Source organism: Triturus cristatus, chromosome 3_1, assembly GCF_964204655.1.
Source record: "Triturus cristatus chromosome 3_1, aTriCri1.1, whole genome shotgun sequence".
NCBI lineage: Eukaryota > Metazoa > Chordata > Amphibia > Caudata > Salamandridae > Triturus > Triturus cristatus.
Window position 1 is genome coordinate 1,066,252,322 of NC_140583.1, and position 112,461 is coordinate 1,066,364,782.

The 112,461-nt window shown below is 48.4% G+C and overlaps 1 protein-coding gene across 1 annotated transcript; it reads right to left on the reverse strand.

Annotated features, from left to right (window-relative positions):
* Positions 1-13,421: 13,421 nt before the first annotated feature.
* On the reverse strand, positions 13,422-87,825 carry DRC12 (dynein regulatory complex subunit 12 homolog). Its single transcript, XM_085646452.1, has 7 exons — positions 87,762-87,825; positions 69,135-69,212; positions 39,105-39,167; positions 38,487-38,606; positions 20,661-20,753; positions 17,045-17,175; positions 13,422-14,531 (listed from the first exon to the last, which is right to left on the reverse strand). Exons 2-7 carry the CDS (start codon positions 69,199-69,201, stop codon positions 14,403-14,405), a joined length of 603 nt encoding a protein of 200 aa, XP_085502578.1. The 5' UTR covers positions 69,202-69,212; positions 87,762-87,825; the 3' UTR covers positions 13,422-14,402.
* Between the last annotated feature and the right edge of the window lie 24,636 nt (positions 87,826-112,461).

Consider the following 112,461-nt stretch of genomic DNA (forward strand, 5'->3'; position numbering starts at 1 on the left):
CTGAAACAGTAAGAACCCGAAGTCTTAGGGTGTGTTCCCCTGCACCGCTGGGTTTTAAAAACCCAGTACTTCAGTTGGCGCCCAACGTGGGACGATTTCAGCGGTACCGGTCCAAGCCAGAGGTTCGTGAAGAGCTTCGTGTGGAAATTCCGGAGGAAGGCCGCCACTTCATCGACCCCTGCATGTCGACGTGGTCCGAAAGTCTTTTCTGCGAGGTTCTCCGCGTCCCGACGGCTACGAAGGACTGCTGCCCTGATTAATCGCCCTGTTTTGGACCCTTGATGATTTGGTAGAGCGAAACAATCGAGAGAGTCTTCTGGTGACGCCATCGATCATCGATATTCAGTTAAGTATAAGTGGAGCGTCTCCCAGTTTGTTTGGTATCCTTCGGGAATTTGGTATCCTTCGGGATCGTTTTGATTTGGAACTTGCAATTGCCAAAGCCAGAGGACTCGTGTATTCACGAGATTATCGTATTCGATACTCCTTTGAAGTTTGAAACTAGACTAGTGAGCGAAGATGCCTGGTTCTAGTGTATTTGGAAGATTGTTTTGTTTGGGTTGTAGAAGGGATTCCCAATTAGAGGATTCGTGTCCGGTTCCTCCAATTGGAACTCCAACTTATGAGCTTTATGTAAAACATGGCGTGGGCCCCATTGCATATAATGAAGTATGGATCCGATACACCAGAAAGGACGGTGTTTTAAAATGGCCCCAAAATGGTAGTTTCGATACAGATATCTTAGATAATTTGGAAGTTAAGTTGTTTAAAAAGAAAGCCCAGCCGGCGATGTTTGATTCTTTCCGCCTATGGCGAAAGGAAGCCAAACAGAAGGAAATTAAGCTAGCAAAAAGGAATAAGAGAGAAAAAGGTATGTCAATGATGCAAGCAGCTGTGCAATTTAAAGATAATGAGGAGGAACAAATGAATGAGCAGTTACATAGACAGCGCAAACTAGGGATCGATAAATGTTACCCAGTTTTGTCACCCCTTGTACAAGATGAGACAAAAGAGAAAGAAAAGGATTCCCTAATGTCCCATCTACTAAGTTCGCCACCCCCGTATGCGCAAAATGCCACAGCGCCTCCACAGCTCGTAAATGTGCAGCCTCCAGTTAATGTGCCGCAAGCCTTCCCACAGCCGCCAGCTCCTCCTCAGCTGGCTCCTATCCCTACAGTGCAGCCCTCTCAAGGGCCGCCAGTTTTGTTACCTGTTGCCCCTGCGCTTCCTGCGACTTTGCCTAGGACATCAGCTGCCTCCCCTGGCGCTCTTCCTTACACTACCCAGGTACCTGTATCTGCACCCGCTTTTCTTCCCTCTGTCTTTCCCCCCGTTTTCGCCTAAACTTCTCCTTCAGCACGACAACGACTAGCTAATGTAGTTACTAGTTTAATGTCGCCTCTCTTTGGGTCATCTAGTATGACCCCTGGTTTACAACGTAAGCAGTTGCGTAGTCAGCTGCCTAATCCTGAAGAGAAAGAGGTATTAGATCATATGGCGCGTAGGTGGATTGTTTTCCCTCCACTCTATGATGTGGAATCAGTTGTTAACGTTTTTCACCAATGGGACGCCCCAAAACAGAGGTATGTGTTTGACAAAATGTGTGAATTCCTCTGTGAGGAATTGGAGGCTCATGGTTCAAGCTCAAACCCGCAGGAGTTGTGTCGAGTGCGATTTGATTTTGGAACAGGTACAATTGTGGGTCCCGATGTAGATAAAGCAGTTGCGATTTTATTGTCCTTTAGGAATGATGATTGTCAACAATCATTGTTCGAACAGGAATTCCCTGTGGGGAAAAAGGTAAAAGCACGCCAATATCCAATGCGTGAGGTTCCTCCAGTCTGGAGGCCTGGTGATGCAAATGCTGTTCCACCTGTCGTAGCACATTTTCAGCGTGTTTGGGTACATGTCACATGGAAGCGTTCTGAAGTGTTAGCGCTTAAACAGACATTGCCTGACCCCCGTAAAAATCCTGCAGGATATTATAAGGAGTTATCACAAACTGCAGAATCGTGTGTCATGAATCTGGCCGACATAGATATGTTGTTCGGGAATGTGGTTCCACAGCCTTTATGGGGATCCATTCGTAATGTAGATCACGCTGCAGAATTGGGTAACACATGGGCTAATATCGTTGCCGCAGACACTAGACAAGTTGGTGGTGCAAAACCTGAGCCCCTAGTAGCAGAACTCCCTGGTAGAATTATTACCTACATGAAAACTATAATGCCCGCGATGTGCGTGAATTGGGATAAACTATCCGCATGCAAGCAGAAGAAAGATGAGACAGTGTCCGATTTCTTTACAAGGTTTGAAGAAACGTTTATTGACCACAGTGGTCAAGACATGAGTACTGAAGGTGGCCAACGGTTATTTGTTGATAAATTTGTGCAGATTCTACTTCCCGAGTTGTGTAGGAAATTAAAAGATTCAGAGAGTTCTTGGGCTGTTTCCTCTTCAGCGCAAATACTGGCTACTGCACAGTATTACGAAAATAGGGATAAAGACGAGAAGGATAGAACAGACAAGAAAACGAAAGAATTGAAAACGAAGGTCCTTTTACAGCAGGCTTATCCGCCACGTGGAGGACAGAATAATTATAGGCAAACCCAAGGTATCTATCAGCAACCCCAACAGTTTCAGAATAACCAGCAAATGAATGGGTATTATCAACCACGTATCCCTATAGGTCCCAATCAATGTTCATATTGCAGAGAGGAAGGTCATTTTAAGTATAGTTGTCCTAAATTGTTGCAGCGTACTAATAATGCGTATGGCACAAGAGGTAGAGGTGGTCAGCAAGCTCCTAGAGGTAGAGGGCGTGGAAATGTTCCCCAGAACGCGCGTCCTCTTCCGCCTCAAAATACGATAAATAGCTTTGATCAGCAAGCCAATGCAACTGGTAATACAGCTCAGTACTATAATAATGATTATTATGCAGAAGACGGCAATGTGGAAGGTAATGATTACTAGGACAGCCATAGACAGAGAGAGGGAGTTTTTTCAGTACCAGTGGATCAGAGTGGACCGTATGTTAAGGTGACCACAGCGGGTGTAACGGAGCCCTTTCTGCTGGACACTGGTGCTGCAAAGAGTTCAATTATGCATTCAAAACTCCCTGGCGCGCCTTTGTCTGGCGAAATGAATGTTTCAGTAGGTTTTTCTGGCGCCCCAGTTAGGAACCCGATTTCTAGTCCTATGCCACTTTCTGTTGGACCTTGTGAGTTAAAAGCACCCCTCATCCTAACGACAGGTTGTGGTGAAAATCTGTTAGGGTTGGATTTGTTAAAAAGATTGCATGCAACACTATATTGTTCTCCCTCAGGAGTACAACTTACATTAGGTAAGGAAGTGATTTCACCAATGTATTTGTCAAAGAATACATTGCCACCTGAATTGTCATCCCTTCCGGATGTCCTTTGGGTTACTGGTCCCAATGATGTGGGTCTCTTGGAAATACCGCCATACGTGGTCACTTTAAAGGCCAATGTCAGATTGCCACGCATTCCCCAGTATAAGATCTCCAATGAAGGTCAGAAAGCGTTGTTAGCAATTGTCAGTGATTTGATTAAAAAGGGTGTAATTGAAGAAACAAGAGGCAACGTTTGCAATAGTCCTGTTTTACCTGTTTTAAAACGTACGGACTCTTCACAGCCACCTGTTTACAGATTTGTGATTGATCTTAGAAAGGTAAATAAGATTGTTGTGCCACAGTTTCCAGTTGTCCCTGATATAACTGCCTTGTTAACTATGATTCCAGCCTCCGCTGCATGGTTCTCAGTGATCGATTTAAAGAATGCTTTCTTTAGCATACCAATTGCAGAGGAGAGTAGGGACATTTTTGGCTTCAGTTTAGGAGGTCGAAGTTTCCGCTTTAAACGCGCTCCACAGGGCTACTGTGAAAGTCCATCAATATACAGTCAGGCTTTAAAAGCGCAGCTTGATGCACTTGTTTTACCTAGTGGCGCTATCCTTATTCAGTACGTTGACGATTTACTAATCGCCGCGGATACTGAAAAGATTTGTAAAGAAGCTACATTGTCATTGTTGCGCCATTTGTCTGCCTCCCATCATAAAGTGTCTCTCTCCAAACTGCAATATTGTCTACAAGAAGTGACCTACTTAGGTCATCTCTTATCGAAGGAGGGAAGGAAACTGACCCCAGAAAGAATTCAAGCTATTGCACAATTGAGTGTGCCAAGAACACAGAGAGAAGTGCGTGCTTTCTTGGGTATTACTTCATACTGTAGGCACTGGATACCAAATTTTTCTTTGCTGGCAAAACCTTTGTTAGCATTAACATGTAAAAACATATCGAATCCTGTACCATGGTCTGAAGAGTGTCAGAGAAGTTTTTTGGAATTACGTGATGCATTATGTTCAGCTCCTGTGTTGGGTACCCCCGACTACAGTAAGCCTTTTACATTGTATGTTCATGAAAAGGACGGTTGCGCATTATCAGTGTTAACACAGCCTTTTGGCGACAGACCGCGTCCATGCGCATATTTTTCGTCAACCTTGGACCCGGTAGCGAGGGCATTGCCAAGTTGTTTAAGAGCTACAGCCACAGCAGCTATGTCTATTCGACAGTCTGCTGGATTGGTAATGGATAACACATTGATTGTTATGGTTCCACATGCTGTGGACACATTGTTAAACAGGACCAAGACACAGCATCTAACTAGTGCTCGGTTGTCAGGGTATGAATTGACACTATTAGCAAACCATATACACATAAAGAGATGCAATACGTTGAACCCAGCTACATTATTGCCGATTCCAGCAGACATAGATGAGATTGAGCAGCATGATTGTCTGTTCAGAACAGAAGAAGAGACGAAAGGGAGAATAGATCTTAAAGATACTCCCCTAACTGAGTGTGATGGTACCTTATGGGTGGATGGTTCGTGCTTCAAGCTTCCAAATGGTGATACGACTGCTGCATAAGCTATCACAACTTTGCACACGATTGTTGAAACTGCACGTGTGCCACATAATTCGGCTCAAGCAGCAGAATTAATTGCCCTTACAAGAGCATGCGTGTTGTCTGAAGGAATTAAAGTGAACATATATACTGACAGTCAGTACGCCTTTGGCGTGGCCCATAGTTTTGGGCGGTTATGGAAAGAACGTGGGTTCCTGACTTCGCATGGAGCTAAAATTCAGAATGGCAAGTTGGTGAATGATCTCCTTGAGTCACTGACCCTACCGTTACAAGTTGCGATTATGAAATGCAGTGCGCACAAGAAGATCACTGATGATGTTGGTCGTGGTAATGCATTTGCTGACGAAATCACGAAAGAAACAGCAAAAGATGTGAAGACTCGAATGTATGTTGCAGGCCCTGCAAGGTGGGTTGGTGATGTTGGAATGTGTGAAGACACGATAGAGAGTGTGAAGTCCCTTCAAGCTGAAGCCACAGAGAAAGAGTTGAGCAAGTGGAGAGAAAGCAAGGGTAAATTGGATGAGAATGGTTGTTGGGTTGATTTGTCAGAACATCGGCGATGGTTGCTACCTGATGCATATGTGCTTCCAGTGGTTACTATGGCACATGGAATGGCACATATCAGTGTGAAAGGAATCTGTAAGTTGTTGGCTCCAGTATGGCAGAACGCTGGAATTCCCAAGTGTGCAGAGAATGTGGTCAAGAATTATATGGTATGTTTGAAATACAACCCTGGTAGAGGAACCCCGACTCCAGCTGGTCATTTTGCGCCTCCATCATATCCATTTGAGGTTTTGCAGCTAGATTTTATCCACATGGAAAGGTGCAACTACTTGAAATATGTACTGGTTGTTGTTTGCGCCTTTTCAAAATGGATAGAAGCATATCCCCTAAAAGACAACACTGCTTTATCCACAGCCAAAGCCCTTGTGAAAGAATTTTTTCCTAGGTTTGGAATGCCAAGAATGGTGTGGAGTGATAATGGGAGTGAATTTGTGGGTCTAGTGATGAAAAATGTGTGTGAGGGATTAGGTATAAAGCAGAAATTCCACGCTGCAAATCACCCCCAATCAGCTGGATTAGTAGAGTGCTACAATGGCACTCTGAAGCTCAAACTGGCCAAAATCCAGGCGATCTCCGGTCTTAAATGGCCTGACGCTCTGCCTTTAGCACTCCTATCAACAAGAATGACTGTGCATTCACGAGTGGGACTTAGTCCATATGAGGTAGTTTTTGGCCGCCCGGCCAATGTATGGGGTGTGCCAAGACCGACAAAATTCAGCGAAATCGAACATCCAGTACTGCTTAACTATCTGTATGAATTGACGGCTAAATTGCGTGTTTTACACCAACAGGTGCACGATACACTCCTCCAGGCCTCTGAAGCTCCCGGACACCAAATCGACCATGGCTCGTGGGTACTCGTGAAAAACTTTCAGCGAAAGAACAACGATGAGCCCCGTTGGATCGGCCCTCACCTCGTACTTCTATCGACAAGATCAGCGGTTCGAGTGAAAGGGAAAAAGAGTTGGATACACGGCGCCCACTGTAAACGGATCCCTTTGCCTCTACCATATGACCAGTGGGTCCAGGAGGGTATCGCTGATTCTGAAACAGACACTGTACCTCGTTTTGTACCATTTAGTGATGCACGCATAAGAGGCACAACTTCAGAACAAGAAAGTGACGATATTTTGCAAGAAGCTGTGCCACCGTCAATTCGTTTGGACACCACGGAGCCTGAACTCTTGTTTCAAGACCAGACAGTACCTGGCAGAAACCGATATAACTTGAGACCAAGGCCTATGGACAAATAAAAATTCCTTTCCCTTACTATTTTTTGATATTATAGCTCTCCCATCTGAAGGACTTTTTGATTTTTTGTTTTTCGAACCACCATCCGGGTTCAGCCGCAGGGTCGCGGTGCCAAGACTTTGGGGTACAGGCCGAAGACGTTAGGTCAACGGTTCTGGTTGGTCTGGGGCGTTCCCTGGACTGACAGGCGTACTCCTTAGCAGAAGATACTCACCCGCCGCGAGCGGCACGATTAGAGGATGGAGTTTTTCAAGATGGAGAGACCCGCTGAGGAAATGAACTTTAAGACGAAAATATGTAGAATAATGAAGAGCAAACGTTTTGTATTATTATGTCTGTTTGTATTATTTAGTATGATGGTATTTACTGTAGGTTATGTATTCTTCTCCTCTCAAGTGCCATTTGCACCCACTGTACAGCCTATACCTCCTCCTACTGCCTCCTTACACTCTTTCCACCCTCTGCCTGAACACGAACAAGCTAGACGGTCTGAGTTCGTAAACAACTCGTTTATCCAACTCCTGCACCAGCACCAGCTAGTTATGAATACAACCAATTGCTGGGTGTGTGGTTTAATGCCACATACCATTAATAAGGGTATCCCATATCTAGTGCTGCCGTTCAGCTATAATGGATCGTCCTGGGCATTCCAGACCATGTTTCTTTTTGCATTAGATGCCTACTCCCCGCGACAACCGCGTTCCATCAGACCTAGCACAAATAATAAAGCCTTAATGAAAGGAGTTGCCGATATGAGCAGAGATATCGACGCATACTCATCTATTCCCAAGGATGAATTGCGAGCTTATGTAGGTTGGAACGTGACGGGGTATAGCATTAGTCTGGGTGAAAGGCAGCGAAAAATCTCATCCCCAATTTGGGTCGTACCCCACATAGGTCGGTTCTGTTTACAAGGTAATGGTCAGAATCCAAGAGCTCAACTGGGGAAAAGTGACTGTACTGAAACGTACACTTTTCCATCACAGTTTTCCCCTGCGTTTTTGGCTGCCAAGGGTACATATTTTGTTTGCAATGACCGAGCATGTACATGGTTGCCCCCTGATTTCTCGGGCACATGTTATATTGCAAATTTGCTACCGCCAACATTTACTGCTGCCTCTGATTATCACAAGACCAGAGTTGTGAGAGGCGTTGTTAGTCAGGAGGATACTGCCGGTCAGGAAGCGGGAGACTTCTTTTTGGGTTTCCTGCCATTTTGGGGACCTATGGTCAATAGTAGGAACCTGAGACAACTGACTCGTGTGGTTGAATCCACTGTTAATGTAACGGCTGGTGCCCTTGGTAATTTGACAGCTGAGCTCCAAGCGGATCGCCTCATGACTTTGCAGAACCGTATGGTTCTAGACGTCATACTTGCAGACCGTGGTGGGGTATGTAAGGTCATCCAATCTAGCTGTTGCATTTTCATACCAGATAACGCTCCAACAGTTTATCAAGCCATCTCCAAACTGCATAAAATATCTGAATCTATTCACGTGGATAAAGGAGATTGGTCACTGGTGGGGTGGTTCTGGGAACTGATATCTGCCTGGGGTTGGAAGATTCTGATGGTCATTGGAATGATCTTGGCCATCCTTTTCCTGTTCTGTCTGTGTATACAGTGTGCTCCTGCGATATGTGGCCTCTGTGCTACATTATGTGTAAGGAAACCTGTATGGAGGGACGAGCTAAGTAATAGGATGATGCTACAGCAACATCTCCATGACTTCATGAATATAGACCTGGACTCGGATTGATATGAGTATAGTTATTGCCTATGTAAGGGCAAAAGGAGGGTCTGTGGTACTTTAAAATTTGGGACCGCGTAGGAGGCAGGGTCCTACCCTGCCTATTCCGGTATCAGCGAACCGCGAATGGCCAATGCAGTATGTACAAATGCTTTGCATAACGTTTTATCGATAAATGCACTGTGTAGCGATATTACACATTGACTTCGTGGGTTCCATCTTGGAGCGGTGGCCATCTTATGGTTGCCCTCACATAGGCTACACATTAAGGACAAGTACAGGCCTTCAGAACACATGCGCCTTCCATTTGACTTCTCTGTGACCTATGCGATTTGGCTCCTCCGCCCCAGGTCAGTCCGGTCCCACGTGCTCCCCGTCCCACGGCCACCTGTGATTAGCATCAGGGTTTGACACACCGTAAAGCCTTTTCATCCCACACAAGCCTCCGGCTAATCTCTTTCACACCTGACTCTTCCTGCTTTATGGCTTGTTTTACAAACAGGAGGTGCCCGTGTTTATTGGGGTCTGCTGATATCTGATGTGGGATCTGAGCCTCGCTGGGTAAATAATTGTGGGCTGGCTAAACTGGAATGTGGGATGGTCATCATGACTCTGCCTTTTCGTTTGTAATGAATACATATGAATGACCATATCGTAAAACTAGGAATGTGTGCCTGAAGCATGATATTTTGTATATCAGGAGAAGGCCGTTTCTGTAAGTTTAAGCAGTCTCCTGAGAACATACATTGTGTTGTACTTCTCGGATACCTGTAATTGGTCTGCAGCCAATAAACAAGATCTTTGACTTCACCCAGATGACTCTGTGTTTCTGTAGGTCTGAAACAGGAAGAACCCGAAGTCTTAGGGTGTGTTCCCCTGCACCGCTGGGTTTTAAAAACCCAGTACTTCACCTGCACAAAGCAAGCTGGAAGTTAAGTAAGTTGCTGACTGCTGTGTTAATTAAATGAAACAATCAGCACTTTAGAAAAATGAAGCGTGATCAGTAAAAGCAGCTTTTTTGGAAAGTTGGAATTTTCTGCCAGGGTAATCCTCGGAAAGAGCTGCACTAGTATGTGAGGCTTCTAGGCGGTGTGTGTGTGTGGGGGGGTGGGGGCTTTTAAAAGTTTTATTGTATTTTTCAGCCTGCTCGATGCTGTCCTTTACACGTTCTCACCAGGTCTCTTTATTTTTCCCTAACCGGTCTCAGATTCGTGTCCCACAGAGGCTTTGTCCACAGTGTAGGGATTTGTAGGCCACACATTGTCCCCTGCACAGTGACAAGAACCCCCACCACCCCACCCTCGTACTATGGAGTGGCAGTCAGTTGGTGGCAGTAGTATTTGTGAAGGTGGGGGACATAATCTTTTTTAAGAAGTCTACTAAACCACCTGTGTACAGTCTGCACAGCATTAGTTATCGTCACATCCACACACACACAATTCAATCTGTGTGCATGTGTCAGAGCATTTGTGTGTCCTTGTGTCAGGGCTCGTGTGTGTGTGTGTGTCCTTGTGTCAAAGCACATATGGGTGTATCCTTGTGTTAGAGTGCGTATTTGCCTTCTGTCAGAGCGTGGGCGTGTGTGTGTTTGTGTCAGAGCATGTGTGTCATAGCGTGTGTGTCACAGCGCATGTGTGTTTAATTCTCTCTGCAGCTGCCTGGTACCAGCCAGTGCTTGCACACTGTTGTTGCTTCACTCGTTTATTAGGTGATAGGAGTGAACAATGCTTTCACGCCCCACTACTTCTAAACTTCACCAGCCACCACTGCCCCCCTGTGACGTACGAATGCCTCTCAGGTGCATGACTGTGTCTAGTGCAAGGTTGCCTGTCTCGTTTCAGACCGCTTTTCTGATGTACGATTGCCATTTGGTGTAACACTGCCCTTGTGATGTAAGAAACTGTCTCACGTGCATGACTGTCTCTGCTTCATGATTGCCTGTCTGGTGTCAGACTGCTCCTCTTCCTGCCTTTCAGTGTAGCATTGCCCCTGTGGAGTAAGAATCTCCCTCAGGAGCATGAATGCCTATCTGGCTTCAGACTGCTCCTCTGCTGTGCGACTCCCTTTCAATGGGACCATGCCCCTATGCTCCGAGAATGTCTCTCAGGTGAATGACTGTCTCTATGGTGCAGATGACTTCTTGGTGTATTACTGCACTTCAGGTTTCAGACTGCTCCTGTTTTCAGTCCATTGCCAAGGCCACTGGACTTATGCAATTGTGCGGCCGCAGCAATTTTTGCCCAATTATAGATTTGCCACATTTGCCACATAATCCATCATCTGCTGCATAATCTGCAGATTTAAACAAAAAAATAGTTGGTTTCTAGTTTAAGCGGTTAAAAAGTTACTGATATGCACGTGTTGCCGCGAAATGAAAGGCCCTTCGCAAACCTGAACTGGTCACCTTTCTTTTGCATATTGTTATGTTTGGATGTAAAACTGGTACACATAGGTGCAGCTAATACCCACAGAGTATTACCAAGTTTAAAAATTATTAAATAATAAAGTAATACTATTACAAAAATTTGCCAAATTATGCCGCATAATCGGCCTTTTCTTGCCACATAATTGACTCAACCCTGCCGCATAATTTGGCCCTTTCCTGCTGCATGATTCCAGTGACCCTGACCGTTGCTCCCAGCAAGGGAAGAAATAACTGGTGCCTAATAACCTCTCTGGTTCAATATTGCAATCTCGTCTAAAGCAGCTGTCCCAGTATGACTGTCTCTCAAGTGAATGACTGTCTCTCTTATCCATTACTGCTCTTCTGAGTAACCCTGCCCCTCTGGTGCACGAATGCCTAACGATAGCGATAAACAGGCCTGTCACATATAGCGCTGTGAAGTGACTGCAAGGAAAGGCAACGTAGTCTGCAACATGTTCTCATAAATATATATTCCTACCCACTTCAGGGTGAGTAGCTCATTTGAGTTCCTATGTGAACTGTTTTGAATCTTGGTAATCACAGGCTCTGACAAGCCCCTTTTGGAACTCTGTAAAGATGCTGGGTGGCAGGCAGAAGCCAAGTCTCAGGACCAGATGAGGTGACACTGATGGGGAAAAGTAAGTGCTGCATAAGGTAAGGGTAAACAGTGAGATGGAATCAACTGAAGCACACATTGTTTATAAACCACCCATGTCCATTTCTCGCTGTAAGACAGTCTGTAGAACTGTCTTCCTGCTTCCCTAGTGCTCCTGTGAGTGCGCTTGCTTGTCTTCTGGGGGGACGTGGCAAGGCAGTCCGGGGTGGACTGTTTTCTGTAGGGCCACAATCACGGCGGGTTTGCATATGACGGGCATCTGTCCAGAGTGGCACAGCGAGTGAAAAATGATGGACTTGAAATTGGCCCTGTGCAATTGCCAGTAGCTGAGTTTCGTTCCAGTAGTTCATTCAGGGTGTATTAACTGCCTCTCTGACGTATGAGTTTCTCGCCTATGGTGTGGGATTGCCCCTCTGGCGTATGACTTTCCTCAAGATGTATAATTGCCTCTCTAATGTCAGATTTTCACCCCTAAGGTGCACGATTGCCTCTCTGATGTATGAATTTCTCCCCTAATGTGTATAATTGCCTCTCACATAGATGACTATTCTCGTCAAGGGGTATAAGTACCTCCCTAATGTATACATTTCCCCTCTAAGAAGGATGGATTTTCCCCGTTAAGATGTATGATTGTGCTTCTGTTCATGAATGTCTCCTCTAAGGTGTATGATTGCCTCTGGTGTAGAATTTCCTCTATAAGGCACATGATTTCCTATGATGTATGACTTTACCCCTTGAGGTATATGTTTGGCACTCCGATGTATGACTTTCTCCCTTAAGATATACCTTTTGCCTCTATGTTGTAAGAGTTTCAGTTTTAAGGTGGGCAATTTCCTTTCTGACATATGACTTTTCCCATTACACAGCACGATTGTCTCAGTAGTGTTCAAATGTCACACAGTTAAGTCATATGACATCCTATTAGCATTCTGCGATTGCTCCCATGAATCTTGTCCCCTCCCCCATTCAGTGTATGACTGTCTCTTACAGCATACCATGACTAACGAGCCACAGTCCTCTATGAATGCGTCCTTTCGCAAGGTTTCCCATCCCGTATGACTTTTCCTCTTAGAGTGTATGCTTTGCACTCTGGTGTATCATAAATCCTGTTCTACTTCTTTTGCTCCTGTGATGTACTCTCCATCAAGAGTATGACTGCCTCTCTGATTTAATACTTTTCCTTAAATCCAGTATTTGTAAAGCGCACAGCTACCCATAGGCATCCAGGCGCTGGGGGCCGTCTGGAAGATTAAGCGAGCTATTGCCCAGAGTCACATGGTGCTGGGCTGACCTTCCGCCGGTGACGGGGATCGAATCGCGATCCCCAGCGTCAGTCGTCCTGGCCGCTGCGCCACACCTCTTCCCTTCCTTCTTACAGCGTTTGAGTGCCATTCTGGTGTTCAACTTATACGCACTTCTTCTCCCCTGTGTGTGATTGCCTTTCTGATGTATGACATACACTTTGGTGTGTATGATTGCGTCTGGTATACAACTGTATTTTATCATATTGCAAAATTTACATAGCGCTTACTATCCCTATGTGGGATACTGAAGTGCTTTCCTACAGAGGTTGCAGGCTACACTGCGTAGAGTGCGTGCTCGGAACTGTGTTGTCTTTGTTTTGATCCTATGTGGGAAGTGTTTCAGTGTTGTGCATGAGGACAACCAGTGGCGTAACGAAATTTGAAGGGGTCCCCCTGCAAGGTACATGGAGGGCCCCCCCTCCGGACTCAATCAGGAGCTCTCAGGCCTAGGTACTATGCTGACGCCTAGAACAAAGTCCTGTGCACACGTATATAGATAGTGGTTTTTGTGTTAAAACCAAAATTCAAACTTTCTTGTTGCTGAAATTATGAGCTTCGACATCAGAAATAGCTTAGATGAGGATTTTAATTTCAATCCAGATCAATACCAAGTGAAACAAACCAGCCGACACGTGTTTCGTCACAACGTGGTACAATTGTGACTCTTCAGGGCTGTTATGGTGGCAATTACCTGGCAGTTCGTAGTACCGGTGATAATTCCGACCCGGTGTCCGAAACGGGTTAGATCAAAAGTCACAACGGGAAAAGTCAAGTAAACCTCTCCCTGCGTCCACAAATTAAGGGACGTAAAAGCACAAGACGGGTGCATCTGTACAATGGAATGTTAGGAACCTGCTAGCAGGAATCACGTCCTCCTGTCTGGGTTAGCGGTCTATGCTGAAGCCACCCCTGGAGCTCGGGGCTCCCCTGCACTACGGGAGCCTATGTTACACCACTGGGGACCACGGAAGTGTGGCTATCATGCTATGGGACTTAGCACTTGCGGTGTTGTGGATGATGAGGTGCGAGAGACGGACATGCGGTTTATGGTTGTCATTGAGCTGGGAGCAGCTCTGAAGGTCCCTTTATGGAATTTCATATGACCATAATTTACTTAGCCCGTAACTTCCCTGGGTTGTCCACTCTGAGAATTTTTGCATAAAGTTTGTGATCCTGAGCAGGCACAGATTGGAGAGAAAGATGGTGAAGATGACTTTCTTCTTTATAATCTCCTTTATAATCTATACATCTCTGCTTTAATATCTCAAGAACTTTCACCTCCTCGTTGAGTATCTTGTCCCCACCCCCTTCAGGGTATGGTTGCCTTTCCAGTTTTCTCCATCCCATGGTGTATTACTGTCTCTCCAGTGTAGGACTCCACACCCCAGGCAAGACTTCTCTTTTCTACTGGAAAACGTGTGCCTGAGGTGTGTGTCCTTTCACACGCGTGCTGCCTAAGAAGCACAATGTTCCTGAGCATCTGCGGCCGGGTCCACATCAGAGCTGTCCTGGGTGCTTCATGCAGAAGTTGAGGAGTCGGCGCACTTCGTTAGATGTCCAAGGGGTTGAGTCCACACTCCTGCAGTGTCTGCTTGCAGGCCATGTGGATGGACGTGGCATGCTCGGTCCACTGCATTTTGGCCACTGCCAGTTTGGAGAGAAGCCCATCCAAGCTGCCCTGTCAGGAAGAGGAAAAGAGGAAACAGCGGTCAGACCTGGAGGAAAAGAGGAGACAGCAGTGACAGCTGGAGAAACTGAGCGACAGCTCTGCTGTATCAGTCATCCCTGGGATTATTACTGACACGGATACGGGATAGCTCTGCTGGCTGGTGCCCATCCTCCACTTAAAGGAACGCCTTGCTGACAATCGCGGGAAATTTTTTTGGTTGGCTACATCAGGAACTATGAGTCTCCCCAGCATCTCCACGTGTCCTATACTGTCTTCAACTCCGATTGTCTGTCACAATCAGCTTTGTGTACATAACCCATTTTAAGATCTCTTCATCCATCATTCCTCATTCATCATACATCTTCCATAATCCCTCATCCTTCAACCATCATTCATCATTTCTCATACCTCATTCATCATCCTTTAATCCTCATCCATCATTTCTCATCTTTATTCGCTCATCCCTCATCTTTCCTCCATCATTTTTCATTATTCTTCCCTTATGCCTCATATTATCCCTCATTCATCATCCATAATTACTCACCCCTCTTCCATCATCCCTCACCCTAATCACTCATCCATCAGGGATGAAGAATGTGGGATGACAGATGATATATGAGGGATGAGAATGTCCTAAAATGGATTTTGTACTTTGTGAGCTCTCTCCTTCCACTCGGAGGTCCTTGTCTTCCTGTCTATGCTCCTCCCTTTCCGCTCTTCCCTGCCCCACCCCAGAAGGTCCTTTCCTGCTGCTTGCTTACCTCCCAGCAGCCCGATTTAGCTGTACCCCTCCCTAAATGTAAGTGTGACTCGTGGGCTTTCTGTCTCATTGGTGATTTCCTGTTTGCTTCCTGGGTTCTTGTACTTCCCAGCTCTTCCCAGTCTCCCTTCGTCCACCCTCATCTGGGGTATATTTAGAAGGAAGTCACGTATCGCGGTGTTTGCCTCCTTGGCTTAACGCCGCGCTTCGTCACTTCTGAAAACAAAAGGCTGCACCGTATTTAAAAGAATTCGGTGCAGCCTTGTGTTTCCCCCTGTGTTGGCGCTAATTTAGCTGCCTAGTTCCACTATAGTGCAAGGGTGCCTGCGTTGAGGGGAATGATTGTTTGTGTGCAGGAAGGTGTCCCTTCCTGCACATAGACAATCAGAAACTACGTTTTGAAAATACTATGTGTGCTGATTAATGCAGCACACATAGAAGGTGCAAAACGTCATTTTTTATTTATGAGTGTTGATATGCAGGAAGTGACACCTTCCTGTACATATACAATCAATGGCGTTTTGCTGTTTCTTTCTATGTGTGCTGCACAATGCAGCACACATGGAAACAGCAAAAACAAGGAGAAATTAATAATTTCTCCTCGTTGTGCCAGGGTAAGACCAGGTTTTCCTTGGTTTTAATTTTGGCGCTGCCCCATATTTCCGTCACCCTTGTAAAAAGGAACGCCCATTGCCCGCCCCTTTCACGCTAAGTATAGCGTGAAAGGGTGTCTTACTCACAAGGCGGCGTTAAGCCACGTTATTTGGCTTATCGCTGCCTTTTGAATAAGGTGAAGCCCCACTCGCCACCACAACGTCGAGAAAAGTGAGGTGGTGGCGAAAGGGGCTTGTAAATATACCCCTCCATTTACTGTTCCACTTCCAGCTTTCAGTCTTAGATGTGTGCCCTAAGAGGAGCTTGTCTCAAATGACCTTCAGGAAACATGTGTGCGGTTTGATCAAAGCGTGGACCATAGTTTGGAAGTCTAAGGAGGACATGAGCCTGCTTCTGTCCTCAGGGGCGTAGCTTGGTCACTAAGATTGGGACGGGGTGAGCTTCAGATTTTCCAACAAGTGTGCTGGTATATAATGTTAAAATACACCTTACGACAAGCAGAGCGCATGAGAGGGGCTAAAGTGGCCATGGAAAGGGAGACGAAAGCAGATTGGTAAGAGTACTAAGTGAGAGCAAACACAATATTTTGTACAATAACCAACATTTTTGAAGACTTTCAAAACAGAGAGGGAAAGAGTGTGTGCATTTTTGTCTATCTGTATGTAAAAATTCCCTATGAAATCCAACAGACACCTCACCATACCAGACTGAAAGCACCTGTACCCAACTATTTTCCAGAAAATACATTTATTAAGGGGATGTAACATCCCAAACACCCCCCTCCCCAAACCTACACACCTGGCTGTCCTGCAGAGGAAGAGGTAGATGTGTACAGGACAGGAAGAGGGATAGCTCTTTTGGGTAGTGAGGGCCAGATGTGCCCTAGCACTCACCGGGGATGCCACAGTTCAAAGGTTCCCTTTGCATTGCCTTTGCACTGGGGGTATGTTGTGTTTGAGGACATGAATGGCTTTGGAAATGGGATGTTTTTATCCTCAGAGACCATGGAGAGAAGGCCCTCTTGTTTTCCCCTCCGATAACTGTGATAGCAGTGTAAGATGAGGGATGGCTCTGCTCTCACCGTTTGCAGTGCTGAGTTGTCAGTTGCACATGCTTTGGTGCGAGTGCCCGCTCAAACTCTACTCACATGCAGGATTTTCTCGTACTCGGTCTCCATGCTGTTGATCTTGTGTTCCAGCACCTCAATGGCCTCGTCCTTCTCGGCTAGAATTCGCTCGTTCTCCTTCCGCAGCGCCTGCACTTCACTCTGGGAAGTTTCTGTCATGTGAGAATATGGAGGAGGGAGTTGATGCATTTAGGATACAGTTGCAGTGGGGAGCGATATTGTGCTTGTTGTAGGGAGTATGTGGGGCTGGTGTGTGAGCATCTGCACCACGGGCTATAGGCGTGTATGTGACCATCTGCACTAGAGGCTGTAAGCGTGTATGTGAGCATATGCCCTAGGGGCCATATGCATGCGTGAAACCATCTGCACTAAGGGTTGTAGGCATGACTGTGACCATCTGCACTGGGGATGTATGCGTGACTGTGACCATCTGCACTAGGGGCTGTAGTCGTGACTGTGACCATCTGCACTAGGGGATGAATGCGTGACTGTGACCATCTGCCCTGGGGATGTATGCATGACTGTGACCATCTGCACTAGGGGCTGTAGGCATGACTGTGACCATCTGCACTAGGGGATGTATGCATGACTGTGACCATCTGCACTACGGGCTGAAGGTGTGTGTGTGACCATCTGCACTAGGGGTTCTTGGCATGACAGTGACCATCTACACTAGGGGATGTATGCATGACTGTGACCATCTGCACTAGGGGCTGTAGGCGTGTACGTGACCACCTGTACTAGGGGCTGTATGCATGACTGTGACCATCTGCACTACGGGCTGATGGCGTGTGTGTGACCATCTGCACTAGGGGATGTATACATGACTGTGACCATCTGCACTAGGGGATGTATGCATGACTGTAACCATCTGCACTACGGGCTGAAGGTGTGTGTGTGACCATCTGCACTAGGGGCTGTAGGCATGACTGTGACCATCTGCACAAGGGGCTGTAGGTGTGTGTGTGACCATCTGCACTAGGGGATGTATGCATGACTGTGACCATCTGCACTAGGGGCTCTTGGCATGACTGTGACCATCTGCACTAGGGGACATATGCATTTCTGTGACCATCTGCACTAGGGGCTGTAGGCGTGTACGTGGCCACCTGTACTAGGGGCTGTATGCATGACTGTGACCGTCTGCACTAGGGGCTCTTGGCATGACTGTGACCATCTGCACTACGGGCTGAAGGCGTGTGTGTGACCATTTGCACTAGGGGATGTATGCATGACTGTGACCATCTGCACTAGGGGATGAAGGCGTGTGTGTGACCAGGTGCAGTAGGGGCTCCATGCATGACTGTGACCATCTGCACTAGGGGATGTATGCATGACTGTGACCATCTGCACCACGGGCTGAAGGCGTGTGTGTGACCATCTGCACTAGGGGCTCTTGGCATGACTGTGACTATCTGCACTAGGGGATGTATGCATGACTGTGACCATCTGCACTAGGGGCTGTAGGCGTGTACGTGACCACCTGTACTAGGGGCTGTATGCATGACTGTGACCATCTGCACTATGGGCTGAAGGCGTGTGTGTGACCATCTGCACTAGGGGATGTATGCATGAGTGTGACCATCTGCACTAGGGGCTGTAGGTGTGTGTGTGACCATCTGCAGCAGTAGAGTTTGTATGCATGACTGTGATCATCTGCACTAGAGGCTGTAGGTGTGTGTCACCATCCACAGTAGGGGCTGTAGGCATGACTGCGACCATCTGCACTAGGGGCTGTAGGTGTGTGTGTGACCATCTGCAGTAGGGGCTGTATGCGTGACTGTGACCATCTGCACTAGGGGCTGTAGGTGTGTGTGTGACCATCTGCAGTAGGGGCTGTATGCGCGACTGCGACCATCTGCACTAGGGGCTGTAGGTGTGTGTGTGACCATCCACAGTAGGGGCTGTAGGCATGACTGCGACCATCTGCACTAGGGGCAGTAGGTGTGTGTGACCATCTGCAGTAGGGGCTGTGTGCGTGACTGTGACCATCTGCACTAGGGGCTGTAGGTGTGTGTGTGGCCATCTGCAGTAGAGGCTGTATGCATAAATGTGACGATCTGCACAAGGGGCTGTAGGCGTGTGTGTGAGACCATCCGCACCACAGGCTGTAGGTGTGTGTGTGTGACCATCTGCACCACAGGCTGGAGGTGTGTGTGTGACCATCTGCACCACAGGCTGCAGGTGTGTGTGTGACCATCTGGACCACAGGGTGTAGGCGTGTGTGTGACCATCTGCACCACGGGCTGTTGGTGTGTATGCAACCATCTGCAGTAGGGGCTGTGTGCGTGTATGTGACCACCTGTAATAGGGGCTGTATGCATGACTGTGACCATCTTTTCTAGGGACTGTAGGCGTGTATGTGAGCATCTGCCCAAGAGACTGTAGGCATGTATGTGACTATCTACCCTAGGGGCTGTATGCGTGTATATGAGCATCTGTCCTAGGGGCTGAGGCGTGTGTGTGAGCATCTGCACTAGGGGCTCTATGCATGCGTGTGACCATCTTCACTAGGGGCTGTAAGCATGTATGTGATCATCTGCACTAGGGGCTGTATGCATGTATGAGACCATCTAGACTAGGGACTGTCTGCTTGTATGTGACCATCTGCACTAGGGGCTGTATGCATGTATGTGACCATCTAGACTGGGGACTGTCTGCATGTATGTGCCCATCTGCAGTAGGGGCTGTATGCATGTATGTGACCATCTGCACTAGGGGCTGTATGCATGTATGTGACCAACTCTACTAGGGGCTAGCTACTGGCGTGCGACTACCTGCACACAGTCTGTAAGCATGTGTGTGAGCATTGCACTAGGGTCTGCATACCTGTGTGTGAGCATCAGCACAGAGTCTGTATGGGTGAACAAGCATTTACAGTGTAGTGTGAATTAGCCTGGTGTATCTATAATGCATACCATTGTGCGCCATGACCCAGAGAAATCCAGTATTAATAATGTATAACCCTTTCCGGTGACCCCATAATTGCGCTTTAAAGGGCCCTTTCAGTGAATGATGTCACATTACATCTCAAAACCCCAGCTGACATCCTGAACCAATCTAACTTTACAGAAGACATGTTGTTGGTGGTAGAGATGCAGGACTGGGAACAAATACACATTTTTTCTCTACTGGGGATTGCACCTTTACGGTGAGCTAGGCCCTCTCATGGTGCCTGAGTAGTGAAGGTCTGGCCTTTGATTTCTCCCACAGAAACTGCATGGAGTTTGCTGCTCTTACTACACACATTCTTGTTCTTTTAGCATCTGTAGGAAGTTTTCCTCATCAGATCTATTGGGTGGCAACCTCCCCCCTGCCTTTTTACGCCATAGGGAGCCCCTGCTCACTTGGCCCCGGTGTGATGAAATTGTTGACTTTCTTCGGCAGGATAAGGAGGGTCGTTCCCAACCCTACAACTCCTCCCAGGCCCCTTTGTGTGGAACCTGTTGGGTTTGGCAGAGAATGTGAGGTCGTTCCTCACCCTACAGCTCCTCCCAGGCCCCTGTGTGTTAAATTTCATTGAGTGCTGGATTAATACCACCCTTGGTCCTTTTGAGATGAACTCACTGGGTGTTTACTACAGTGAGTGCAAGAGGTTGCCTGTCCACTGCCTTCCATCTCTGAGCTCCATACACACCTAGTTGCTCCTGCAGGAGGTTTACTTGGGTCTCCAGGTCCTGTATCCGAGCTTCAGACTCCAGTTGCAGCTCCTTGTACTGACGGATCATCTCTAAATGGAGAGCAAAGGGAAGAGGTAAAATCCTGAAGCTTTTTAGAGTTGTGTTATATGGAAAGTGGAAGCATTTCACCTGCCTCTCTGATTTTCAGAAATGGTCTTCTCTAATTATGAGATTGTTGGGTTAATAAAAGGAGGATACAACGTTAAACCGTGAGTGGAGCTGTTGTGGTAGAATAAAGGCCGTTTTAGCTCGAAGCCTACCAGACAGGTCTCCTGGTCTCCTAACAGCATCGTGTGGGAATTCTGAAAGCTTCTTAACCCCTTCCATGCTCATGACGAGCCCAGCTCATCATGAGTCACAGTGGACCTGGGCTCATTACGAGCTGGGCTCGTCATAACGGCCGCAGCCTGCCCGCGCGCGATTGATTCCCCGCCAGCTCCGCTGTGACTCATGACGAGTTGGGCTCATCACGAGCAACGCAACTTTAGTGATTAACTAACTTCTTCTGGAAACCAAATACAGCTCCGGTACAGTGAACCCTTACCAATCCCTGCCAGGGGTTGCGATGGCCACTCTTTCTTGAGAATTCAGTTTGACATGGAATTTCTCGGCTTTTGTACCTTCTTTTCAATTTACTCTTACAAAGCCCAGCATTCAAAACCTTCAGGCATTGAATGATTGATTATCAGCGGGATAAAATTACATTTCTGCATTACTGGCAGTGCCCAAATCCTGCCAGAAAATGTGATGGCTACACTCCCTTGCGATCTGGGTCTGTCCATACGCTCTATTGAAAATCTCAGAAAATCTGTTAATCGCTACCCTCAAACCATTCATGCAATAATGAAGTTTTAATGATTGTTGCCAGAAATTAAACTGCAATTCCAGCATATAAGATGCAATGGCACCTTCCTCTGAGAATTGGATTCAAACACACAATGAACTGCAACAATTCTGCACACCATAACACCTTACTTTTCATCTTTTTGGCAGGAACAATTTAGGCATTCGTTGTAAGCCAATGCACAAATACCTAAGTGACTCTACAGTAATCAATGGATATTAGATATAATATTAAGCCATAAGTGCATTACCAACGCGCCACCGGAGGGTGCGGTGGCAACTCTTTGAAATTCAGATTTGAGCATACCGGTTAAAAGGAGCAAGTAGCTCTGGGAGATCAATAAAGTCCTTGGAGAACAAATTAAATCTAGTAACAACAGCATTACTGGATTATTGCCAGAGGATGCGATGGCCACCCTCCTTCTCTAGTTATGATAAAAATACCCTTTTTAATATTCATATTGCCACCCCCTATTACCCGAGGGACCCCTTGAGCAGCAGCTATGGCTGATCATGCCCCTTGGATGGGGACTGCATTCCAGTTACCAGCCCAGGGATGCATGTCACTACACGTGCTCGCTGGCGCTATGAACCCTAGCCCCCATGTTGCGGCAAAGAGCACAATTGTGCTCTAGGGTATAGCAGTGGGGAGAAAGGGCACACACAGCACCTCCAGACCTTTTTCCCTGGGAAGTAGTTGGGTAACAATTCAGTCCCCTTAGGTGATTGGAATATTGATGACCCTGGCGGACATACCCATGAAGCCGCACCTCCAGCTCAAAACCGATGCTGGTTCTGATCCAACCACTCCGACCACTGCCCAAGCATTGGCCACAGAACACAAACAAAACAAAATTTAAATGTCTGTAAATGAACTGCGCAGATATTTAAGAATATATCAGAATTAGGGTAGCAAAAATGAAAACAATTTTTGGTATTCTGAAGTGTGGTGGAAACAAATTTTTTAATACGATCAAAACAAATCAATACAATAGATGATGACATTCCCACACATTATCTTTTGTGCGCTGTATACGTTTGTCAGTAGAACTGTTTGTCTGTGCAAATGTAATGGTTATTTCAATTTAAGATGTTTTGTCTGTAGTGGCAGTGCGCTACCATACCATGCATACTCCACTTTACCCAACTCCACTCTATTCTGTACCACTCCACGAGATTCCACTCTACTCTGCACCACTCACACTATGCCACTGCACTCTACGTCACTGCACACTGTGTCACTGCACTCTATTCTGCACCCCTCCACTCTACACCACTTCACTCTACACCTCTCTACTCTAATCTGCATCACTCTACTCTATGCCAATGTAATGTACCCCACTCTACTCTACTATGCACCACTGCACTATTCGCCACTCCTCTACGCCGCTCCACTCTGTGCCACTCTACTCTGCAACACTGCATTCTATGCCACTACACTCTAAGGCAATGCACTCTACTCTGTATTACTCCATGCCAGTGCACGGTATGCCAATCCACTATATGGAACTCTAATCTACTTTGCACCACTGCACTTTGTGCCACTCTACTGTACGCCACTGCACTCAACCCTGCACCACTCCACTCTAAGCTACTTCACTCTACTCTGAAACAATCTACTCTACGCCACTGCACTCAGCACCACTCCACTCTGCGCCATTCCACTCTACTCAACATCACTGCACTGTATGCAACTGCAATCTCCTCTATGTCACTCTACTCTGCACCACTCTACTCTACTTTGTACTACTCTGCACTATCCAACTGCACTCTCTGGCACTGCATTCTACACTACTTAACTCAAAACCAATGCACTCTGCACTCTACTCTGGTACACTCTATGCCACTGCACTCTATGCCACTGTACTCTACCCCAATGCACTCTACGCCAATGCACTCTACACCACTACAGTCTGCATCCCTTCACTCTATGCCACTGCACTCTAACCTGCACTACTCCACTCTACTCTGCACCACTCCCCTCAACAACACTTTACTCTATGCCACTCTACTCTGCAACACTGCACTCTATGCCACTGCACTGTACTCTGCACCAGTCTACGCCAATCTACTATACTACTGCAATTTACATTGATGCACTGTACACAAAGCACTTTAAGCCACTCTGCACCACAACACTCTACAACACTATATTATATGCCACTGCAACTATGTCACTTCACTCTACTCTGAAACAACCTACTCTAAGCCACTGCACTCTAAGCCACTCTGCACTACCCTACTCTACAACACTGCTCTTTACACCAATGCACTCTATACCAATGCACTCTACGCCTTTTTACTCAAAACCAATACACTCTATGCTACTATACTCTACCTGCAGCACTCTACTCTATGCCACTGCACTCTATACCACTGCACTCTACGTCACTGAACTCTACACCACTGTATTCAATTCGGCACCACTGTACTCTATGCCACTGCTCTCTATGCTACATTACTCTGCACCACTTTATTCTATGCCACTGCACTTGACACCAATGAACTGTTCACTACTCTACTACATTCTATACCAATAATCTCTATGCCACTACACTCTATGCCATTGCACAGTATGCCACTTCACTCTACGCCACTGCAATCTATGCCTCTCTACTCTGCACATACCTACTCTATGCAAATGTACTGTACTCCACTCTACTCCATGCCAGTCTCCTTTACACCAGCAACTTTTAGCCAAGCTGAACAACAAACACGCCAATGTAGAACATGGCTAAAACATATTGGCCAAGCCAATAGCGCTTGCATAGGAGACACCTATTGGCTTTGCCAATGCTTGTTTCCTAACACCCACCTACACATTGACATGCGTGGAGCTCCATTTTGGGATGGATATCTTCCTCTTGTGTATTTAAAAAAATATTTTTTTTTTATTGAATTTGAACAATAACAAATCACGTTTATGATCAAGAGATATTTGGCATATTTCATCATACATAGCAGTCATCCATTTAATATAGTCCTTGCAATCAGGGTGCAGTGTGACTTCTCCGTTCTGTACGTTGCAATTCAAGTTCTGTTGTTGGGGACACACATAGATCTCCTTGATGAGCATTCCACTTGCCCCAATTTTTATCCCATTTTTTCGGGCACCCTCTTACTTTGAACACCTCTTTTTCCGCAATCATGCATTTATCATATTCCCTGACCCACATCCGAAGCGAGGGTCTGTCTGCCACTCCCCACTTCCTCGCTATCTCCCTCTTGACCAATGTGTAGCCTAGTGTCATAAATTGTTGTTCAATTTCCATAAGGTCAGTTGGCTCCCATATGTTTAAGAGACCCAGCCGAGGTGTAAGGGTGTGTTCTTTCCCCAAGGCCTCTAGGATGTGCCCCGTCGCCCCCTCCCATAGCAGTCTCACCTCTGGGCAGTCCCATATCATGTGGTAAAAAAATGCGTCTTGTTGACACCTTCTAAGGCATAGTGTATTTGTCCTCGAGTCTATCCTTGCAAGGGTTATTCCAGTTAAGTAAGATCTATGTAAGATTTTTAGTTGAATGAGTCTATACCGAAGTGTTATGGCTGCCTCGCGAGGGAACATCAATGCCTGCCTGCCAGTCATCATCATCAATTGGTCCTATGTCCAGTTGCCATCTCTCCCGAAGTTTGTGAAAAGTGTCTGGCAGATTATTGCATAGTTCTTTTATATGTGAGTGATATGGCCTTGGTGAGCAGTGATCCGTCAAGAAACCTGTCTTCCAGAGGGGATGAGTCTGGGATATCCGTCATGTCTGGGAGAGCTGTGGTGAGGGCATGTCTAATTTGTAGATATCTGAACACCTCCCCTTGGGCCAGATCATACGTCTTCTGTAAGTCTTCGAATTTGAGAAGTGCCCCTTTTTTTACCAAGTCTCCTATCGTTGAGATTCAGATTATCTCCCATTTGTCGAACCCCGGATGACTCCCAAGAAGCCCCAATCTCTGGGTACACCACAGGGGTGTGGCCTTGGTGAGGGTCTTTGCCCATGCTAGACGGGAGTTCGGCAGGTTCCATATCATCACCGTTTGAGCTGTAGGGCCAACTTAACGACCCTTTCAAGAGTTAGTGTACAGTGCCTCCAGGTATCCCGCCCCTCCCTTCTGATATCTATTCAGCATGTATGCCGGGTCCACCGGGGATCTGTAGATCCAGTGGTTCACCACCACCAGCTGTGTTGCCCAGTAGTAAAGACGGTGATTTAGGAGGGCAACAATTTGATTGTAATACCCAGTGGTATTGTTTTTCACTTGCCTCACTACCTCACTTAAGTCACTATCCTTCCTCCCCTTCCACTCAGTCGGGCACACCAATGATGGTTTTTAATGTTTCCTGTAAAATGTCTCTTTGAAAAATTTGCATTGTGTGTTCAGTGTGATTAAATAACACTTGAGCACCGTCTAACTCTCTTTTTGATTCCTTGTTTTTGATATAACTGTATTGTCTCCATTTACACTGTTTTGATGTAATAGTACTGGAACCACCACGTTCTATATTACTCCAATTTATGGCATAGCCCGAGTATTTCCCGAAGTTCGGGAAAATATTCAAAACCCCATGATCTGTAAGGGGTCGCAAGGTAGAGCAATATATAATCTGCATATAATGATATTCTATCATGGTGCAATGGGGAGAGAGGGCAGCCCTGTCTAGTTCCTCTTCCTCTTGTGTTTGAGCGGCGGCTCAAAGCAGCCACCTGGTGGCGAAGAGCTATTGTTGTTTAGGAGTTTACTGGCATATTATTGCTTGCTCAGGATCGTGACTGCAGATGTGATCGGCAACACAAGCACAGTCCCTAAAGATGAAGTAACTGGGATGAAAGAGAAGAGGATGCAGAACATGGGGCTTCAGCTCCTGTCCAGTTTCACCCTAAATCACTAAGGCATGCTGGGGCAACATTCTTGGAGCAGAGACACTGAACTGCTTGTAAGACTTTTTAAATTCCAAGGATTGTCTAGAGGAAAAAAAAACGCTCATACTATTATAAACACTGAAGCTCCCTCCCCCCCACGCTTAAATAGTGGTTACATACGGGTGCAATCTGTGGCCGTGCGGCACAAGGAGTCTCAAAAAGACCTTGCAGGCCTACTTCAGGAGCACTCCACTTTCAGTTTCACCATGAAGCCACAAAAGGACAAGCTAAAATACATTTCACAACACCAGAGGACTACAGGAGTGTGGCCAACGTCCTCACCAAGCTGAAACTTAAAATAGCACTTTTTAATGACAGCTCAATAGGTTGTTATCTGTCCTCGGGCTGAGAGCATTCAATTCTCAGAACAAATCTTGCATCACTTGACAGAATTCGGATTAGCAGTGAAGATTTTTGTTCATCATCCACAAACGAGTGTGCAATCCCGTCACAGAGGTCCTAGGTTCCAAATGCTGTTTTTTAGGACTGAGTTCAGGCCATCTGAGACATCCTGAATATGATGTGTCGACCAGGGGCGACTGGCAAGTACATGGATCGGTGGAGTGGGCAACTGAGTTGCAGATCTTGTCTTCGTCTGTCAGATGCCTTCTGACAGTGATGAACTTTTGGATACAGAGGCGGTAGCCTCATTACTCCACACTCATTTTGAGTTTTTTTGTCGCTGTTTCGGTTTTCTTATTGATGTGTGACACTTTGTCATAGTTGAAGTTGGTTCACAAGGACTGCACTGTGATGGGCCATGGGTAGCGGTCAAACAGGTTTCCAGAAACGTCAGCAAGTTTTATCGCATAGTCTTGTCTTTATCTGTCAGATGCCTTCTGACAGTGATGAGTTTTGGATGACGAGGCGGTAGCCTTCTGGCAGTGATTAGTTTTGGATGCCGAGGAGGTAGCCTCACTGCTCCACATTAATTTTGAGCTTTTTAGTCGCTGTTTCGGTTTCACAAGGTCAGCGCTGTGGTGGGCCTCGGGTAGCGGTAACTGAGTGGTGGGTGAGGGCGTGCATGTAGTCAAGGTGAATAGCAAAAATATATTTTTTAAATTAAGTCACTTACCTTTCTTGATGCACGTCGGAGGTTCTCCTCTCTCCGGTCCCTGTTCTATCTGCTACGCGGGCTCTAGCCTCCAGGCAATTCCCCTAAACAATCCTGGCGCTACTTTCAAGCTGGTAACCAGCATGAGAGAATCACCAGGATTGGATGGAGCGAGCCAGCTGGACGCTCCTTCAGGCCTTGTAGGCCTGTGCTGGGTCTCCACCCAGCTATCTGAGACAGCTGGGTGGAGAGCTTCAAAGTGCGCATGTCACTTTGGCTGGCGCAAGACTGCCAGTCCAAACTGATATGCGCACCTTGGAGCATCCAGGCACCCTCCTCCAGCCCTTTATGCAGCAGAGGAGGATCCCCGCCCTCCCCCCATTTCTCCCAGGCGAGGGCAGGCTGGCAGATGCAGTATGCTAAACGTGAAAAATAAAATGGCAATAAAATCTTTTCATTGTCATTTTATCTTTCACATTTAGTGCGGCTGCAGCAGGTGGGGGCAACGCTTCACAAAGAAATCGCCGCTTGTGTGGACCTTCACCCACTGAAGTGCCATGCTTCATCACTGGGCCAGCTCTCCTAGGGGGTGGTCCCAACGGGTAACTCCCTGACCACTGAGCAGAGAAAGGTTCTCCAGTACAGAGCCCCTCAAGGGGCCCGTTGGCCATTGCTGTGCCTGCCCAGTGAGGAGCTAGCCCGGGGATGAAGCATGCCACGTCAGTGGGGGAGGGTCCACACACATTCTATTGAGGATCTGCAGCTGCCCTAGAAGGGCGGGCCTCTAGTGCCAGCAAGGCACCAGCCCACCCCCCTTCTTCCAAGTATGGGGACCCCTCGGGGAGGAGTCCTCCTACTCTGGCAGCCAGGGGCTGCGGCGCGCAGGGCGCGTCATTTCCGGGGCGCGAGGAACGGGGGGTGGGTATATAGGTCTTCCCCACCCTCTGGTCTTCCTCTTTCGCGCCCGGGACATGCTGTCTGGTGTGTCGCGTCCTGTGGTCGGCCGATACCGCGTGCGTCATTTATGTTGCGGTGAGTGTTGGGTCATTATCAGCCCCTTCTGGTTGTGGCCAGGTCCGGGGGCTCGGTCGACCCGGGTTCCGACTGGTGTTGTGAAGGGGCTATGTATGCGGCGGTTACCCAGTACTGGCCAGTCACCCCATTGAGCTGGGGCCGAGCCGGTAGTTGCTTTTCAGGTTGAAGGCTGGGGGGGGGGACAAAAGAGCAAAATAGGTTTATGGCCCGCGACCTGGTTGTGCCTGGGCCTGACAGGTTTGTAGGAAGGCCGACGGCACGGACCGGCCCTAGCTCTTAAGGGGTGCAGTAATGGAGGCAGGGATAGGGGGGAATAGTGCAGACCCCCTCCCACTGGACGCACATTAGAGCCGCATGTGGGCGACTCAACCCCCCCCCCCCCCCCCATCTATCGCGTGTCTGGCTGAAGCTTAATATCGTACTCCGCAGTTCAAAGGCAATCTGTAAGCCACCTTGTGTCTCGTCCGTCCCTGGCGTCTGGGTAGAACAGTACGAATGCTGCGGAGTGCAATGTTTCATCGCTTAGCCCAAGACACACTTTCGGATGTGCACAATTAATTGTGCTCTAGTCTAATTTTGGGCCGTTTTACAGTGCGCGTCCAGGCACACAACCCCTTGGAGGTGTTTAAGAGGGGCCAAGGCACTAGCGGCTAGGGTTACGGCACTGTTTTGACCGTCGGCGGGTGCATAGAGCAAGGAACGGCAGGCCCGCGGCCCGGGTGAGCCGGTGTCCTGACTGGGCCAGCAACAAGTTTCATGGTAGTCTCGGTGCCTGCCAGTGCCCCCAGCTGTGCATAGGGACGCCTCTGTCCTCACCCTCTTATGCCAGCAAGGGAGAGCAGAGGAGCGCCGGAGTTTATTGTTGGTCGGGAGAGCGTGCCTGGTGTCACCAGCTTTTGAAATGCCTGTGTGCGACACCCTTTGTTCCCCCAGACAGTAGGCACTTCTCCAGACATGCCAACCCTCCCCTCAGCGGAGGTTTTGGAGGCCGCGGGGGCTGTGTTTTTGCTTGTGAGTCAGGGGGGGCATCTTGTCCGCCCGGGGGCCTTGCGGTGCACGCCATTGCCTGTGGGCATGCACCCGTCAACCCCCCCTTCTCCTCCCGGGCGGCGAGTGCCAGGGGGGCCCAATGGGTGCTTGGGCCGAGTTGTGAAGGTTGGGCAATGGTTGTTGTGTCCCGCTTACAATGCTTGCTTGTTTGCCCGCTCCGCTGCGGTGGAGGAGAGCGGGGCTGACTTTGCACCTTTGTTGCCGCTGTCGAGGGAGGGCTCATCGCCATGTCGGCCGCGACTGCAGGGGTCAATTTGTGGTGTCCGCCGCCTCCCCATGGTAGGGGGGCGCGTGTGGCCGGTTTCGGCTCTGGGTGGCGGCGGTGGCGGCCGACCCTGGGAGTGGTGCAGTGCCGTCGGGCAGTTCAATGGCACCCCCGAGGCCACCGGATGCCGCTGCGCGTGCCACGATGGGCCATAGCGGGGGTCTCGCTGGTGGTTTGGCGCTACCAATTGCGCCGCCATGTTGGTTGGTGGTGCAGGCTGGCACGGATTGCTAGGGTTCTAGGTGTGGGTCGACGTTTGGCGCAGCTGCTGCTCATGTGTAGCGCTCCAGTGGTCTGCTTGTTCCCGCCCTGACGCGATGGACGAGGGCGGGGGTGCAGCACCCAGGTCCCGATGCAGTGGCCCGAGGGAGGGAGAGCTCAGGCTGCCTCTCCAGGGGAGGACAGGGGTGGTGGATGATTGGCGCATAGGTCGCAGCGGGTTGTGGGTCTCCAGTAAATGTATGTGTTGCGCAATCCCGAATTGCAAAAAAACATAATTGGGTCATATTAAAAGGGAAAAGCCCTCTAACGTTTTAAACATACCCTGTTAACATTGTGACTAATATTCAAAGATGAGCCTGCTCACCAGCACTCCCTGCTTTTGTGCTGATATCCTCACCGGTTAACTTTTTCTGCCCAAGATCACGATATGTGGGGAGCCGGAATTAGAACCAATGCCTTCTAGTGAGGACGATGGGAACTGGCCACCTCCCTGCTGTCGGACCGGACTGGGAATCTTTTCAGCACCCACGTGCTTAGTAATGATGTTGTGTTTAGTCATTGTAAGGCCAGTCTGTGGATTTCCCTTCTCTGTTTGAAACTCAGGAGCAGCAACATTGTCATGGTGTCAGCGGCTTTAAGTGAAGGCATTTCAATATTATATACAAAACATAGTGCCGCCTAGCTACCTTAGGCTCTAACAACCTGTACAAAGCTAAGAACCGTGACATGTTGCGGGTATGATGTTCTTGCTGTATCATATACCTGGCAGGCAGGTGCAGAAACAGCAACATACTAGTCGGGCGACACACCATGCTATGCAAAGAACTTTTGCTGGCAGGGGTCAGCCACCCCCTTACCCCTCGTACAGAGGAGACTAGGCTTTGCGGTTACTGCCACCGAGGGGCTATTGACGTTTAGTTATTGTATCCCAGCACTGTGCAGGGGTGTTTTTATACACACTTTGTTCTGCTCACAGTGTATTTCAGGGTAGTAGTGCATTGGGATCCTGTAGTGCGCACGCTCCTTCCTTAATGCTAACTGTGAAAGTGGAAGTTTCAGGTTGGCTTGAATATGTAAGTTTCTCTTGGTTCGAATGTGTTTCTGCCTGCAATGCTGAGGCAAGGGCAAAGATGGCTTGGTCAATAGACACTAAGAGAGATACGTCGGTATGAGAATCCAGGAAACAGTAGTTTCCCTTGATGAACACCGTATCGTCTACTCATATCCGGGCCTTAGGGTGCTGTAGCTTACCCACACAGGTTCAGTTCCACAGCCATATGGATGAAAGTATATGGCTAGGTTGGGAAGGGGTGGTTTTTCCTCAAGGTAACACAGGTTGGGTACGTGAGTGAATCTAGGATGTTTCACTTGCAATGCACATGTGTCACGTAAAGGAGCAATTTACAGCCGATTTGTCCTTTCGTTTGCATGTGGGTGTGGCAAGTGGCGCCATCTGTGGAGTTACTATTAGCCCGGCCTACCGGTAACGGTCTCTATGAACCAACAAATTGTATGGCCTTAGGCTACCGTACACGGGTATGTTTGTGAATTACTGATATCGATATGTCTCCCTCATCTTCACTGTCTGATTTTGCTCGGAAAAGTTAGTCATAGGCCTTCAAATGTCACTCATAGTTGCACTGATATGATAATCCACAGTGCTGCTTATTTACCTTAGGCCACCTACAACCTGTGACAAAGCCAAGAACCCTGACATGTTGCAGGTATGATGTTCTTGCTTTATCATATCCTGGAATGCAAGGGCAGAATCAGCAACATACTAGTCGGGCGACACACCTGCTATGCAAAGAATTTTGCTTGCACGGGTTAGCCATACCCTTTACCCTCGTTACGGAGGAGAGAAGGTTTTGCGGTTACTGCCTCAAGGGACTTTTGAGGTTTAGTTATCGTATCACAGCAAATATTGATGGTCGGCGGGGGAAACACAGACGTACCTGATGGTGCCGGGGGGCACATTGATTAACACCTTCTCTCTGTTGGCAATGCACAGCCTTCTTCAGGATGCATGGGGGGCTCTGGCGCGTTTAACGCAGCATGTTGAAGGTTTGAGGTCAGGAGTGCCTACTCGTGCACAACAGCACATGCGGTAGTATTAGCAGCTGCCCTTGGTAGAAACTTATTTGGGGGCCCCCCCTTTGGAACAGCGTTGAATCTGATTCAGTCCAGCTCTTTTATGCCCAACTTGGGAAAGTTACTGACAGTGCACGGATACACTCTTCCAATTTCTAAATGATTTTGCATACAATATTCAGGGATGGTGACGTGTTTTCAACACGGTCACAGCAGCAGCTCACTATTATTACTGAAAATAATAGGTGACTATACCACTTAGCATATAGGAGGTTCTGTTTTGATCAAAAAGAAACCTTTTAGTGAGGTTGTAAGTGTTGAACACATTGCCCAAACAGCGCATGGTGAAGCTTTGCAGGTAGGCATACCAGGGTCGGTAATCGGAGCGTTGTGGGTCGGTAGTGCGACCATTGATGTTAGTTTGGTTCTCACAGGGGGAAGAATGTAAAGACACTAGTTCTTGGTTGGCACCAATTTGATAGGGACTGTGTTCTTTGCAAGCACATGGAGTTGGCTAACCGGTGGGGGGCTAACAGATAATCAAGGGACCATTCATGAATGTGGGGATTTCCAAAGGTGGTCTAAGCATCCTTACGCATCATTGGTTTAAAGCATTCAAGAAGGCTATTAAGAGATCATTTTCAACATGCTCTGGTACCCCTAAAGGTGCCGATTGTCTCACGACTTCAGCTTTGCGAGTATAAACTCCTGAGGAGTTGCCTCGGTTCACTGGTCTTCATTTAACCCCTTCAGCGCTGGGCGAATTCCGCCGCGGTGCTGAAGGGTTCGTGCGCGGGCGGGCCGATGACGGAACGGTTCCGTCATGAGCACAGCTCAACCGTGGCTCATGACGGAACCGTTCCGTCATGAGCATGGAAGGGGTTAAGTAGCTTTCATGGCTGCAGTTCCAGAGTTTTCATTTTCCTTACGTTCAGGTATAGCACGCCACCAGCCAAGGTCACATGACTGCAGATTATGTGAAGGCAGGTAAAGAAAGCACCTTATTTGAGGTTCCCCTTATAGCAAGAGCCTTTGCACCGCGGGGAGCTGTTACAGTTGATATGCCTCCTTTTAAGTCACTTGGCATTCTGTTCATGATTTTCGAGTTTCAGATAGAAGGGACAGGTTGTCTAGTATCGGTTACGTCTCTACAATGCCCCAGATAACTGCTTCTATGGTTTCGTTTGGCTATGGCTGGGTTTCACACACACGTTACCTGTTTTAAAGGTGGGTATGGTGGATTGCATTGATTGGTGGTGTTGCTTACTGTATTGGTCCCATTTGCGGTTGAGCTTGCCATCCATTGAAGGCGTTGTTCAGGGGTGGACCCTTCAGCGGTGTCTTGGTGAGTGACTTGCGCAGGGGGTTGGGTTTGTGGGGCCTTTCCTTTTGATTTGGGATTTTCGGTGTAAACCTCGGTGTCCTGTCTGGCGCCTGGGTGGCGTGCGCCGTGAGAAGTCTGTTTCGTATTATTGCATTGAGCGAAGATTTCGCTGCTTGGCCAACTAGGTCCTTTGGCTACCAGGAGTTATGCATGCGGCCCGTATCAATGTCTTATTGATGTATGTGCTACTGATGACAATGGTAAAATGGTTGTCGGTTTTGACCGGGGCTCGGCAAGTTTGGTTTCATCTTTCTCACCTAACACTTGTGCATTATCGGCCTAGAAGCCAAGTATACTTCACGGGGCTCTGCTCACACCAAAGTGGGCCACGATCACACAAAGCCCAGGATGAGAGTGCGGTGTCAGTCATACAGGGCGAATTATGAGATATATGCCAGTGGCAGCGTATATGACATCTCAGACTTGATCAGTGATATGATCATGGTTCATCCTTTGTCCCAATATAGACAAAAGTTACGGGCAGGCTCTGTTTTGCAAAGAATAGTTATTTTGTCTCCGCATTTGCCTCTTTCGCAGTACAACGAGGTCTGTTTTGTCTCCAACGCGTGGATTGTGTGCCACTATTCCGTTTCCAAAGGGCTCCCGCTTTCCGCTTTCGGCACCTGGATTAGGTGCAGGTGACCTGTCTGGCTGTTGCGGAAGTTGATTAGTGGAATGGTCCCTTTTGCGTTTGAGCTTGCTATTCATCAAAGGGAGACATTTATGAATGTTCAACACGTTAAGGTGACAGTCCCACCAGTTCAGAATGGAAGCATTTTCAATAAGCTACGCAGGGAAGCCAGAATTGTGGCTTCAGTTATCTTATACAACTAACAAGCATTGTTAAAGCCAAGGGTACTGGCGTGTAGTAGGTACTGTGGTTTTGTAGTATATATCCAGAGACAATGTCAGAAGCTGCAAAATAACAGTCTGCCTTTGCCACCGGTTAACAGCCCAATGGTGGTCAAGCATAATTTTACACTTACTCAGGAAATTTCAACGCAAAGTGAGGCACTGCGAAACACTGAGACTGCATTGTGCAATTGGCTATGAGGGCCCTCATGGGGAACACCTGCGGGCACCATATAGAATCAGGTACCGTGTACACTGGGTGGGCATTCCCCTGCAGCCAAGGGCCGGTATCAGGTAGCGTCAGTTAAGACATATTCACCCGCGCTTTAACCAGGGCAGCAGGCGGGTGGTGGTAGTTGTCAGCTAACAAGTGTGCTGTGGCGCGGTAAAGTTCGGTAAACACTGCGTTAGTGCCAAATGGCGACAGGGTATTTTTCAACCTTTTGGCGTCCCAAAATTCAGGAAAGGGCAGGTATTTGCACATAACTTTCCCCTGTGGTTCCACAGACTTGTCTGCCCCCCCTGGGTTATCCTTCTGCGGGCTAGAACCAGACAATAGAACGGGCATCTTTTGGGACTGGGGTCCCTAACACATTGATAGCAAGCGCTGTGGTAGATATACCATGAAAGGCATGGTCACTACTTGGGTTGCCCCCTAGTTCTGGGGTCAAACTGGATTGGAGCAGTGAGTCTTCAGTTCTTGGGTAGCATCCAGCAACCCTCCAATCCAAGTAAGGGCAGCTAGCGATAGATAACTATCAGCGAGTGGGTAACATACACTGGCTAGTCAGCGACATCGTGCCCCGGGGGCATGCGCGCTGTACAATTACACTAAGCTGCAACCACAAGGGTGCCAAGTGGCATAAACCAGTAAAGAGGTTTAAGATGTGTGTCTCTGGCGTAACACCTAGGTGGAGCCAGTCCTATTTTGGAGGTACGCCCGGGGGAAAATGGTGTGCTCCTTTAGGTTCCCATGACATAGGCAGTGTGGGGCATCTCCCACATCAAATGTTAGGCACTAGATTCAGACAGTGCACCCTGTATCGAACAAGACCGATTCTATAAGCGGGTAGGCCAAGGGGGCTTCTCCAGAGGCAGCTGAGCGGTCGAAATTCCCATAAAGAATATGGGATGTAGGGCAAGTGCTGGGGTGCAGCCGTGCTCAGTGTTCTTACGCCTGTGATGGTCATCCCCGTGCGCATTGATTTAGCAAGTAAAGGGACGGTGCCAAGGTTAAGTATAATCCTTCTCGCCCTAATAGCCTAAGTTGGAGAGCGGGGGTAGGAACGATCTCCTAACAAGCGAGCTGCTGTCCCGGAGTTGGGAGCCACATATGTCCAGACACACACACGTGCTAGAAGGGCGGCAGTCAGTGGGATCAGCAAATGGGTGGGGCATCGTGAGCCAGGGTGTCTGAAACTGTCCGCCCTGAGTGGGATGGGGCTGAGTCATGTGACGCAGTATAACTTTGCGGCGTGAGGTGAATAGTGCTTGACACAACTTCACAGGCATAGGGCGTTTTGTTTCACCAGACACTAGCTGATCCAGGCTAACATCTAGGGCTATTGGGATATAGATGGGGCATCGATAACCAGTAGGGATGTTCTTTCATCTAGATTTGCAGGAGGCTCTAGACAAGAGAGTTAGCGGGCAGGACTATAGCTATTTTGGTGGGGGGCTCTGGCGGCGACGGTGGCCGCCTCCAGAGCTGTGGCGGAGTTACAGGGCGATCTGGAAGCAAATGGGTACCGAAGGGTACCTCTGCGCAGCACCATAGGGGGTGCCAGAGCCCAGGAGCCTCATGGGAGGTTCCTGGACAACCGTGTCGGCGCCCCGTTAGTCCTTCGGGCGGTTGTGGGCCTGAACAACCGGGGGCTTGCCTTGCTACAATCCGCCCTGAAGGGGGCGTGAGTAATAAGGAACCGTGATCCGGGAAGAGGATCACCGAAGGGGCAGCACAGACGGGGTTCGCCCCAGTGCTGCTTGGCTCAGCAGGCGGGCAGGCGGCCCAGTTGGTTGCCTGCCCAACGGTGTATGTAGTCAACCTGCAGCAGTTTTTTACACAAACGAAATTTGTGTGGTGGTTTTATTTATGCGTAGAACATGTATGCTATTGTGGGGGTGGGGAGTGATTCCTCCTGCTGCTGCTATCTCCGCTGACCTGCATTCAGCCCTAAACACAGCACTTGAAACCAGGGCCTGTACAACGGAACTCCACGCTCGTTTGTGAAAGACGACCGACCGGGAGGACGTGTGCTGGACGTAAGAACTCCTCTCATCCCACGCCCCACGCCCCAGCTCGTGATCTCCGTACAGACGTCATCACCAGCTGTTACGATGAACACGTTTCTATCTCGCTCTGGTATTTAAAGAAGTTGGCACTTGAGAAACAGGAAGTGCCCGTCCACCACCGCAGAATCGTACTCATCATAATGTGAATTCACTGGAAAAAAGAGTGTGGCGATCTTATCAGAGGTGTTAAGGACTCGTCTGCACGCCCGCACATACTCTTAGAATTGCTACTAGAAATTAAAAATCCTTGTGGTGACGGTTCAAAGATTTGGGAGTGTGTAGTTGCACCGTGAATTATATTATGACATGTAATATTAACAACTGAATATTAGGAAGGAATAGGGAGGAGCCGTCAGCCCAAGCCCACTGAAAAGAAAAGCGCCCCCATTCCCGCTCAATGAATAATTTAAGTCCTCTTAACCTTAAGTAACAAATGGCAACACATCCCGAATAAACACATGTACACAACTTCAATCGTGCTACATTAGATCAAACCTCTGATTGGTTTTCGAGAGAACTTGTCTGACATAAAAACGTAACCCTCTCTCACTAGGACAATACCGTGAGTGTCATTAAATAATGGTCTTCCTTGGTGCTCTCCATTTTCGCACTGAGTCTCGTGAAGTAATTAGATCAGTCGGCAGGTGCAGAGAGGCATTTAATGAAATTGTGAAGTAAAACTATTAATTAGGGCAATGACATACAACTGCATGTATAGCCTTGAGATGTCAGTCTAATTAAACTGCTTAAGAAGATATGGGGCCAGATTTAGTAAGGTCTTTTGTGGTCACAAATACACCGATTCACAAAATCTGAGTGTTTGTGACCTCAAAAAAAGGTTTTCTTAATGCACGAATCCCATTTAAGGAGTCAGTAAACTTTTACTGAGTCCTAATACGGGATCCTGAATCCTCAAAAATAATGTGAATGGACTTTAAAAATGCCAAATAACAACAACTGTAAATATTGATCATGAATGATAAGTTCATAGGGTACTGTAGGGGGGTGCCATTCCAAGATGACTGCCATATGAACAATGGAGTCTGACACAGCTTTAAGCTCTGTGTTGAGAGCAACCTTGAGGTGGGTAGCAGGAAAAAGAGAGCAGTAAGCCCTAGGTCATGCCCTAGCTTCTCCCAAGGATGCTTTATTGAGCAGCTCTTTAACTAAACCTATGACTTTACTGGGAGAAGTACATGAGTGGTCTCCCACCAAGAAGACTTTTGGGGGTGATGCAATGTCGACTCATACAGACAGGTCAGCAGGATACTTTCTAGTAGATGAATCACCATAAAGCTCTCTTTGAATCAGCAATCCAGAACAGTAGGGGACTCTTCCGTGTACGTATCCGTGCATATCATTGATCTGGACCTATTTCACAGGTTGGAATTTGGGAAAAGTCTATGTATGCACTGCTCTCTATTTTTTCCGAATATTGGTGTTGAAAAGAGGCTGTTACGCTTTTTATCAGGATAGCTGTATATTATTTGTGAAAACAACTTTCCAAGAGTCAGTAAACTTTGTTTGACCATTGCTACCACTAAAGAGTCCAGGGAACTAAGTTAGGCTTTACGAAGCTTTGCAAGCAACATTATCCATTATCCTTGGTCACTGAGGAGAATGGTTAGCAGTGAACCTGCCTCTTGTAACCCCGAAGCCTTCTTCCCACATTAACATATGGAAATGCTCTTCGTGCCAAGATGGTCCCCTACTCTATCCACCCTATCCGCTCATGCGTCTATACGAGCTTCTTTTCATGGTGCAACACCGAAGCACCCACTCACCTGTGTAGATGTCCTTTTTGTCATGGCGCTCCCCCTCTAGCTCCCGCTCCAGGTCCTGGAGTTTGGTCTTCAGCACCCCACTCTGAGCCTGAGCCTGACGGGCGACATCTCTGCGCAGAGCTAAAAGGAGAGGATGTGACATGTTAGAACATGGAAGGGAGCTGAGTCAAATGCACTGTGGTCATGAGCAAAGGAGTGATATGGAAAGGGGGAATCACAGGAGTGTAGGGTCGTGGAGTATGGGGTCACATATACTGAGTCATAGGGAACTGAGTCAAAGGGAATTGGGATCACACTGTAACTGACTATTTGGGAATCAGACATATGGGAATGGGGTCATATGGGATATGGCAACTTTGTGACTGTGTTTCGCATAACTGAGATCGAAGGAAACACGGCTTATAGGAATAAGCAATACATTGTAAAAGAAACACCAGGAATGGAGTCCCTGTAAATGGAGTCAGAGAAAAGTAGGTTGCAGGGAACATGGTTGTGGATACCAGAGTCATGGGAAAAGGGGTCATAGGAAGTGAGAACCTGTAGAATAGACACTTGGGAATAAGAGTTTCAGGGAATGGTGTCTTGGGCAATGGGGTCACAGGGGGAACAGATTCTTACCCAGGTGGTCTTGAAGAACTTCCACTTCCAGGGTGGAGCGCCGGTACTTCTCTTCAATTCCATCTGTTCTCGAGAGAAGATGAGAAATCTCGTGAGAGCCAGCGAGTAGAGAGCAGTGGAAGTATTATAACACAGGAATTTGCTGGGAGAAAAAATGTGAAATCAAGGAAACGTGGGATCGGACGAAAAAAGCGGAGATGGTTAAAGAGCCTGATAAAGGCGCTGACAGGATGTAGTCTGGAAGGGGGGGGGGGGGAGGGGTGACAGTCAACCACAGGGGCAAGGGGGCATTTTAGAGAAGGGAGTGGTGGATTGAATGAGGGAGAGATGGAGTGAATGAGGGAAAGGTAAGTATGTGGAGCAAGTCAAGTCACAAAAGAAGAATGTGCAGGAGTGAATTGGGAGAGGTAGGGGTTGATGTAAAAGAGATATGGTGAGGAAGGAAACAAAACGAGCCAGATAACTGAGAAGGACAGTCTGTGGATAGAAGCACTGTGATTAAAAAAGAAGACAACATTGCTTCACATCCTTTAAGACAATATCCAAGAATACAGAACTCTAATATCAACTCTGGGACTGCATTTCTGGTGATGGCAGCACTGTGTAGCATACATTCAACCCATCAAGCAGGCTGATCACACGTAAGGGCGCTGTAGCTAGACTCTTAATTTCACCAGAGCAAGTACTGTTCTGTGATCTGCATGGTACACGTCCGTTGCTGCAGGCATATTAACCCACTGGGGAAACATTGTTTACAACGCACGCTTTACAATGCGTGTCATTACAACTAATGTTTTACAACGCAAAATCCGTTACAACACATGTCATTATATCGCATAATACATTACAACGCATTCCCCAAAGTAAAGCCCCAGCGGAGTTTGAATAGTAATTGCGTTGTAATGGATTATGCGTTGTAATGACATGCGTTGTAACGACATGCGTTGTAATGGATTTTGCGATGTAAAAAATGTGTTGTAATGACTCCTGTTGTAACATGTGCATTGTAAAGTGTCATATTCACCCACTGAGCTACCATTACATGAGTCAAAACTGCCACTAGACAAAACTCCAATCTCTCTCCAGCACGTACATTAATCACCAGAGTTATCTTGACAATTTTATGTTGCATGAAAACTGCTAGATATACAATGAACTCTGCAGCGGGTTCTTTTCCAAACTGCTGCTCTGCTAGAAAACTTTTCCCTAGTAACAAAACTGCCCCCCACCCTTCCAGCCTCCCAGGGAAACGCCTGATGCCCGGTACAGCCCGTCCTGCCTTGAACATGAACATGCAGTAATGTGACTGAACATGAAGGGATTCTCGGCCATGTATATATAGCTCAACATGGCTGCCACATCTGCAGACTGCAAACAGATTCCAGTACATTGACTCCTGTCCTCTTATGGACTCTTGGGAGGTTTTCCGTGATAATCAAGAGTATGATGTGAGTTTATTCTGTAACATATTATTTTCCAGTTCCCTCTTGCCTTAACCCGATCATGTACTATGATATACATACTACCACCCCCTGTAGACCCAGATTTCTGACAGTGGCTTGCTATAAGACAATTGCTAAAATGAGGATATGACAGTATTTAATTGGCCAATCTGCTAATCACCCCGAAGTCATCATCAACAAGCATTTACAATGCAATGGTCTCGGCATTGTTAAAGTGAAAGCTATTGGCATTGCTCATGACCCATTATACCAAACAGTAACAAACTGCCCCCTGCGTAATCACCTCTGAAGCAAGAGTACTACTGCTGAGATACAGCTTTCATTTACACTTGCAATAGGGCCCTGCGAAGTTTAACCGGCTCTTCCCTTCAAATTCCTATTGAAATATATTGCACTACAAGAATACATTTACATACAAAACTAGCCATATCTGTACCAAAAATAAATGCCGAATACTCCTGAAAAGGAGTCTCTTTTAAATAAGTGTACCAAAACTGCTTCGTCTTAGACTCCCACCTTACTCTTATCGGGTCCCTTTCTCTAGCTCTTCTTTCTGGCCTCTTCGCTCTTGGTGCTCTTGGACCCCACTGGGACTTTGCTGACGCCGCTGAGAGACTCAGTGGGGCTGGCCCGGCTCTTCCTCCTGCTTGCGCAGGCCGAGACAAATATCAGAATGAGCAGCAGCGCGGGCACCAACAGAAACGCCCAGGAAGGGAAGTGTGCCGGCAGGTGCGGCCTTAGGCATGTGCAAGCTGTGCACCTGCACAGGGCCGCCAAACCCCAGGGGCCGCCACGAGGAATCGGAATCCGACTCTTTCTTCCTGTCGTTCATTTGTTCCCCTGTGAAATGGATGCAAAAAAGAAAAACACTTTTGCTAGAAATGCCGTTTTGACATTTTTCTATTCCAAAGTGCAACCACGGAAATAAAAGGTTCAAAATATGAAAAATTAATAAATAAAGCAAGATGGAATGTTCTTAAAGTGCCCAGATCGTTTTTTTTCAAACCCCAAAAACATTAGCGTCACTTTACTCAGTTTGCCAGTGAAGCGCTGTTTTTCCCTGGTGGGGAAGTGCGCCAAACCTGGAGGTACTGCGATACCTGGTTGATGGGTGGATTGGAAAACAAAATGTGTACGGTGGGTTTGTGTTCATGAATGTGGTCTTTTTAAACCATACTGCTTACGTTTTGTAAGCATATAAGCAGTGGACATTGAAATGGGTCCTTTCTGGTGCCTGTAGTTTTCAGGCAGAAGCACTCACTGATTTCTGAATTGTGAGTGTAAAAGCGTTAAGTTCACCATGTTGTTCCTGCTTACATTTCACAAGCTTTATTTAATCTTTCATTCCCAATGAGTGTTTGCTTTTTCCAGGATGTTGTTACTTTTTTCCTTTAGGGAGCATATTGCTCTTGCCAGTGCTTAATTTGAATTGAGTCGCATCCAGTTGTTTATAGCAGGTCAAAATGGATTGTAGTTTAAGGCAATGTGAATTTGCTCAGTGGGGCAGTATGGTGTTCAGTGAGGGAGCGGATGTAGCACTGGGGGCAGAGCTGCCGAATTTAGAACTGAGGAACCAGGTTCAGCCTTCATGAGCAGTCCCCCAGACCACTCTCCTGAGGGAGCACATTCCCACGCTAGACCTTAGAAGACCCTGCAAATCCGGAAAAGCCCTGGTGTCTTAACAACAGCAGGTGGACCCTAGCAGTGGCGTGCGGGTTCACCTTGAAGGCTTGCCCACCACAATCCATACTGAAGTTCACCTCCAGTCTTGCTGGCAGGCCTAAGAAGTAGCAGACCCTAGAGCAACAGTGAGGTCACAGGACCCCTGAGAAGAGCTGGCACTAGGGTGATGCGACCGGTGTGACCGCAACGGGTGCTGACTTTGAGTGGGGACATTGTATATTATGGTTTTAAAAGCACTTGCTGCCTCCTTCCTGGCCTACAGCAATTTTCGGCAATAATAAAAATGTCATGATAACTCCGGTGAATAAACGTCTTACTAGAGCGAGATCGGAGTTTTGTCTAGTGGAAGTTTTGACTCATGGAAAGATAGCGCAGAGGGTTAATGTGCCTGTTGCTAAGAACATGTACCATGCCCATCACAAAGTGCACATATTGTAAATAGGTTAGTGGGTTATTGCTTTTGACCGTAAGATCCTTTTGCTACTTGCAGTTTATAAGTTAAAATCCTAACAAAGAACAGTGAGCTATTAGCTTTCATCTTAGAGCTGCATACAAACTGCAAGGTATAAACTAGAGCTTTATGTTTTTTTCCCTAAGCCTTTGATTATCCTAATGTTGCAAAAAGTGTTCATTTGGATAGAAATCAATAATGATTATTAAAGGGAACCTCCAATCATGGTATTAAGTTTTAAATTCTGAGTTTGTGTTTCTCCAGATCAATCACTATTAAACTATACTGCCTACTAATATGGTTGTCATGTGACTCCTACACCTTGTAGTCCTTTGTCTGATGTAACATTTCCCATACAGTGATTTACACACGTAAAATTGATTGTCTCTGTGTATATTGCTGACAACAGAAAATCCATGGCTCAGAAACAAATGGCTTGTTCTTCGAATTTTAAGCATATTTGGGACATTCTGTGATTAGAAACATATTCTACTTTGTGAATTTTTTTTAATGTCAATAACTCATATTATTCGTTAAATAATCATGTGTATCCATTGGTTGAATTACATAACATAATAAGCTGTAAATGGTCAGTGAAATGCCAAACAAATACTAAAGATTGGGATGTTTTGCCAATCCTGGCCACACCTTTAACTCTGCCCACTGATCCAATCCTCAGGTTATTCCCACCCTCTGATTCTCCGCCCCCAGTTCCCCTACTTTTTTCCCCCCACTTCGACCACTGGATACAATACATATTCGTGGCGGCCCCTGGCAGGCATTTGGCGGCCTCCGGCTTCCACTAACTTGCAAACACCCTGACCGTCACCCCCCCCTTCCCGCACCTGTGTTCCTCGTTCCTGATTCGCGCCTCCCCCGCAACGGTTGAGCGGCGCGCTCGCGGACGCCGCCATCTTGCTCTGTCTGTCTGTCTGGTCTTCTATTGTCCGTCTGAGGCTCGGGACGAAGCCTTTTACTGCTGAGCTGGTGGCGTCCGCGAGATCTGAGAGCCTCCGCGTCCGGCCGAGCCTTGTCACAAGCTCTTATCGGCCTGAGGGCCGCATACCTGACCACGTCCGTCTGTCTGTCCACTCGGGACAACGGTGACTGGATGCAGGTGAGACATCTGCCTTCCAGGCGGATGAAGCGGGCAACAGGCATGTGTGTCTCTGAATGCAAGTTCCTTTACTCCCTGTATTTTTCTGGATGTGTCAGTGCTGTCTGTCATTTTGTCTTTCTTTTTGGGTCAGTAACGCTGCCTATTAGTGTTTCTGTCTCTGTGGGGATAGAGTGATCTGCGCAGACGCAACCTCCTCAAACTGCTTCCCGCGTGCGGCGTGGCGTGTCTCATCAGTCTGCATTCTTTCTGGTGGTCGGACTCGGAACGTTACGACGTGTGCGGTGCCATCTAGCTGTCACACATTGCCAAACTGTGGTAGGAAGGTGTGTCTCAGTGAGTCTTACAATTTTTTAAATACAAAGAAACAAAACATTTTAGGTGAAAAAGGGAAGAAAGGGAAGCATGATAGGTTTTTGGTAAAAAGTAGGTAAACATGAGTAGTGCGTCACGTGCTGAGGTTGCGGAAATTCGTTTCTTTTGCAGTTTTCCTGGTGTGCCTGGGTGAAAACGAACCCTTATTTACTACATCGGTGCCCGAGTATCCAGAGGACACAGGTCCTGTCATGGCCCTGCAGCCGTCTGTGTCAGTCCCTCACGTCATGTGTCACAATGCCCTCCTCCTCCTCCTCCTAAATGTTATCGTTCTGAGACGAATTCGGAAGGGTAGGAGCAGCCGCAGGTACTGGTCATCTAACGCCTTTTCTGGATGTTTTATTAAAACACCTTCCTGAGCTCAGCCCTGCCCGGACCTCCTCTTCTGGGGCCCCCTACCTACGCTCCCTGCACAGGGCCACCATGAGCCTAGAGCCGCCCCTGGTGCCGGTTCCAGTCCCAGGTGAAGCCCTAGCTCACTGTGGAGTAAACGGAGGCCCAGGCCCAGCAGCTCCCGCAGCCGCTGGGTCGCTAGCTCGTCCTGCTGAAGAGCCGCTTCCTGCCAGACTCCAACAGCGTTCATCTCGGCGAGGCCCAGTGGGTTCTAATACATCCCGCAGAGCAAGAGCCCGACAGTCCCGGGCGCGACGCCGGACTGACACAGCGAAGCGGTGCACGGAGAACAGAGGAGCTGGGAGCTCCAGCCAGGGGCCTGCTTCTGTCGGGCGTCAATATTCATCTTTTTAAAGTGAGGACTTCTTTTTAAATTTCTGCATAATTTTTAAACATGCACTTTTCAAGGTGGCCGACACCTCTGCCTCTCCGAGATCGTTTCGCACGTCTCCACTTTTATTGATACCTGCTCAAGTAAGAGAGAGTCATACGTGTTTTTACCTCGCCGTTGAAAGCTACATTTTTAAATACCTGCCAGATGCATCTTTAAAAGATTGAGAGTATACAGGATGCCACGTGTTCTTTGGAGTTCATGTCGTCTGCTTTTCATTTATAAATATATTATTTCTTGGAAGCCATATCTGCCGTGTAGCGAATAGTAACTGATCATATTCCAACCTAAATGCCACGTTTGCATATGCCGAAGGGATTCGGCAGTAGCCACGTGCACGGACGTAGAAGGGATCTGCCTTTTGTGCCGCGGGGGAGGCTCGAAGAGTGGCTTGGGAGCTGGAAATGTGGCAAACTGCGGTGCCCTGAGTTGAGCCTTGCTGCCTTTCTCCTAGGTGAAGCAGAAATGCCTCGGAGAAAGGCAGCGGCATTTTCGGATTCGGGGGCGTGTTTTCGGATTCGGGGGCGTTTAAACACGCCCATCGAAAAGTAACGAAAAAACACGCCCCCGAATCCGGAAAGGACGGGGCCTGTTCGGAGTGACACACCTCTTCTCCAATGGCTGGCCAGCATTCAAGAGGCCAGCCAATGGAGAAGAGGAGAGAAGAGGGGCGGGTTCAAGCCCCTCTTCTCCAAGTCATTATATCTCGCGAGCGAGACTGCGCAAGCGCAGCCTTCGCTAGCCGAGACCTAAAAATCCACACAGCTTATATTAGGTTTCTGTTGTTCCAGTAGTGACCGCAGAGAGCATATGCTACTGTTTGTATAATATTGATATCTCCGTCTTTTGACTGCTTTTGGGGCCAGCAGCAGCGAATATAAGACTGTTGATGATATGTTCCCCATTTACATGACCTCCAAGGGCACAGCTATTGACATGTGTCAGCCTGCTGCCCCTCTTCCTCTCTACTGCCTCGGGACATTTACTAAGAATGGATGAAGCATCTCTACTCACGTTCCTCCTCTATATAATCATATATAATGAAAACTGTGTTGTAAAATGCTACAACTTTTTCACAACTTTTTTTGGGGGGTGGGGGGGGGAGAATACCCCCGCCCTCCAAACTCTCCTTGTAGTGGTCGGGGTGAGTCCTGCGTTCTCCATTTATGCCCCCTCACGGGAACTGGTCTGACAAACGTTAGCAGGGCGGCTCTGGGTTCCCAGTCCGGCCGTGGTCACGTTTAATAACGTGCCCGAGACAAGCCTGTGCTTCTCACTGGTTCAGAGGGACGCGAGGACCTTTGAGTTTACAAAGTGCCGCTGAGTTTCTAAACTTGTGTTTTCAAGGGGCCGCTGACTTTCTCCCTTGTAATTCTGACGCACAGCTGTGATTTCCGGGTTGTACCGCTGCGTGCCTCATAGATTCACGTGAGAGGAGTCCGGTCAGCGCCCAGAGACTTGACGACTGAGAGACTCGTGAAACCCAGGGGGCCTTTAATGTCCTTTGCTACTGTTACAACACTCTACAAGAGCAACTGTCATAAATAAACCGTGCACTCATAGCGTCATTTCCTCTGTCTCACTTAAAGAAAGATGGTGCCTTGTTGGGGTTTATAATCATTAAAATAGCCTTTCTCCAGATATTGACATTACACATACACACATGATTAACAGAACCGTGTAATTAGTATCCTGTGTCTACAGTCTACACGTTACCTTATCACGGTTTACGTTTACGTACATGAATTAGATGCACCATTCACTGATACAGGTGGTTTATTTGTATGTTATGACGGCATGAATATATTGTCACATAGAATGCAGATGCCACAGATATCATTCAACCTTGCATCTCGTAAGTTATTTATGTATAGTGCAGGTAAACAACCACCCAAAATACATCTGGAACATAAGTGACGGGTGTCATATCTACCGAAGTGAATTAGAGAATATATGCTGCTAAAAACGCGTTACTTCCTTACTTTCATCACTGAGGTCTCTTCATAGATGGAGCGTTTGCAGCTAGCGAGTAGTCGCTATTTCTCTTCCCCTTTTTCCTGGGGGTTTAGTCTCTTTAAGGCATAGTAAGCAGAGGTTTACTGAGAGGAGGTGTGAAATATTCATCAGCAGTCCTTGACACCCAGTGGAGCTGGAACAATGGTCATTAATGTTGCATCACTGAAGTCATAGGGATTGTGAAAAATCCAAGTGTCACACACCAAAAAGCAAGTGTTGCAAATGTGCCACACCGGTTCTGCACAAGAGGGGTATGGGTGTTGTATGTAGTTGGTGGCGGAATTTTGGAGCGCTGGTGTGGTAGCGGGCTGTCATTAACAGACAGCACATTTTCCGTTAAAATGGCCACTGAATTTGCATAGACATGCAGTTTTACTGGTACAACTACATAGCGCAAAAACGATAATGTGTGGAAATCGGGTTTCAGTGAATACTTATCGTCTGTCAGGTAAAGTGTCTTGGTTTATTTTGATCCTATTAAAATCTTCGTTTTCATCACACTTCTGAATTACAAAGTTACTTTAATGGCTGATATAATTTCAAATATGTGTATAGTTCATTTACAAACACTTAAATATTGTTGTGTGTTAGAAAAGAGCTGAAATCTTATAGGCAGCCACCTAGATCACTTTTACAAAATCCTGTTGCTTTGCAGTCAGAGAAATAAAATGACACTCCAGTTTGATACTAAGCAGCAATATGTCTAAAGACAGAACCTAACATTTGACTTCCAGTCCCTTTGTTCGTACCCCTGCATTGGAATAGAGGTAACATGCATACAGTCCTTAGAACCATTTAAGAGAACTCAACTGGAAGCCACTTGAGGCCAAAATTGACTGCAAAATAAGATGCCGCACACACAAGGCAGTTTGGGGAATGGGCTTTGCTAGAAATTGGGAATCTAGTTGGAAGAGGCATGCACCCTGTCCAAGTAGGGACAACAATCTTAGTCAGGGTAAGACACAACACAATACCAAATTATCCAGTACTCTCCCCCTGGTAGCTTGGCGCAGACCAGGCAGGCTTAACTTATGTGTAAAGTATTTGTGCAATAGCCCATACAACAACACAGTAAATACACCACAAAATGACTCAACAACAGTTTAGAAAAATTGAGAATTTTTCTCTGAGTAAAACAAGACCAAAACAATCAAAATCCATCAAGTAGAATTTGAGATATTGAATTCTGTAGAAACAAATGCAATGAAGCGCTTAGAACCAGGTAGAGCTTAAAAGGTTACTTCAAGTCACGAAGGACTGGTGCAAATCCAAAGTTCAGGCCAAAAGTGATGGAGCGAAGGCCATCTACAGGGACCCACTTGGGCCCACTGCACACAGAACCTTGGATCCTGGGGTGCAGTCTGCACGACGAGGCTATGCGCTGTCCAGCATCAGTTCCAAAAGGCTGTACGGCAAAGCTTTGCGAGCCTTCGCGCCATCCGGCATCGGCTCCAAGAGCTGTCATTTGTGCGGCGAGGCTTCGCGTTGCTTCACGTCAGATTTGGCAGAAACTCAGCTGCAGAACCCACTTCTGAGGCCCAGACTTGGAGGGGTCACCTCAGGCAAGGGTAGGACTCAAAGAAGGCAGAGTACAGCAGCACCAGCAGAACTGCAGGACATTCTTTGTGCCCCCGAGACTTCAGAAACAGGAGGCAAGCTAACAAGCCCTTGGAGATCACTTTTGGAGGGAAGGCAGAGTCCAGGTCTCCTTCTAGCATATGGCCATGTCTGAACTGGGGTGGCAGAGTGGGCTAAAGAACGGTGATGGATTAAACCCAGATCAGTTGACTGGGGGTGAGTGCTTGCAATGTTCAATACTCCGTCCATCATTTCCTTTGGTTTTGCTGTGTTCGCCATAAGTTGGCAGGGTATGCTCAGACGTGAGTCCCTTGCTCACTTTGCCACTGGATTCAAGCAAGCCTGGCTGAAGACGGCTGAAATGCCAGAAACCGGTCCTAGGAAGCTTGTTTCCGGTCCAGGGAAGACATGGCTTTGCAGTTCGGGCTGGACTGATCCCATGAGGCACAGGGTCAGACTGATTTGCATATGGCCATGTCTGAACTGGGGTGGCAGAGTGGGCTAAAGAACGGTGATGGATTAAACCCAGATCAGTTGACTGGGGGTGAGTGCTTGCATTGTTCAACACTCCGTCCATCATTTCCTTTGGTTTTTGCTTTGTTCGCCATAAGTTGGCAGGGTATGGTCAGACGTGAGTCCCTTGCTCACTTTGCCACTGGATTCAAGCAAGCCTGGCTGAAGACGGCTGAAATGCCAGAAACCGGTCCTAGGAAGCTTGTTTCCGGTCCAGGGAAGACATGGCTTTGCAGTTCGGGCTGGACTGATCCCATGAGGCACAGGGTCAGACTGATTTGCATATGGCCATGTCTGAACTGGGGTGGCAGAGTGGGCTAAAGAACGGTGATGGATTAAACCCAGATCAGTTGACTGGGGGTGAGTGCTTGCAATGTTCAACACTCCGTCCATCATTTCCTTTGGTTTTCCTCCTTCTAGATTTGTCAGGGAGCAGCAGGCAGCGGGGCAACAAGCAGGAAAGCAGTTCTTCCAGAAAAACGGTCCAGTTGAGTCCTTTGAGCATCACCCCAGTTCTTCTGGCAGAGATTCATATTTCCACCTCTGCCAAACATGATAAAGTTACTCCCCTGGAATCAGGAATTACCACTTAGAAGCACGTAAGGGAATTCCCAATGCTAGTCTATAAGGGGAGTAGGCCTCACTGAACTGAAAAACGAAAGAGGCTGTTTTTCACTACCAGGAAATGTAAAGCCTAAAAGCACGTCTTTCCCTTTGCTTACATAGCACCCTGCCCTCTGGGTTGCCAAGGACTGTCCTCAGAGGTGACATATGTAATAAAAAGGGGCAGTGCAGAGCTTGGCAAGTAGTTTTACCTGCCAAGTTACAGTGATAGCGAACTGCACACGCAGCCCCTGTCATGCAGGCCAGAGACAGGGTTAGAGGGCTACTTATGTGGGTGGCACAATCAGTGCTGCAAGCCCACTAGAAGTATTTAATTTACAGGCCCGGGGCACATGTGGTTCGCTTTCCTAGGGGCTTATAAGTAAATTAAATATGGCAATTGGGTATAAGCCAATGTTAACATGTTTTAGGGAGAGAGCACATGCACTTTAGCACTGGTAGGCAGTGGTAAAGTGCACAGAGTCCTAAAGCCATCAAAAATGAGGTCAGAAAAAGAGGAGGAGGAAGGCAACATTTTACGGTAACCCTTGAGAGAGGGCCATTTTCCAACATGCTTGGTTGGCTATACCATTTCAAAGATAAACTTCACATCACAGAAGGTCAGAGAAACACCAAAGGTAAATGGACACAGCTTCTTGAAACTCCCATAACAAAAAAATCTACACCTCAACTATGCTTTTCCCTGTCCTGTAGAATGTACTGGTGTAGTGTTTCACTGCATTCTGTGTAATCTGTTGTTTATATGAAGTGCTCTGCTACCCATGGGCTAGATACATTCTACAATAATAATAACAGTCACAATTCATGTCAGATATACTTTTCCTACAAGTGTGGACAAACCTTTCAGTTGGTCTGATAGGTCTTCCCAGGGTTGAGACTGAGTGACCAGTAGTGAATGCCTTCTTGTGATCATTCATAGTTTGTGTTATGAGGGTTAGTCAAGGGGTAGAAGCAGATCCTGCCAGAGCTGATTGGGATTGTGGAGTAGAGCTTGACTGCTGTACTATAAATTCAAATGTATTATGGTGGCCTGCAAGCAGGTTCATACAGATGTGTACATTGTGTTTATTTTTGATTCTGGGGTTCCGAAAAGAGATTTATATACACAGGTACACGTCATATTTAATAAATGCAATATTATATATACAATTGTATTTTTGCAGGTCTTCAAGCAGGTTTATGAAAAGCGTGCACATCAAATACAATTTAGTCACTGTTTGTACAGTAGCAGATCCTCACTGTTCTCCTTAGTTCTCAAGTGTTTTGAAGGTTTTCGTTTTTTATTAAAAGACTGTTTGCGAGCATACACACTTTTATACAGCGCAAGATCCCAGTGACGCATTTCTTCTTATAGGCTGGTAGGTTGTCTATGCTGCAGTGCAGTGTGCTCTACTCTGCGCCTCTTGTGGTTTCTTTGGCAGATGCTTGGCCTTCGTCAATGTAGGCAACATCTCATGGTCGCTGAGGGGTCCAGGAGTTTTATCTATGGCATAAACTCTGCGAGATCCACCCATCTAGGGCAGCATAAGCTCCATGGTTTCTTCTTTCTCTTTCCTATCAGGAATATCAGAAAAGATCATGCTAGCACAGGAACTTTACCTAAGCACAGTAACTTTACCTTTAGACACTCCTTTATGTTAGGGTGATCAGGTGTCCCGGATTTGCCCGGACAGTCCTGGGTTTTCACCAGCAGTCCGGGCAGATTTTGGCAATTTTGGCTCATGTCCCGGTTTTGAGAGGGGCTTCAACTGTAACCAGTGAGAAGCACTTATTGGGTGTTCTAAAGTTGTGCTAGTTAGCAGCTGTTAAAAGTAAGCACTTTAATTGACAGGTATGATGCTAGTTTTAGAAATTAAATGTTATTTATTTTCTTAGTGCTTCTTCTGTGTTCCTATGTTGATAAGAGTAGTCATTCTGCGCAGCACCGTTGATGTAAAACTGTAGTCCTTCTTCTATTTTTGCAAAATGTCCCGGTTTTTGGTGCTCTAGATCTGGTCACCCTACTCTCTGTTCCACAGAAGCCAGGCTTGGCAAGTATTTAGGACGTGAACATGGAAGCTAGGTTAGGTCTAACCTTCTTGTTGCATCTGGGACTTCTGGGACCTTATGGGCCAGTGACTCTTAAAAGGCCAGTGACTCTAAAAGGCCAGTTCGGGCATTGGGTTGATGCCGTGCAACACCTGCCAGTTGTTTCATCTTACTTTGGTTCTGTCAGTTGGTCACTTGGCATTTGCGATACCTCACGGTTTCCAGTTTTTACCCTTCTCAGTTCCCTCCCTCTTTCTTATCCTCTGTTTACTGTTTACTCTTTTGTGACTGCTAAGTTCTGTTGCTCCCTTACCTATTTGTGCTCTGAATACCGAAACATGCTGCCGCTCTCCATCTCGGCAGCTCCACCATGGAGTCTGTGATATCAGCTTCTGAGGTAACCTCTGCAACCACAGCCTCGCCACCAGCAGGTAAGACCGTGCGGCGGTGGGGCCGGGTGGGGGGGATTTCGACAGAAATTAAATAAAAAATTAATTTCCCCTCGTCATCGTCCGTCGAAATCCCCCCCTCCAGGCCCCACTGCCCCATCGCTCCTACCTGCACGGGTCGCGGCTGTACAACCATCTTGCTGAACCAGCCCGCTGCTTCGCTCCATTACTGCAGCCCCGGATTCTGTCCTGAGCCATTCGGCTCCAGGCCTGGTTCTTGATAGGACTGGGGCTAATCATAGTATGTCCAAGAAGTTATTCTGGGGTGATCTTAGACTGCTGTTGGTGCCATTCTGAACCAGGGTCTTTGGTTTCTTTTCCCTTCTCCCATATTATCTCTGCTTCCTAACCAACGTATTATTTATTATTCAGTGCTTTCGTTGGAACCTATGTTCCCTTTAAAGTGCGCGCGTGAGTGGCCGCCAGCTTCCACTAGGCATTTCAGTTCCAGGAGTACACACACTTCTAATTCAGATAGGAATGTATAAAGCACTCTGGCAGAGTCTGTCACGTTCTCCGTTCTAAGTGTGGGTTAGATCCACCTCTGCCCCCTGCCAAACACGAGGGCAGGGTGTAGCAAAGCGCATCGTTAACAGGCATGCACCCTAATGACTTTTTAATCATCCCCTGCAGACACCACTTTATGTTCAAAGCAGTGCTTTTCACCTTTCTGCTCTGCGAATGAAATGCTCCCCTGGGGGCCCAGGGTGGGACTAACAATTTAAAACAACCTCTGCTGTTATGAGGTGACGGAGATCAGTGGAAAAATGTGTGTCCTCCTGTTTAGCAGCTCGTCTGGTTTTTGGGATAGACAGGCGTGGGCTGTACAGAAGCACAATTGCGCATGCGTGCATCTAAGAGCCCTCAGCATCACATAGCAGGTGAACTTTACCAAGCAGCCACACTCTGATTGTCCAGTGAGCACGCACGCATTTTGTCTGTCTGTTGCGACCCTGACAGATTACAGGCCCAAGAGAGGTCAGCGAAGCTGTGACAGTGAGCCACAGAGACAGTAAAGTCATGGAATCAAAGTACAGCGAAAGAAGGGCTGGGGGAGAGAGGGTAGGGTGCGAGGAGTGGAAGGTGAGAGAAGGAAAGGAAATGTTATGTTTGTTGTGTATGGTGGGCTTTCATGAAGAGGTGTGGCGCCACGGCCAGGGCAACTGACTCTGCAATCTGGGGATCGTGGTTTAATCCCCAGCGTCAGATTAGCCCAGCACCATGTGACTCTGCCGCTGACCGCGGCCCCCGCAGGGGGCCACTCGGCGGTCGGCGCCTTAGTGGCCCCGGGGCCCCGGTCACCCCTCCCCACTCCCTACTTCGGGGGGGGCGGGGGCAGGGATCTTGATCGTGCCCCCCTCCGTGTCGGGGGCCGGAAGTGACGCGAAAGGCGCGTCACTTCCGGGCCCAGGTGTGAGGGGAAGGCTATTTAGCCTTCCCCCACCCTCACTGGCGACCTCTTTGTCGCCCACCTCGCCTTTTGCCCTCCCTACCGCTTACCCGGCGTGGTGTGGTGGGGTGGGGTTTTTGGCTGAACGTTTTAATGATTTTCTTTTCGTTGCAGGCGGAGTTACAGGGCGATCCGGAAGCAGGCCGGTACAAAGGGTACCTCTGCGCGGCACCACGTGGTGCCTGAGCCAAAACGAGGAGCCTCCAGAGAGGTCCCGGAAGCCGGTCGGCGCCCCGCTAGGCCTGCGGGCGGTTGTGGGCCTGAACAACCGGGGGCTTGCTATGCGACGCTCCGCCCCGAGAGGGGGGGTGTGAGTAGAATTTCAACGGCACGTGATCGAAAAAAGAATCACTTGGGGGGCAGCACTTGCGGGTCGTTCCCGTGCTGCCCGGCTCATCAGGCGGGGCAGGTGAAGTAGATGGCCGCCTGCCCTTGGATCGCCCGTAAGATAACCCACCTATTACATATCCTGGAATTATGTAATAAATCCTGCAGCATTTGTTACCCATCTACAACTGTTTCTTGTGTCTTCTTTGGGTAACCTAATTTGGGGGAGGGGGGTAAGCGGGGTGCCCCTGGGGGTACTATGCCGCTGACCGCGGCCCCCGCAGGGGGCCACTCGGCGGTCGGCGCCTTAGTGGCCCCGGGGCCCCGGTCACCCCTCCCCACTCCCTACTTCGGGGGGGGCGGGGGCAGGGATCTTGATCGTGCCCCCCTCCGTGTCGGGGGCCGGAAGTGACGCGAAAGGCGCGTCACTTCCGGGCCCAGGTGTGAGGGGAAGGCTATTTAGCCTTCCCCCACCCTCACTGGCGACCTCTTTGTCGCCCACCTCGCCTTTTGCCCTCCCTACCGCTTACCCGGCGTGGTGTGGTGGGGTGGGGTTTTTGGCTGAACGTTTTAATGATTTTCTTTTCGTTGCAGGCGGAGTTACAGGGCGATCCGGAAGCAGGCCGGTACAAAGGGTACCTCTGCGCGGCACCACGTGGTGCCTGAGCCAAAACGAGGAGCCTCCAGAGAGGTCCCGGAAGCCGGTCGGCGCCCCGCTAGGCCTGCGGGCGGTTGTGGGCCTGAACAACCGGGGGCTTGCTATGCGACGCTCCGCCCCGAGAGGGGGGGTGTGAGTAGAATTTCAACGGCACGTGATCGAAAAAAGAATCACTTGGGGGGCAGCACTTGCGGGTCGTTCCCGTGCTGCCCGGCTCATCAGGCGGGGCAGGTGAAGTAGATGGCCGCCTGCCCTTGGATCGCCCGTAAGATAACCCATCTATTACATATCCTGGAATTATGTAATAAATCCTGCAGCATTTGTTACCCATCTACAACTGTTTCTTGTGTCTTCTTTGGGTAACCTAATTTGGGGGAGGGGGGTAAGCGGGGTGCCCCTGGGGGTACTATGGGCAATAGCTTGCTTAATCTTCCCGACGGCCCCCAGCGCCTAGAGACCCTTACGGGTGATTGTTCGCGCTTTACAAACGTGGATTATTATTATTATTTCACCAGGCTCACCTGGGTCTCCTTAGTTTAATTTATTCAGAAGGCGGTCCAATGAGAATGAGCAAGAAATCATAATTTGACTGCTTCTTGGGGTGAGCTGTTCCGCGTATCCAAAGACGCTCTCTCTCACATCACTTTCATGCTAGTGTTCGGTCCACAAGCAAGCCACAGGCTGCAATGGTAGAAGTAGAGAGACTCACGAAAGACGGTCTGTTTGGGCTTCAGGGCTGGCGATAAATTTGTAGAAATGGGCGAGCCAACAAATGACAAGGCAGAGCCGAGCCAAGGGTCTGACTTGGATCTTAGATCCCGTGCACAAGACGATTCATGGAAATATTTGCTATGCAATTCACGCAACAAACACTGTGTAAAATATGGTAAAGTCTCTTCAAAATGCAATTATTTCTTTACCACGTGGAAGCTTTAACATTAATAAGGCACATTTTAGCACTGCCCTAAGAAGTACTTATCAAAAGTGATAGTTTTTTACAATGGGCAGTCTTAATTCACTTATTCGAAAGTGCATTCATACATGATATTCAAGAAAAAAAGAGTTTTGGTGAAATAAAGAATTTGCTTAAAATGACATAATTTGGGCAGGGAAGCCTCTATGTGTCCAGATTTTCTGGTTTCACTTCGTACAAAGCCAAGAAAGGGGTCTCAATTTGTCTGTGCATACTTATGTGTACGGTTATGTCTCGGTTAAAAGACTGCACACTGTGCTGTTGTTCTTTGCCTTACACTGAAGCTCAAAGTTTTCAATGACTTACTGTATGCTGTAATAGCCACTATTTGAACACATTTTATAAAAAAAGGTTCTTGCGGTGGGAGAATCTCATGCACCTTGCTTTTTCAGTCATCGCTTGCTCCACTTATATCCAGTCTAAAATTTGCGCCCTACTACATTTAAAATACAGTAGCCGCCACTGCTTTCACGTGTTGATAAACTGAATCGAAACAAAACATTTTGAATTAATTTTCAAATAAACCTTCATTAAAGTGAACACAACAAATCTTTGAAGCTCAAGCACCACACTCGCATGCATAGTGAATTTTCAGTGCACACATCCTTAGCTACAGTGCACAGAAACCCTTCATTGCCGCACATAGAGGAAAAATTATAAGGGGCATTGGTTGGAACAGATGAATGATTGGAATTGTCGGCTGTATTCCTTTTAGGAAAACACACTATTATCCTTAAATCCTGACATTCATGTACAGCGATTACTATATATTGATCATTGCTTCTTTCCCTTCTTATGCGCGGATTATGTTTTTTTCTTCATTGCGTCATCTTGGGAAGAGCCACATCTTCACAGCCTGCCTGAAATCCTTTGGTTTTCATTGAAAGTTGGCTGTGATGTCAGCTTCGAGTGGAGTAGAATCTTTAGCAAATGTCTTTTAAGCTTTAAATGGACAAAAGGTTTGCCTTTACCTTTGATGGTCCTCTGAGTGATGCACAGAGTCTTGAAAGCCGAATATCTGGTGAGTGGTAGCCAGTATAGTACTTCCTGAGGTAGTGTGATCTGATCATTTATATGAATGTGTGGTAGGTGTCCTGATGAGGCTTTCCAGATTCTTTGTGGTTGTTGCAATATTGAGATTTAGATAAACCCTTGTGACATGACCAGGGAAGCGGTCAACTGAAGCGTCTGTTGTAATGCACACACGGTGCTATGGCCTCTTCTTGTGGCTTGTTTACTTTGCCACCCAAAGAAAGGCTAAAATCTATGACCACTCCCACATTTACTTCCTCTGTGTACTTCAAATTCCTGTAGCCATTTGATGAGGGATGGTAACTCGTCCAGTCTCCACATGTCACGGTCTTTACTTTCAATGAGTTACGTCTGAGATAATTAGTTATCACCCTTTGGTTGATGGGTCGGAGACACTGGTTTAGTCCTGATCTATCCAGACCCCTTGGTGTTTTTTGTTTTAGGATGAGCTGAGTGTCATCTTCCTTACTGTCCTTATCCAGGGGTGTCCATCGAGCTGGCGCGGACGGAAGATAGGTTCCGAGTCTCTCCACATCAAGGACGGCTGTGAGTATTGACCATCTCCCCAGGATGAGCTCTGGAGACCCCTGGTTTGTCTTCTATACGAGGGCTGCTTTAACACACGATCGTTAGAGGAGCTCCAGAGACTCGTTCCTGTTTCACTTGATCCTCTACTGAGGGCAGTTTGTATACATAATCACTATGATATTCGTAGGTAGCCAAGATAGCTTTTTATAACCTCAAGTTATCTGTGGTATACCATGATCTCCCTTCGAGATGCAAACGATTATCTTTTTTAGAATTTACACCATGTAACAGTGCCATCCTCAAATGACGATGTAGAAACCTTGATTGTACATACATGACATTGCTTAAATACACCCCATGTACGGGTGCTTTTGTGTCCACAGAACATTGTACTATTCAGTGTAATTGTTTAGCGCCTGCTCGCTGGAACGAGACGCCCTGAACTCCAGGGTGAGTTGTTTCTTTCTTCAAGTTTTTAAACATTTTGGCATATTTTTAAAGATATCGGTTCTGCAACAGCCCTTGCCTGACCTAACTATTAGGTCAATCTAGTCACTAAGAAGTTGTGTTTAACACTCCGTATCATGCTATGTACCTATACATCACTGATACTGCATGACACTTTGTTTGGGTGCAGTTTATGAGGCGATTTGACTTTACAATGTTTTACAGCAAATTTATCTTTATGATTTGTATGTTTGTCCTTTTACCTTTTCTCTCACAGGCATCACTAATTTTTAAGTAACCACTTATTAGGGTGCTGTACCGGTGGTAAGTATTAGTTGCTGCCACCACCAATAAGTGTGTGTACTCCTCTGGTCCTGAAGAATTGCGGTCTAGTTGACCATTGCAAGAAACATGTTGACCACTTGAGCGTAACTCAGACACCCTCACTGGATGATTACGCATGTTTTTGTTTTTAATTAAGAGTGGGACCGTTCTTATTAAAACTGGTTATCTAGGATCTCCACTACTTATTTTTAACACACTTAATCTCACACGCACTTCACTACAGGGCCCTCACTTGCACTCACCAACCGGCAAAGAATGGAATAAAGATCTCCACTAAAAGGCGCCTTGCAGGTCGCCGATCGGGGATTGCAGCGCCGCCCCGATTCGGAGCAGACCTGATGATGATACTTGACATCTGGGCCACCTGCTGACGATACATGACAGCGAGTCTGCCGGATGTGTGAGGGTCTTTTTCCTTAGGGAGGAACCACCTCCTGACTCGTACAAATTTCATAACCCTTGACAGCCTCTGTAGGAACAGCATACCTTTCTTTATTTAGATTCATACCTGGGCTGAGTATGCTGGACCTGTCCTAAATAGCCCCTTTGTTCCTCCTTGTTTTGTATTTTATCTTCCTTACTGTAACATGTCAAGCTGAAAGATTTGATCAGATTCAATCAAGGGCCCTCTTCTTGGAGAGAAGCGAGGCAATGACTGATCCATGCAATACGACTGCCTTCATGCTGAGTGGTGGTGATGTTAGAGAGGAAAGTGAGATGATGTTTGATCGGTCGGACTGGTGGGAGGAGAGCCATTCCAGAGGGAATTCTTTTATGCAGAGTTCGTGCAGTCACTCTTGAAGAAAGTGGTGGTCAACCACGTGAAATACAGCGATAGGACCAATAGACCAAGTGTTACAACTTATTTTCCAGCCACTGTTGACTTCTTCCAACATGGACCTCAGAACGAAATATCTGCCTCTCCTAGATTGGAACCCAGTTTGTTGCATTAAGAGTAAGTTGTTATCTTCAAGGAAAACACTAAGCTAGGTGAAGACTGCTCTTTTACTTCTAATTTTTTTTTTTGAAACCGTTTATTACAAAATTAAAAAAATATACAGAGATGGGCCTACAACCTTCAGGCCGGCCGCTAGCAAGCAAGAGGAGCATTGGATACAAACAATAGGGCCCATGCCGCGGCGAAGGGAAATGCACAGGAGTTAGAAGCGGTGGTAGCCACACCATCCGAGCACACATAACGGTTTCATTTTAATATAAATAACAACACAAGAACAAATCCACAAGGCAACCCACAATCGGAAACAGCAGCATGTGCTCCCCTAGCGGGGGGGACCCTACCAATCCATAGGAGTAGCAAAGGGGGGAAGAAGGGCAAGACTGGGATTAGGTGGACTCAGTGCCCGAGACCGGGGAGATAGACTGGCTAAGGGGATGGGGCCTGTGACGGATCGGGCAATAACGGCGGGGTACAGATTCCCCCGCGTTAGGCGTTCCAGGGGCCCCATACGTTCACCCATGTCCCAGGCTTACCTCTCGCAACATACACCACTTTTTCCCGAAACATGCACCAATCCATGTTATCCTTCCATGCCGAGACAGTCGGGGACCTCTGGGAACCCCACAGTTGAGCTATGTCGCGTTTGGCCACCATATATCCCAGAGCCACCCACCGCGTCTGTGGTACCGAGTAGTCGGTTGGCTCCCACACATTCAACAGGCATCTCCTCGCTTCGGGCAGCAGCGACACACGCGTAACCACCCGCAGGACCTCATGCACACCACGCCAGAATCGCTCCACCTCCGGGCATTCCCACAAAATATGGAAAAAGGTCCCCAAAGAACCACACCCACGCTTACACAGCCCGTCTACAGCATATCCCATACGCAGTAGCCTTGGCCCCGTGACATAGACCCTATGGAGTACCTTGAGCTGGACGAAGCGAAGGCGGGCCGGTATGGCCACCTCTTTCGGGGAGGCCACCGCCGAAACCCAGTCCTCGTCATCCAGCTCCAATCCATCGGCCACCCATGCCTCACGAAGGTTAGTCAGCAGTCCCGAGCGGTCATTGATAAGTTTTTTATAGATCAATGAAATCGTGCTGTCCGGTACATGTCCATCTAGCACTCTATCCTCCAGAGGGGAATACTCCGGGATGGAGGCAACGTCCGGGAATACGGAGCATAGCGCATGATGGATCTGCATATACCGAAAGTACTCCCTGTCCTGCAACTGGAATTCTGTCCGTAGCATCTCGAACGTTTTGAATCCCCCCTCGTCCAGAGATCACCCACCCTGCTGATGCCTATCATGTCCCACTTTTCAAAGCCCTTCGAGGTCCACAGGGAGCCCAACTGCTCAGATGCGTATAGTGGCGACGCCCGGGTCAAACGACCTTTCCACCCCATCGCCACATTAGCCGCGTGCCACACTTGTACCATGATACGAGTGGGGCCCGTCAGACGTGCGTCAAGCGAGCCGGAGTACAGCGCTCGGTTATAATCACCACCCGGCAGTAAAATCTTATCCATTTCAAAAGCCGGGTTTAGAGCGGGCCCGTACAGGCCGTGATTAATCGCAGCCAGCTGGGAGGCCCAATAATACCGTTTGATATCCGGCAGGGCGATCCCCCCGTCATACCACGGAAGCGTCAGCTTCGCCAAGGCGATACGCGGTCTACCCTCCCAGAGCAGTCGGCGCTGCAAACTCTCCACCTCGCGAAAGTAGCGCGCCGGGACGACATCCATTGTGTTCTGCAGAGCGTACAGGAAACGCGGCAGCGACATCATCTTAAACAATGCCGCCCGGCCGAGCGGCAAGAGCGGCAAGCGCCTCCAACGCGCAACATCCTCCTTCAGGCGCTGGAGGGGGGGAAGCAAGTTCTGACTATATCGGGCCTCCGCGTCCAGGGTAATGAAGACACCCAGGTACCGAAATCCCTGCGGGGCGATCTGGATAGGACAGCCCCGCGGAAGGATAGGGTCCTCCCCAGAGAGAACATAGATGCACGATTTAGCCCAGTTGATGATAAGGCCGGAGTTAAGACCAAATGAATGCAATACATCAACCAGCACTATCAGTGATTTACGTGGGGAAGCCAGGTACAGGAGGATATCGTCAGCATATAGAGATACGCGGTCCTCATACTCGGGGGTCCAGCGGAGACCACGAATAGAAGGTTCCCACCGCAGCCACTCCGCCAGGGGCTCCAAAGCGAGCGCGAAAAGGAGCGGCGATAACGGGCAGCCCTGCCGCGTGCCCCTGCCCAGCTCGAACGAGGCCGACACTCTACCGTTGACCACGACCTGCGCCAGCGGGCCAGAGTACAACAATTTTACCCAACTGATGAATCCTGGGCCAAACCCAAACTTCGCGAGCGTCGCCCAAATATAGGGCCATTCAAGAGTGTCAAACGCCATAGTGGCGTCCAAGGACGCCAAAATGGCCGGCTCTCGTATGAACGGGACACGTGCGAGCTCCCCATGCAAACGCCGCAGGTTAAGCGCTGTATTGCGGTGAGGGATGAAGCCGGACTGATCCTGGTGAATCAAGTCACACACTACGCCGACCAGCCGATTGGCCAACACCTTGGCGAGGATTTTGGGCTCTGCATTCAATAACGAGGATGTGACCCGGTCCCGTGGCCTCCCCTCCTTATGGATAACCACGATAGTAGCTAGACGCTGGTCTAGCGGGAGGGAACCCGCCGAGTGGGCCGCGAGGAACATAGCACGGAGATGTGGCGCCAGCGTATCCGGTCGCAACTTATACAACTCGATGGGAAGACCATTAGTGCCCATGGCCTTGCCGGAAGCGACCGATCGTATGGCGAGGGCAATTTCTTCGGAAGTTGGAGCAGCGTCCAACGACACTCTGTCCTCCTCCGAAAGGGAAGGCAGCGCGATATCCCTGAGCAGGGCGTGGGAATCCTCTTCAGAGCGGGAGGACACCGGGGAATACACCCCACGGAAATAGTCTGCAAAGCAGGCGACAATTTCTTCTGGTTCAGTGACACACACACCATTCTGTTTCTCAATCAACGGGACAACTCGACTCGCTCTCTCCTTTTTGTCCAACCATGCAATCAATTTACCAGCCTTGTCACCCACATCATACAATCTCCCCTGTTGCTCTCTACTGAGGCCCCTGGCCGCCTCCGTGACGAGGGCCTTATAAGCCGATTGCTTGAGTCGAAGAACATGTAATTTGTCATCCGTCACCCCATATTCTAGATCACCCTCCAACTCGGTTATCTCCGCTTCAATACGAGTCACCTCCTCCCGCTCGCGCCTCCGGGAATGGGAAATAAGGGACAAGGCCTCTCCCCTGAGTACCGTCTTGAACGCCTCCCACAATGAGATCGCTGATGACACAGACCCCACATTCTCGTCAAAGTAGCGCTTAAGGGATTTAACCAGCTCTGCGCGAATGGTGGGGTCACGCAGGTACCAGGGATTAATCGGGACCACCCTACCCTCTCCCCTTGGAAGAATATCAAAGTGCAACAAGAGTGGAGAGTGGTCCGAAATACCCCGTGCCAAATGGCGCACCTCCCCTATCCTCCCAACGTGCGCCGCCGGAACCAGGACATAATCTAGCCGTGAGAGACTACCATGAGCCCCTGAATGGAAGGTGTACTGCAGCTGCGTGGGATGTTTCAAACGCCAACAATCCACCAGCCCCAAGGTATCCAAGAGGCCAGACAACCAGGCCTGGGCACGGGGGAGATCCCTAGGGGGGTGACGATCCACAGTTCCGGAAACCACAGCATTAAAGTCCCCCCCCACCACTAGAATCCCCTCCGGAAGGCTAAGGAGGAGGCGCCCCAGATCCGCAAAGGTGGTCGTCTGCAGCCCCGGCGGGACATAGACAGACACAAAAACGACCACTCTGCCCTCCATTCTACCCACCAAAACCGTGTAACGTCCCCTGTCGTCATGGTGCACCTCATCAATCTCCAACGGGAGCGAGTTCTTAACCATAATGCCCACACCCCTTGAACCAGACGTGAAGCCCGAATGGGCCACAAGGCGGTAGCCCCGTCTATTCATGGCACAAAAGGAGTTGCCAATGAGGTGTGTCTCCTGCAGAAAAACTATATCGGGCGAGATTCGCTTCAAGAACTGCAGGACCACACCTCGTTTTATCCTGTCCCCCAATCCATTAACATTCCAGGACAACAAGCTCAGTCCCCTACCCCCCATCATAAACAGAAGCCATCACTCGTCCCCCAGAGAGCACTTTAGAAATGATACAACAATGTTTTTGCCTTGTGGTAGAAACGAACAACACCCCACCCCAACCCACCCACCCCAACAAAACTCCCCCCTCCCTGCACCCCTGCATGAGCCCAGACAGCCCCCCCAACTTGCAGTGTGCCTGTCGCCCCTATATAGTGAAACTAGCTAGACCCCCTAGAGGAGGAAAGAGCACCCCTTCTAGACCCCACACAACCTCCAAAAGAGGGGAAAGAACAAAGACCGAAGCTTTGGTCGAAAGTGGCATCATAATCGTCCAGAGTGAGGTCCAATATCCACCCCTCAGTCCCGATCCAGTGGGCCGTCTCCTCCCGCCGCCCCCCCCCCACCATCCCGAGCACTACCCCCAGACAGAGTGTCCAGCCAGTCCCCTGCCGCCTCGGGACGATCAAAAAAGTGCGTGCAACCATCCACCTCTACCCGCAGCTTGGCCGGGAAGAGCATGGCGTATTTTAAGTTCATGTCCCGGAGCCGGCGCTTAACACCCAGGAAACTCAGTCTCTGTTTCTGGACCGCTTGAGTGAAATCGGGATAAAAGTTCACCTCCATATTTTCCAGCTTCATCGGCCCTTGCAGTCTGGAGGCTTGCAAGATCGCGTCCCTGTCCCGAAAGTTAAAAATCCGTGCAATGAGAGGCCGCGGAGGGGCTCCGACCTTCGGCCTTCCCCTGGGAACTCTGTGGGCCCTCTCCACTGCAAAGAATTTACTCAGTCCCCTAGACTGGAGATGGGTAACGATCAGGTCCTCTACAAAAAGATCCGCCGCCGCTTCCTCCCGTCCCTCGGGTACTCCGATGATGCGGATGTAATTCCTCCGGGCCCGACTCTCGGAATCTTCCAGGCGCCGATCCATAAGCACACTCGCCTGACGAAGTCGGTGCACCTCCGTTTGGAGGGCCGCTACCTCAGTCGTGAGGCCCGACGCGGTGTGGGCCAAAGAATCGACCCGGTCGTTGGTTTTGGAGAGATCAGCCCTCACCAGGTTGACATCCACTAGGATCGCGTCGATTTTATGGGCTAAGGTGTCAAACCGCTGGCCCACCGAGGCCTTCATCTCAGCAATGGCGCCCATGACGTCTTGCAGAGTCAACTCTGTGGGCAAATTCGGGGCATCCGGAGGGCACTCAGAGGACTTGTGCGGTCCACCGGGAGATCCTTTCGGGAGGGTGTAGCGGTCCATGATGTTGGCCTGATGTGCGGTGCCACGCCGGGTCGACTTGGCCTTCAACCGATCGCCATCTTGTTTCGTGGCCATCGTCGCGGGTCTCACCCCCTCACCAGCCACGCAGTAAAAGGCAAGCAATCAAGGCCACGGGGTCCGGGGGGTCACCCCAGGACGGCGGAGCGGGCCACAGCAGGCAGGCAGGCTGGGTCACCCAGCGAGGCCACCCCAACACAAAGAGCGCCGCGATCCCACTTGCAAAGACGGCAAGGGGGCGCGAAAGTGAAAGTGAAAGTGCAGGGTACGCGACTCGCCAGGCCCAGCCCGCCGGTGTTGTTCACTTTGCCACCGGGTCGCCCCCAAACGCGAGTCCGGGGTCAGGAGCGAAGGAGGCCGCAAACTTCAATCGGTGCTCACTCCGGCACCCGAGGTCCGATTCGAGAACGGGAAACGGGTACCACCTCGGCTCAGGCTCACCGACACAGTCCCCTCAACCGATGCAGGATGAAGACAGGATAAACGTAGGAGGTCGCGGAGGTCCTCGGGAGCCTCGCACCTACGCGGCCATCTTGGTTGCGCGCTAGGCTCCTCCTCTAAGACTGCTCTTTTAATTAGTTTTCCAATGAAAGGTCCATTTGCGATGGGTTTGGAGTTGGCCAGGTCTGCTGGTTTATTTGTTCAGTGTTTTATATAGCATGAACATGACCCATTCGGTATTCGGGTGCTTCACAATTACATAGTATCATCTGTTACGACAATCAAAGACATAGATGAAACTAATAATTTGAGTAGTCTGAGTAAAAATGCTACCATCCACATGTAACACGAGGCTGAATGCCACTAATAGTATCAAAGTTCACTCAAAGGTACTTAGAAAAGACACAATAATATACATTAATGGAATACTGGGCATATACTCCTGACTGATGAGTTCGTGAGTAACTCCCTGATAAATTGGAGAGTTCTGTTATGCTCCATCTTGGGCTCTTCTGTTATGCTAGAACTAGGGCGCTGAAGGGGAAAGCAGATTCCATACCCAAGGAGACTAGGAGGCTAGAGGCTGCTCTTCTTTTAAGCAGGATAGCTGGATACCTTGTGTTCTGGTAGAAAATTACCACAATGTACAACTGTTGCTGATGTTCATTGTTTTGCTTGCAGTGTAGGGTAGCATGATTCTAGATGATTCGACGGGGAAGAGGATGGGTCATGTGCCTGTAAGGAAGCATTCGGGCCACTAGTCTTCAGCAACTCATGAAATTTCATGATACTTAATAAAAGCATGCGTCAGCTGTCTTTTGATTGTGACAGTGACCAATATCTTGCCTTCGGTCACCTTTGAGTTTTGCGTCATGTTGGTCAGATGAGGTTCTACATTTTTAGCTTTGGTCACCAAGTGATATGCAATGAAGCTGCAGAGTTCATGAAACTGAAGAGTCTTTGCAGTTGTGCATGGAGATTCTATGGAATTCACTCGCGGACAGAGCGTCATTTGTGCAAGTGGTACCTGGTGGTGGGCACAAACACTAATTTTTAGGAGCTGAAACTTATTTTTCATCAGGCTTTGACTTAGGGCAAGAGAGTGATAGATCAAAAGGAGAAGGAAGGAGAAAAAGCAAAATAACAGAACAATGACAGGGAAAAAAGATGTGGTGAAAAACCAGCTGTTAGAGTGAGATAAAGAGATAGGAAGTATACATAGTAGAAGAGGTGGGAGGTGGAATCAAGACTATGCACCCATAGCAACTGGAAACCATGTCAGTCGTAGTGCCTTCGTAGGCTACTAAGGAAAAGTTTGGGGACCTGCACTTTCATAAATTCTTTACAAATTAAACACAGCTCGGTCTACTCTTGAGAGTGGTGATCATAGCTGCGTAATGTAACCTTTTAGCTGTCTAGATGGATGCTTTGTTGCTCCAGTTAAATCTCCGTAGGTACGTTTTGTTGAGCGTGCCTCTGGATATCCTTCTTTGGCATTGAAGTGCAGCCACTGTTGTGATATTATACTCTTGATACCATCATTGATCTCAGGTGTTTTATTGCACTTTTTATGGTGTGTGTATGTTTTGGGAGGGATAGGTTTGTCAAAAGCTTCAGTTGTAGAGCTGGTTTTCATCTTTTCTTTGTTTGGTTGTTGGTATTCCTGAGGTGAAACTTGAGTTCCAAAAGGTTTAGTTTGTTCCAATGCCTGTAGGTGGATGACTTCAGTTCTGTGGTAGCTTCCTATCTTGAGGGGACATTTAGCTTGAAAAATACAAGATAGCACTCAATCCAGAAGGTTGCTGCATGCACTGTGATTAATATGAGTTCACACAGAGTGAAAATTGCATTGAGGTTGTGGCCAGCTGCGTGTGTGTGTAGTTTTAGAGACCATCGATGAGAAGTTGAGAGTTTCAAGGTTTGCTGTAATTATTCTTAGCTGTGGGAGGAAGAGTTTGTCAAGCCAGATGTTCAGGTCACCCATAATGAAGAGATTTTTATGATCGATGGAAGCTTGCTTCCAGGCCTTTCGGAAAGGTCTGCTGTTCTGTGGTGGTATGTAAACAAGCAGAAACGTACAAGAAAGTAGGGGTAATTGTGCAACAGACCACCAAGGATTGGTGCTCTATAAAGAGCAAGTCTTCAAATGTATGTGATTTGTAGTGATTCTTTGAAGATTACAACTAGACCTTCACTTGGTAGTTGGGTGCTTGGATATCCTTGTCGACTATAATACCACACAAAAAGGAGAAAAAGTAGGGCGTTAAGGGGCTCACGCCTTCCCATAATAACTTAAATAAACACAAAGATTGGTGTGGTGCCCTCAAAGGTCTGCTATCTGCTTAATCAGCTGATCAGCAGGTCATTAACAGAGACCCAAAGAGCTCCCTGTGTGCTGCTAACTGTGCTTAACCTTATCTCAAGGCAATTTCAAAAACTGGACGAGGATGGCTCATTCACGTAATGTGACATGCTTCATCATTTGCCACCTCGTCCCACCCTGGTAAGATGTTACTACCAGGGCGGACTCAACCTCAGAATGGGGCTTTTCTGAGGGATGAGGCATGAATACTTAGTCATATACAATGACACATACAGGCCATTATACCTAGGTATGCCTCCTGAATTTACCCCTGTCCTGAAAGAAAATAAATATCTACGTCCACACTGGTAGTAATATCTTACCAGGGTGGGACGAGGTGGCAAATGACGAAGCATGTCACATTACGTGAGTGAGCACAGTTAGCAGCACGCAGGGAACTCTTTCGGTCTCTGTTAATGACCTGCTGATCAGCTGAATAAGCAAATAGCAGACCTTTGAGGGCACCATGCCAATCTTTTTGTTTATTTATCCTTATCGACTACATTGTGAGCAGCCCGAGGACGCATAGAGACTTAACAGGATTCGTGGCTGCAGGTGAGAGTGGGAATGAGATCTATGGCCTGCAACACGATATGAGGAGGGATAGCAAATGTACTATGAGCAGACTGTTGAAAGTTGGGTAATTGATGTTGTGTGGATGTAAGAGAATAGGAGTTGAAAAGGTGCATTCTGCTCTTTTTTTTAGACTGAGTGGTTGCAGTGTGTTAGGGCTCTGGAAAATTATTAGAGGGGGCGATCAGCGGAAGTGGATGTTATATGAGTACTGGACACTGTGTCATTTGCATGTGTCTTGGACAGGGTGTAGGAGAACCTTGATAGAGAGGGGAGGACATGGTAGCAGGTTGGAGTGTGTTTAAGATTTAGCATACATGCCAACCCTCCCGATTCAGGCGGGAGACAATCGATTTCAAGGCTAGTCTCCTGCCCCCTGATACCTGTATGCAGAACGTCGATTCAGAGTTTTATAAAACTGCCAAAAATAAAATGATTATACCTGCTCATGCATGCTCCAATCTCCCCCTCCAAGAATTACCTCTGACATCAAAGGTTAACGCTTTGTCCTCAATTCTTTGAGGGGGAGATTAGAGCATGTGACAGGCCTCAACATTTTATTTTTGGCAGTTTTAGATAGCGCAAACAAAAAACAGAATTTAGAACTCTGTGTTTGTTTGCCAGAGTTTAGAACACTGTTTTTGTTTGTGCTATGCTATTTACTGCCAAAAATGAAATTCTGATTGTACCAATAGACTCTACTCAAGCAGATTGCCTCTGTTTCAATACAAGTCAGTGGGGAAAATACAGTCTCCTGACTATTTTTTGAGAATCTCCCACTTGACAGCTCTAAAATGTTGGCATGTATGGATGTAGGAGGATTCAGTGATTGAGTAGGGAAGGATCATTAGAGGGAATCGGGGTAGGGAGCAATGGCAGGTAGTTAGAGACTGAGAAGAATGGAGAAGAAAGACGAAGGGATGTAGAGGCAGGGCTAGGTGGGAGAGGAAAAGTGCTGGAGGAAGAAGTGTTTCGAGGGTACAGCAGTGGCGGGTTAGGAGAGAGAGTAAAGGTGTTGGAGCTGGACAAGTGGGGTTAAAGGAGTGGTATATGACTACGAGCAGAAAGGGCAGGATGACAGTAGTGAGTTAGTATTGGGGGCCAGTGGTGGGGAGGAGGCAGCAGATGCTTGCCAGTGGTTCAGTTACGTTGGGGGGTATGCATCTTTGAGGGTGAAATGTGGTCTTTGAGGAGGGAAAGAGAAGTAGTGGAAGGAAGAAGAGGAACGGGGGGTCTGCCCTTTAGCTTAAGGGTCTCATAAGGGATGCTGAATGGAAGTACCCTACACATGCCCCAAGATTTGTCCAAGAAATGTCTAAAGATATCTGCCTGTAAGCGTGAAAGAACATCCTTTCTGAAAACTATCACCGTCTTCAGACACTAAAGGTGTAGGCCTCACCTGGTCCATCGCTCTTCTTTGCTTTCCCTTTTTTCTTTCCTTTCCCTTTCTTTTTCTTGGGTGGCATTGGTTCTTTCCCTGTGGACAAAAAATGTGAACACGTCAGAGTGAGTACACTGCAAGGCTTATAGTAACAGAAGTCCTAAACATGTTGTGAGGGTGATGCTTACTGCAAAGCTTAAAGTAACACAACTCACACACACAGGAGAGGGAGCTCAATGCAGAACTTACAATAGCAGATGTTATGCAGGACAGAATATGAGTGGGAGCAACCTGTAGAGCTTACAGTAACCAAGTCATTCTGACTGAGTTCGTAAGACGAGATCCCTCAGAGCCTGCTGTTCTACAAGTCATACAGCCACAGGAGAGGGGGTTCCAGGCAGAACTTACATAAGCACAACAATGTCATCAATGATGTCATTTCATGTGTCATCAGTGAATTTATCATTGATGTGTTAGAACATGTCATGCGTGATGTAATACATGATGTTGTAAGCAGTGCATAGTGAGGGTGCGAGTTGTAGTTACTTCAATTAACTATAACTGGTGAATTTCAGTGTTTTTTTAATTTAACATGTTATATTTAAACTGACATTTTCACTTAACTATGATGTCATTTTAACCTTTAGTTTGTCCGTAGATTTCGAAGTTTTTTCAAATATAAAGTAAGATATTATTACATTACCTAACTATAACATCACTTTGACCTTTGGTTTTTTCCAGTGAATTTCAAGAGTTTTTTTTTAATGTAAAGTAAACTTTTATTACCGTATGAAACTATACCAGCCCCGCCATGCTCCGACAAAGTGGGGTGGGTGTGCATTGGGGCAGGCCATGCCCTGTATCCAACCCCCTGTGGGCAGCAGACCCCACCATGCACAGCCTCCCACCTTGCACTGCGTGGAGTACGCCGCAGGTCCTGGACCACCCCATTGAACACCCACCCACACATTTTTTTTAAAAAATTATTTTTCGATCCCGCAGGACCCTTGCAGAAGGGGGCTGCACTGGGTCCCGTGAGAGCCCAGCAGGATCGCAGCAAACCCCGAAAAAATTTTTTATATGGCTTGGGGGACTTGGAGGAGGAGGTGGAGGAGAGGTTCCCTATGGGACCACTTCACAAGGACCACGGCATCAGTGTACCCCCACCGTGCTTCCATGTCCAAGTCCCAATGTACTATAATAGCGGCCACATCATTCATTTCCCTCCATGTTGCAGCCAGACAATCAGCGGGAGCATGGCAGCAATGGCAAAAAAAGCTCCCTCAGCCAATCATATCTTGCTACTATTTTAAGCTGATTGCCTGCGGGACTTCCTCAAGAGTCCCACAAACCCAATCGTCCATAGATCTATGAATTTTTAACCTTCATTTCTTAAAAACTACTGAACGGATTTACACCAAGTCACAAAAAAGCATGCTATCTACTTTGTTAGTTAAAGATCTAGCTTTCTGCCAAATTTGGTGTAATTTATTCATTCGTTTTAGCTGCAGCGCTGTTCGAAAATCCCTATGGAAATTGCATGGGGAAATTGCATTTTGGGACCTCCCTTTTTCTCTGCCCCCGATTGACGGATCACACCAAAACGTTAACTTTCCAGAAAGAAGGTTTTACGGGTGGTAAGCCGATCTTAGAGTTCAAGGTTGGGTACTTTTTAGTAGTAGAAGAGAGGTTTCAGGGTTCAGGGATTGGTAGCGAATAGGGATAGTAAAGAGTTTTAAGGGCTCCCGGATGGGTAGTCTATAGTAGAAGTAAGACGTTTTTAGGGCTCAAGGACATGTAGTGGATAGGGTTAGTAGGAATATTTTAGGGCTCTGGCGTGGGTAGTGTGGAGGGTTGTGCAATGTTTTTATGGATTAGGGATGGGTAGTGTGTGGGGAATTGTATTGTAATTGCTTTTATATAGACCCTGCTACCACTAACGGGACCTCTAAATACTTAATACCAGGCAGCACACTGCTCCGGAACCCAGGGTTAGTGGTTAATTCAGTGTAATTCTTAGTCATTGCAATTAGGCGTGTGCTCTCAATGATACCAGTCCATGCATTTACTCAACTATAATTCTTTGCATGTGAGATAGTGCTGTATTAGGTACTTTTGATACGCCCTATAATCAGCCAAAAAGTCAGTCTACTGGTAGGCTATTGAACGACCACCGCTTCAGCATGGACAGCTGATCAGCTCAAAGGTTCAAAGCGTAAAGTATTGGACGGATGCACATATCAAGAAATATCAAGAGATTTAGGCTGCGCTTGACCGAAGCAGTGACCTCATGATGAAAGCAACATTTGAGGCTATTCGGGCGAAATAAAGGAAACATCAAATGCGACACTAAAAAGGAGATTCTGTAAGGGCTGGAGCAGATGTCTTCACCCTTAAAGTTTGTCTTGCAGAGTTCATTACCAAAGCAAAGTGGGATCCATTGAATGTCCTTAATTTAGCATGGTACATGATGGCGTTGAGGAAATCTTCATAGACAGTGGAGGTGTATTGCATGTATTGCCTGCATTTCTGTAGCTGGAGGGAGGAGACCCAGACACTGATGTGAGGAGGGAGGGAAACAGATGAGTTTAGAAAATGCATGAGGCCTTTTGTTCAATCCCTGAACTACTGAGGCTTTTCACTCCCTGTGTTGAACTTTTTTGGGGGGTACTTCGCACTTACGCCTTCATAACATTTTTACCAATTAAGGTATCCACACCACATTTGCATCCTTTTTCCCAACAACCTGGGTATTCTAAAGATACCCAGGGCTTTAGGTATGAGTAATGCTCGGATTACTTACCAGTAAGCTTCATTACTCTGAGTCATTGTCTTCCTCCTAACAGTGAACCTTTTGAGCGGTAGTCTCTTGACCGCCAGATGTCCCCAATGTCAAAACAAAAAATACGCCTCTTCCCTTCTAATATGGCTTCCTGTGTCACATTTTGACTTTTTAGGAGGGGTGAGGGAGAATGATATCCTGTAATAACAAAGAAACAAAGCACAACTGCCAGTTTTATCCAACATCCCAACCCAGGAGGGCATGCTGGTCTAATGACTGTGAGGATGTAGACAATAACTTGGAATAATTAAGCTAACCGGTAAGTAATGCCAACTGGACAAAATTGCCCTTAGCACATTAATGAACAGGACACATTCAGATCCTGATACGCCCAGTGGATTTATTTTATATCTGGAAAAAGAAAGACCACTTAAATGACAGAAGACATGACTGCTTCCCCGAAATAAGAGAGAACTTCTCCAATATGCAGCATATAATGAAAAATGAAAGTATTCGGAAAAGCCATTGTTGCTGCTGCACAAAAGTATTTCAAAGATGCTCCTTTAAAAGCAGCTCATGTTGAAGAACCCCCTCTATTGCACTTTCCATGCACCAAAGAGGGAAGATGGATTCCTGCTTAGAATAGGATAAGGAAATAGCTGCTTTCACCCTTCTGCTAATAGAGGAAGTATGACCCTTCCTTGCAATACCAAAAGTTACAAAAAAAGAATTTGTTTTCCTGAAAGAGGATGTTCTATTCCGATAGATAGATAATGATCTACGTCAGTCGAGACTGTGCCACCATCTCTCCTGGTCCAAAGACAGAGACGGGAAAAACACCAGGAGGACCACATCCTGAAACAAATTAAAAGATGTAGAAATGTAGGGAACAAAAGAAGGGACCTTGTGGAATTCTGTATAGAAAGAGCAGTGCCATGAGAGCAACCCAGATCCATCAGTCTCTGCCCTTCAACTTCCAAGCCACAAACGAAAGGTGATTGCTGTCTCTCTCCAACAGAGTTGGGAAACTTAGAGGAGGTGGAGAAGAGGAGGTGGAGAAGTTGGAAAACCTAGAAGCAGGAGAACTGCCAGCTGGAGAGGGAGAGGGCACCAAGGCTCACAAGTCCAATTTGGGGCTCCCAGAATTAGGTAAGCTAGGTAAAAAAATTATCTTTTGCACAGCTCTGTTTAGCATGACGAACGGAAGAAAGGCATATTAAAGAGCCGTGGGCATGGAATACCCATTGCATCTACTGCCCACATCCCTGGAGTTGGAAGAAGAGAGCAGTGGTTCCTGAGATGAGAAGTTTCCTTGGAGGTGAAGAGATCCAACCATAGGATTTCCAGAACAGCCTGCAAGGCCAGGAATTCCTGGGAAGACAGGGACATCTCCATCGAATATGGAAAGACTCGACTCAGACTGTCAGCAGGACCATTCTCCATCTTGTAAGACAGACTGCAGAGAGAGATCAAAGACTGAGTTCTGCCCATGTGCCCATTGCCTCTGCCAACAACTTCAAACAAGGAACCCTGCAACTTCCAAGATGGCTGATATAGCACCTGGTGACCTGGTTATCTTTTAGAACCAAGACAAATTGATTCTGCACATGGGAAAGCTAAAAGGGCTTTGAAGACTGCTGCTAGTTCTTTCTAGTAGGAAGAGGTCAGTAGCCCCGCTTGCGACCAAACCTCTTGAACAGATAGATTGCCCAGGGTGGCCCCTCCACCCCTGGTTACTGGCATCTGAGGTCAAAGCCAAAGGAGAAGGAGGAGAAATACACTCGCATAAAGTGACTGGTATCAGCTACCATTGCAACTTTTGAGCTATATCCTGATTCACTGAAATCTCTGCTTTGTAGTCTTCTGATGATGGGTTCAAATGAACTAGAAGAAGGCTATTTGGGAGTAGAGTTGAAGTCAAGCCCAAGGAACCAGGTGAAGGGCAGCTGCCACATCTCACTGCACAGTCGACCAGGCTATTGCCATCGCTGAATGCTTATGCAACAGGGTTTGAGACGAGAGATCAGTTTATGTTGTCTCAGAGGAGGGAGAAATACTGTTTCAAGATCTGTGAGGAACAGAGCTCCTATGTACTGTAAGGCTTGCACCAGATGAAGGTGGGATTTCTTCAAGTTCAGCAGAAAACAGTGATGTTCCAACATCCTGCACACCTGAGAGATTGCTTCTGATGCCTTTGAAATAGAAGAACCACTGATTAACCAATCATCCACATAGGGAAAACCAAGATGCCAAGGGCATGCAGATTACCCACCAGAGGACCTATGGTCTTTGTGAAGTTTCTTGGGGCTGAAGAAGGCCGAAGGATAGGATGCAAAATGGAAGTGATCTCTGGTGATTAAAAAACCTCAGAAATCTTTGCAAATCTAGATGCATCACAGTGTACAGATAAGCATTTAATAAGCCCAAGGAGGCCAGAAAGGCGTGGGTGGACAAGAGGTATAATCGACTGGATGGTTATCCTCTTTAACTTCAGATAAGGAAAGTGGAGAGTCATGCTTTTCATGTCCAGAACCTGATGAAAGTCTCCAGAAGTCTTCTAGACCAAGGACTTCAGGGAGTAGCCTCCCAGGCCTCTCTTCTTTCCATGTTGGGTATTATTGCTCCCTTCACCAAAAGATATGAGACCTGGAGTGTAGGAGAGTAGGGTCTGCTATCCTATGGTCACCCCCAAATTTTTGCTTTTTGCTTCACTGGTTTTTGACATACTGAGGCTGTGGGCCTGCTAATCAGACCCCCAGCCTGCTGTTCTCTCTACTAAATTAACACTATGCACTATAGGTGCATAACCAATTGGAAGTGGATCACCCTGTGAGCCCCTGTACCAGTGTACACTAGGTACCCAGGGCATTGGTGTATCTAAGGCCTACCAGGGGCTGAAGCATGTATTATGCCACCCCTGGCCTGGCCTAGAAATTTGACACAACTGGCTGATCACTCAGCTGAGGTAAGTTGGTGTAACCACCTCTTACTTAGGTGTAGTATACCTAAACCTAACCTTAACTGGGACACATGTTAACCTATAAGTCACTCCTATGGCAGGCCTTGACAATCCTGAAGGCAGAGTGCTTGGTTCCATGTGAGATGGTGCTCTGGCATGAGCTGAGCCTGTCTGCAGTGGTCGGAACAACTTCCTTCTACCGTTTCCAGATATCGTCATACCATATACTCTTAAGTGCATTATGAACCTCGCGGTTAAATGCTCACTTTGGTTTGGCTTTATCAAAACATGTCGAGTAAGGTGTCATACGAATTGGAATACTAACCCCTCGCCAACTCTGGCGACGGAGTTAGCATTCCACCCTTCTAGAGGGACACGACATGTACAGTACCTGAAACCCGGGTAAAATCAGACATAGCCTCAGCTCCACAAAATGGATGCTGCCACCACAGACACAAGTCTGCCCTCCTGCTGCTGGGAGTCCTTCCAGCTTGGGAGACGTGGACAAAGGGTTTCCTGCCAGGGGAGGTGCGTGCACCAGCCCAGACAGGATTTTGTGTATTGGTCAGGTAGGGCTTGAATGGAATCAGACATGCCTGAGGCTCACAAGGAGCCTCGGTGCATATGCCAGTTCAAACCGGTCCTGGGGCACACCAGCCCCGGACCTGGGGCGAGCTGGACAAAGGATAGGGGGTGTAACCACCCCCCTTCCTGGTCCCACCCTTAGGGAGGGACCTAGCAGGTAGTCCGGCCCCTAGAATCCGCTTAAAGGTAGGAGCTGTGTCCTAAGACTTCAGACATCCTGGAATCAACTTAACTACAAGAAGAAGACGGGAACTTCGACGCTCTGCTGCACAGAGGACAGAAGGAAATCTCCCCTATGGTCAGGGAGTGACCATCTTGCTAACGCAAGCACCAACCAGCTATTCAACATCTGTTTTGCCGCCGCCTCCCGCCGGAGCCCGAGCCCAGAGCCCGACAAGACCTGGACCTCCAGACCTCTCACCGCCCGATCCACAGTCCCTGAAAAGAAGGAACCCGTGGAGGCACCGAGACACGTGGAGCCAGCCATCTTGAAAGACCAACGACAAGCTGCAAGCGCGACAACAGAGGCTCCCTCCAAGTTGTGCTTTGGGTCCTGAGAAGCCCAACATCCAAGCAGCATCTGCACCAAAGGTGAGCCCTCCAGCATCTCCACGATCTGCGTGGGGCCCCTCTGCACTTTGCATCTCGATGCGCCTGCCCGGTCCCTGGCCCGTTGGCTAGTGGCCATTTTGGTGACCTAACTTGAAATCAACGATGCTGGTCTGGTTGCTCCAGACTGGCCCCAGCTGCTCTCCAAAAGAGCAGCCCCTCTGACCTTGCTGGTCAGAACAATCAGCTTTCTTGACTTTCCACGACTCCTGCCTTTGCCAAGGCTTGTTTGCTTTTTTCGAGTCGCCGACACGGCCAACAGCGAGAGCCTGCGTGGGACAGCTCGTGAACCGACTCCTGGATGTCGTCGACCTTCAGGGACCACGTGGCTGCGGAGACAAGCTACACCTCATCACCTGTTTGCACCCGACATCGCCTGGTACCTACCTGGTGCCACGCCGGTTACTGGCTAGTGACTGTGAACACTGTCCCCTCTGCTTTCAGGTCTTCTACAACTCCGATCCACTCTTGGATCCACCGCATCTCTTCTGGACCGGCCGCCTGCAGCATCTTTGTCATCAGGCTCCATTGAATCGATAGACGAAACCCGACGCACTTCGAGACCTATGCACCCGCTTCCTGTGGGTGAGGTAACGCTGGCACTCCGGTGCCCAAGTGTAGAGAAACATCTCTAGTGTCTGTGTTTTAAGTCTTAAGTTCGTAGTCCATCCAGAAGACCCTTCTAGCAGTAACTTTTGAACTTTTACGCACCCATTGAAAACCTATGGGAGCCCGCGTGTAACTTTCCTCACTACACACGCGACCCGTGGACCTCCTGGTCACCAACTGAAGTTAGCTCCTTGTAGGCCCAGCGATTCTAGAGGCCCTAGGCCTTTTCCCTTTCCTGTTCGTGGTACTTCTACCACTATTTTAGTATATGGTTTGAGTGGCCACCAGGGCCCATCCATATAAAGTGCAACGTCTGTATATTGTAATACTTTCTTGTTTAACGATTTGTGCTCCTGTGCTCATAAAGAGTCTAGGGGATACTTTGAGTAATAAATACATATATATTTTGAATATATATCTGTGTGGTGTCCTTTCATTAGTATAAAAGGGGGTTGCATATGGTAAAACAGCTTGCTTAACACGCGTTAACGAGTTTAGCCTCAAAGACTGCTTAGCCTACGCTACCACTAGGGCAGCTAGTCCGAAAAGGTTGACTTACAACCACACCATAAGGGTTGCTTGGCATGGTACAAGGTGGTCACTTTAACTAGTGAACATCATATACCAGGCCAACTTCTCACATTGGTGAGCAGCGGTTGGATTTGAGCTTGCTGTGTTTTACCATTGTAATCTCTTGGTTACCAATTGAAAGATCACATAGGTACCTGTAGGTACATATAAAACAAGATTAGATATACTTAAGTTCTACTGAACTTAGTTGTTGTAGAGCAAAGGGAGTAGCACACCCTGACTACAACTACTAGATAGGTTTAGTAGGAAAACCCAAGTGTAGGTAGTTGCAACACACCCACCCACACTTAAGAGCAATGGCTGGGGCAGAGGGGTCCAATGTACCCATCTCTGTCGAGAGTGACCCCCAGAGGGCACCATCCATCTTTGCTACCCTAAACCAGAATGAGCTCAGGCAGTTGGCAAATATCAGGGGCCTTAAACAGCCCAAGAACCCTGCCTCTGCTGAACTCAGAGAGCTTTTACAAGCTGATGAAGATCAGAAAGCTCTCAAGAAAGCCTCCCAGTTAGGCCCCTTAGGGACTGGAACAGGAGGCCCCCTTCTGAAGATGCTACTGAGGTACCCCTTTCCAATAGTCACCCCTTAGATGAGAATCATACTACAGAGGATGAAAGTGATAGGGATACAGATGTTAGTGGGGATGAAGGGAGAACTAGCCCAGTGCCAAGTGTTATATGTGGCCCAGCTAACTTAAGGCCACTGGGGACTGACAATGGGATCACCCCATTGGATCTCCCTAGTGGACTTAACCAGGGGCTTGGGAGAGAGAGGAATCACTCAGGTGACTCTAATGCTTCTCATGCCTCTAGAGGCTCTCAAGGTCGCTCCAGAAGGGGGATGACCAGCCCTCAGAGGAGGGAGCATGAGGCCAGAATGCAGGAAGCTCAGCTGAGGATCAGGAGACAGGAGCTAGAAGTAGCCCTGATGGAAGAAAAACTGAACAAGGCTAGGCAACCTAGAGAGAGTGGGTCTATACCCACTGGTGGCAGCATTGTCCCTAAGGACAAAGATAGGGTCTTTGACAATAGGAACCTGTCCAAGGTTGTGCCCCCCTACAAAAGTGGGGATGATATCCACAAGTGGATGACTGCTCTTGAGAGAGCCTGCAAAGTGCAGCAGGTTCCTGAAGACCAGTGGGCAGCAATCTTATGGCTCTCCTTTGAAGGAAGAGGCAGAGATAGACTCCTCACTGTTAGGGAGGAGGATGTCAGAAACTACAGAGCCCTGAAGAGTGTCCTAGTTGATGGGTTAGGCTTAACCACTGAACAGTACAGGTTAATGTTCAGAGACACCCAGAAGACGCAGACTCAGGACTGGTCTGAATACATTGAATGTGCCACTAAGGCTTTGGAGGGTTGGTTGCTGGGAAGTAAGGTATCTGATTATACAGGATTGTACAATTTGATGATGGGAGAACAGATTTTAAATAACTGTCAAAACCAGCAACTGCATCAACACTTGGTTGACTCAGATCTGACCTCTCCCCAAGAATTGGGAAAGAAGGCAGACAAATAGGTTAGAACCAGGGTTAAGCAAAAGAACCAGAACCAGGGCCAAGGGGGTGATCAGAAGAAAACAGACCAAAAGGGTGGAGATCAGAAATCCAAAGACCAGAAGTCTTCAACAGGGCCCCAAACTAGTACTAACGAGGGTGGGTCCCAGCCTAAAGGGAAGAAGAAAGAAGGTCCAAAGAAACCCTGGTGCAAATCTTGCAAGAATACAACTCACTGGACTAGTGATTGTAAGAAGGGTGGAGCCCCCAACACTGTTGCCCCTAAGGCACCTGCTCCCAGTACTACTGTTAGCAGTGTTGGTCCCCAGACAAAGGGTGTAGTGGGAATCACTATGGGAACTGAAGGAGATTCTGACTTAGACAGAACCCTGACACAGGCAGTCTTGATCTGTGATGGGGACATGGATTTGTCCCTGACTGTGAGCCCCAGTAACCTGGGCAAGTACAGACAGACTCCTTTAATAAATGAGAAAGTGGCTCAAGCCTACAGGGACACATGTGCCAGTGTCACTATGGTGACACCAGGCTTTGTGGACCCTGGACAGTACATACCAGGTGAGAACTACCTGGTGACCAATGCCAGCAATGCCACTACTTCACATAGTGTGGCAGTTGTTAACTTCTCATGGGGAGGGGTAACTGGCCTCAAAAGGGCTGTGGTTAGTGCAGACCTCCCAGTAGAATGTTTGTTGGGCAATGACCTAGAGAGTTCTCTATGGTCAGAAGTTGAGTACAGGACACATGCAGAGATGTTAGGTATATCACCACATGTCCTTGCTGTGACCAGGTCACAGGCCAAAAAGTGCCTTACTGAACCACAGGTCTTGGATCCTGGAACAATGGACCAAGCACCTACCAAGAAGAAGAACAGGAGGGTTAAGGCTGTGCCTTCCCCCCTGCCTCCAAGTGAGGATCCGCCTTCCCAGGAAGATGATCTAGAGAACCCTGAAGGAACTGTCCCTGAAGAGCTTGAACCTGATCAGGTTGAGATTCTGGGGACAGGGGGACCTTCCAGGGCTGACTTGGGGCAGGCTCAGTTAACCTGTCCATCTCTTGAACCCCTCAGACAGCTGGCTGCTGCTGAGGCTGCTGGGAATGCTCAAGGTACCCATAAAGTGTATTGGGATGATGGGCTCCTTTATTCAGAGGCTAGAGACCCAAAACCTGGTGCAACCAGGAGGTTGGTTATACATCTGCAATTTAGGGGCTTCCTTCTTACCTTGGCCCATGATATTCCCCTAGCAGGACACTTAGGCCAGAACAAGACTTGGGACAGGCTTGTCCCTCACTTTCACTGGCCTCACATGAATGAAGATACCAAGGAGTTTTGTCGCTCCTGTGTGACCTGCCAAGCCAGTGGCAAATCAGGTGGCACAACAAAGGCCCCCCTCATACCACTACCTGTGGTGGGGGTCCCCTTTGAAAGAGTGGGAATAGATATAGTGGGTCCCATGGATCCTCCCACTGCGTCTGGGCACAGATTTATACTGGTGGTAGTGGATCATGCCACCAGGTATCCAGAGGCAATTCCCCTTAGGACCACTACAGCTCCTGTTGTGGCCAGGGCCCTGCTAGGAGTATTCTCCAGAGTGGGGTTTCCTAAGGAGGTGGTTTCTGACAGAGGTACCAACTTCATGTCAGGATATATGACAGCTATGTGGAAGGAATGTGGTGTTAACTACAAGTTCACCACTCCTTATCACCCACAATGCAATGGGCTTGTTGAGAGATTCAACAAGACCCTAAAGGGTATGATCAAAGGATTACCTGACAAGCTTAGGCGAAGATGGGACATCCTTCTACCATGCCTTCTGTTTGCTTACAGAGAGGTCCCACAAAAAGGAGTTGGCTACAGCCCCTTTGAATTGTTGTTTGAGCACCCTGTAAGAGGCCCACTGTGTTTAGTGAAGGAAGGATGGGAGTTACCTCTCAAAAAGCCTAAACAAGACATAGTGGACTATGTACTTGGTCTCCGCTCCAGGATGGCTGAGTATATGGAGAAGGCATCCAAAAACCTTGAGGCAAGCCAGGCCTCACAGAAAGCTTGGCATGACCAAAAGGCTGTCTTGGTTGAGTATCAGCCAGGACAGAAGGTATGGGTGTTGGAGCCAGTGGCCCCAGCAGCACTCCAAGACAAATGGTCTGGACCCCATACAATCCTGGAAAAGAAGGGAGAGGTTACCTACTTGGTGGACCTAGGAACTCCCAGGAGTCCCCACAGGGTACTCCATGTTAACAGGTTAAAAGCATATGTTGACAGGGCAGATATGGGCTTGCTCATGGCTACAGATTAGGGACAGGAGGAAGAGAGTGACCCTCTCCCAGACTTGTTGTCTCAGAACCCTGAAGATGGTTCAGTTGAAGGAGTGACCCTTGGAGGCAACCTCACTGATCATCAGCAGATTGAATGTAGACAGGTTCTACAATCATTTCAGCATATGTTTTCATTGATACCTAGTCAAACTGACTGGTGTACCCATGTGGTGGACACTGGTGACAGTCTGCCTGTGAAGAACAAACTTTACAGACAACCTGACCACGTCAGGGACTGTATAAAGGCTGAGGTACACAAAATGCTGGAATTGGTTGTCATTGAACCCTCAGAGAGCCCCTGGGCTAGCCCAGTGGTTCTGGTCCCCAAACCTCACACCAAAGATGGCAAGAGAGAGATGAGGTTCTGTGTGGATTACAGAGGACTCAATGCTGTCACTAGGACAGATGCACATCCTATTCCAAGGGCAGATGAGCTCATAGATAAACTGGCTTCTGCTAAGTTTTTGAGCACATTTGATTTGACAGCTGGCTATTGGCAAATCAGGTTAGCTGAGGAGTCCAAGGCCAAAACAGCATTCTCAACCCCAGGTGGGCATTATCAATTTTTGGTGATGCCCTTTGGTCTGAAGAATGCACCTGCCACCTTCCAAAGGTTGGTGAATCAAGTCCTTACTGGGTTGGATGACTTTTGTGCAGCATATCTTGATGACATTGCTGTCTTTAGCTCCACCTGGGAGGATCACCTGATCCACCTGAAGAAGGTACTTGAGGCTCTGCAAAAGGCAGGCCTCACTATCAAGGCTACTAAGTGCCAGATAGGGCAGAGTAAGGTTGTGTATTTGGGCCACCTTGTAGGTGGAGGCCAAGTTCAACCACTGGAGAGGAAGATACAATCCATCAAGGACTGGTCTCCTCCAACCACCCAGACTCAAGTTCGAGCTTTCTTGGGCTTGACTGGGTACTACAGGAAGTTTGTTAAGAACTATGGCTCCATTGTGACTCCTCTTAATGATCTGACATCCAAGAAGATGCCAAAAAGGTTCAGTGGACAGTAAGCTGTCAAAAGGCATTTGATGACCTGAAGAAGGCCATGTGCTCTGCACCTATCCTGAAAAGTCCTGACTACTCCAAAGAGTTTATTGTCCAAACAGATGCTTCTGAGTTGGGTGTGGGAGCTGTGCTGTCACAACTTAATGTAGATGGTCAAGACCAACCCATTGCTTTTATTAGCAGAAGGTTGACCCCCAGAGAGAAGAATTGGTCAGCTATTGAGAGGGAGGCCTTTCCTGTGGTGTGGGCCCTGAAGAAGCTGAGGCCATACTTGTTTGGCACTCACTTCAAGATTCAGACCGACCATAAGCCCCTCTTGTGGCTAAATCAGATGAAGGGTGAAAACCCCAAACTGCTTAGGTGGTCCATTTCCCTACAGGGGATGGACTTTACAGTGGAGCACCGGCCAGGTACAGACCATGGGAATGCAGATGGTCTCTCCAGGTACTTTCACTTAGGACATGAAGACGAGACTGGTCAAGGCTAGTTTAATGTCCCTGCGTTTGGGGGGGGGGTTGTGTAGGAGAGTAGGGTCTGCTATCCTATGGTCACCCCCAAATGTTTGCTTTTTGCTTCACTGGTTTTTGACATACTGAGGCTGTGGGCCTGCTAATCAGACCCCCAGCCTGCTGTTCTCTCTACTAAATTAACACTATGCACTATAGGTGCATAACCAATTGGAAGTGGATCACCCTGTGAGCCCCTGTACCAGTATACACTAGGTACCCAGGGCATTGGTGTATCTAAGGCCTACCAGGGGCTGAAGCATGTATTATGTCACCCCTGGCCTGGCCTAGTAATTTGACATAACTGGCTGATCACTCAGCTGGGGTAAGTTGGTGTAACCACCTCTTACTTAGGTGTAGTATACCTATACCTAACCTTAAGTGGGACACATGTTAACCTATAAGTCACTCCTATGGCAGGCCTTGACAATCCTGAAGGCAGAGTGCTTGGTTCCATGTGAGATGGTGCTCTGGCATGAGCTGAGCCTGTCTGCAGTGGTCGGAACAACTTCCTTCTACCGTTTCCAGATATCGTCATACCATATACTCTTAAGTGCATTATGAACCTCGCGGTTAAATGCTATCTTTGGTTTGGCTTTATCAAAACATGTCGAGTAAGGTGTCATACGAATTGGAATACTAACCCCTCGCCAATTCTGGCGACGGGTTTAGCATTCCACCCTTCTAGAGGGACACGACATGTACAGTACCTGAAACCCGGGTAAAATCAGACATAGCCTCAGCTCCACAAAATGGATGCTGCCACCACAGACACAAGTCTGCCCTCCTGCTGCTGGGAGTCCTTCCAGCTTGGGAGACGTGGACAAAGGGTTTCCTGCCAGGGGAGGTGCGTGCACCAGCCCAGACAGGATTTTGTGTATTGGTCAGGTAGGGCTTGAATGGAATCAGACATGCCTGAGGCTCACAAGGAGCCTCGGTGCATATGCCAGTTCAAACCGGTCCTGGGGCACACCAGCCCCAGACCTGGGGTGAGCTGGACAAAGGATTGGGGGTGTAACCACCCCCCTTCCTGGTCCCACCCTTAGGGAGGGACCTAGCAGGTAGTCCGGCCCCTAGAATCCGCTTAAAGGTAGGAGCTGTGTCCTAAGACTTCAGACATCCTGGAATCAACTTAACTACAAGAAGAAGATGGGAACTTCGACGCTCTGCTGCACAGAGGACAGAAGGAAATCTCCCCTATGGTCAGGGAGTGACCATCTTGCTAACGCAAGCACCAACCAACTATTCGACGTCTGCTTTGCCGCCGCCTCCCGCTGGAGCCCGAGCCCAGAGCCCGACAAGACCTGGACCTCCAGACCTCTCACTGCCCGATCCACAGTCCCTGAAAAGAAGGAACCCGTGGAGGCACCTAGACACGTGGAGCCAGCCATCTTGAAAGACCGACGACAAGCTGCAAGCGCGACAACCGAGGCTTCCTCCAAGTTGTGCTTTGGGTCCTGAGAAGCCCAACATCCGAGCAGCATCTGCACCAAAGGTGAGCCCTCCAGCATCTCCACGATCTGCGTGAGGCCCCTCTGCACTTTGCATCTCGACACGCCTGCCTGGTCCCTGGCCCGTTGGCTAGTGGCCATTTTGGCGACCTAACTTGAAATCAACGATGCTGGTCTGGTTGCTCCAGACTGGCCCCAGCTGCTCTCCAAAAGAGCAGCCCCTCTGACCTTGCTGGTCAGAACAATCAGCTTTCTTGACTTTCCACGACTCCTGCCTTTGCCAAGGCTTGTTTGCTTTTTTCGAGTCGCCGACACCGCCGACAGCGAGAGCCTGCATGGGACAGCTCGTGAACCGACTCCTGGATGTCGTCGACCTTCAGGGACCACGTGGCTGCGGAGACAAGCTACACCTCATCACCTGTTTGCACCCGACATCGCCTGGTACCTACCTGGTGCCACGCCGGTCACTGGCTAGTGACTGTAAACACTGTCCCCTCTGCTTTCAGGTCTTCTACAACTCCGATCCACTCTTGGATCCACCGCATCTCTTCTGGACCGGCCGCCTGCAGCATCTTTGTCATCAGGCTCCATTGAATCGATAGACGAAACCCGACGCACTTCGAGACCTATGCACCCCCTTCCTGTGGGTGAGGTAACGCTGGCACTCCGGTGCCCAAGTGTAGAGAAACATCTCTAGTGTCTGTGTTTTAAGTCTTAAGTTCGTAGTCCATCCAGAAGACCCTTCTAGCAGTAACTTTTGAACTTTTACGCACCCATTGAAAACCTATGGAAGCCCGCGTGTAACTTTCCTCACTGCACACGCGACCCGTGGACCTCCTGGTCACTAACTGAAGTTAGCTCCTTGTAGGCCCAGCGATTCTAGAGGCCCTAGGCCTTTTCCCTTTCCTGTTCGTGGTACTTATACCACTATTTTAGTATATGGTTTGAGTGGCCACCAGGGCCCATCCATATAAAGTGCAACTTCTGTATATTGTAATACTTTCTTGTTTAACGATTTGTGCTCCTGTGCTCATAAAGAGTCTAGGGGATACTTTGAGTAATAAATACATATATATTTTGAATATATATCTGTGTGGTGTCCTTTCATTGGTATAAAAGGGGGTTGCATATGGTAAAACAGCCTGCTTAACACGCTTAAACGAGTTTAGCCTCAAAGACTGCTTAGCCTACGCTACCACTAGGGCAGCTAGTCCAAAAAGGTTGACTTACAACCACACCATAAGGGTTGCTTGGCATGGTACAAGGTGGTCACTTTAACTAGTGAACATCATATACCAGGCCAACTTCTCACATGGAGGCAACAAGGACACTTCGGAACCAGAGTTGGACAGAAGAAATATTCTGTAGTGGAAGTGAAGTCTATTCTGTACCCTTCCAACACAATTCAAAGAAGGTAAGAGTCTTTTATGGTTACCCTCTAAACATGAGAGAAGGGAAGTCTTCCTCTTTCCTTACTGGAATAGTCATGATATTTGGGAGGAAGGGATGATAGGGGTGATTGTAGGCTCGATTTGGGATTTGTCAACCAAGAGGCCACCAGGGCCACGACTTCTGCTTCAAAAGGGCTGGTTTCTGCCCTAGAAGCGCCATATGTTCGCTGGAAACTAAATCCCCTGCCTCTATAAGAAGGACACAAGAGTTCTCTGTCCTCGGCTGATTTCTTCACCAGATCTTCCAGTTGAGGACCAAACGGGTTAGGTCCAAATCAGAGAATGCGGGACACCAGAGACTTCTGTAAATTGCCAACTTTCAAGTTTCTTAACCAGAGATGTCCTCTTGCTGAAATCACTGATCCGGAAACCAAAACTGCCACTCACAAGCCATCGAAACACAAGAATCTCACTTCTTGCTCCATCGTGGATAATCTCGAAGAGCCATCACCAACTTGCTGGAGCCCCTCTTCTAATGCCTGGAAATCATGCAGAATGGATTATACTGCATAAGAAGCATAGGCACCAGTTCAAATTGTAAAGTTAGAGGCTACATTGCCGTGCCTAATTGCTCTATCCACCTTTTTATGTGATGCATCAGAGGGAGAGGCATCTAGGACAGAAGTGTCCCTCCATAAAACAGACCATTCACCGAGCGTCAGCCTTCACCTGGGCCGGGAACTCCTCCTAAAAAATGTTCCAGGGTATATCTTTTAGCCACAAATCTTGGAAAGGTGGATTTATTAACATCCTCTTGCTCTCTTGAGAGCAGATTCCTGATAGCCTTATGAATGTGTACGGTGCGAATAATAAATGTGCTTGTCAGGAGCAGAAGGCGGAGGCAGAAGAGTCAAATTAGACCTAATATGTCCAATAACTTCAGAGAGGTCTGATCCTTGAATGCTCCACTTCCTCGTCAGAAACATCCATGTCTGCAGGAGCAGTAGAGGGTCTCCTCTTTGAAGGTGGAGGACCCTTTCTGGCTTTGTTAATCATCTCATGCAAGATGTATAGTTGCTGACGCTTATGCCATTCCTATGTTGCTGCAGCCTAAGGAGGTGTCTGCCCATCAGAGGAATGAGTAACATGTTCTCAGGTCTCTTGCCTTCCATGTCTGATAACATAGCCCAGCTGAGTAGCAAGTCATCCAGGACTACTTCCTGTTTATATATTGTTGCTTAGCAACATGTACCCCGAAGAACCCGGTAATCACGTGGAACCCCTATCTTAAAGTCAGGCGGGGCACCCAAAATAAAATTAATATAATCGTTTTGCTGAAAAACATACATTTGGGGATGGCCGACATCTGAGCAGCAGTGGCACCGAAGTAGCGGTGCCACTCTTCTCTGCACAAACACTGCACGCCGGGGCAACCGTTGCAGCCCTTGCTCATGTCTGAGCTCTCACTCAAGGAGTACAACCATCAGGTGGGGCCACAAGCTCTGGGGTGGGGGCGGAGTTCTGTAGGCTATTTACATCTACACAACCCTACTTGCTGTAACACTCAGAGCAAGCAGCACAGACTTTGGTCAGAACACATGCATGTTCACATATCGCTGTTAGTGTTTAAAGCAGCTTAGGTAAATACATATCATGTTAGTCGGCGTGAAGAATTTGAGTCTAAAGGGGCAGATTTGCAAGCCCATTGCGCCACTTTTGCGTCACTTTTAACATGGGAAATGTGACGCAAAAGGGGCGCAAGGGGCTTGTAAATCTGCCCCAAAGTGTATTTCCACTAACAGTGGCCGGCTCTGCTCGTTAGATCTCACTCCTAAGAATTCTCATGGCGTGAGAGCTCTGAGCGTGAGTAACACTTAATGCATTTCAGGCACAGGCGTGAGAAGGAGCCCTCACTGACCTTACTTCGCAAGTATGAAAGGCACAGTGGGGTGAGATGTAGTAGCACCCTGCAAAGAGAGTGTGTGGCTTAACGGCTAGAGAGGCCGACTTTAAAGCTGGGGAACCAAGTTCGAGTCTGGCGCGAGCCTCGAACATGCTGTGATTCTGGGCAAATCACTTACTCTCCCCGTGCCTAAAAATGAATGTGTCCGTCTGTAATGCAACTGGTGCTCATTCTCTGTCACCTCGGCGTCGAGTTCGCGGCCCCGCTATATGAAACTGCAAAATATAACAATAATAAAAAAAATTGCAGAAACGCGACATACACACACACACTTCAAAGTGAGAGGAAGTTCTCAGCAAAGCTGACAAGAAACCGGCATGGGGGTGAGAACTGTGTAAATATTGAAGCCCGCCCTCCGTACCTGCAGACAGGAGCTGTCCCCGTGCTGTTCTACTTTGAGGGAGTCCTCGTGCTGCGCGGTGGGCGGGGACTACAGAGAGCTGTCTCGGACGTTTTGATACTGCGTTGCTAGGCAGCAGCTGGGTAACTAGGGACGCTTGACCGGGTTCCGGGGAGGCCTGTCCTGAGAGCACTTGCTGCTGCTGTCAGGTGTAAATTAATTAAATAACAAAATACAGGTATCGCACGAACAAAGAACTAAGTCACTTTCATAAATGTAACCAGGTCTCCTGGAACTTACTCTGGTTGGATACTTCACGAGACATTTCCCATAATATGCACAACCTCCCTCTTACTTTAGAAATTCCAGCGCACAGGTCTCTGTACAACACTCCCTGTCCCAGACTGCACTGCGTCCCATTTCAGACGGAAAGACCTTGCACTATTACATGCCATAACCTCTCTGCGTGGCATTACTGAGTGACACAAACCTCTAAATCAGGGTCACTGTAAGCTGACCAGTGAGGGTTAGACTGTCTTGCTCCCGTGTGAATTAGTGCCCTGTGTAACAGGGCCACCCCCTTCGGGCACTAGGCCTAAGCGCGCGGTGCTGGATCAATGACACACACACAGAGCTGTGGTGTGAGCCGGAAGACCTTGTCTAGTCTCTGTCCTTTTAATGTATAGCCTCTTGCCACGCCTGGCCAGAGGATGCATTAGTTGCAGTTCCGGGGCATATCGTCACAGCGGCCGGCGCTTAGTGGTTGATTGATACGCCAGTGGCGGCTCCTCCGCAATGGCGGAGGAGCGGTGCCTAACTGCTTTCAAGCAGTGCTAAAGGAAGGGGGAACATAACATGATAATAACTTTCAGTTATTATCATGTCATGTTTCCTTTGCGGGCAGGGCCGCTCTGCTCACAGAGCAGGACAAGGGCAGGGTGGTTTGCTCACTCAAGTGCGCAATTACTGTTTGGTCGGCCCACTTAGGCCGCCCAAACCAGTCATGCGCACTTTCCCCTTCTCCATGCAGGCTGCATTACAGCCTCCATGGAGAACAAGCACAGGCAACCATTCCCTGAGTCTCTGGTTTAGGAGTGGATAGGGCCTGAGGTTGTAAAGGTGGTGACGGGAGCGGTTGTTATTGTCCTCAGACTCATGGCTGCCCTGACAGGAATTGATGACATTGTGTCTTGTGACACTTGACAAAGGGGTAGGGCTGTTTGCCGCCCCCCTCACCTCCCCCCACCCCCACAGCCTGACTGCCAATATGAGCTCTTCCACTTGTTCTCTTGTCCTCAGCTTCTGAGATAGGCTGTGTTGGAGAGTCGACTCTCCGGAACAATGACACATTTCTGGTGAATGTTTCTTGACCCTTTTGGGTGGTGATCATGGTACAGTCTGAGTGGATAACTGTCCAGGTTCTGGGCTCAAATGGGGTTAAAAATGTCCACCCTGACTTTAATGGACACAAACAATGAAAAGATAGCAATAGGCAAGATGTAAGGGGCAACAAGCGGGGATGGGGACCGACAGCGTCCACGCTTTTTCAGCATTTTGGGGAGGGAGAGAGGCACTCTGCCTAGTTGGGGAGTGGGGAGTTTTAAATCCGCGGGCAGGGGGTCAGGGTGGGGGACTGGGGAAGGGAGGAGGGATGAGGGGTATTCTATTTTTCACTGTTTTGTTGATTTAAAACGTGGCTGTTGTATTCTGCTGGGTACCGGGTTCCAAGCACAGTTGAAAGTCATTCAAGATTGGCTGATATTGCCTGTTGATTATCCATTAACATTAATCCACTTTATTGCGAATTGCATCATAATATGTGATGGGGGGTGAAAGAGACCGAACGATCTCTGTCCTGACCTGGAATGTAAACGGGATGGGAGACTATAAAGAGGGGAATAGTACAACAATATCTGAAAAAACACTCCCCGGACCTTGTATTACTGCAGGAAACTCACCTGACTAGACAGAAAAGTAAGGCCCTCGCTAGGTGGGGCTACAAACTCCTAGTGCATGCAGATTACACCACTGGCTCAAGAGGGACGGGAATCCTGGTGAGAAGAAATACACCCCTGATTGTGCACAAGACATGGGCAGCCCCATTGGGACGATTTGCAGTGTTGGAGGCCCAGTGGGAGGGGAGAGTGCTCAACGTCGTCTCTGTATACCTGCCGCCGGCATTAGGTAAAACATCGCTGGTAGACCTAGGTAATATATTAACAAGGCTCCTTAATTATAGGCGGGGATTACAACATGACCATGGGCGATACAAAGGAGAGGTACCCACTACGGACGGGACTGAGACCAAACGGGCTCATGGCAGACTTCACCACAGCAATGGGGCTGATTGACGTAGGGCGAGCGCTGCAACCGATGGTTACATCATACACATCATACACATATTTTTCTAATGTACACAACAGTCTATCCCGAATTGATTATTTTTTAGCATACGAAGCCTCGCTGGGGAGTTTTAGACATCCAAAGGCCTTGCCAAGGGGTATATTGGCTCACTCTCCGGTCTGGATTGAATTCACACACTGGGAGCAACAGACACGCACGGCCATCACCATTAACCCGTGGCTCCTGACCATATCTGACATAAAACAGGACTTATGCACTCAAACTGGGAACTATTTGAAAGAAAATCTGGGCTCAGTTGACTCAGCGCAAACCATTTGGGAGGCGTATAAAGCGGTTTTGAAGGGGTAAGCCTTGTCCCTTAATATACGTGGTATATTAAAATGAAGCACCAACTGTTAGTCCAGGTAGAAGAGGAACTCCAAAAGCTGGAATTGGAACATGCAAATGATCCCACAGACAGCACACATCATAGATTGACACTAAAACAGGACGAATACCGAATTAAAACTAGAGAACACATGCTGGCCAAACACCGCAGCACTCAACACAGAATATACAAATTGGGAGACAGGGCTTGAAAAACCCTTGTGTGTTTAGAGAGACGGGAGCAAGGTGCAAAATGGGTGCCCTACCTGACACTGCCGGGAGGCGAGACAATCACGCACCCTAGGGACATAGCGGAGGCATTCACAGACCACTTAGTGAGGGTATACTCCCCTTCTATCACATACACGATGGAAGATTCACGCCAACTCCTACTAGATAGTGACGTACCGTCCCTTTCAGACTTAGACAGAGACACCTTAGATGAAGACCTTACCGACGAGGAGATTCGAAATGCCATCGGTCAGATAAAGTCTGGAAAAGCGATGGGGCCTAATGGCACTCCCATCGAGTTTCTAAAGGTTATGGCTCCTCAGATAGTCCCACATCTCTGAGCTATGTATGAAGAAAATTACGAGAAAGGAAAGTTGCCGGAAGATCAACGTCTGGCCACTATAGTGGTTATCCATAAACCCGGGAAACCCACAGATAGCTGCGGCTCGTACAGGCCTATATCATTGATCAATGCCGAAGCTAAGATCCTAGCAAAAGCTCTGGCCAGTCGACTCGTGGCAGTAATCTCTTCCCTGGTACACCCAAATCAATCCGGTTTCATGCCGGGGAGAAATACGGCTCTCAACATCTGCCGCCTCCATAATGTGATGGCGCGTAGGGAATTTCTGGAAGAGGACGCCGTGGTGTCGTCCTTGGATGCTTCCATGGCATTTGACTCTATAGAATGGCCATATCTCTTTGAAGTCCTTAGAAGGGTGTGTCTGGGCCCCAAGTTTATAGGTTGGGTAAAACTAATATATACTGATATACGAGGACAGGTGAGAGCTAACGGCTACACGTCTTGTGCGTTCACGCTGAAAAGGGGTACTAGACAAGGGTGCCCTTTGTCCCCACTGATATTCTCCCTCATATTGGAGCCCCTGGTGGCGTGGGTGCGTAGAGACGTGATGGTACGGGGGCTGCGGTGGGTGGTGGACCTAGAAGATCGAATATCCTTGTATGCCGATGACATACTACTATATCTTGCTTCCCCATATAAATCGGGACGTACTCTGGCTAAGTGATCAACTGGAGTAAGTCAGTGCTATTTGTCCTCTGGGAGAGGTACCGCGACTTCCAGCAAACTGTGTGATTGAAGTGGCCAGGGACGGTTTCAAATGCTTAGGTGTTTTTGCCACGTCAGACCCGGTTTTGTTTTATAATCTGAACTTGGCGCCCCCGCTCAATAGGCTAAGAGCGGATGTGAAACATTGGCAGTCCTTGCCTCTCTCCCTGGGGGGTCGTGCGGCCCTCCTCAAGATGCTAGCTCTTCCACGCTTTTTATATATCCTTCAGAACAGCCCAAATCAAATCCCAGATTCATATTTTACAGCGGTGGAGAGTGAAGTCCGAACGCTGCTATGGGATGGTGGAGCTCCCACGGTGGCGATGAAGAAATTAACAAAAGGATGGTTCGACGGAGGCATAGCATTACCAGACCTTCAGCTCTACTACTGGGCTGCACAACTAGTAGCCATAAGTCATTGGATATATCACCCCCCTACCGACCCGGCATATGCTCTGGATAGGTACTAAATAGATCGCTCCGGCTTTTTAGGGGCCTTATACTCGCGCAATAGAAGAAAGAGCTATTTTGGGCCCACCCTGCACACACTGGGAATCTGGCAAAAAGCAAACACTCGCATGGGTTGGGCAGACACTCTCACCGGGGCGACGCCACTGTGGTACTCCCAGAGACTGGGCATACTGTGTTACCAACCTGGGTTCGATAAATGGGATATGATAGGAATCTCAGCAGTAAAGGATCTGGTTAAGAAGGGCCCGATACTTACGTTTGTGGAACTCCAGAAACAGCATCAAATGACTCAAGGGGAGATATTCTGATACCTGCAAATACGGCATGAAATGCAGGCGGCCTTTCCAAACTTTACAGATATACCGGACTTATCACCATTAGCTTGTTAGATGGGCCGCTACACTCCAAAGCTATATCTCTAACTTATAAAAAAGTTAGCAATAATCTGCCTGATACCTTTGGTGAACTTAGGGAGCAGTGGCAAGGCGACGTGGGTCTAATCGATGATGAAGACTGGCGATTGGCCCTTATGTCCCCATGAGAGGCAGCCATCGCACTCAGATTTAGACTGATACAGCTCAGAATCCTACACCGATCGTACATGACAGGGAAAACCTTGGCTAAAATAGGCACCAGACCTGACGACCTATGCTTGAGAGGCTTCCGACAACAGGCCACCTTCTATCACACTATCTGGGAGTGCCCAGCTATTCATCCTCTATGGGAAGAAGCCACACACCACATACAGACAGCACTGGGAAAGGAGGTGGTCCTGACACCGCAGCTGGGGTTACTAAACATCTGGGCCGCAACCGACCTCAATGACATTGAACAGCAGTTAGTGACACTGGGATACACACTGGCCAAACAGGAATTGGCGAGAGGATGGGGAGGGGCGACTCCACCCACCACCTCTGCATGGATGAAAGAATTGGATAGGTGCATGATCGCGGAGACGGAAGTCTTTATAGCCCGGGAATGCCCCAAAAAATGGTATAGGAAATGGTCCAAATGGAATGTATATCGTGGAGACATATGTATATCCCCGATGGTGGAGTTAGAAATGCGTAGGAATACGGACAGAGAAGCGATTGATTAACGTATATGTGATGCTGACCCATGTATTATGAGTAATGGTATATATAACTTGGAAATTTGTTATGTTCTGATATATGTTTGACTGTCACTGAAATCAATAAAAACATTTATTAATAAAATAATAATAATAAATAAATAAATGTCCATCCTGGTCTCCTGTCCTTTATCAATACTTTGTCTCCTGGGGATATTACTTGACCTCTTGCATGCTGCCTCATGCTGGCATGTATACTGGTTTGAGCGTGCCTAGCCTGGGCACAAGCTGGATGATATGGAGGTGGAGCCCATCCTGGGGAGACTGGGATGGTGTCACACAAGTGTCCGCTGAGCATTAGGGGCTATGGGGACTGTTGTGTGGTGCAGTGAGGTGTCCCTCTGTATTCTCTTAGAAACCTGTGCATGCTCAGTTCTTAATTGGTGCCTTCAGCAACAGCAGTTCTGAGGGTTTTGTTCAGGGTGCGCATGAAGCACTCAACTTCGCAGTTAGCTAGTGGCCATTGAGGGGTAATGCTGCAATGTTTGATCCCCAAGTTGTCCAGAAGTCTTAGAACTCTGATCCCTGGAAGGATGGGCTATTGTCTGTCTTTATTGCATGTGGGAGGCCAAACAGCATAAAAGTTCTTTCCAGCAGCGGGGCCATGTTTGCGAAGGTTATGGATTTTACCACCTCAACAATGGAAAACTAGGAGTAGCTGTCAACCATTACGGTTTTAATGCATCCATCTGGGAATCTCCCAAAGTTTAGGCTCACCTGAGACCATGGGGTGGTGGTTCCTCAGTGATGATGGGCGCTGGTGGTTCATGGAGACTTGTGAGCTGACACAAGGACAGCGTTTCACGGCTTCATCAACAGCTGCCACTCGCCCGGGAAAACAGACCTTTTCTCTAATTCTGGCCTTCATTCGAACCGTCCCTTGGTGTCCTCCATGAGCTAAGGCCGTTACCTTGTCTTGCAGGTTTTTGGGTATAACAATATGGATCCCTTGCAGTACTGGGATGGTACTCAACTCATTATGAACCCTCCACATTTTGATCAGGCGTTCCTTTTCAGGGCAAAGCCAGTCGTTGGTCTGTCTTAAAAAATTCTGCCAAGACCCTCGATGGAGGGCGTCTATAACCTTCATTAGGACAGGAGTTCAATCTGTCTCTTGGGATTGAAATGGCCCACTGTTGTTTTGCTCAGCAAGGCTTCTTTAACCTTTTGGAAAGGCTCCTCTTCCTTCTGGCCCCACTGCCAGCGGCATCCACTTTCATCAGGGCGCGTAGAGGCTCTGCAATGGTGGCTAGGTTCGGGATGAACTGGCCACAATAGATGACCATGCCCATGAAGCTTCGAACTTCAGATACTGTTGTTGGTACTGGGGCTTGCTTGAGGGCATGCGACTTGCTTCGATCAATCTAGACTCTGTCTTGGTCAAAGACATAGTTGAAGAACTCAATAGGACTTTGAAAGAAGAAGCACTTCTCCCAGTGGAGGGTGACACCATGCTCTGACAGCCTCTTTAGTGCTGCTCAGAGGTGTCTATGGCGCTCCTCGGCAGTTGCAGAGTGGATCAGGATGTCATCACTCACATTCATGACCCCTTGCAGGCCAGACAGTGTCTCTCTGATAGCATCTTGGAATATTTCCGCTGGGACGAGCTCCAGAAATTCAGCCTTTTATATCTGCGTAAACCCAGATGCGTTGAGAAGGTGGTGATGTAGCGACTCTCCTCTGCTAGCAGCAGCTGGTGGTATCCTGCTTTGAGATCCAGCTTAGAGTCCCACCATGACCCATTCAGGTCAGCAATTATGTCATCCATTGTCAGAGTAATATGTTGTTCCTGCTTTATGGCTTGGTTGGGAAGTTGCATATCAATGCAGAGCCGTATCGTGCCAGCCTCCTTTGGTTTTTCAGCGATGGCCATCGGGGACACGCATGGGGTTGGACCGCGTACTTTCTTTGTCACCCCTAGGCTTTCCAACTTGCTTAGCTCTCGCTCCACTAGTGCTCTCAGATGGAAAGGCACATGCCTGTGGCGAAGAGCGATTGGCTTCACAGTTTTGTCGATGTGTAGCCTCACTAGCGGGGCCTTCAGGCACCGAGCCCTTGGAACAATTCGCGGAACTGACTGATGAGTTTGTCTACTTGGAATGCTTTCATGTTCCCTGCAAAATATTCTAATCCGAGGTCTTCCACAGTGTGGCTGCCGATGTGCGTGTTGGCCTCTTTGTCAACAACATGGACAGTTGCTGTGACTTCTCGTTCTTCAGATCTTATTTGTTCTGTCATTTTTCCTCTTAGCGAGAGCAGCGGTTGGCTTCCATATGTGAATATTTTAGTATTCATATGGGAAACATCCTTTACCCCGCATGCGTTACTCCACAGTGCCATTACCCTGGAGATTTTACACCGCAAAATCTTTTACAACGCAGGGCTTTACACCGCAAACTATTACAACGCATTCCCTAAAGAAACGCCACAGTAGAGTTAGAATAGTAAATTGCATTGTAACGGGGAATGCATTGTAATAGTTTGCGGTGTAAAGCCCTGCGTTGTAAAACATTTTGTGGTGTGAAAACTGCTGGCTAATGGCACACGGAGTAAAAGTGTGCGGAGTAAAGCGTCCTATTCATTCAGACTGACTAACGGTGGCCTTTGTTGCAGGGGCTGATATTGTTGTATTCCCGTTACATTTACTGAAGCACCTGTGTCAACGAGGGCTTTGATGCTGGACCCTGTGACGTCAACCAGATGGGTGGGCTGGGGCCGTTGGTGTTGTTTTAGTTCATTTGTGAAGGATAAAAGGAATACTTCTCCTCATCATTAGGTGAGGATTTCTCCAGCTGGTGTGTGGGTACCTTGGTGGCCCCAAAGGATGTATGGTAATCCGTGGACAGCTGTCAGACTCACTTTGGTCGGGACTTGCCCCTTCTTGTGTCTTGTCTTTTGAGGTCACTTCTACAGACGGAGGCAAAATGGTTTCATTTACCACATTTAGAGCATATGCAACATTGGGCTGGGCATTCGTCCAGTGGATTCTCTCTGCAGCTGCAGTGATCACAGCTCAATCCCATCTGACGTTGCACTGACGTCTTCGTTTTCCTTGCCTTGCTGCCAGTGTTGCTGCCACTAGCGCATTCCACTTTCACCGTACGCATGCGTTCTGGCTCTTGCGTGATTGCAATATCCATTTCAGCAGCTCTTGCCACAGACATATCATGAGACCTGCCCAGAATCCGAATATCATCCATACTGATGTTTGGTTGCCTCAGCATAAGCCCTCTTAGTACTTTGCTTCTGGAGACCCTTGATGATTTGGGCCCACACCGCTTTGGGTTGATCGTTAGCTGTACAAGTACTGGTTAGTTCACACAGTTGTGTGCTGAAAGTGTCTATCAATTCACCTTCCATCTGGCAAGCTTGGCAGAGCTTGAAACGTTCAAAGTCTGGGTTTAATTCTGGGTCAAAATGTGCATTGAGTGCTTCTTCTGCAGCCTCATGGTCAGTCGCAGCACCTGTGTTAGGGAGGTGCTCAAATCATTTGTAGATTTCTTCGCTTGCATAATGAAGTAGGAGAGGATGCTTTATGGCCCCATCGGACTCACGGATATCTATGAAGTCGTTTTCTAACCTTCCAAGCAATGTCTTCCAAGACAGTGAGGCTGTTGCTGGGTCCGCTAACTCTCTTAAGGGTGGCAGGGCGCCAACTATTGCATGTGTTGGGGCAGGCAGGTGACACCCTTGGCTGAGTTGCTACATTAGCGTCATCTGGATGTAACATGTTATTATCTCCTGGCATGTCCCTACACTCTCTTTTACTTCGTTTTGTGTTTTTATTCATTATGATACCCTTATCACATGTTGCATCTCTTATTGTAACTGGTTCTTTCTTATTTTTTCTCTTAGGGTGCTGGTGTTTCACAGTATCAGATTGATATGTCTTCCTCTGATAGGCGCCCTGAGGCCAAGTGAGGCAGCGGTCAGCTATAATGATGCAGACGGAGGTGTCGGGCCATCTCAACAGGGCGTCCGAGCTTGCGGAAGTGGGAAAGGAGGAGGGCCGCTGAGCGCTCAGTGCAGCTGGGCTGGGCCGGGCAGCTGTGAAGCCATCAGCTGAGACTCGTTCTCTGTTGCGAGCCACGTGATGTGGTTGGAGTAGTGAGGAGGCTGGGAGCGGAGGCTTGCACAGCCAGCCACAGGGCAGAAGCAGCACTGAGTGTTCACAATGGTCGGGGGGCAGTTCTCACCTCTGAAATGAGGCAGGTATTTGGTCGGTGGCCCGTCACAGCTGGCACTGGATAATGTCTTTGCTATGTGTGTTCTGCACACCACTGATATAAGTTGACTAGACTGGAGTTGATGCAGGCCTCATAGACTCCACCACAGAACAGGTTGATGGTGGTTAGCGAGAGTCAGCAGTGTAGTGCCCATAGAGTCACTCTAGGGACAGCAGTGTGGCCCTCGATGCAGGTGGGGCTGGACATCCCACCCTCATTGCCGGTGAAATAGGGCCACCCGCTTCAGAAACCGGTCCCAGGAAGCTTGTTTCCGGTCCAGGGAAGGCATGGCTTGGCAGTTCAGGCTGGACTGTTCCCAAGAGGCACAGGGTCAGACTGATTTGCATATGGCCATGTCTGAACTGGGGTGGCAGAGTGGGCTAAAGAACGGTGATGGATCAAACCCAGATCTGTTGACTGGGTGTGAGTGTTTGATTGGTTCTGATGCTCCGTCCATCACCACCCCCTTTTGTACCGCTTTGTCCACCCGCTTCAGGCTCAGCGTGCCTCGCTGGATCAATGACACACAAACACATACAGAGCTATAGTGTGGGCCAGAAAACCGTGTGCGGTATCTGCCAGTTTATTATATAGCCGCTGGCCACGCTTGGTCGGAGGATGCATTAGGTGCAGTTCCGGGGCATATCATCAGGGCGGGGGCTGTGCCTGGTGGTTGTTACACGTTGGACAAGGATAGGGATGTACTCTATTAGAGGAGGAGTATGCCTCAGTAATTGGCAGGTGTCTGCCTGCGTGTAACAACCGCTAAGTAAAAGTAGGCATGAATGGCTGTCAGGCTGCGGGTAGTGGCAGCTCGCTTGGCACCTGTTGTGTCCTCATTTTGGCGCCACATTTCCTCCGGTGAGCGCACTGCAAAAAGTTCGGTCTAACTCTGTACTGGCTCAACCTCTGCATGCCATTAGCCTGGTCCGTTCCCCTGCTCGAACAAAGACGTGAACAGCTAATCCTCAGTTTCAGAGAGTAGTGCAAGGAAACCTCAGTCGGCGGAGTGCCCATCCGTCTTAATTGGTAACTGCTTGGCAGATTTAGAAAGTATGTGGAAGGTGAGTGACCATGCAGCCAGCTCCCCTGTCTCTGACCAAACAAATAGGATTTTTTTCTGATTCATATTTCCCCCTAGAAAGTAGCTGCAGTAGTGAGCCTCCATCCATGGGAGCACGTCACATGTGCTGTGTCCCGGGTCATAATAATGACACCAGACACCGGTTATGATCTGGCAGAACCTACCTTGAGCCACCAGCTCTGGCCATTTCATTATTAACTTGCCAACATCACATGGGCTAAACCAAACCAGAACAGAGTAACTAGAAAATCCCCTCACATCAACATAATACCATACCTCCAGTCGAGCATGTCCAATGCACCATTTCTTCCCAAATATTAAACGTTCAACATGACAGACTTCATAATTCTTCAAATGCTCCACCTCCCTTATCCTACTGTTCCTAATCACAGTATCTTTTTCAAGGAGTAGGATGAGCCTGGATATGGTACGGAGGATGCTCAGAGGCCCCATATACATACCTCCCCTCACATTCACTTCAGAGTCTGCCCCTGACTTGGACATTCCGTGAGGACAAGGCACTCTCACCTTCTCTGGAGGAGCCAGAGCGGGAGGCACTTCCATCCCGTCGCGGACAATACCACAGCCTCATCTGGTGAGGCTCGATCACGTGACTCAGAAAATGAGGGCACTTCTGCATCATATCCCACTCAGTCAGTTTCTTTGAGAATGAAACATTACAGTAACTGTCCCAACCCTTCAGCGTGATGTCACCTTTATGTCCCAAACCCGCACTGTCCACCAGGGATTGAGAATTGTCCAATTCTTTAAATCAGCTCCTCAAACCTAGCTGGGAGCCCTTCGAGTTCAGTGGAACGCAAATTTGGAAAACCACAAATCCTTAGCATTCACACAGCTCAGCAGCATCCCGGCACTGCCTTGCGTGACCCCCACTTTGGCTTAAGTGGTGGAGTATTCTTCAGAAGTTGAAGTGGTGAACATGCCAGCTTGGGGTAGTGGACTCTGATGTGCATATGGACACACTCTAACTTCAGTGGGCCTCAATGGCGGTTGACTCTCCAGGATGTCAAACAGCTGCTTTGCCATTACATAGATGGAGGCACCCGTCTCGATGGGGTTATTTTATGTTGATTTGTATAGCGCACTAATCACCCAAAAGTGTATCCAGGCACTTGATTGTGAGCCAATAGCAGCCTCCTTCCGATTAGTACGTTTGTTTGGGGTTGATAGTGACTTTGTGTAACTTTGGTCTATGGCACGTATGATGTGTACTGTTTCTTCCCATTCATCATCATTCATGTCACCAACCTGTTGCTCACCTGCGTGAGGGGTGAAGGCATGCATGATCTCCTTGGTGAGTTCCTTCTGGGGCCCAGAGAGTCTGCTGGCGTTTGCAAAATTGTTTAGTTTTCTGCAGGCAGAATGCTTTTTCCCACTTGCTGGGCAATTCCCTCAAGGGCAAAATGACATCTGCAGTGTCTGCAGGAATGGTGAGGCTCTGGTCATCCTTTTGTTTTCTTTCCAGGGGTCTCTCCCTTGGTGTTCTGATTCATTGACTCACTCTTTATCAGTTTATTGAAAGCAGCTTCCATGTGAGAGGCTTGGGCCTTCAATAGTTCTTTGGAGCGCTCTAGTGTTTGGATGTCTTGTAAGAATTTGCCCCGGCTCTTGCAGCATCTACTATCTCAATTTAGCAGAGGTGTATCCCTGGATAAACTGGACTCTGATCTCTTCTGTTTCACCCTGAACATGCATGCAGTGGCGGCTGGCATATATGGGGGATGAGGGGTGGTGGGGGCGAGCGTACTTAAAATATTATATATGTAATAAACAACTTACCTGAACTCAGCGACGTCCTCGCTCCAGCCCGCTTCTTGCGACACAGGAACTGGATGCTGGCACTCCCTTGGCCAATCCTGGCGCTGCTCACACCAGCATGAGAGCAGCGCTATGATTGGTGGTAGCAGCCTCACTCCACAGCGCTCTGGAGGCTTTGGCTTTCTCTAACCCAGCTGTCTTGAGACAGCTGTGTTAGAGATGTTTAAAGTGCACATGTGTGGCTGGCTGTCACAAGAGGGCAGGCCAAAAAGACATGAGCACTTTAAACAAACAGTGCCATACCAGCACACCCTCCTCCCAGCTGAGTAACATGTTTCTGTTACTTAGCAGCGGCCCGTCACCGTCCTGACACTCGGCTCAGGACAGGGGATGAAAAATTAAATGGTAATTAATTACTATTTTATTTTTCATCTTTGGCGGGATTTTTGAGTGGGGCTACCCTCCTCCCCTCAAACGGTGGAGCCGCCCCTGCATGCATGTATTGGCCAGCTCATTAAGCCGGGTGTAGAATACATCCCCGAATCCTCCAGGCATTGTCGAGCTTGCTGCAATATGAACTTCTCTTGATCAAGGTTTGTCAGTGCGGCAAAAGTGGGGCATATATGAACAGAGGGCTAATCTCAGGCAGATTTTGTGAACATTTGTAAAGGTCTTCCAGGCACTCAGTGCAGTATCAGAGAATGTCTCCTGTTATCTTATATTGCTGTGGGGGCAAAATACATGTCCAGGGGGTCTACCCACAACTTCCACTTGGGGGCATGCGCGGATGGTGGCCCAGAAATGGTGAAGGGTTCAATAACTGGTAGGCCATAGTGGTGATACTTATTGCTTGCTGGGCCATCTGGCTGATGGTGTGGTATTTTATGCTATTTTGTGGCAGTGCAGGCTTTACTCACCTTTTACTTAAACATCTTTACATTCCCTTGGGATCTATACTGGTCATGGCCATGCCCGGCAGGTGATTTCTTCCAGTTAAGTTGGTAATGTTGGATTGCCTTGTTAGTTGGTGGTTCATCCAGTGACCCGCGTATCTACAGCTAAAGCAGTTTGTTTTCTTTCAGTAGGCCCTGCCCTTGGCCATACTGACCTTGTGCTTGGGGTGGGGCACAAACCCATTAATGAGCCACTGGGCTACACTGTAGCAGTCACTGGGCCTAGAGTAGACTGTCTTCTGGTACTCAGCTCGCTGACGTCAAGTAAGTGCCCTCTCGGTGCAGGACCAAACCGTGGAAGTCTCTGGGGCTCAGCTTGCCTTTTGGATTGGAAACAATGCTCCGCTCCCACGTCCTCTGCCAACAGCAGTCTGACCAAAGCCACAGCGCCACCCACAAGGCCAGGGACAACTTTGACTATGTCCTAGGGCCCCTAAATGCCAAAGACAAATTCAAAAAAGTTTTTATTGATTAAGACCCCGACAGGGATCAACAATATGAAATGAAATTTCTGTACTCAAACTATAAAACCAAGTGTACACATAAGTAAAACATTAATAATTTTTTGTTTAAAGATTTTAAAAAATTGTATACATTATAACACATTAATTTGGGGGAGACCTTTTAAAATTTAATATTTCATCTCTACTTGTTCTCCTGAACTTAAAACATAATGAAGTTATAAAACGACGGCGCACTGCTGAGACAGCGGGGCAAATATCGATGATATGTCTTAAGCCTTGAGTTCCTCCCTGACACAGATCACACACTCCAGTGGACTTGCACCAGCGGCTTTTGTAGAAATTGAGAGGAAGCACCCCTAGCCTAAGCAGCGGCGGCCCCTCTGTAATGGTATAGGAGCATCACCCCACGGCAAATTCAAGCATAAAAATACAATGATAATAAAACAATGTATTAGCATTTTATTTTTCGTCCTGCAGGCTGCTAGCCCAGCCGACTGACCATCTGAACCAGTCTTTGGGCGGGGCCATCCGACGCCAGACAGCAGTTGAAAGCAGGGGTAGGAGGAGTGGTGGGCACTGCAAGTGTGCATGTCGGTTTGGCTGTTTGTCTTAGGATGGCCAAACTGACATGCGCACTTAGATCTCTCCAACCCGAACTGTGTTGCACAGCTAGGTGGAGAAAAGACACAGGCTCCCAGTCTCTGTGTGAGCGCAAAACCAGCCCACTCAGACCAATCTCGGTGCCTCACTGGGAGCCTGTGTAGTGCACCCATCGACTACTGGGAGTCGGTCACTCCTTGCACGGATCACTTCTGTCTGCAGAGAGTGGGAGGAAGGTTACATGGAGCTGCTGCAGCACAAGGCGCTGGGCTGGCTTCAAGGCACACAGTATTCTGAGGATGGAGCAGTAAGGGTCAGGTTGTTCCTGCACAGAGGGTTGCACTGCCGCCTCTGTACTCCTGCACTCACCTTTGATAAGTGCCATTAATTTCACTACCTCCTGCAATAGGGGGGCCGAAAAGGGTAAGGGGGGGTTCTAATGTCCTTGGGGTCCGCATATCGCTCCTTCCAGCTGGCTATATGTGCTCGTTGGACCAATGGCAATGCATTTTTGTGTGGTTGTGTAGTCGCTTGCCATAGATTACAGGTACCCCTGGCATTACCAGATTGTTTCTTGCTCAAAGAAAGTCTGTTAGTAAATATAAACTCATGAGTGAGCCAAGATCACACATGGTATGTGTTGCAAGCTGTGAGGTATGCATAGCTTTCTCATTCTGGTTGCTGTTGTTGTTTGTTAAATGGCTATTCTCATGTCAATGGCTTCTGACTCCGGACAGGAGGAGAAGAGCACTGGGTAGGCAGCCGGCAGCAGTGCTAGGTAGAATGAGCAACAGGCGAGAATGCTTTTTAGGTCTCGGCTGCGAAGGCTGCGCTTGCGCAGTCTCGCTCCGAGATTTAATGACTTGGCGAAGAGGGGCTTGAACCCGCCCCTCTTCTCCCCTGTTCTCCATTGGCTGGCCTCTTGAATGCTGGCCAGCCATTGGAGAAGAGGTCAGTCATTCAGATTAGGCCCCGTCCTTTTCGGATCGGGGGGCGTGTTTTTTGCAAGAAGTCTCAAGGAGGAGACAACAGCAAAACACGCCCCCGAATCCGAAAATGCCGCTGCCTTTCTCCGAGGCATTTCTGCTCTGCCTCGGAGAAAGGCAGTCGTGTGCTCGTCCGCTCCCCCTGCGTCCGGTGGCCAAATGTTACAGGTATGAAAGGGCTACGCGCGCCATCGTTGAAAGTAAGTAAGCACACGGAAGACAATGCGACACTACGAGTGCTTTTCATTGTCGTGCGTCTGCACTACTCATGTTTTGAGGTGCTGCAGCCTCGTTCACTTATGGGTTCGAACAAGGCCAGGCAAAAGTGTGCTAATTTGTCTCACTTAGGAAGTGGCGGGGCTGAAGAGATCGATCTTTGTAGAAGACCAAAGCCCTGGCACATAGGCTGATCGTGGCTAGCCTTTAAGCAGGGCATTGATCAGCCTGTGTATTTTCATAAACGATTTAGAGAATGTATTAAGTGTTCGACTGCTTGTGTGGGCTTTACGTGTCTGTTAGGGGCTTGGGGGTACACGTCTTATTCACAGCTGTAAACTGCGGAGCTGCTACTCTCAACCTCTCCCCAAGTCCAGGTAAACTAAGGTTACTCTGGTGGCGTCTGGCTGCCCCGCTGGACTCCGCGGCAGCACTGACCTGTTGACATCTCGGCTTCAAATGGTGTTTGTTGCCAGAGGGGTTTCTTCTAATTGCACCAGAAGCAGAGGCAGTCGCCGCCATCAGCTAATGCAAACTGCAGCCCTGCAGCCACAGCCCGAAGCCCATCACGCACTCCAGTCACAAGGGACCCGCTAATTTCCGGACTGCGTCTCCCCAACCCCTCCTTAGCCCTAGCCCCCCTCTCCACTCCCACATTACACATTTGGGAGAGGATATGGTCCGTCGGCTAGACTGCCGTCTTTGGTGCTGGAAACCCGGGTTCGAGCCTATGGGTCGCGTCCACATCCTGTGATTCAGGGCAAATCACTTCATCTCCCCGTGCCTGAATGTGTACTGTAAATACGGTGCTCGTGTAAAGCGCTCCAATACCTTCGGGTCGAGTTCGCGCTATATAAATATGCAACAACAACAAAAAAAACGCTAGCCTCTAACCAATAGGAGTGTCGGACTCTCGCAGACGCTGGTCTGCCTCACATAGAAGCCATAATCTCCCTCCCGATTGGCTGTCTGTGCCAACGAGAGCCAGGGGTAAACTCTAATCACGGAAAGAGCCCGTTCTCCACTGTGGCTCATCGCATTACCGCGAGCTCGTGGCAGTGCTGGGAGTTTCCCAGAATTAGTAATCCCTGTTGACTGATTTTGAAGGGCTGTGTTTATGTGGTATACAAACCCCAGTGATCAAGTATAACTGCCGATTTTTTTATTAAATAAGTGTATCTTCTCTTGAGCGTCTCAAGGGAATGCTTCCGTTTCACACTAACCTGCGGTCCTGCAAGAGGGAGGGGAGCCAGGGCCCCGATAGTTATCTTGCAGGGTGACAGCGGTGTGCGGCTCAAATCTGTCAGTGTTTGTGAAGGAGTATTTGGAAATAATTACTGCACGCCTCCAAGCGTTGACATACTTTGCCCAGTTGTTGCATCATCTCATTTCTTGTGTTGTTTGCCGCCTCTGTAGACGTTGAAATTAATATTCTCCAGATACAGCGATGATCCGTTCCAAATCAAGTGCTGAGTCACTCCATTGCGAGTGATTAGCAACGGTTGTCACTTCAAAACCCTTATTAACCGGCCTTGACGAAGCCAATAGGCCCCTTCACATGAGCGCCTTTGGCAATGGATTTTAGCTGCTGTGCTCTAATGCACTTTTTTAATATTATAAAAATGAACAAACGGGAGTGGGTTGGGGGACAAGTCAACAGAGGCAGGGCTGGAGAGGAGGACGTGGATGGGATTAGGACATACAAAATGTGGAAGCACACGGACAACGGAAGGTAGACGCAAGAGCGAGGGAGGCAAATGGACAGTGGAAAGAGGTTGAGGTAGCAAGCGGAACGGAGATCCGACGGAAGGGGTAGGGGCAGCAGGTTGACTGCAGAAATTGGGCCAGAGGGGCTGAGGAAGCAAACTGACAACTGTGGGTGGGAGGAGCCGGGGAAGCAAGCTGACAGCGGATCGTGGGTGGGACTGAGGAAGCAGGCTGGCAAGGGAGGATAGTGTTTAAACAAAAAGTACAAAGTAGCTCCTGAAAAATAAGCAGTGGAAGGACACAAGTTGTGCCCAGGGGAGAAACCAACAGAAGAGGAGGAAGAAAACGCCTACAAAAGCTTACAAATGAGAAGCTATCAAATTACAGTGACAATGAAGCCAACCAATGGCAAGCACTTGGTGTGCTCTAAGCCTAGTGTAAGCTAACGAGATGTCTCGTAGCAGAAAACTATGCGCTGTCTTAGGCAAGAACTAACAAGTATTTACAATGCAACCGTCTCGGCATTGTTAAAGTTAGAGGTATTGGCATTGCTCATGACATTATTTTTGTTTATGTTTTTGTTTTTAAAACATGTAGAGAAACGGCATTGTTGTTTACAATGTCAATAGCTTAGTCAGTGTGTGTGTAGGTGGCTCTGTGTGTGGGTGCAAATGCAATAGGTCTCGCATTTGAGAGTGATTAAGCTATTGACATTGTAAATAACAATGCCGTTTCTTTAACCCCTTCCCCGCTCATGACGGAGCCGCTCCGTCATGAGCCACGGTTGCCGTGTGCTCATGACGGAACGGTTCCGTCATGTCACGGCCGTTGGCGGCCGCTCCGCCTACGCGGCGCTGTTTCCCCACCTGTGCGGGGGGACAACGCAAATGGGCGGAGTCATGACGGAACCGTTCCGTCATGAGCACAGCTCAACCGTGGCTCATGACGGAGCGGCTCCGTCATGAGCACAGCGCCACCGCGCTGCCCCCCCGCACCCCCCAGCGCTGCGGCGGAATTCCCGCCGCAGCGAAAGGGTTAAATGTTTTAAAAACAAAAACAAACAAAAATAATGTCATGAGCAATGCCAATAGCTCTAACTTTACCAATGCCGAGACCATTGCATTGTAAATGCTTGTTTACATTTATTTGCACTGCGTGTTTAAGATTCCCTTTGTCATGGCTACATTGGTGTCTTTTTACCTGCCTCGCAAGAAATCCAGAATGCCTCAAGCAGGATTACGAAAGGCTGCACGTTATGCGCAGACTTTTCATTAACATTAAAACAATTGTTGTCGAACAATAGCAGAGAGCTCACATTTAACCACCCCCGCACGCCCACCTCTTTCAAATGTCATTAGTCGCCACTGAACCTAAGCAACAATATTGTCAGACTAACACCATGTCCTAGGTTGAATGATAAATACTTTTGTATATATATTTCGTCTCAGGCAGCCAACGATGATTTATATAAGTTTAACTTTGTGAAGTGATTTATCCAGGTGGATAGATATTCCACTTTGCACTCAATCTTATTTAAAGCCAATTTTTTATTAAACGTATTATCTTTTACTGATGATATAAAGGTTTCCTGCCACTAAATGTCCTTAAGTGTGCCTTCTGTTGCTTGACATAGGGTATAGTTCCAGCACACTAGGGGGGATATTCTCGAGAACGTGTGATAACTACCACAAAATCAGCTTAACGCAACTCTTCACATCGCAGTCTATCGCGGGAAAATAACTCTGTGTTAACGTGGTATTCTCAAGTAGGTTGCACCATGCGATAGTCCCACGATAACGCGTCAAATGACCGCATTAAAAATAACGCGACACCGCAAAAACACAAAACACGAACGCGAAAATAGTAGCGATGAGGCCAATCGCGATACAAAAATCAGCGATAACCAGCGATAGGCCTGCAATTCCCAAGCGTCATGCGGGAAAATGCACCATAAAAGCAGAGTACAAAAACGGTGAGATGACAATGTATGAGCACAACCCCACATCCGTGACGTAGAACAAATGACCATTGTACCGCATCACATAGGCATCTCCTCACAGTCACAATGTACATTGACATGCAGTCTGCATGTAAACTGCGCCAATGCAGACACATGCATGGAACACACTGTGAAACCGCATCTCCCCTTCACATTGCAGAGGGACAAGCAACCCCTCCTGCACACAGACGTATCATGATCGATCAATTATGACAGCATGGATGAATGTAGGGGCAGTGACTCCTGCTTGCGTACATGTTGCCCATGTTATGGGACTTGAGTCACAGGGGGTATCCCTGCATCATAGTGGTACATAACTGACCCCAAAAAGAGCCCTGATGTCAGGTCACAAATGGCATCCAAAATGGAATGATCTTAGACACATGTGAAACGCCGAAGAGTGGGATACCCTACTAACTGTGACACACAAAACTGGCAGTTTGAATACGTGACACCCCAAACAGCCTCTCTGCACAGAGGTGATACACCCACCATCCATGAACAAATCATAACATCGTTAGCATTACATATCGCACTCACACTTGTCTGAGTGATGTGCCTGTACAGATGACTGACATGCACTTAGGGAATGTCATTTTGTAATGCATTTATTTGCACATGCTGTGCCTGTGGTTATCCTGTACTGTCCCATAATTGCCAAGGACTGTCACAATGTAACGTGCTCATCTGAAGAAATTTGCAATGATGGTGTCCCAGCGGGCTATTCCTGCTTTGGCTATAGTGGGGTGTGGTCCACCTGCCTCATCCTCATCATCATCGTCCGGTGCCTCTGAAACTGGTATCCATGGTGCCTTGCTGCATATACATATGTTGTGCAACACACAACATGTAACGATCATCTTGCACACGATGTCTGGGCTGTACAGGAACCTTCCACCTGTGACGTCCAGGCACCTGAACCGTGACTTCAACATGCCAAATGTGAATTCCACTATGCCCCTGGTGCATTTGTGGGCGTAATTTTACTGCCTCTGTGCCTGTGTGTTCGGGGCTCGGAGGGGTGTCATCATCCAAGCACAGAGTGCATATCCTTGGTCACCTGTGACAGTGCAGAGAGACATGAGTGAATAATTGGTTCTGCATGATGTGTTGGCAGGCTCACTGGTTCATTGGTGTGTGATATGTGTGGCTTTGTGATTCCTGTATGACATGTAGTGCTTGTTGCAAATGAGCGGCATCAATGTGTGCAACGTAGCCTCACTGCTGCTCCTCCCTCCCCCCGAGCCTATTCACTAGTGTGCCCTGCGCGGTTGCATCACTTGCACCCCTACGGCACACCATTGCCATGCCTGTTTGCGCATGTCCACAAGCCTGACAACGACACAGTGATGTTGTGCGCTGAAGGTGTGCGGCCACGTGTGTGTGTAGGCCTATGGTAAGGACAGGGCGGACACAGATGTAGAGTTCATGCCTGGCTGAACTTGCCATGCGGTTGAGGGTAGACCTTTGGCTTATGCTGCGGACATAGCGACACACACAACAGTTGGCATGTATGATCCCGGACCCCGGGCGGGCTTGCGCACCCTCATGTACCCCTCAGTCGAGGCCGCACTCCGTGGGCATGCTACATAGCAACATTGTACATTGCGTGACGGGTGGCGCAGACACCACACCAGAGTCACACGCATCAGTTATCTCTTTGTCAAGGCCTAAACTCAACCACTCCCAGAGCCACGTGTCGAGTGACCACACCCCTACGCCGTACTGCCCTACACCGGTCCACTCACTTATGTTCACAAGGGGGTCCGACACAGTCACGTGTCCCAGGTCTACCCCACTGCCTGAGGTGACAAGGTTGCGCCCGCTGTACACAGCACAATGTAATGTGGTATGGCCCGGGGCCCTCATGCATACATAATAACCACACGGACACACTGAGATAGTTTGTGGAACTGGCTATGGGCACGTGCGCCCGGCCCCTTTTATTGCCAGGGTCACACGTCCAGTGACGCCTGTGCTGAATGGGTGTTGGGTAGTGTTGGCAACAACTGCGATCAGACAATCAGAAGCTCAAAGTACAAACAGCAAGGGTCCATGGCTTGAGCTGCCCAGAGTTAGTGGCCCCAGATGCACTGCGGCCGATACAGGCCCACCCGCAAGGGACGGTGACTTGCGGTGCACTGAGATAGGGCCACGAGAGCTGAGTGGGTCCTCGTTGATGTCCAAGGAGAATGCCACGGAGTGTTACGGGGGACAGTGGAAGGTGTCCATCCAAGACATGATGCAGAGGATAGAAGCAAGCAGAAACAGGCATTATGGAGGAGCTGAATGCTACAGTCTCCCTTTTCCCACCATGTCAGTATCAACTACATGATGAAGACAACCCCCAGGCCATAGACTCAGATGCCAACAAAGTTCAATGGGAGAGTGTCCATGACTCCCGTGGCACAGAGTCAGTGGCACCGGAGCTGGAAGGGGATGCAGTCTGCGATGCGGCCTGTACAATGACATAAACTCTGCAATGAACAAATCAAGACTCAGTTCCAATCGTGTGTCGTACTCAACCACAGTGTGTGCCTGAGACAACAGTCAGCGCGGGGCAACCACTGTGCAGCCAGCTTCTCCTGGATCTCTAACACACGGTGTTGAAATGGCATGTGGAGAAGATTCCTGGTTGACGGAGGTGGAGGCACCAGAGCTGAGCGGGTTTGCACCCTGCGACGATGCCGTGTCCTGCCTGGGACAGGCTGGATTGGATTTGTCTGAGGCCTGCTGGACCGGTGTGTAGGCCTAAGGCAGAAGTCCGCAAGGGCCCATAGACACGTTTGGTCGGAATGCTATCCACAGAGTTGGTTGCACCACATCGAAGGGAGTATAGGGATTTAAAGGATGCCATAAATATGTACTCTGCTATTGTGTAATCAAGACTCAGTTCCAAATGTGTAACCTACTTGTCCGCTGTGTATGCCGGTGGAGTGCATCTATGAGAAAGGAGTACTGCGTGCCTTGCTCGCGGAGGCCGCAATGGTCTGAGGAGGCTGCAAAGGTTGCGGGCCTCTGGCTTGGAGCTAGCACAGGCACGTGATGGGCACTCTTGGAGACACGCCTGTGTCGGCAGGTGAGCAGTGAGGCCTGGATGCGCAGGGGCGGATGAGACTGGTTCGGGGACCAGCGGCCTGTACAGCGGCAGGTGCACAGGATCGCAGGCACCGCCGCACATGGCATCGGCCTCATGGCAGGGTGGTAGGCACCGCCCTGGCAGACACATTGGCCATTCTGGAAGAGAACCACGCCCAGGGCTACGTGCTTTTTATTCATACCCCTACGGTAGCCTGGTGTACGCCGGGCAAGCCCACTCTGCACATGCTTACAGGGGGGACATAACAAGCTACATTTCCGTGATCTTCCCCACTGGCTGGGGTGACTTGGTTGCGTCCACTGTCCACAACACTACTAACACCAGCATTATATGTCGACATGGATATGTCTGTGGTCTGTCTGCATACTGCAGTTTGTCCAGCACATCCACACCACACTTGGCAATGTGTGCATTCTCATTCATGGGTCACTTACCTCCTTCGCACATGCCTGGTTGCCACCTACCTCTACATTCCGCTGGTGTGTGACTGATGTGCCATGACGCTGGTGGCTCATGTACATGGCTAGCTCAGGTTGCCACAGTAAGCTGTGCTGTTGTGTCTGGTGGGTGGGTATGTTGTTTGGCATGTTGTATGTGGGTTTGTAACGTGTGCAATGCCAGAGTTGTGAGTTTCATGATTGTGGATTGGAGGTATGTGGTGTGTTCATTTTGTACTTCCCAACGAGCACTGCATTTCCGTAGATGCCATCCTGGAAGCGCCGGTTGATGATGGACTGTCGGAAGATGTATGAATCATACACACTGCCTGGGTAGTTGGCGACGACATTGGTGAAGAGTTCCCGGTGGTCCACTATTGCCTGCACATTGATGGAATGCGTGTGCTTTCTGTTGCGGTAATTGCGTGCAGCGTCGGCAGGGGGCACAAGTAAAACATGTGTGCAGTCAATTGCCCCCAACACTTGCGGGAATCCAGCTATGGCGTAGAATCATTGCTTGGTCTCCAGCTGTTCCTGCGCAGTGTGGGGGAAGTATAGATTCTTGGGTACCAAGCTGATGATGGCATACAGGACAGGTTTGAGGAACTTGGATAGGGCTGGCTGTGAGACTCCTCCGACTCTGGCAGTTGTTGGTTGGAATGTCCCAGAGGCCAAAAGGTGCAGCACAGCCAGCAGCTTTATCTGCGGAGGGATGTTGGTCGTAAGCTATGTTGGTACCGTCGGCCTGTGGGCAATGATGATCAGGATGTGGAGGATGGTTGTCCTTTTGAGCCTGTAGTGGGCAATGACATACTCTGGTGTTAAGTCTGTGAGGCTGGTGCATTTCCTGAAGGTCCGCTGTCTTTGTCAGCGCTGCCTCTGTGGTGGTCCGGGTGGGGGGCGGGGGGGGGCCGGGGGAGGTTTGCAGTCCTGGGGTTGTGGCCCTGCTGGGGCTCCATGCTGCATGATGAGTAGCTCCATGGCATCTGTTGTTCTTCAGGTGTGGCTCTGGGCTGGGCTCCCTTTGTGCTGCAGTTTGTCGTCCCTGCTTTGTACCAGGTCAGAGCAGGTGTTAATTTCCTGCTGCTAACGTGCCTTATCGCCTGTTTTGTGATCTTGTCGCCGATGTGGCTGGTCGTTGAGAATGTTGAGGTGTGGTGTTGTTGCAAATGTTTGCTCGGGAATGCCTACTCTGCATCTCATTAGCGATAGTTGCCGGGGTCATCTGTGGCGATGTATTTTGCGGCTGCTATCGCAGGTGAACTGGTGGTATCGTCTGCTTAACACCAGCTTGTGAATGGGGCAATACATTTATCGTGACTTTGGTTGCGATTAAGTGCCGATAACTCGGTGACAACTCCTTGAGACTATGCCCCTAGATGTGCCATTGCTGAGGCAGAGAAACTTGTAAGGTCAAATTCATTTTGCAATGCCTGAATGGGGACTGATTGGCTTACTGAGGTCAATTTGCAAAGAATTTTCTCTTCATAATAGTCCAAAAATGACCATTGCCTTTTAAGAGGTATACGCAAGAGAATAT

Bases quoted from the DNA above. Each gene is read 5' to 3' on its own strand.
- DRC12 (XM_085646452.1), bottom strand. From the start codon at position 69,201: ATGCCACCCAAGAAAAAGAAAGGGAAAGGAAAGAAAAAAGGGAAAGCA. The intron at 20,754-38,486 runs GTGAGTGGGTGC...CTCTCCATTTAG, and splicing joins CAAAAAGGACATCTACACAG to AGATGATCCGTCAGTACAAG. The intron at 17,176-20,660 runs GTGTGTATGGAG...CTCACATGACAG, and splicing joins CCTCCTGCAGGAGCAACTAG to AAACTTCCCAGAGTGAAGTG.